This window comes from Heteronotia binoei, chromosome 14 (genome assembly GCF_032191835.1).
Source record: "Heteronotia binoei isolate CCM8104 ecotype False Entrance Well chromosome 14, APGP_CSIRO_Hbin_v1, whole genome shotgun sequence".
Lineage (NCBI taxonomy): Eukaryota > Metazoa > Chordata > Lepidosauria > Squamata > Gekkonidae > Heteronotia > Heteronotia binoei.
Genome location: NC_083236.1, coordinates 45,373,796 through 45,495,691, shown reverse-complemented (window position 1 = coordinate 45,495,691; position 121,896 = coordinate 45,373,796). Strand labels below are relative to the sequence as shown.

At 46.7% G+C, this 121,896-nt stretch overlaps 5 protein-coding genes across 6 annotated transcripts; 4 read left to right on the top strand and 1 right to left on the bottom strand.

The window, feature by feature from the left end:
• Nucleotides 1–23,354: 23,354 nt before the first annotated feature.
• On the top strand, nt 23,355–57,362 carry PSKH1 (protein serine kinase H1). 2 transcript variants are annotated; one of them, XM_060254316.1, is made up of 4 exons: nt 23,355–23,434; nt 26,548–26,619; nt 27,463–28,507; nt 56,638–57,362. In XM_060254316.1, the coding sequence occupies exons 3-4, from the start codon at nt 27,560–27,562 to the stop codon at nt 56,953–56,955; spliced, it is 1,266 nt and encodes a 421-aa protein (XP_060110299.1). In that variant the 5' UTR covers nt 23,355–23,434; nt 26,548–26,619; nt 27,463–27,559; the 3' UTR covers nt 56,956–57,362. The 2 variants fall into 2 exon arrangements, with proteins under 2 accessions (XP_060110299.1, XP_060110298.1); XM_060254315.1 differs by lacking the exon at nt 26,548–26,619.
• Nucleotides 57,363–66,148: 8,786 nt separating this feature from the next.
• CTRL (chymotrypsin like) lies at nt 66,149–80,317 on the bottom strand. The gene is made up of 7 exons (XM_060253886.1): nt 80,200–80,317; nt 78,134–78,237; nt 71,974–72,053; nt 71,111–71,192; nt 68,429–68,609; nt 67,794–67,927; nt 66,149–66,474 (listed from the first exon to the last, which is right to left on the bottom strand). Exons 1-7 carry the CDS (start codon nt 80,258–80,260, stop codon nt 66,313–66,315), a joined length of 804 nt encoding a protein of 267 aa, XP_060109869.1. The 5' UTR covers nt 80,261–80,317; the 3' UTR covers nt 66,149–66,312.
• A 21,932-nt stretch (nt 80,318–102,249) lies between these two features.
• LOC132582300 (leukotriene B4 receptor 1-like) lies at nt 102,250–103,303 on the top strand. The gene has a single exon (XM_060253837.1). It carries the CDS (start codon nt 102,290–102,292, stop codon nt 103,301–103,303), a length of 1,014 nt encoding a protein of 337 aa, XP_060109820.1. The 5' UTR covers nt 102,250–102,289.
• An 8,048-nt stretch (nt 103,304–111,351) lies between these two features.
• Nucleotides 111,352–112,365, top strand: LOC132582299 (leukotriene B4 receptor 1-like). The gene has a single exon (XM_060253836.1). It carries the CDS (start codon nt 111,352–111,354, stop codon nt 112,363–112,365), a length of 1,014 nt encoding a protein of 337 aa, XP_060109819.1.
• A 5,658-nt stretch (nt 112,366–118,023) lies between these two features.
• On the top strand, nt 118,024–119,043 carry LOC132582298 (leukotriene B4 receptor 1-like). Its single transcript, XM_060253835.1, has one exon. The coding sequence runs from the start codon at nt 118,024–118,026 to the stop codon at nt 119,041–119,043; it is 1,020 nt and encodes a 339-aa protein (XP_060109818.1).
• The last annotated feature ends 2,853 nt before the right edge of the window (nt 119,044–121,896 follow it).

Genomic DNA, 121,896 nt, shown 5'->3' with positions numbered 1-121,896 from the left:
CCCCTAGTCAGAAGGCCAGCAAGCCATCCACTGCCCAAAATCACATCAGAAGTGGAGAAAGGCTTCTCCAGGGGTTAATGGGGGCGTGGCAAAGCCCCTGGCAGCTGGCTGGCTGCCCGCTTTCCGAATCCAGGGATTGTTGTGCAGCTGCATCTACTATTCAATGGACAAGGTAGGTGGGGAGGAAGAGGGGGGAACCATCAGAAAGGTTCAGGAGCTGCACTCCTGTGAGCTCCTGCTGAATTTGAGGCCTGGTTAGAAGACTCCCCCCCCCCCCCCTAAAATTGGGCAGGAAGTCTTGATATTTCTTCTAATCTGCCTTCTCTGCATCAGATCTTGGGTTGGGTGGTAAAACTTGCTTAATATGAGAGCCACATAGAATAAATGTCAGATGCTTGAGAGCCACAAGACATTGTCAGATGTTTGAAGGAAGATGATAGATGGATAGATAGATGATAGATAGATGATAGATAGATAGATAGATAGATAGATAGATAGATAGATAGATAGATAGATAGATAGATAGATAGATAGATAGATGACAGGGAAGGGAGAGAGGGGTGAAAAGAAAGCAAATTCAATTTTAAATGCATTCTCCAGGCTTGGCTTGGAGAAGTGATTTAAAGAGACAAATGCCTTCTCCAAGCTGGCTGACAGGGCAGTGGAGGCTTCAAGAGCCACACAATATATGTGAAAGAGCCACGTGTGGCTCCAAAATCACAGTTTGGCCACCCTTGGGTTGGGACAAATTGAAGGGAAACCAGCTTGGTAATTCTTTTCTCCCCTTTGCCTCGGCACACAGAATGCTGGAGATATAGGGATGAGGGATGGGGGAGAGAGGGGGTGACCTTAAGGGAATGAACAGCTTTGCTTGGATTTCAACTCAGAGTTCCCAGCATTGCTTGCCTGTGATGTAAGTAATCTGACTTTTTGGTGTAAAGTTTCCACTAAACACTCGACATCCACCTCTTTCTTAGCCCAACTAAGCCCTTGTGCCAAATGACTGACAAAGGAAGCTTTGAGTCTCAAAAGCTTATTTCCTGAAAATCTTCCTGGAGGAGATTGGATTTATACCTTCCCCCTTCACTAGGAGTCTCAGAGCAGTTTACAGTCTCCTTTCCCTTCCCCTCCCCACAACAGAGACCCTGTGAGGTTGGTGGAGCTGAGAGAGCTCTGAGAGAACTGCTCTCAAAGAACAGCTCTGAGAGAACTTGTGACTGACCCAAGCTCACCCAGCAGCTGCATGTAGAGTGGGGAATCAAATCCGATTCTCCCAGATTAGAATACTCTGCTCTTAACCCCTCATTGGACCCCCCTGGTCCAATCTTTTGGAAACTTGAGGGGGATTAGGAGAGGCACCAGATGTTATGCTGAAAATTTGGTGCCTGTACCTCAAAAGACAGCCCCCCCAATCCCCAGTGACCCACAGATCATGGACTTGGATATAGCTCTTCTACCGCAGGTCAGCATGGCTACCCCCCCCTAAACTAAAGCAGCTTCACTGCTAGTGGATGGAACAACAGGAAGCCATCAGTGGGGGATGACTTTAGAAGAGGGCGAGATTCATAGAGGAGAGGCCCGCCAGTGACTACTAGCCCTGATGACTAAAGGGGAACTTCTGCATCCAGAGGCAGCCAATCTCTGAAAACCAGTGAGAGGGGGCAGCATAAGAACATAAGAGAAGCCATGTTGGATCAGGCCAATGGCCCATCCAGTCCAACACTCTGTGTCACACAGTGGCCAAAAAACCCAGGTGCCATCAGAAAGCCCTCCCACTGTTTCCCTCCCCCACCCCCCGCCAAGCACCAAGAATACAGAGCATCATTGCCCCAGAGAGAAAGTTCCATCTATACCCAGAGGCTAATAGCCACTGATTAATAGTTCCAAAAAGAGCCCCATGGCGCAGAGTGGTAAAGCTGCAGTACTGCAGTCTGAGCTCCCTATTCATGACCTGAGTTTGATCCCGGCAAAAGCTGGGTTCAGGTAGCCGGCTCCAGGTTGACTCAGCCTTCCATCCTTCCGAGGTCGGTAAAATGAGTACCCAGCTTGCTGGGGGGAAAGTGTAGATGACTGGGGAAGGCAATGGCAAACCACCCCATAAAAAGTCTGCTGTGAAAGCAATGTCACCCCAGAGTCGGAAATGACTGGTGCTTGCACAGGGGTCTACCTTTACCTTTTTTTTAATAGTTCCAAGGGGAGGTCTCAGCTTCCATGCTGTATTTGCTGGCCCTCCAGTGCACCTGAGTGGCAACTGTGTGAAACAGGATGCTTGGCGCGATGGACTACTGGTCTGACCCAGCAGCAGGTTCTTATGTTTGGAACACTTTCCCTATGAAGAAAGGCTAAAGCATTTGGGGCTCTTTAACTTGGAGAAACATTGACTGAAGGGTGAAATGATAGAGGTTTACAAGATTAGGCATGGGACAGAGAAGGTAGAGAAAGAAGTACTTTTCTCCCTTTCCCACAATAAGAGAACCCTTGGACATTCAATGAAATTGCTAAGCCGTCGAATTAGAACAGATAAAAGGAAGTGGTTCTTCACCGAAAGGGTGATTAACTCATGAAATTCACTGCCACAGGAGGTGGTGGTGGCTGCAAGCATAGACAGCTTCAAGAGGGGATTGGATAAGCATATGGAGCAGAGGTCCATCGGTGGCTATTAGTCACAGTGTATTGTTGGAACGCTCTGTCTGGGGCAAGTGATGCTCTGTGTTCTTTGTGCTTGGGAAGGGCAACAGTGGGAAGGCTTCTAGTGTCCTGGCCCCACTGATGGACCTCCTGATGGCACCTGGGTTTTTTGGCCATTGTATGACACAGAGTGTTGAACTGGATGGGCCATTGGCCTGACCCAACATAGGTTCTCTTATGTTCTTACTCCTTTGTATCAGCCTTGCTTTTGCATGAGTAGATGATGCTTTCCCCCTCTGCTACAGCTCCAGCATGTGGGCAAGAACACATACAGCTAGCTAGGAGGTCACCATCCTGTGGAGGCTCCTTGTGCAAAGCAGAGAGCCATTCCTGCCGGAACATCTACAGGTTTTTTGCTGCTGGCTTTTAGAGCTTGTTGCCCTAGCCGGATTGGGCCAGGAGGAGGGTGCATATGTTATGCCCTGGGGGTACACAGGGTTGTTTGGTGGCTGTTTATCCTGACGTGAACTAGGTCCTGCACCACCGCCTGTAGCTTTCCTCCTCTTACGGCAGAAACCCAGGCTGGCTTGCTGCTGTCTCTGGGGCAATGAGCTCAGCGTTTTTCTGAAAGGCACAAACAAGAGCAAGAGCCTCTGGAGACCCTTTGTGGCCCGAAGGGTCTGGCTTTGTTTCCATTTCATGAGCTGCGTGCAGGCACGCTTTGGGGAGAAGCCGTCTCTTCCTTCTTAAGGCTTAATATAGCCGCAGGTGAGCCGGGGCTACGTGGGAGGTGGATGCTCTGGGCTACTGAGGCAAAGTGGAAAAATAGGCTGTGCCAGCTAGTGCAGAGGTGCTGGTGTGTGTGCGTGTATGTTTTTTTTTTTGGGGGGGGGGGTGGAATTGTCTCCCACTCTGCAGCCTTCTTCATAGAGAATCATAGAGTTGGAAGACCTCTGGGGTCATCTAGTCCAACCCCCTCTGGGGTCATCTAGGGTCATCTAGTCCAACTTCAGCGCAGTCAAATCCCACAGAGACTCATTTTCTGCAGATCCTTCATTCACCCCGCAGGACATGCATTTTCACGGCATCCTCTGTTTTTTAAAAAGTCAGTTGTGCTCTTGGACTCCAGTGCTAGAGATGTACAGATCCTGCACCCTTCCCCTTGCAGGACTCTGGTTTTGCAGATTTCTCCAACCATCTTGGCTGTCTTCCAGAAAATATCCATGGCACAGAGTGGTAAAGTTGCAGTACTGCAGTCCTAAGCTCTGCTCATGACCAGAGTTTGATCCTGGCGGAAGTTGGATTCAAGTAGGTGGCTCAAGGTTGACTCAGCCTTCCATCCTTCTGAGATCGGTAAAATGAGTGCCCAGCTTGCTGGGGGGGTGGGGGTGGGGAAGCGTAGATGACTGGGGAAGGCAATCGCAAACCACTCCGTAAAAAAGTCTGCCGTGAAAACGTCATGATGCGACGTCACCCCAGAGTCAGAAACGACTGGTGCTTGCACAGGGGACTACCTTTTTACCTTTTTAAGGTGATATTCCTGATGCCAGGTATAGAAAGGTGAAACCAAGTTGGGAACTCTATGGGTTGCCATCTCCAGGGAGGGTAATTCCTGGATATCAGTGGGGGGAAAGTTTGGGAAGGGGAAGATCCCAGCGGGGTATAATACCAGATTTCCAAAGCACCTATTTTATTCAGGGGAATCAAGTTCTGGAAATAAGCTGTAGTTCAGGGAGTTGCAGGGTATAGAGATGCTCTAGTTTTGGATTTCCTGCTCCTAATGGGGGTTAGACTAGATGGCTTCTAAGACACCATCCAACTTAAAAAACTCTAGACCAAGTGTGCAGTGAGAGCTCGTTTGTAGATTTACTCCTGGAAATCAGCTGTGGGCCAGCCCAAATTCTTCAGTCAACACTATTGTGCTGTAAAATGCTCTACCACTGTTTATGGCCAAAAGCTATTTGCTTTTTTATGAGTCACACTTAAGCATTATTTGTTGTAGATGTTTCTACACACACAAACACCCTTTTCTCCCTGGTAGAGACCCAAAGTAGCTTATTACAAACTTGTCCTCCATACTTCCATTTTATTCTCACAACAATAACCCTGTGAGGAAAGTTAGGCTGAACGACAGTGATAGGCCAAAGGTCATTGTTGGGCATCAGCTTCTATTGCCCCTGCCCTGGGCCCACCACAAAATTCTTCCCTGCTCTGATGTTTTGCACTGACCCAAGAAGCAAAGTTATGAATGCTGTTACCTGCTCCATGAAGAAAGTTTTTCATCCTTACTTCAAGGAAGACCCCTTGGCAAAGGAGAAGCAATGCAAATTCTCAGCATTTCTTCTTGAAATATATGGGGTTTGGGCATACAAACTTCACCCAACCAGTTTTTCATTTTCCATTCTGAAAGTCTCTGTGAGTGTGATGAAGTCTGCAGAGAAGAGGAGCCCAGAATGAAGCCTACGCCCCACACAGAAGAAGAAGAATTGCAGTTATACCCCGCCTTTCTCTCTGAAGCAGAGACTCAGAGCGGCTTACAATCTCCTATATCTTCTCCCCCCACAACAACAGTCATCCTTTGAGATGGTTGGGGCTGAGAGGGCTCTCACAGCAGCTGCCCTTTCAAGGACAACTCCTGCGATAAACCCATTACTGACCCTAGGCCATTCCAGCAGCTGTAAGTGGAAGAGTGGGGAATCAAACCCGATTCCCCCAGATAAGAGTCCACACACTTAACCACTACCAAACTGGCTCTCTTTGAATAAGGCTTGATGTTAGCACTACTGCCCCATCTCATTTAAGACTGAGCGTATGTTAATTAGTTTAAATGCATGCAAATTTTAAAACATTGCCTTGTGTCAAGCTGTTGGGGGGTGGGGGTGGGAAAGGGAAAAAGGCAGAGACTGGGCTGCACTTTATGAATGCAAACCCAGCACTTTCCGCAAGGTCTTCCCGCATTTAAAACAGCCAGCAGGGCAGATAATCTGCCTAGTCTTCATTTACAATTTTGACAATCCTGTGTTTAAGACTGAATTAGTGCTGGATCCCTGCAGGATTCAGCTAAGAGGATAAGCCAAGCTACAAGCATGTGTGAACAATAGAGGCCGCCCGGCTCAGCTGGATGTGTGATTTATCCAGGACATGTTCTCAAGATCATTCAACATGGATTAGCCACCCCTTTGTCCATGTAATCAAAACCTGTTTGTTTGTTTTTTAAACCTCATTCTGTATGGCAACAGTTAGATTCCAGGGACAGAACCAGACAACAGCTTGGATCAATCATCCAGAGATGTGGAGAAATAAACATCAACAGATAGGGTTGCCAGCAGTGTTCCCTCTAAGCTGAGTTAGCATGAGTTAGCTCATAGATTTTTAAATTCCAGCTCACATATTTTTGTCTTAGCTCAGGAAGGATGACCTCAAAGCACAATAATTTATGCAGTAGCTTACAACTTCAACGCCAGTAGCTCACAAAGTAGAATTTTTGCTCACAAGACTCTGCAGCTTAGAGGGAACGTTGGTTGCCAGGTCTGTGTTGAAAAATACCTAGAGACTTTGGGGGTAGATCTGGGAGAGGGTGGGGTTTGGGGAGGGGAGGGGAGGAGACTCAGCATGGTCCAATGCCATAGAGTCCACCCTACAAAGCAGCCATTTTCTCCAGGGGAGCTGATCTCTGCCAGCTGGAGACCAGTTGTAAAAGCAGGAGGAGGTCTCCAGCTCCCACCTGGAGGCTGGCAACCCTATCAGAGCAGTTCTGCTTGAGCAAGATCTTGTGCAACGCTTAGGGGGTCCCCACAAGATGCACATGGGCTTCCTGGCACCTACTGAGTGACACCTTTTCTGGTGCCCATTAAGTGGTTTTAGAAAGTCAACATGGCCAGGAAGGGCTTTTGCCCAGCAAGGCTTTTGATTGGCCATTGGACATTTGATTGGTTGTGCAGATTTTTTTAAAAAATATTTGTGTGTGTGTGTGTGCATGCTCGCTTGCCTGCCTGGAAGTCATGGTGACCTCCAGCGAACCCTACTGGGGCTGGGCCGTTTTTCAGAGAGGTGGATTGATACATCTGCCTCTGCCTTCCAGCTTTGGGTTTACTGTGGAAATCTCCCATGCAAACACCTGCGTTTTAAAATGTGTGTGTGTGCCTTTACATTTGATCAGGAAGTGAAAACTGCATTGGGAGGGGACAGCAGCAGAGTCAGGTGTGTGTGTGAGAGAGTAAGAGCCGAGTCCCTCTGCTTGCTTTCCTATCATAAGTCTTTGTATAGGAACCAAAGCCAGTAAGTGTGTGTGAGTGAGAGAGAGCACAGTCTCTGTGCTTGTTTTGCATTGTTCCAGACTTTTTTTAAAAAATAGAAACCTGTTTATGGGATGGAGGAAAACACCTCTCTCTTTTTTCTTTTGCCTGTGTTAGTCTGAAGAAGTTGGTTGGAAATACAGCAGCTCCTGTGCATAAAACCCCAGTGAGATCTCAAAAGTGTGTGCTTGCAAACTGTTTATTTTGGCTGCTTTGTTAGTGTGGGTTCACTTTCATTTACTGGAATTGCTGGGGAGACAAGGAAATTAAGACTATTCAGTGGAATTGCAGTGCTGTGTTTTTATTTATTTTAGGGAATGGGAAGGTCTCCTGGCTCCACCCCCAAAGTCCCCAGGTATTTTCAGAGTTGGACTTGGCAACCCTAGGGCTGGCTGTGCAGATTTTTTTAAAATGTCACTTTGGCAGCAGCTGCCACTACATCACAAGAATCTTAACTGTATGACTGAAGGTCAGTGAGGAACACCAGCCTCCAGGTGGGACCTGGGGATCTCCCCAAATTACAGCTCATTTCCAGGCTACAAAGATCACTCCCCTGGAGATACTGGATGCTTTGGAGGGTGGACTGATATGGTACTCCACTGAGGTCTGTCTCCTCCCCAGGCTCCACGCCCATATCTCAAGGAGCATTGCAAACTTGAGCTGGTAACCTGACCCCCACCCCAGTGGCCAAGGAGCACCTGGCAGTAATAGTTTTGTGTCTGGCTCCGCTTCCTACAGCAGACGTTTGGTTGGAGACATTTTTGTTGCTGTGCCCTTTCTGCTGCATCAGAATTCCAAAGGTAACCACAGGCTCAAGAGTGTTGGGGACCCTGCGTTCCACCTTCTGGTCCTGCAAGCTTTTGTGCAAGCAAAAAACATAAATGCGCATATGAGAAATCAGACCTATTGCAAGCTTCTATTGTGGTCTTTTTCTTGTGTTTCTGCCTGCACAACAGCTGTAGCACAAGCAGAAATTCTGCACTGGATACATCCAATCAGGGCTTTTTTTTTTCTTTTTTTTTTAGAAAAAGCCCAGCAGGAACTAATTTGCCTATTAGGCCACACCCCCTGGTGTTGAGCCAGCCAGAACTGCATTCCTGTGTGTTCCTGCTTAAAAAAAGCTCTGCATCCAATATTATTCCAGGTTGGCTGGCAGGAATTAGTAGTGGAGCAGAGTTAAAGCTGCGGTACTGCAGTCTGAACTCTCTGCTCATGACCTGAGTTTGATCCCAGTTGAAGCTGGTTTCAGGTAGCCGGCTCGAGGTTGACTCAGCCTTCCATCCTTCCAAGGTCGGTAAAATGAATACCCAGCTTGCTGTGGGGAAAGTGTAAAAGACTGGGGAAGGCAACGGCAAACCACCCCGTAAAAAGTCTGCCGTGAAAACATTGTGAAAGCAACGTCACCCCAGAGTCGGAAACGACTGGTGCTTGCACAGGGGACCTTTCCTTTTTCCCAGGTATTCCCAACAAGGAAAAGTGGAAGACGATAAGGCCAGGCAGCCATCTGATGCTCACCTCAATAAAACAGTATCCCAATGAACTAGTGTTGAGATAAAGATGCACGCATCCATCAGAAAAAAGAGAAGTGACTGAAAATGTTTTATGGTTGCCACTATGTAGTACTGAACAAGCTCAGCAATAACTCATTTGCATATTAGGCCACACCCCCTGATGTCACCATTGCTTCACACAGGGCTTTTTTGTAGAAGAGGCCCAGCAGAAACTCATTTGCCACATTTCCTGACACCAAGTCAGCTGCAACTGTGTTCATGTGCGTTCCTGTTCCTAAAAAGCTCTGGTGCTGGACAAGGGGACCATAAAAACCATTGCAGTCTGATTCCTGAATATAATTATTAAATGAATTATAAGGACATGTCCTTTGGCTGAAATCCGAAGTATTTTGTTGCCCAGGTATCATATTATCGCATCCTCTGCAACACTGCAGGAAATCTTAGAAGTCATTCTTTGGGTCGTATGTAGTTTCATTGAGAATCCTAGAAATGCTACTGCCCAAAGTAACAGCTTGGGTTATTTATGGAGACTGGCTGGCCCTAGAAAACACAACTCTAATTGTTCCGGACTCTCTTAGCTATCCTTTCAGTATATAAATAGAAAAATATATGCATTTTCATAATCATAATAATCTGGAGGTTGCTGACCATCTGAAATCCCAGGGAGTGCAATTCTGTAAGAGGTCAGTGGACTGACCCTCTTATTGCTTGGACAAAACAGATCATCTTTGGGGCTGCGGAAAGCCTAGTGGGCGGCACTTTGTTGTGCATTCATTCAACATTGACCTACTTGGTCGTGCACTTCAAATCTCTATCAAATGCCACTCGTATGTGAACCGAGCGCCCTCCCGCATTAGCTGCCCCTGGTTTTGTTTCTTTCCAGGATTAATCTTCTATTGATGTATTCACAGTGTGCTGCGTACGAGGTGAGAGGAACTGAGCTGGTGGGGGGAAGGCTGTTGCTGAAGACAGACAATGCAAGGCGACCTTTGACAGTGCTCAGAGTGGGCTTTTTTTGTAGCAGGAACTCCTTTACATATTAGGCCATACACCCCTGATGTAGCCAATCCTCCTGGAGTTTACAGGGCTCTTAATACAGGGTTTACTGTAAGCTCCAGGAAGACTGGCTACATCAGGGGTGTGTGGCCCAATATGCAAAGGAGCTCCTGCTACAAAAAAAGCCCTGGTTCAGACAAAGAGGACCAAAGCATATATGGGTGCAGTGAATGCAAACTGGAGAGTGTGAACAAAATGGTCATCTGTTAAGGCTGAGCATGGGCACCAAGCTGCAGCCCTTTCTCTGACATTCAAGATAAACTACAACCAACTATATAAGCACTCTGTTTGGGGGACTTGCTCTGAAAAGCTCACAAAAACAAGGTGACTCTTTGCCTGCGGGTTGCCTGAAACCCCCTGTTCAATATTGGCTTGGTTGCATCTGCAGGGCTCCTTCCGCATGGTGGCAATTCTCTGTATAGCTCTTGTTGCCCAGGCTAGACCGATCCCATAGGGTTTCGGAAGCTAAGCAGGGTTGGCCTTGGCTAGTATTTGGAAGGGCGACCTCCAAGGAACACCAGGGTTGTGACACAGAGGCAGGCAATGGCAAACCACCTCTGAAACCTCTGCCTTAAAAAAATAAATATATCTCGCCACCTACTGGTGCCTAACGCCAAAGAGCTAGAAATTCTCGCTGCCAGACAATTTTAGGATCTCCTGACTATTCTACAGACAATGCCATATGATAAGTAATTAATTTGCTGCTGTGACTCGCCTCACCTCACGCCTCTGCAGGCCACTAGTCTGCCCTCTTCCCTGTGCCTCTTTTTAAAAACTGGTTATTGCTAGATTGCTGTTGCCCAACCACTTTATTCTGAACTTTTGCCCCAATCTCTCCCTTTCTAGCTTTCATTATTTAAAAGAAAAGGAGTGAGTTTCTAGCCCTTCTCATTGTAGAGCTATGCAACAGGGTTCCCTGGTGTGTGACAACTGGAATTTCTGACTGGTTTTTGAGAGCTGTGCATCTGCTTCCCAGGGGTTGGTTGGCTGTTAAGGTCACCAGGAAAAATCCTGTGGGCTGATCACCTAGGAGACTGCAAACCCCTCCCCCCAACTGGGGCCATCCCAACTCCAAGTAATGTTGGTTACCAGCTCTATGTTGGAAAATTCCTGGAGATTTGTGGGTGAAGCCTAGTGAGAGTTGGGTGAGGAGGGGTGGGGAGAGACTTCACGGGAGCCTAGTGCCGTTTTTTGCTGAGAAGACTGATTTAGAGAGCAGATGTAACTCTTAGCTCCAAGAGAGGGAAGGTACAAGACACTGAACAAGCGACCAAAATCCTGTGTAGGGCAAGAGAGATGTGAGGCTCACAGTGAAGGCTTTTTCTGCCTCCCTCCCTCAGGTGGGGCTGGGGCTCCTTTTCAGCCAGGGCTATTTTTTCCTTCCAGATCCATTCCCACTGCTGCCCCTATAAGAGCTGGTCCAATGTAGTGGCAGACAGTGGGCCAAACTGGATGTGTCCTGGCTGAGAGTTCTGTACTCAGAGAATTCCCAGTGATGTTTAAATTCAGTTCTCAAGCATGCAGGAGTCCAATTGGGACAGGGACCATGGTGGGGGGAGGAGTTAAGCCTGCCACAGTGCCAGTTTCCTCATCTAAATTGGCCCAGGAGAGTCCTCGTTTTCCAAATTGGGGTAAAATTACGTGCAACCATCTTGCAAGGGTCTTTGGAAGCCCTCTTGGGCAGAGCCTGGCTTGCCACATTGCATTTTGTGATGCCCAGGGAATGGTGAAGGAAGAAGCAATGGGTATCCTGGCTCTTGGGTGGGTCACCAACAGGGGTGGGGATAAGGCAGGAATAGAGGATGTTAACCTCCTCCCCTGCAAAACCCCACCGCCCAAAGCCATCGCCTCATTGGAGAGACAGCCACACAGACAGTCAGCACCCCTGACACCCACTGCCAACCTCTCCTGCGACCTACTTTAACTCCCTGCCTTTGTTCTTAATTCCTAGAAATGGCTGCGCTCCAGATTCTGCCCATCAAGGCAAATTAATTGGAGTCAATCCTAATTTGCTCTCTGCTGTTCTTTGGGCAGAGGATTAAATGCTTTGCAGACATTATCCCCTCCTCCTTCTCACTCTCTCTCTTTTTTCTGGAGGGACAAACCTCCCTGAACGGGGAGGGCCCTGGGATGGGGGGAGAATGAAAGTGAGGAGAGTTAAAAGGAGATGATGTCTAAATTTGCTCTTGGTAATCATAGCGGAGGGGAAGGGAACCATTATGGGGAGAAGGGTACCAGATGGCTACCCTATTCTGGGCAGCTGCGCAAAAGAAGCAGACACATGCCGAGCAGCGACAGGAGGGCCGTCCCTGTCAGGGACCCCAAAGAAGAACAGCATTCCAGTCTGATTACAGGGTTGCCAACCTCCAGGTAGCACCTGAAGGCCTCACAGAATTAGAACTGATCTCCATGCAACATAGATCAGTCCCCCTGGAGAAAATGGCTGCTTTGGAGGGTGGACTTTGTGTAGGGTTGCAAGGTCTGGGTTGGAAAATACTTGGAGACTTTGAGCAGACCCGGGAGAGGACAAGGTTTGGGGAGGGGAGGGGCCTCAGTGTGGTACAATGCCATAGAGTCCACCATTCGAAGAAGCCATTTTCCCCAGGGAAGCTGATCTCTGCCAGCAGGAGATCTCCAGACCACACCTAGAGACTGGAAAACTTACTCTATGGCATTTATTATACCCCACTGAAGTTCTGCCTCTCTCCAAAGGCCTTCCTCCCCAGGCTCCACCCATAAAATCAGCAAGTATTTTCCAACGCAGAGCTGGCAACCCTAATCGAGGACAACACAGGTGCCAGTCACATCTGAGCTGCAGGTTCTCTTCCATTCCCCTGTAGGTAGTGTCTAATTTGAATCTCTACTGTGGCGTTGGAAGGAGGGGTTTTGCTTTCCCCATACACCATTTTCCTGACCTTAAATGGTCTGTGGGGGCACCATTTGGCTTGTGGGGGAAATATATGGGACAAATAGTGCAACCCCCCCCCCAAAAAAAAACCCCCACTGCTACTTGGGAAAATGGCAGGGGGGAAGGAAGGCTTTATCTTCTCCATACATGCTATAGCTGTGATTTGAATCAGGTATTGCCCACATGGAGTCTGAGGAGAATGTACAGTCATACAGGCTGCCTTTGTGGCGGTAGCTAAATTGAGAACCAAAGGCTGGCTTCAGATTTGCCAGCTGCCTGGAGATAAAGATGCCGTTACCCATCATTAGAAGTTTATTGGGATGTTATTTACCAGTGATGATATTTATCTCCATGCCATTAAAATCTTCAGCTGCTCATTTCCACACATTAGGCCTCTATTAAAGGGAGATAGGGCATTTTTCTCCAGGTCTCTTGGTATAAAGTCACCCGGGGCCAAATTGCTCTCTCTTAGACTAACCTACCTCACAGGGTTGTTGTGAGAATAAAATGAGGAGGAGAATGTGTATTCTACCTGGAGCTCACACGAACACATGAAGCTGCCTTACACTGAATTAGACCCTTGGTCCATCAAGGTCAGTACTGTCTACTCACAGTGGCAGACTGGGTCTAAAAATACTGGTTGCCAGGAGATAAAGAACTTCTATTGTATTGGACCTTCTATTATATTTTCATGCTACTAAAAAGTCATTAACATTTTAAACATATTGTCTTGGGTTGCCAAGTCCAATTCAATAAATATCTGGGGACTTTGGGGGTGGAGCCAGGAGACATTAGGGGTGGAGCCAAGATCAAGACTGTGACAAGCATAATTGAACTCCAAAGGGAGTTCTGGCCATCACATTTAAAGGGACGGCACACCTTTTCAATTCCTTCCTTCCTTAGGAAATAATGGATAGGAGCACCTTCTTTTGGGGCTCATAGAATTGGGCGCCCTGGTCCAATCTTTTTGAAAGATTGAACTGAAAATTTGGTGCCTCTACCCCAAAAAACAGCCCCCCCCCCAGAGCCCCAGATACCCGCAGATCAATTCTCCATGATTTTCTATGGGAATAAATCTCCATAGGGAATAATAGAGTTCACAGCAGACATTTCCCTCACCTCCCCCCGCTTTCTGATGACCCTGAAGCGAGGGGAGGGCCTCCAAACTGGGGGATCCCCTGCCCCCACCTGGGGATTGGCAACACTATTATTGTCTAATTTTAAGGAGGCCCACTTGCCATCGGGCAAGCTGACACCCTGGTCAGTCTGCCACTGTCTACTTAGACTGGCAGCAGCTCTCCGGAGGCTGAGATCTCACATCACTTACTGCCTGGTCCTTTTAACTAGAGATACCAGGGATTGAACCTGGGACCTTCTGCATGCAAAGCTGATGCTCTGTCACTAAGCTACAGTCCCTCCCCATCCTTGAAGAATGGCCTGGATTCAAATAAATATATAAATAAAGATTCCCTCAAGGCCATCTGCCACATCACCCCGACACTTCCGATATCGTGTGTATAAAGTATTGTCAAGTTACAGCCAGGGCTTTCTTTTGTAGCAGGAACTCCTTTGCATATTAGGCTACACACCCCTGATGTAGCCAGTCCTCCAAGAGCTTACAGGACTCTTCTTACAGGGCCCACTGGAAACTCTTGTAAGATTGGCTGCATCAGTGTGTGGCCTAATATTTAAAGGAGTTCCTGCTACAAAAAAAAACCCTGGTTACAGCCAAGTTATGGCAAACCCACAGGGGTTTTGAGGCAAGTGAGAAGCAGAGGTGGTTTGTCTGCGAAATCTTCCTTGGTGCTCTCCCATCCAAGTACTGACCTTGCTTAGCTTTCAAAATCTGATGGGATCAGGCTACACCAGGGGTGGACAAACTGTGGCTCAGGAGCCACAGGTGGCTTTTTCACACATATTGTGTGGCTCTCAAAGCCCCCACCGCCCCACTGGCTGGCTTGGCGAAGGCATTTGTCTCTTTAAGTCACTTCTCCAAGCCAAGCCTGCTGGCGATTTGGAGAATGCATTTAGAGTTAAAAAGTTGCTTTATTTCCACCTCTCCCTCCCCCCTCCATCTCCCTCCCTTCCTTCTCTCAAACATCTAATGTTCATGTCTTGTGTGCCCTATACCACACCATGGGTGCCTTCTCTTGATTCCTGAGTGCCTGCTGCTTCTGAACTTGCCAGATGCTGATATGGCAGTGTTGTTTTAAGAGTTCAGAGACTTTACTCCAATGGGGACTCATGGCCTTGTTTGTTCCTGCAAGCTGGACTTTAGCTGTTTTACATCAGCTGGGAGAGAAGAGAATGTTGAAGCTGGAACTGCAGTTATTACATTCTTTCTTACTGCTCTAAGCACTTATAACAGACAAGCAGCCTCTCTGGGAGACAATTTTAGGATCCTTGGCCTCTGATTGTCCATCTAATTTAGCAGTCTTCTGTCTGACTTCAGACTTCAGGACTGAGCTGCTGTGGGCATAATGTCACCAGGTGGAATGTCTCTTTGGTCAGTGCCTGCCTGTGGGCCTCTGTCAGTCCCCTGAGGCAGCAAGAGAATGTTTTGGCCTGTTTCTGGTTTCCAGGTAATTCAGTCTCTAAGGACAAGGACTTCCCGCAATTACTTCCCTGTAACATCCCTGGATATGATGCCTCCATGTACCAGGCAATGGGGGAAATATTCTTTCTCAGTACGCTGGGGAGATGATGTTACACTTGTTACAGCCACCTAGCAATGTTCCGTTGGCATTATTTCCGGCATTTTGGCTTGATTAATGTGGCTTGCTCAGCCTGATGTAACATGTCTAAACGTTAGGGTAGAACAACAACACACACGTCTAAAAATAAGACCAATAAAATCATTATATTGCCTTTGATGCTACAACTGGTGAACAAATGTTGGCTGCTAATAAATTCTTCAGCATCTGCACCAACAGATAACAAAACAAATAAAAGAAAGGAATGTTCTTCTTCAACTCCTGGCAAAGTATCCAAAGTATGTGTGCTTGAAGACTCTTTAGAATTTGAAGAAAGCTTGGAGTCATTTTGAAGTTGGGATTTGGATAAAAATAATATAATATATCTACTTGATTTATATTTGTTATGTATTCATCTTTTTCTTCTGTAATACTAAGCAGGTTGGAATGGCATAGCATTTGGGTATGTTCCCCCATTGTTTATTATTTTTATGTTGTTTCAGTTGTTCTTTCTTTTTCAATCCTTGGGAGGTGGGGATGATGTTTCCCTTCTGGACCCTTGTGGCCATCCTGGATTGAAATGCAGGATTTTTTTTTTCTCTTAGTAGTCAAGCATAGCAATAATAGTGATGATGAAAAAGAAAAGGAAATAAAGAAGCAAAGATAAGTGTTTAATGTTGTGTCAATATAGCAAGATTAAGTAGATAAATGTTCTTTTGTAAACCTGCTTCCAACAAACAAACAAACATAAGACCAATAATTCTAGAAAACTTCCAGATGGGGAAGATCTCCCAGAATTTAAGTGGCTCTCCAGGCTTTACAGATCAGTTCTCTTGGAGAAAATGGCTGCGCTTTAGAGGGTGAACTCTATGGAGGTGAGCTTCCCCCTCCTTCCCAAACCCCTCTATCCCTAGGGTCCGCCCCAAATCTCCAGGAATCTCTCAGCACACAGTTGGCAACCCTGGACAGGTGACAGAGTAGTTGTAGTGGTTAGAGGTGTCAGATCAGGATCTGGGAAGGCCAGGTTCGAATCCCCACTGTCATGAAATAGAAGCTCGCTGGGTGACCTTGGGGCGATTCTCTCAGCCTAACCTACCTTACAGAGTGGTCATTGTGATGAGAAATGGAAGTGGAAAGAGTAAGGTATTTGGGGTCTGATTAGGAGATGGCATACAGCAGAAAGAAAAGAGATCTCAACAGTGTCTAAGGTGGGAGAGTCATTGTACAAAAGTATATTATTTTTCATAAAAGAGTAGAAGAGGGAGACTGTTATTAAAACTTGTTTATTTTGGTGTATTTTTAATAATAATAATAATAATAATAATAATAATAATAATAATAATCTTTAATTTGTATCCCGCCCTCCCCGCCGAAGCAGGCTCAGGGTGGCTAAGGGGATTTTTTCCCCTTGAATCCCAGAGGATTTTTTCCACTTGAATCCTCAAATGAGTGCATTTACTTACAAAATGATGAGCAAAGAACGTATACATCTAGGAGACTGATAACACAAGAGATGAGAGAAAGATAAGAATACAGAAAAAAACAAAGAATAGTCTTGCTCATGGTCTTAGCTCCCTAATGCAGGGTAATAGCCATAGTCTTGCTCCCTTACCCTTATAAGAACATAAGAGAAGCCATGTTGGATCAGGCCAATGGCCCATCCAGTCCAACACTCTGTGTCACACAGTGGCCAAAACCCCCAAGTGCCATCAGGAGGTTCACAAGTGGGTCTATAAGCCCTTCCACTTTGCCGCCCCCCCAAGCACCAAGAATACAGAGCATCACAGCCCCAGACAGTTCCAGTAATATACTGTGGCTAATAGTCACTGATGGACCTCTGCTCCATATTTTTATCCAATCCCCTCTTGAAGCTGGCTATGCTTGTAGCCGCCACCACCTCCTGTGGCAGTGAATTCCACATGTTAATCACCCTTTGGGTGAAGTACTTCCTTTTATCTGTTTTAACCCGACTGCTCAGCAATTTCATTGAATGCTCAAGAGTTCTTGTATTGTGAGAAAAGGAGAAAAGTACTTCTTTCTCTACTTTCTCCATCCCATGCATAATCTTGTAAAGTTCTATCATGTCACCCTGCAGTCAACGTTTCTCCAAGCGAAAGAGCCCCAAGCGTTTAACCTTTCTTCATAGGAAAAGTGTTCCAAACCTTTAATCATTCTAGTTGCCCTTTTCTGCACTTTTTCCAATGCTATAATATCCTTTTTGAGGTATGGTGACCAAAATTGTACACAGTATTCCAAATGAGACCACACCATCAATTTATACAAAGGTGGATAATTACGCAGGATAATTATTTATATGGAAGAAACACTATCCAAAAGAAGGCATCTGTAATGGATATGTTGTTATATTTTAGGCAATCCTTTCATATCAGAACTTGAGAAAATAATTAATGGAATAGGGCAAGTGCCCAATTTTCAGCTATGAAATAGCCTTAGTGTGTTACGAATGTGAAACCTTTTCGTGCCAAAAAATGGCCAGATCTCTTGCAAATCTGTGTGAGGCACGCTAATTCCAAGTCACCTTACTCCACATAGCTGGAGTCATTCAGTCAGATCCTATGCAGTGTCTGGTGTGCCTGAGAGCATAGATTTCAGTGGGCTTATTTATGCCCAATGCTATGTAGGGTCTGGCCGCCAGTGGCTGTACTCAAAGGAGCAATGCCTTTGGAATGCTCCCCACACTAGCAGGTGTGAAGTTGGATTTAAGCAGATTTCATTAAATGCAAATCCTTCTCTTTTGGCTTCTAACCCATTTAGCGGATACAAGTCTTTCTAGCATCCTGAGAAGGGCACCTTCCTTTTCACACATTCTCCTTGCCCCAGGCCTGCAGCCTCCTAGTGAAACCAGTTCCCTTTTGAAACGTCTCTTTCTTATTGGCTCTCTTTCTTATTGGTTACTGGTGAGTGGAACTGGATTGGAAGGTAGCTTCATGTACTTCATCTCAGAAATTCTTCCCAACAGCCCCGTGAGGTAGAACAAAATGACACCCCCCCCCTGCATATATGGCAGATGGGACTCTATCCGAGAAAATAGTGGCATGTTTAGGGTTGACAATTCTAGAAAGGCCACAGATCTGGAAGGCGTGGGCCTAGGCTTACCCACTCAGGGTTGGGACCAAAGGGTCAAGGAAAGGAAACCTGTGGGTCAAACAGAAAATCTTCCCATCAACTGCTGCGAGTATTTGCTGCTGGTGAGACTTTCCTAGGGTTGCCAGCCTCCCGCTGGAGGCAGGAGTTCCCCCCCAGTTTGGAGGCCCTCAGCCCGCTGGCATGGAGCTGGCTGGTGGAAGAATCCCCACCTCTGAAGAGCTCTGTTGGCACCTGACATGCCCGGCGTGATGACGTCACCTTGAAGTGATGTCATCGCACCAGGCATGTCTCGTGGAAGATGTTCTAGCATTTGGGTTGAAAACTCTATGACCTGGCTACCCTAGACTTTCCATGTGACACAGAAAACCATGTGGTAAGTGCTGCTACTAGGGTTGCCAACTCTAAGTTGGGAAATTGCTGGAGACTTGGAGGTGGAGCCTGGGGGGGCGGGATGAGGGAAGGGATGTGACATCATAGAGCCTGCCCTCCCAAACCACCATTTTCTCCAGGGCAGGGGTGGCCAAACTTGCTTAATGTAAGAGCCACATAGAATAAATGTCAGATATCTGAGAGCCGCAAGACATGAATGTCAGATGTTTAAGAGCCACAAGACAGGAAGGAAGGCAAATAGATGGGGTGGGGGAGGAGGAAGAGGTGGAAATAAAACAACTTTTAACTTTAAATGCATTCTCCAAGCTGCTGGCTGGCTTGGCTTGAAGAAGTCATTTAATGAGACAAGAGTTAGTTTGGTGTAGTGGTTAAGCATGCAGGCTGTTATTTGGGAGAACCGGGTTTCATTCCCCGCTCCACCACTTGCACCTGCTGGAATGGCCTTGGGTCAGCCATAGCTTTCATAGGAGTTGTCCTTGAAAGGGCAGCTGCTGTAAGAGCCCTCTTAGCCCCACCTACCTCACAGGGTGTCTGTTGTGTGTGGGGGTAGGTAAAGGAGATTGTGACGACTCTGAGATTCAGAGTATAGGGCGGGATATAAATCCAATTTCTTCTTCTTCTTCTTCTTCTCCAAGCTGGCTGACAGGGCAGTGGGGGCTTCAACAGCCACACAATATTTGTGAAAGAGCCACATGTGGCTCCCGAGCGACAGTCTGGCCACCCCTGCTCCAGGGGAACTGATCTCTGTAATCTGGTAATAAATTGTAATTCTTGGGACAATTTCAGCCCTCCATCTGGAGGGTGGCCGTCTGGAGGGTGGCAACCATACATGCTAGGTATTATAGCTACCATGTGAAGATGCTGCCACAGGAATACTACTTACAGCTGTCTCCACTGGGGGATGCAAAGAACTGGCAGGAATGACACCACACACCACATAGGGTTGCCAGTTTATGGATGGCACAAAAACCATTGAATAAGATCAGACTGCATATATTGATAATGTTATTATCAATATAAGATTACACATGTGATTTCCACATGCACACTGGAGATCTGCTGCTACTCTTTCTTCAGTAGCTGAACATCAACATGTTTTTTCTTTCTGACTTTCAAAAGAATTTTATTGATCAATAAAAGATTACATAGAATGGATTACGAAGAAAGAAGAAATAAAGTGAATTACTGTGCTATTTACAAAATGCACTGAGTTACATTGCAGTTAAATTAGAGGACTGTTACATTCAAGAAAGCAGTCATTCAAATACACAAAGTATAAATAATCAACAGAATAACAACCAAAATTCATGTTTCGTCCTTTTGCCAGAATAACAATCAATATTCATGTTTTGTCCTTTTGACCAGTGTAAGACAGCCCATGGAGCATATTTTTTTGCCAAAGAAACAGTAGTGGGAATAACGTGCCCTTCCCTGGCATCTCCCTTTCATGGTTGCTTTTAAGGACCATAAAACACATCTGGACTTCCGATCACAAAGCTCTATGTTAATGCTTAGCCCTTATACAATCCCAGCTCCTGGTTTGAATATTTAACTGACCACATGTTTAAAAAGGCATATTGCTTTAGTAATTTTTATCAAAGCTTTAAGTGCTCCGTGGGCTGTCTGATACTAGTCAACCCACACACCTCTATCTTGTGAATTCCTGGAACAATGCAGCGCATATACAGGCCTACTATAAATATTTCAGGAATTTAAGAGCAACACAGGGAAAATGTAGGCACTGTGTAAACAGCAAAGGGTAATCTTTAGTAATGAGTCTGGGATCATCCCGTCTGTGCAATAAATCAAAGCCGGGATACAGTGGATGAGAAGCTTGGGGGTGCTACTGGAACCTTCATTGACAATGGAGGCCCAGATAGCAGCCACTGCCAAATCCCCCTTTTTCCATCTTAGGTGGGCAAGGCAGTTGGTCCCTTTCCTCAACTGCGGCGACCTGGCAACTGTGATCCACGCTACAGTCTCCTCAAGATTGCATTACTGTAACGCCCTCTACATGGGGCTGCCTTTGTCTCAAATCCGGAGACTGCAGCTGGTGCAGAATGCAGTGGCTAGGCTGTTATTGGGGCTCCCCATGCGGGAGCACATACAGCCTGGCCTGCGGGAACTGCACTGGCTGCCGATAGCGTACCGGATTCGCTACAAGGTGCTGGTTATTACCTTTAAAGCCCTATATGGCCAAGGACCTGTCTACCTTAGGGACCGTCTTGTCCCATATGTTCCCCAGAGGGTACTCAGATCAGGGACACAGAACCTGTTATTGATCCCTGGGCCGAGGGAGGCAAGATTGAAGATCACTCGAGAGAGAGCCTTCTCTATAGCGGTCCCCTGTTGGTGAAACCAACTTCCAGAAGAAGCAAGAGCCTTGCGGGACCTTGTTCAGTTCTGCAAGGCTTGCAAGACAGCTTTATTTCAACTTGCTTTTAATCGATAGCCACATATGAGGATATTCAAGAAGACTGAAACTGAAACAACTGGGATGTATTATTAGCACCAAATTGTTTTTAAAATGTTTTAATTGTTATATTGTTTAAGGTTTTAATTAGTTAATGTTTAATATTTATACATGTTTTTACTGTTGTAAGCCGCCCTGAGCCTGCTTTATTGGATATAAATCCAATAAAATAAATAAGAACTGTTCAAAGAAGGGGTTTGCAAATCTAAAACTGAAGGCTCAAGGTTGTATTTATTAGCGACAAGGATTAAGAACGAATAGCTTTATACATGCACACAATGAAAACGATTTCCTACACAGAGAACATTCTCACATGCTGAAAGATCAAGATGGGAAGTGAGCGGTGTCTTAGGAAAGCTCATAACCTGCCACAAATGTTGTTAGTCTTTAAGGTGCTGCTTAACTGGACTCATTCCCACATGCTGTTTTTTGATGACCTAGTATCTATGGGATAGTGAACTGGATCTTATTTATTCTCACTGGAATCAGGGAGTTTGCTAGCATCTAGTTTGCTAACAGCTAGTGATGCTGCACAGGAGAAGTAAGGTTACAATTTCTCATATTTCTGAGCCATAGATCTATGCAGGGCTTTTTTGGTAGAAAATGCCCACCAGGAACTCATCTACATATCAGGCCCCCCCCCCTGACATCACCATTGTTTCACACAGGGCCTTTATGTAGAAAAAGCCCATCAGGAACTCATTTGCACATTAGGTCACACCCCCGACACCAAGACAGCCAGAACTCCATTCCTGTGTGTTCCTGCTAAAAAAAAAAAAAAAAGCCCTGGATCTATGTCAGCTACATGAGGCATACAGTTGAGAGACATACATGGTATGGAGAAAAATGATCATAAACAGCAGAACCAAAAGGCCATGAAAAGCAAGAAGTATAGAATGTTATATTAGTAGGATTGCTAGTTCTGGGTTAGGAAATAGCAGGAGATTTTGCTAACACATTTTGCTAACGTAAGGGCTGAGGCATTGTTTTATGCTCTGTTTAAATTGTTATGCTGTTTCTGCTATTATGTAAACTTTGGGTTTTTTTTTTTAAGTTTCTACTTAAATATGTTTATTCGCAGGTATTTATAAGTTGCCTTTTAAATTCCCAAGGAAACAATGCACAATATTAAAACCATAACATAAGAACATAAGAGAAGCCATGTTGGATCAGGCCATTGGCATATCCAGTCCAACACTCTATGTCACACAGCGGCCAAAAAAACCCAGGTGCTATCAGGTCACTAGAAGCCCTCCCACTGTGCCTCCCCAAGCACCAAGAATACAGAGCATCACTTGCCCCAGACTTCCAACAATATGCTGTAGCTAATAGCCCCTGATAGACCTCTGTTCCATATGTTTAGCCAACAAACTATTTTCTTAGGAAATGGCAGTCATGTACTACAGGCATGTACTGAGGCTGAAAATCCAGCCTTTTCAGAAGAAATGGCTATTACTTGTATTGGGAAGATTGCATGTAGCACGTTCATTTCATTAATGTGATCTCAGTGCCAGGAACCTAACTGTGAATGTAATGCGCTCTCTAACATCTTTTACAGTATAAAACTAAAAAGAGTTACACCTAAGCTCACTAACTTCAGAGGATTCAGAAGGGCAAGGGTATAACTGTTATAAATCTGTTTAGGATGGCATTGGTAGTATTTCCAGTCTCTTGCCCTTTCCTTTGGAATTGGAAAAGCTGTTTGATACAACTGTATGATGTAAACCCGAACATGCTATTCTTGATGCAATTGCTTTTATGAGTCTACTTCTGTGCTGTTTGTATTAACAAGAAATAAAACAAGCCTGTAAAAACAATGAAAAGTAAAGATTAGAGTGAAAAACTGCACCCAGTAAAACCGAAATAAAACAACAGACAACCAAAACTCCGAAGTTAGTGTTAATCTTCACCGCGCATGTTATTTATTTATGTATTTATTTACAAGTTAAGTACCTCTGGGAGTTGTTGCGGCTGCAAAGTGGTTTGCAAGCACCGCACTTAAAGAAATAAAATTGAAATGCAGGAAACGGAAAGGAAGGGGCGGAAATAACGATCCCCTTTCTTCCCCCAAGGCCCGGGTTTCAGCGACCGCGACTTTAGATTCGCGCTCGCGCCCCACTTAACAGCCGCCCCGGGCCTCTAGGGTTTCCATAGTAACCACCGCCACCTCTTTCTCCCGCCCTCCTGCGTTAGGCCCTCCCCGAAAGCACCTCTGCCAATCGCAGGGGAGGGAGAAAGAAAAAAAGCTGCGCACCATGTGGTGTGTTTTCCTCAGCGCACATTGATGACGCTTAACGCGCGCGCCGGGTCAAAACCCCCGTTTTGGGTTTGGGCTGGAGGTGGACCCGGTGCTCATCCGGCCACAGGCTGAGGTGAGTGCGGGGTTGATTGGCCTGGCTTCCGACGTCACGGAGCTCCGTGTTGCGCTCTTCCTCTTCCCACCTCGCAGCCTCGGCTGTGGGGGTCCTAGGAGCGCTGACCTCAGAGGGGCCTGCATGGCTGTCTGTTCCACTTCCTTCTGGCACCAGGCCTGGCCTTCGGATCCTTCCCCTAGCTTGGTCTGGGGGCTCTTTGTCAGCCTTTGTAAGTCTTGTGTCCACTCCTCATGACTTTTCCACAGAAAGAGCAGCGCCCCGGCCTTAGGTAGACTTAGGCAAACAGAATTAAGCCAACCAAAAATGAGCGGATCCCAAATGGGTAGGAATCCAGTAGCACCTTTAAGACCAACGAAGTTTCATTCAGAATGTAAGCTTTAGTGTGCTAAAAGCACACTTCATCAAACAATAGGATGGAATGGCAAGCAGTCCTAAATATACAGAAAATGAACAGTGAATTAGTATGCAGAATCATGGAGATGTTTGTTAGCAGATTAAAAGAAGCACAGTTGGGGGTCTGGTGATCGTTAGTTTATGTTAACTGGGCTGCATCAACCAAATGGGTGGGTTTGTGTACATCTGATGAAAGGAGGCCTGACTCCCTGGGGCTTATGCTTCAGTGTAGTTTAGTTAGGCTTTGGGGTAGCATAAAGCTCTTGGATGTATGAAAATAACAGATTCTGTGGCATGTTAGAGGGAAATCTTTTCTGAGACAGACCCCGGGTTGCCTGTGGCAAAATAGGAAAATGTCTAAAGTAGGAGTCGCCAACATTGCTAATGGGTGATTTTTGTAAGTTGAGAATAGGTTGTGTGGGTGCTGCAGTAAAGTGGCTGCCACAGGGACTGGACCCATGAGGAGGTTCTTTTATTTCTTTACAGCTTTATATCCTTTCTTTTTCCCCAGTGGGTACCCAGTATAATCCTCACAACAACCACCCTGTGAGGTGGGTTAGTCTGAAAATGTAGCACATGGTCACCCAGCAAGCTTCCATGGCAGAGTGTAGCCCAGATCCTTGTTTGATGCTACACTGATTCTAGGCCAAGTGTTCGAAATGGCTGGTCCCTATGGACACAGAAGTGTTGTCTCCTGGTTCCCTCTAAAGAAAGAAGAACCAGATGAAACTTTAGTTGGACTAGATGACCTTAGAGGTCTTTTCCAACTATGATTCTATGAAGCACCTGTGATATTGACATGCAAGACAGCCAGGAGAGATTATTTGCTTTAGGCAGATGAAGGAAGTGGCTGTCAGAAAGCCTGTTGATGGGCACCACAGTGGAGACTTCGATGGGTTAAAGCCATTTCATATGTTTGAAGCAGCCAACACCTGATTCTTTTTATGCTGCTGTGGTTTGCAGGAAACAGACTCGTATTCCTTAAAATCTATTGGGAAAGTGTGAAGTGAGCTTATTTAGAAAAGAAGTACACTTTACAGATGAATACCTGACCATCCTAGTTGCCTTTCAATCCTTTGTTTATAACTACTGACAAGACTAATATTGGGAAATACTTTACTCCTCTGATAGCGTCTACAAAAGCTTCTAGGCAGGAGTGATGCTAATCATAACCTCTTTCCCATTCCCTGTGTCCTTTGTAGGATGGGGGCAAAAATAACCCAAGCTCTTATTTTTTAAAAAGAAAAACTTAGATTGCCGCTTGAGATGAGTTGAGTGTGTTAAAATCCTTTTATGTAATACAGTAGTGCATCCTGTGTAGAGTTACTCTTGTCGAAGCTTGTTGACATCCGTGGGCTTAGACTGAAAGAACTCTGGAGAGGATTGTACTGTAGAGAAAGAGATATATTCCAAAGAGGAGTACAATCTAGGCCCAGCAACAGATGCCAATGATCTAAATTCAGGAAAAGCCAAGATGCTACATTTTCTTGCAAGCTTTTCTTAACGACCTGGAGTATTTTTGTGTGCATATGCAATAGCTTAGATATTTATGACATATAAATAGGAAAAAGTGCTTATCTCTAGAAGATATACTTCTAACAAGCTTGTTGAAGTGTTTTCAAAAAGTGCTTTATGCTCTTCTGACTAATAACACATTGAAAACTGTTTTGTGGGTACCTTGAGTGCTACCCTGCATGGCTGATGTGTATTATAGGTACTTTTAATTGCCATAGATATGAAATAGACCATCAGTGAAACCGGGGAGGTGGGAATAAGGCAGTCATACCCCTGTACTTTTCACCTCTTTCTTAATCTTGGAAATCATTCAAATCCTATGCAAGGAGGTTGTCTTTAAAGAGGTTTTGGGGATTAAATGTTAACCTTTGAACACTGACTTCCTTAAGCTTTTTGTTTACTTATAAGCCTGAGTGCTGAATTTCTAATAATGCCTTTAAAATCCACTTTGTTCTGTTGTTCTGAATGTTAAAGATTCTCTTGCAATATGTATGTGTGTATTTATTTATCCTGCCCAAACTCCAAAAATGTTGTAGGGCATTGGATTGTTCATGATTCTCCCCTTTTCACTTTTATTTTCACAATGCTGTGAGGTATGTTAGATTGAGAGAATGGCCTAAGAGGAGTTTCCTGGGAACGGAGATTTGGACTGGGGTCTTCCTGGGCCCTGTGAAACATTTTAGCCACTGTACCACACAGTTGCGTGAGCTTCAGTTTTATCAGAGGAAAGATGAAATGCAGGATGGCAAGAGGTCTTTGGAAAGCTGTTAGATCTGCTGCCCAGTGTTCTCTGCTGGACAATGTGAGTTTGTTGTCAGATCAAAGCATAAATGGAATATAGAAAGATTGATGGAGGAGAGGTCCTTTAATGTCTACTATCCATATCGGCTAAAGGAAATTGCCATATGCAGGAGGCAGCAAACTTATGAATATTAGGGCCAAGTAGCAACTCTGTGCCTTATTCTTTTGGCCATCCAGGGCAACTGATGTATAACAGCGTGCTGGACTAGATGGACCACTGATCTGATCCACCAGGGCCCCCTCTTATATTCTTAAAAAGTTAAGTTTTGACAGGCTGCCACAATGTGTAAGGAAGTCTTAAAAACTCTTCACTAGGGACTTTTTGCTCATCTTCAAGAACCTTAAAACCATGCAGACTTGTCAAAGTGATGGTGTACAGAATTGCTTTCATTTTCCAACAGGATGAATGGGAGACTTTCACTTTCCTAAACTGGAGAGAATTCAGAGTTTTTCCTGACAAAGTGGCAGGAAAGGTGAGTCAGGAAGTGGGGGGGGGGGGGGAAGCTTAAGCACCAAGTTTTGCAAGTGTCTAGAAACATAATGCTAATATTTAAAAACTCAAAATGTAAACTGGAAATGTCTGAGGTATGGCCCTTAAGAATTTAAAATTATTCATAAGGCCTTGTAAATGTTACACATTTATTTGCCTATTTGACTGTTAGTCCTTCCACAGCCGGTGCGGAGGCTTACAACAGGACTTTATATGTTTCTGATGTGTATAGCAGTGTTGGTATTGTAATCAGCACTCCTACAGTTTTCAGCATCCATCTTTCCATTGCAACTGTGTCTCCTGCTGCTGGGAGAGAAGAAAATGCAAAACCAGTTTTATATTACCAAAATACGGTTAGTTGGGCAGACAGTCTGATCTTAGCCGCAGGGTTTACTTCCAAGTAGATGTGTTAAGACTGAAGACTGAATGTCTTCTGGTTACAGAACTTGTATAGAATCACCACCCCTGTTTTTACATTCTCAAACAAAATGCTTCAGGAGGGAGTGAATAATATTCAACTTCTATTTTCAACTCTGTAGACTGACTTGATATTTTTTTGTTTAGGTGCTCTAGAAAAGTGAGCGTGGAATCCGTCTCACCTCTGAATTAGCTGGCAATTTAATTTCCACTCCACCCTATTTACTTGCTGGCAAAATGATTTTTGTTATGTAATAAATTCAGATTTGGTTTGTGCAGTGATTAATTACAACAGAGGTCACTTCTAAGTGATTTATATAAACAAGGTAGGAAGCAGGTGGTGTGTGCCTTGCAGGGGATATTTGCTTGAATAAATACTATACACTGATTTTTTTTATTACTCCCTTAGTTTCTTAGGATGTTGTGACGTTTGCAGCTGTTCCAGACATGTTGCTGTGGTGTTGCCCTGGGAGAACCTCTTGATGGATAATTAACACCATTCAGTGATGGGCTGTGGGACTAGCAAGGTACTTCCTGAGCCTCCCAAGGATGTTCATTTGGATCTCGTTAAAAAGGTTGAGCCATACTGTGGTTACAAAAATGACATATATAAGCACTTCATCAAGGATGATGGTGGTGACGCCATCAAATCCGGCTTCCCTTCTCCTCCCCGCCACACCAACCCTTACGCCAGCGGATACTCTCCCACGCGCCTGGAGCAGCCAGAGCCCCGCAAGAACAGAGTGGCTAAATACCGTGCCAAATTTGACCCCCGAGTGACAGCCAAGTATGACATCAAGGCCCTGATTGGCCGAGGCAGCTTCAGCCGTGTGGTGCGGGTGGAACACAAGGCCACCAAGCAGCCGTACGCGATCAAGATGATTGAGACCAAGTACCGGGAAGGGAGGGAAGTGTGCGAATCTGAGCTGTGCGTGTTGCGTCGCGTGCGGCACACCAACATCATCCAGCTCATCGAGGTGTTTGAGACTCAGGAGCGTGTCTACATGGTGATGGAATTGGCCACTGGAGGGGAATTGTTTGACCGAATCATTGCCAAAGGCTCCTTCACGGAGAGAGATGCTACCCGAGTGCTGCAGATGGTATTGGATGGGGTTAAATACTTACATACATTGGGGATAACACACAGGGACTTAAAGCCAGAGAACTTGCTGTACTATCACCCAGGAATGGATTCTAAAATAATGATCACAGACTTTGGGCTGGCGAGTGCCCGGAAAAAGGGAGATGACTGCCTAATGAAGACTACGTGTGGAACGCCAGAGTACATTGCTCCAGAAATCTTGGTCAGGAAGCCTTACACTAACTCAGTAGACATGTGGGCCTTGGGCGTCATCTCTTACATCCTCCTAAGTGGGACTATGCCTTTCGAGGACGACAACCGGACCCGTTTGTACCGACAGATTCTGAAAGGAAAGTACAGTTACTCAGGGGAGGTGAGTGTGGCAAAACTCAGAGTGCTTGTTGTGTGGAGGAGAATTTTATTATGGCCTGAAATCTGTTTGCTATAGGAAACCTATTTACTCGTGTACTTTGTAGCCCCTAAACTAATTTTCACCCTCTAACATAATATAGTGTGCTTTGAAGCAGGATCCATTTTATGTAGATACGAGATGGGTCTAGAAGGCCTTGCAAAGTAAATTTCATCCTCTCGTTCCTCCCCCACCACCCCTGCCACTTTCTCCATTTATTGTGCAGTTGTGAATTGGCTTTTGGTTTTAGTGTTCTTTTCCAAGCATCGTGTGCCAGGTGAGTCATTCAAGAGGATCAACTGTATGTCCAGTTCTCCAAAGCACAATGAGAGCTGGAGGTCTCAGTGTGGTTTTGCGTTGCTTAGGCAACCCAGAATGGCAGCTGAGATCTTAAATGGTGTACTCAGAGAGAAGAGCTAGATTTGAGCCCTGTAGCATGTTAGAGCTCAATAAGATTTTCAGGGTATAAACTTTCAAGAGTCAAAAGTTGCTTTGATATAGAGCTTTGGTTTTTTAAAGCTAATACGCCGCAAATTTTGGTGCTGCTGGTTTTGAATCTAGCTCTTCCCATCTACATGGCTACCCTCCTGAAAAAATCTCTCTCTGCAGTGTCTTTAGAAAAAAACAGGATTTTTCTTGAAAACCTGGATTTGTAGAAACTTCTCCCTTGGCCTTTACAATTTTTGATCCTTGTGGGAATTAGAATTGGGAATCCCTGGCTATCAAAGCTATGTCTGCATTTTTTTTTAAAAAACAAAACCCAAGATTGTTCTTTTGCAGTGGGAACAAGCAGCGATTTGTAGCAGCTCTAAACAGGGATCTCCCCTTCTGTTGCTTATCATACTGTGGAAGCATTGGAGGCATTGCTCTCCTTCTGCATCTTATGTAATTGGATAAGTTGCTCTTTGTAAAGGCAGCAGGCTATAGGAGTCTGCTTGATACTAGGCCAAGGTAGAGGGACGGGCTTGAATCTCCTGGCTGCTGCTCTTGGATCCGTGATGAGATGTCCCAAATGGTTTGTTTGTTAAGTAGTAAATGCTTCCTTGGACAGGACAGTGGTGGAGACGTAGGCAAGGTCTGGATTGCAGTCATGGTGGAGAGCAAGAGAGAGCTGAAGCGCCACTCACACTGATTTTCTGATTCCCCCTTACCCACTTCCTGCCTTGCTGTTGGCCTTGTGAAAGGAAATGTACAGTTATCCAGTTGTACGATACAGTAACTGTGTGTTGCATCTCTAGTCTCGATCACAGCCGATTTGCTCCCCCAGCAGATTACAGATCTCCTGTATGGCATGAAGCTTGGTCCTTGCAGTCCATATCCAGGGAGCAAGCACAGTGTTCCCTCTAAGCTGAGTTAAGTGTGAGCTAGCTCACAGTTTTTTAGCCTCTTGCTCACACATTTTAGGCTTAGCTCAGGAAAAATGGCCCCAGAGCAAACTAATTTATGCAGCAGCTCCCAACTTTATTGCCAGTAGCTCACAAAGTAGAATTTTTGCTCACAAGACTCCACAGCTTAGAGAAAGCCTAGTGACATACCTGATTTCAGCTTGCCGTTTTATCCTTTCAATCTGTCCCATTCTTTTGCTGCATGGTGTAGAAGGAACAGCGTCCAGGTATGAGGATGAGCCCACTTGCCATTTACTTCATGGAGTCACATTCAGAGATGGAAGTTTCAGCGAAGTTGATCTTGCTGCAGCTTTGAAAAGTTGACCCAAGCAAGAACGGAGCACAGTATTTATATATGACTAAGAGCAATTTCCTGATGCAGGGGCTGAAAAGTGACAGTAAACTGTCTGAAAACCAAATAGAATGCTTTAATATTTCTGGCATTTTAGAAATATGAGGGCGTGATGGCATTTTGGTAATAAGATTCTTTTCATGTCGTTTGGATTGTTCTTGGTGCAGCATCAGGGTACAAGAATGCATTAAAAACTCAAGTAACTTTTCTTTTTAAAAGATTTTTTGTTCTCGAGATGGCTGGGAGAGAGCTGTGGTTTCTTTTACATTTCCTGGCGGTCAGTGTTGCACAGGACTTCCTTGAAAGGAAAGACAACCCTGAAAGTAAGACATTCCCCTCAAAAAAGTTAGGCAAAAAACCATTTTTTATTATTATTGTATGTAACTCACTTCTATTCAAATTCAAGACGTTCCCTTACTTTTCTGCATGTCACATGTGTGGGGGGACTTTTCTTCCTTTCAGGTTGTTTTGGCCAGAGGTATCTCTGTAAGACCAGTCATTCTGTCAGATGTCACCAGGTGATCTTCAGATCCCTGTGTACCCATGCCTGATGAACAGAAAATAAAATTTTGGCAGAACAGAAGTGTAGAAACATCCACTGCTGTGTCATGGCACAGTGCCAGTATTGCTGCTGTGTTCTGCCTCCTTTAGGGAAAAAAAAAGATTAGAGAGATATCTTGGCAGTTTTTCATGATTCTCCTTGCTAAGCACAGACTTGTGACTAGCAGGCAGTGTTAACCACTTTCCCATAATGCTCTCCTTTCCCATTCTTCATGGAAGGTTAGTAGGTAGCCTTCTTCATAGAGTTACAGTTGTTACCGCATTCTTCCAACAGCCTTGAGGGCTAACGACTTGCCCGTTGGCATCTTTGTGTGAGCTACACCATGAAAGGCCATTTCTGAAGTTATGCAGCATCAGTATGAAGTTTGCCATTGTGAGTACAACACAACAAACTGCAGAAGAATAAAGTTAAGAGTCCAGTAGTGTTAAAGGTGCCACTGGATTCTTAACTTTATTCTCTTGCTTCAGACCAACACGCTACCCACCCAGATCTAACGATAAACTGCAGCAATTCTTAAAAGGTTGTTCTTGTATGATGTGCATGTTTGCAAGCCAGTGTTGGTCAAATTTGTATATTAAGAACAGCCCTAAAAATGTAATACTTCAAATGTTTGTTTAAGTTTAATTTGATTTATACCCTGCCCTCTCTGCCAAGGCGGGCTCAGGGCGGCTTACATCAGATCATAGTATACTATGATCGCAATCATAAAATCAATAAAACCATTAAACAATATAAATTAAAAACAAATAAGATGTTACTCATTCTCAGGACGACAGTTCCAGAATTCTCCTACGGTCAACTGAAGGCTTGCCGGAAGAGAACGGTCTTACAGGCCTTGCAGAACTGAACGAGGTCCTGCAAGGCCCTAACCTCTTCCGGCAATTGATTTCACCTGGGGGGGGGGCTGCCACTGAAAAGACCTGATCCCCAGTGGTCAACAGTCTCACCTCCTTCAGCCCGGGGATCACTAGGAGATGTTGAGATTCAGATCTCAGCACTCTCTGGGGAACGTGTGGGGACAGACGATCCCTCAGGTAAACTAGTCCTCGGCCATATAGGGCTTTAAAAGTAATAACCAGCACTTTGTAACGAATCTGGTACACTATTGGTAGCCAGTGCAGTTCCTGCAGCGCTGGCTGTATGTGCTCCCACTTGAGCCACCCCAATGTAAGCCTAGCAGCCATGTTCTGTACTAGTTGAAGTTTCCGGGTTCACGACAAAGGCAGCCCCAAGTAGATGGCATTACAGTAGTCCAATCTCGTTGCATAAATCACAGTTGCCAGGTTGCCACAGTCAAGGAAAGGAACCAACTGTTTCGCCCGCCTAAGGTGAAAAAAGGTGGATTTCGCAGTTGCTGCTCTCTGGGCCTCCATCGTCAGGGAGGCCTCCAGTAGCACCCCCAAGCTTGGACGCCATTGTCAGTGAAAGGAAAAGGAAAGGTCCCCTGTGCAAGCAGCAGTTTGTTTCTGACTCTGAGGTGATGTTGCTTTCACAACGTTTTCATGGCATTGTCAGTGGCGCCCCATCAAAAGTTGGTAGGGGGATTTCCCTGCTGAGGCCACCGCGACTCAGGCAAAGGACCTCTGTCTTCGTTGGGTTCAGCTTCAGTCGGCTCAGCTTAAGCAGGAGTTGGAGCCAAGATCTCCCACATATACCAAACATCTGAGAGGTAGGAAAAAGGGAAAGCTGAAAGCAGAAAACACAATTTTTTGAAGTAAACAAAAGAAATTGAGTATTGTTTGGACAGAAAGCTTCCTACAGCCATAATAGGACTAACTGCTTCATCAGGTGTCAAGTCAAATTGAAATAAAATTGAAAGTAAAATTAGAATCATCGGACTCTTCAGTAGCATAGTTTCATACTTATGCAGAATTAGTCATACTTAAAACAATAAATGTATTGAAAATACTGTATGTCTGTACTACACATTTATCAAAGGCTATCGATCGTCTTACATCCAACCTTGCGCACATTTCAGTGTGTAAAAATAATCCCGCTCATTCCAAATGAGAGAATATTCTCTAAACATTTTTTCAGAGTGTCCTAAAATCTCAGGGTTTTTTTGCCCCAATGCAAATAAATTTAGCAAAAAAAAGTCCTCAGGGGTGGATGGGAAGACTGTGATTCCATACCCCCCCACGTCAGGCCTGCACATTTCTACACACAAAAGGGTATACTCCTCCGCAGCACTTCAGCACTTTTTTCTTCTGGAGTGCCCAGAAACAGAAGAGTTTGCTGTTATTTCACCTGTGGGATTTCTCCCCCCCCCCCCCGCCCCAAAGTAAAACTAGCCCTTTATCTTATTTAGCAGAATACTGATGAAGCAAAGAAAGAGCTGCAGGGAATGGTGGAGGAGGGGGACACCCAATTAGTTTCTGATGGATAGCTTGCACTGATCAGTCTTTGATGAATAGCGTAACCCATACCCAGGGAGCTAACATCATCAGAAGCGCTTGCCAAGTTACTTCTCCAGGCTGTCTTAAAGTTTACATCTCACCCCTCAACTCTATGCCACGCAGAATCCAAGGAATGCTAATTAGAGCGGTTGAGGTCAGCAGGACCTGAATAAGGTATTATGGTATATCTTGCCCATCGATCGCCTAATAGCCTCTTGAAGCAGGCCTGCTCCTCCAGGAATAGACCCCCAAGCTATAAGCTCTCTGCAGCTCTCTCCTGTGGCAACTGCATTAGTTAGGTGTCAGCTCATTTCTCGTCAAGAAAACTGGGGCTGCTTCACAGGTCACCCTGCATTTCTGCTTCCGTTCCTCCCCTGATGGGACTCTGTGATCTCGCATTAGCAGTGGAGCCGGCTGTATCTTGGAAAATAGATCTAGGCTTTGGCGGGGTGGGAGGCAAGGCAAGGGGTGGGAATGGAATCTTTATTAGATCCTTGCATGACACAAGTTAGCTGCCTGTGACATTTTACAACACCACAAGTTGCCACGTACTTTCCTTGCTGGATCAAAAGCACCTTTGAGGCTCTTGCCTACAGGATTGCTGCAGGTGAACCTGTGATCCTCTGATCAGGTCTTGACAGAGCCATCTCCTGGGAATGCCTCTGTTGGATGAAAACATGTTCACAGAATTTGGATTAGGTGTTATGAAACGCAACTCAGTTTTTGAGTTTTTGTTCTGCTTCCACTCTTCAACCTCCATTTAGTGTGTACAGCTTAGTTTTTAAAGTGTTCTAACAGTAAAGATTTCCTTCATTTTATAGGCTGTTCTTGGATGTCATAATAAACTGGTTTGTTTAAAAATGTGGTTTGTTGCGCAGACCTTGCCAGGTTTCCTGAACAAGCCTCAGTTTGTTCTAACGCCTGGTTATCCCAAGCATTTTTGCATTGCCAGTTTGCTGGCAAAACCTGTCTGCACTTGCTTTACTGATCCGGATTTTGGTTGGCTCAATGAATAGAAAAGGGAGGAGGGAGGAAGAGAAACCGAGGGCAAGCCAAGCCTGCCGTTTTCTGGCTGAGGATAATCTCCGGTCCCCTTTCAGTGAAGTGGCTAGACAGAAATCCAAAACTTTTTTTCTCTTAAGAACTTTTACGTTGGGAAAGAAAGTAGGTGGATCATGGAGAGTTTTTGACCATAACAGTGGGTTATTTTGAAGCAATTCCTGTTTTGCATGTAGGCAAAGTGAATGAAAGTGTGTGATTAAGCAAGATCTTTTGTTGTGCCATGGTTTAAATTAAATTTCCACTCAGTTGAGGTTGGAGTCCTGTTAGCTGAGTCATCACTCCCAGGGAGGGAAGATGAGAAGAAGCAGAGGGAGGGAATGTTCCAAGAAAACACCATAGTTAGCCCAATGCAGTTGAAGCAGTAAGGTTTTTTGAAAGTCTGTGCCGCCACCTCTGTATGCAGGTGACAAAGAAGGGAAGGGCTACCGACCAAATTGGGTTTTTCTGCACTTAAATGTTAATACAAACCATAGTTAACACACCAGGTATAAGCCAAGGATAGAGCCACATTTGAGCCTCCATTCAGACATCATTACCCTAATCAAAGCTTTATCAAACTTTGTTTGAAAAACACTAGTTTGTTATAACAAAGTAAGAGTCAAGTTGCATCTTTAAGACTAACAAAGTTTTATTCAGAATGTAAGTTTTCGTGTGCTCTTAGCACACTTCATCGGATGAGGAATCAGGTACAGTGAGCAGAGCTACATATAGTTGGTAGGCAGTGGTTTAGAATGCAAAATGGTGCAAATTTAAGATCCAGTGACAGAATAGTAAAATTAACAAATTGAGCAAACCTTTGATCTGGGTAGCATGAGCATGAGAAACCAATAAAACAGTAACATGTCAAAATGTGAGAATGTCTGTTAATAACTCTATTGTTATAAGCCTGAACCAAAATGAGGGCATTTCTTTCTCAGAAGGAGGTTTGCTCAGTTTGTTAATTTTACTATTCTGTCATTGGATCTTAAATTTGTATAATTTTGCATTATAAACCACTGCCTACCAGCTATATGTAGCTCTGCTCACTGTGCCTGATTCCTTGTCTGATGAAGTGTGCTTAGAGCTCACGAAAGCTTACATTCTGAATAAAACTTTGATGGTCTTAAAGGTGCAGCTTGACTCTTACTTTGTTCTGCTGCTTCAGACCAACATGGCTGCCCACTTGGAACTAGCTTATTATGCCATCTGTTTGCAGCCATAGCTGATATTTGGCTGATCTCTCTCATTACACTGGAGGAGGGGAAAAAAGGATGTTTCCAGGAATAATCAGGAAATTAAAAGAATTCTGGCTTTGAAAGATAGACAGTTCCTGGACAGAATGCCTCAAGAGCTTGAAAGCCTCCTCTAAACTCCCTTAAGCCTTTGGCTGACATTCCCACTGTTTTATTGCTCAACCAGCACCACATAAAGCTATTATCAGTTTCATTTGCAATTGACTGAGATCAGCTGTTTTGGGAAGGTCTGCGTTCATTAGGTAAACACTTCAAGAAGTGAATGAAAAAGGGTCCCCTGTTCTTAGTCTTTTCTTTGCTCTATCTCAGCTTCCACTAATAACCAAGCTGTGCCATTATGCACCAGTCAGAGTCTGTAGAGTCCATTACAGTAGCTCAGTCTCAGTGTTACTGTAGCGTGGATCAGAAGGCCATATTAGCTATGTCAAGGTAGGAGGCTATCTTGTGGGTTAGACTGAGTTGGAAGGAGGCCTTTTTAACAGCCACATTAACGTGCTTTTACAGCAACAGAGCTGGATCTGATATAACTGCATTTGTTCTAGGTTCTTAACCAAATCAGCAAGTGTCAACTAAACCCCCTAGACAGTGTGGAGCACAGTGTCCTTCAAGATCTTCACCTTCCCAATTAGCATCACTTCTGTCTTGCCTGGCTTCAGTTTCAGTTTGTTTGCTTTCACTCATTTGATCACAGCAGTCAGGCAGTGGCTCAAGACCTCTGCGGTATCACCAGGGGATTGGGAGGGAGGGGGGAGAGAGCTAGGTGTGATCTGCATGTTGATGACATTCAGTTCCAGAACTACAAATAATTTATCCTAAAGGCTTTACGTAGCGATTCAGTAACATGGGGGATAAGATTGTGCCCTGTGCAACTCCACTATACAGCCCCTATACTGAAGCTAGCTGGTTTCCAACAAGCAACCTTTGGATCCGTGTGGAATGATTTAAATCAGTCCAAGGCATGTCCAACTAGTCCTGATATCTTCTTCTTCCTCCAAACACTTCAATAGGATGATATGGTCTACTGCAGGGGTGGCCAAACTGTGGCTTGGGAGCCACACATATTGTGTGGCTCTCAAAGCCCCCACTGCCTTGTCAGCCAGCTTGGAGAAGGCATTTGTCTCTTTAAATCACTTCTCCAACCCGAGAATGCATTTAAAGTTTCTTTCCACCTTTCCCTCTCCCCTCCCCATCCCATCTATTTTCCTTCCTTCCTTCCTTCCTTCCTTCCTTCCTTCCTTCCTTCCTTCCTTCCTTCCTTCCTTCCTTCCTTCCTTCCTTCCTTCCTTCCTTCCTTCCTACCTACCTACCTACCTACCTCTGGCGTTCATGTCTTGTGGCTCTCAAACATCTGACGTTCATGTCTTGCAGTTCTCAAATATCTGACGTTCACGCCTTGTGGCTCTCAAACGTCTGATGTTTATTCTGTGTGGCTCTTATGTTAAGCAAGTTTGGCCACCCCTGGTCTACCGTATCAGAGGTTGCAGACAGATCCAGGAGGAGCAGCCAAGAAGCATGGGCTTTGTCTCCATTAGATTGAAGTCATCAACTAAAGCCACCAGAGCCATCTGTGTCCCATAGCCTGGCCTGAAACCAGACTGAAGAGTCCAGATTGTGAATCTTTCAAGCATACAGAACAGCAAGAGGATCAATTAGAAATCAGCATTTTGAGTAAGGAGTCTGACTGATGAGGGCTTCAAATTTTGGATAGCGAGTCACTAGATGTAGCTTGTGAGCTCCTCCCCCCTGCTTCTGTGTCATGAGACCTGAAGGGAGAATGATGCTGTCATGCTAGTCTCGCTGGACTCTGGCAGTAGATTTATGGATTTGGTGGGAGACAATAAAAGGCATAAGCCACAGTATCTCTTCCCACACTGGTGCTCTATGCCGGCTTGGTACTCTGTTTGGGCATTGAATTGTCTCTGGCCTTTCCCACGATCTGCTGCCAGTCCTAAATTCCTGCTCCATCTTCGGTTGGTTTGCCCTGGTCTTTCCATCCGTGCTGCGGTGCTGCCATCTCCAATTCTGGCTTATAAGTCAAGATGTGCTTCAAGTCATAGAAAATAACACCTGAAGGAGCACTGAGAGAGCTGGCTAGATTAGAGGGAGTGTGTGTGGACTAAAAGGAAATAGAAATAGCTAACTGCAAGTGTGCTTCCTGAAGTTCTGCTCTCCTGTTTTCAAGAGAGGAGGCGTCATCATTTGTCTTAATGGTGCCTGAAACCTACTGTCATTGATGCCTGTCGGTTAGCCTGAGACAGTGATCCACCAACGTCACCCTCTCCGTTCCCTCTGCTTTGTGACTCATGCTAGCTTTTATTCTCTGATGAATGCCACCTCCAGATGATAGAACCCCTTGACGCACAGTATGCTTCTAAGGGTCTTGGTACAGATGTCTGGAACAGGATATTGTGCATTATTGTTCACTGGTTGCTATTAGCTTGAGTTGGTATGGAATGGAGACCTGCAGACTTATCTGGGAAGAGAGAATGCAGTCTTTATGTTCTTCTTAGCTGGTTTTTTCCAAAGAATTCTTGCATTTGCATAGTTCTCAAACATGGCATTTTCATATTCTGTGACTCGACTGAATCAGCTTTGAACAAGCAAGAGCTGAGTGAAACATCGATGTTATAAAATACTTGGATTTTCTTCTTGCAATTATTTATTTAACTTGATTTATATCCTGCCTTTCTCCCCAACGGGGACCGAAAGTGGCTGACATCACTCTCCTCTCCTCTGTTTTATCCTCACAGCAACCATGAGAGGTGTGTTAGGCTGGGAGGGCACGACTGGCCCCCCAAGTCACCCCAGCAAGCTTCCAGGGCAGAATGGGGGTTCAAACATGGATCTCCCAGATCCTAGTCCAACTCGCTAACCACTACACTATGGTGGCGATGCAGAAACAAAATGTTTGCTTTTCTGGGTGAAATATATATGGAAATAAAAGAAAACCGTATTCAAGCCTTAACTGTGTGCTTGAGAACAATTGATCTCCGTGGAAATTAGCTGTGACTTCTCTACTTTGTGTGCATCTCCCGTCTAGTAAAGGGTGCTGTGCTTGCTGTAATGGCTTGGTGCTTTGGCACTGAAACACTTGCATTTGATTTGCTGAGTTGGGCCATTTTCTGAGTTTGTTGTCTGTTGCTTTCTATAGGTCTTCCAGAACCTCTTCGGGTCTTACTCTTTGTGTAAGTTAGAGAGAACTGTTCTCAGCAGTTAGCTTTCCACAGTCTCGGACTAACTGGTCTCTAGAGGATTCCTATTCTCTATTGGCGATTGATATGTTTGTTTTGCTGTGAAAGAGTAGGGATCTATTTTACAGGAGAATGTCCTTCTTACCTTCAGAAAGGGTGTTTGGGAGGTTATTTGGGATTCGCTTCTTCTCTCTTCTGTGCTTGGTCCTACCATTCTGCTTGAAATATGCCCCAAAGCAGCCGTGGTTTGAGGGCCTTTTGAAACAGACCTTTATATAACCTTTTCTCACCTGATTGCTTTTTTGGGGGGTGGGGCGGTCTGGATGTGAAGATATGGCCACTAGTTTCATCAGGAGATGCTTTGGTATCAACTTCTCATCCTCTTGCTATCTTTGTAGAATTGCTTCCTTCCTTTGATGTGCTGCATGCCACACTGAGGTCTGGAGTTGTGAATGTGCATGAATGAACAAACAAACAGAAGCCCGATCCAAGCCAGTATAAAATAGAGGCAAGAAAACTAAGCTTTTATTGAGTAGAGGAAACGTTTCAAGTGCATTTTAAGAGTCACTTTCTTCTCCAGGAAGAAGAGAAATCCATTTACAGAGGAATGTGCTCTTATGTCCCAGGGGAAGAGAGCGGCAAGTGAGTGGCAAGCAAGGCAGAATGGAACCGGAGGGGCTTTGTTGAAGAGGCAGCATGTTCTTTTTCTTTTTTTAAGGGGAACATTGAATGGTACCTGAAATAGGCTCTTCTCTGCCTGAGGTGGAATGCTGAGGTCAGCCTGACTAATTCACACTTTGTGATAAAGCTCTGACTTACTTTTTTTCATGGCTTTTTGCTTTCGTACGTCTATCCTTTGCTATCCTGTATTTCAGCTGCTCAAGAAAGGCCTAGTGCAGATGCACTTCAGTTGTTTTTTTGCCAGTCTGATCAGATGAACAGTCTGACTGGCCTTCATGCAGCAGGCAGAACTGTACCGGAACCAGAAATCAGTCTAGCTAAGCCAAACTGCTAGAAGACCAGACTTGGAAATTAGCTTCACCTATGCAGAGTAAAGATTTCCTACAGATGACTAACTATATACACACACAAAAATTTCAAGGGAAGTCATGAGGTGGATGCAAATGGGGGTGGGATTGGTAGCTTTGTGGACTTGTTTGTAAGCTAGTTTTTCTCATAAATGCACTGCATGCAAGAATGGGGATGGGCTAATCAGGGTGAACACTGGCACCTGAATTCAAGATTTCATTGCTGTCGCCTGCCACATTATTAAATCCAGGCCGGTTAACCTACCATTGAATGGAGCCTACTCTAGCTTGTCTCCTTGGCTGTAGTGGAATTTTTAAATGAACAACTGCTGCCACAACAGATTTGTTAGACTTTAGTTGTTATCCTTTCTTTGTGTAGCCTTTCTGTTGTTCTGGATGTAGAAGCAAGAAGTCTGTTCTGCTTTTGCTGCGTTAATGCAAAGAGTCTGAACTTTCCAGTGAACAGCTAAGGATCATCCAGTGATTTCATTATTTGTTTTAGTGTTTACATTGTGTGCAGAGGGGTGGCGCAGTGGTAGGGGGGCATCTGCTTGGTATGCAGCCAGGTACAGTCCCTGCCATCAGTTAAAAGATCTGGCAGCAGGTGATGTGAAAGACCTGGAACCCTGGAGAGCCACTGCCAGTCTGAAGATACAGAACTGACTTTGATGGACCAAGGGTCTGATTCAGTGTAAGACATCTTCATGTGTTGTTTTCCATTATGATGATTTATTTATTGTGAATTGCTTTGAGTCGGCAGGACAGAAGTGGGATAAACAATTTTCTACATAAAACAAATGCCATCTGGCAGATGCTCATCTGGGCCGAGGTGAGAGTTTCTTGAAGAACCCCAGGGCAAAGCCAGCTCATTGGCTGTTTTGAAAAACAATCTAGACTGCCTTTCCCCTTCCAAAGGTGGCATGGGTTTGCAGTATACTATAAAATCAGTAAAAACTGGTAGATGACATAACAGCTTGAGAATAACAGAATTGCAATCCAGACCCAGCACAGAGATGATTCTTCAGATATTGGCCCCATATAATTTGTCCTTAAAACCTTAAATTGAACCTGAAATTATGTTCAAGTAAGATGGCATCCAGAAAAAAAGGATTATTTGTCAACATAAGCCCCAGATAGGTACCTACAGGAGGAAATAAGATTTTGTTGGTTACCCCCTTTCTCTTCTCACTCAACCTGGTAACATCCTAAAACCCAGTGACTTTTTGCCTCTGCACGCCTTTGAACACCAGCATAATTTGACAAGCTGGGGGCAAAGCCGAGGGTGTTGCATGCAACAGTTTGATGTGTTTTTGGAGAGCCGGTTTGGTGTACTGGTTAAGTGTGCGGACCCTTATCTGGGAGAACTGGGTTTGATTCCCCACTCCTCCACTTGCACCTGCTGGAATGGCCTTGGGTCAGCCATAGCTCTGGCAGAGGTTGTCCTTGAAAGGGCAGCTGCTGTGAGAGCCCTCTCCAGCCCCACCCACCTCACAGGGTGTCTGTTGTGGGGGAGGAAGGTAAAGGAGATTGTGAGCCGCTCTGAGACTCTTCGGAGTGGAGGGCAGGATATAAATCCAATATCTTCTTCTTCTTCTTTTTGTGGTAGAAGTTGCTGTAGATCCAGGAGGGAAGTAAGGCTGGATCACACTGCAGCAAGTGACATTTGCAGTCCTGCTGATGTGCTATTTTAGATACAGTGATACCGTCAAATTTCTTTGAATAACTTATTTTGTCTGTAGTATTTAGCATGAATTGCAATAGCTGAATATGTTAGGCAGCTACAACACTGGCATATCCTGTATTCTTCTTAATTGTGTTTTGCATTGGTTATTATGAAAACAGAGGGGAGGGACAGTGGCTCAGTGGTAGAGCATCTGCTTGGTAAGCAGAAGGTCCCAGGTTCAATCCCCGGCATCTCCAACTAAAAAGGGTCCAGGCAAGTAGGCGTGAAAAACCTCAGCTTGCTTGCTTGCTTATTTATTTATTTATTTATTTATTTATTTATTTATTTATTTATTTATTTATTTATTTATTTATCGGTCGATCGATCGATCGATCGATCGATCGTATTTATATCCCGCCCTCCCCACTGGAGCAGGCTCAGGGCGGCTAACAACATTGAATATCAACAATAAAACAGTAAAACAATAGAACAATAAAAACAATTACAATAATATCAGTTAAAATTAAGCAATTTACAATTTAAATTATTAATGCAATTTTTAAAACAACAGTTTTGGTGCTAAATTCCATGCCATGATGTTAGGCATCTATGTACTTTGGTTGAAGGCCATTCGAAATACTGTTGTTTTGCAGGCCTTGCGGAAATGGGCAAGGTCCCGCAAAGTTCTAACATCATCTGGGAGTTGGTTCCACCAGTGGGGGCCGCAATAGAGAAGGCTCTTTCTCTGGTAGCCTTCAATCTCACCTCCCTCGGCCCAGGCATTTCTAATAGATTTTGTGATCCAGATCTGAGTACCCTCTGGGGAATATATGGGGAGAGACGGTCCCTGAGGTAGACAGGTCCACGGCCATATAGGGCTTTAAAGGTAATAACCAGCACCTTGTAGCGGATCCGGAATACTATTGGCAGCCAGTGCAGTCTCCACAGCCCTGGCTGTATTTGGTCCCGAATAGAGAGACCCAACAGCAGCCTGGCTGCCGCATTCTGCACCAGCTGCAGCTTCCGGATTCGGGACATGGGCAGCCCCATGCAGAGGGCATTACAGTAGTCTAGTCTCGAGGTGACCGTTGCATGAATCACTGTTGCTAAGTCACTGTGCTCTAGGAAGGGAGCCAGCTGTCGTGCCCGCCTTAGATGGAAAAAGGCGGATCTCGCAGTGGCTGCTATCTGGGCCTCCATAGCTAATGTGGGCTCTAGTAGCACCCCCAAGCTCTTGACTTCGGGCGCCGATATCAGTGGCGCTCCATCAAAGGCTGGTAGAGGGATTTCCCTTCCCAGGCCATCGCGACTCAGAGGACTTCTGTCTTTGTTGTGTTCAGCTTCAGACGACTCAACCTGAGCCACTCCGCCATGGCTTGTAACGCCAGGGCCAAATTTTCTGGGGCGGAAGCAGGCCGGCCCCCCATCAGCAGATAAAGCTGGGTGTCATCCGCATACTGATGGCAACCCAGTCCAAATCTTCTGACAATCTGGGCAAGGGGGTGCATATAGATATTGAACAGCATCAGGGAAAGCACCGCCCCCTGAGGCACCCCACAATTAAGTGGGTGCCTCTGGGATGATCGTCCCCTGATTGCCACCCTTTGTCTCCAACCACAGAGAAAGGAGGAAAGCCATTGCAAGGCCAACCCCTGAATCCCCGCGTCGGCAAGGGAGACCCTAGAGAGCCGCTGCCAGTCTGGGTAGAGACAATACTGACTTTGATGGACCCAGGGTCTGATTTAGTATAAGGCAGCTTCATATGTTCACTGAACTATGTTTCATATGTTCACAGAGAAGTACATTAAACTGTTCTCTTTCAGGTAGCCAATCTTACTGCCCAGCTTGTTCAAGTGCATGTCCAGCATTCTACCCAAGGTTGAAGGGTTTGGAGAGAATTCTTTGGTTTTGTTTTTGTGTTTCAGCATTTCTGTTGCTGGTGGAAGTCAGTAGCTTTGTTCTTTCTCTCTCTCTCTCTCTCTCTCTCTCGCTCTCTCTCTCTCTCTCTCTCTCTCTCTCTCTCTCCCTCTCTCTCTCCCTCTCTCTCCCTCCCTCCCCTCTTCATTCCCTGCTGCTCTGGGAGAGTGCCAGTCTGAAGTTCCCAAACACGTTTCCCAATTAGTTCTTTGTCTGGGCTTAAATTCATTTCTGGAAGAAGCGCAGGGTTCCTCTGAAACCTGAGAATGGACTCAAACGAGCGATCAGCGTTGATTGGCAAAACAGTGAATTGTGCAGACAGTCGGTTGTGCGGTGGAAGCGTCCTGCTGCTGGCAGTTAGTGACCCCTGCTGTTGTTACGTTGGCTGGCTTGGTTGTGTGGATCATGCTGTAGAGTACTCTTTTTGCATCCTCACACGGAACTCCAGAGGGAGCCGTCATTTTGGCAGATTTCAGGTGATTGATTTCAGAGACCTACGTGGTAGGTAACTTTACAGTTAATGCTAGAAAAACAAATAGGTTCCAGCCTTGCGCAGAGAATTGCTGCAACCATACGTGATGAATATATAATTCAAGAAGGTCATCCAGCCTCTTTTTTCTGAGCTTTCTGGAACTTTTGGGGCGAGTTTCTAGGACTACCCAGAAGTTGATTGCTGAAGAGTGGCTATAGGGTCTGTTGTATGGTCTCACCTGGGTGGCAGGTGGCATCTCAGTTTTTCCTTGCACCATGTCACCAACTTTGCCCTCACTTCTCTGGGCCCACTGATGTATTATGAGTCCTTTGCAGTCCATCACTGTGTGATGCATCATCTTCCCCAAGTCTTATAAATGTATGTGATTTTCAACATAGACTGTGACCCTTTGCAGACAAGTAGCTGAATGAAGCAGTCAGTGCTGAGGGTGACATGGATTGGACCAAGGTTTCTACTTGGCTTCTTTGTATTGCTTCTTGGGTGCCATCTGTGGTGAAGGGAAATGCTACTGAGCAGCCACTTGGGAACTAAATGTTCTACTCAGATATGCCCTTGGCAAACTGAGACATGGCTATCTACAGCCTCAGAAAGCTAGTCCCTTTTCCTGTTATCAAAGTTGAATCTTGGTAGGATCAGCGAAGAGCCTGTTTTAGTGCTGTCTGTGTATTCCATTCCTACACCTGTTTTGAATGGATTGAATTTGAGGATCTTTGTCTTTCTTTTTAATAGGCACAGGGATGGCCACACGGCAGCTCAGGAGCCAGACGTGGCTCTTTCACACGTATTGTGTGGCTTGGCCTGTCCTTTGGCTTGGAGAAGGCATTTTTCTCTTTAAATCACTTTTCCAAGCTAGCTGGTGGCTTGGAATGCATTTAAAGTTAAGTTGCTTTTCTTTCCACCTCTCCCGCTCCCTCCCCCATCTATTTTCCTTCCTTCCTTCCTTCCTTCCTTCCTTCCTTCCTTCCTTCCTTCCTTCCTTCCTTCCTTCCTTCCTTCCTTCCTTCCTTCCTTCCTTCCTTCCTTCCTTCCTTCCTTCCTTCCTTCCTTCCTTCCTTCCTTCCTTCCTTCCTTCCTTCCTTCCTTCCTTCCCTCCCTCCCTCCCTCCCTCCCTCCCTCCCTCCCTCCCTCCCTCCCTCCTTCCTTCCCTCCTTCCCTCCTTCCCTCCCTCCCTTTCCTCCTTCCTTCCCTCCCTCCCTCCCTCCCTCCTGTTCATGCCTTGCAGCTCTCAAATTTCTGATGTTTATTCTATGTGACTCCATTAAGCAAGTTTGGTCACCCCTGTAATAGAGCATCCATTCGTGTTTCTAGCCCTCAAGCCTGTAAAGAGTGACTTGAAAGTGAATGGAGAGCAGAGAAAGGCCACGCTTAGCATGATTTCCAGTCACCAGTGACTTATATACCCTTCCCCCCCCCCCTCTGTATGACTAGGAAACAAAGAATAAATGTATGCAAACAGGAGAACTTGGAATTCACTTGTTGTGATTTGCCTGGTACAGAAATACATGCTCTAGAGAGCAGACAGTCCTAGCAGTAAGTTCTCCTTTAGCTTTATACTGTGACTTCAGTAGGGTAATATGACAGTTGGCAAATTTAATTGATTTTGTAATTTTTATTGGACATAAACTGTTCTTCGTGACTTGAAACAGGCTGTCATTGAGGTTCCGGGCAAAATATTTATCCAAAAACAAACCTACTCCATAGCTAAATAATCATTAAAATACAAGACACAGTTAAGTTAAAAACAGCACTAACTAATAGCACAGCAGGAGAGAAAATAAAAATCCAATTTAAAACAGCCACACACCTCACCTTCCAAAAGTCTTCTGGGATCAAAACATTTTTACATGGATTCAGAATGGAAAGGAAGGGAAGAACTGGCTTGGTGAGCTTCCCCCAGGATGTGTGTGTGCGTGCAAGTGTGATTACACCAGATGTTTGTGTATCCTGAGATACCCTTAGAGGGCTGTGGATTATTAAGGGGTTTTCCCTCTCATATCCTTTCTTTCTTCCTCTTGAGTGCTTGTTACTTAAGATTTGTTGCCCAGATGTTGACTGGATCCCACTTGACCAGCACTCTAGGCTAAAAAGAGGAGCCGTGGAAGCCACTCTCAGTGTGTTACATGACACAGGGACCTGCCTTGTTCTGAATCAAATGAGTCCATCAAGGTCAGTATTATCTACTCAGACTGATAGCAGCTCTCCAGGGTCTCAGGTCAGGATCTTTCATATCACCCATTACATGATCCTTTTAGTTGGAGATGCTGGGAAATGAACCAGAGACCTTCTGCCTGCAAAACAGAGGCACACCACATACTGCGGCGTGGCAGATGTTTGTGCCACAGAGGCAATCCACCAGTCACTGGGGCAGCAGGTCTGTAGACATGAGATGAAGAAGCTTCTGTGCTGCTTGTCCCTACAGACATCCTAGGCCACGAATCGTTAGGGAGAGGGAGTGTTGCTTTTTCTAGATAGAGGTGGTGTGTCAGCATTTGCCTCATTCTAGGAACCCAGTCAGCCAACCCCCCCCCCCTCCTGCAGACTTCCACCTTTGTGCAGGGGCTGAAGTTGGCCCTCATATCACTGCCCTTGAGTGTTGACACCTGCCAAAGTATCTCTGGTTCCAACAGCAGCACTTTCCAGCCCCCCAAAAGTGTCATCAAGGCTCCCAAAAGTCCCGGCACCTTTGTGATAATGTTGGAGCCGATTCACACTAAAGCAAAGTGGTACATCCTCCTCCCCCCACCCCCAGTCAATGCTGCTGGATGGGCCAGAGCAGAACATTGGTTGTTCCTCCATGTGTCTGGGAGCATGGGGCAATGCGAGGGGAACCGCTTTGGCAGGCATTTCCTGGACTGTAGCCTGGACAGGCCTTGAGAGCAAGATTTGCTCTGAGCCTGTGAAGAAGCTCCAGGTAATCTCAAGGTGACTGTAACAGCTTGTCAGACTGCCTGAGGCACAGTCTGTGGTTCTAACACAGTTGTCCATTCTGCAGGAAGTCACATGAGAATCAGGCAAGTTCAAGTTTCCTGGAATTGTATTGGCAGGGTAAGGTGAAAGAGAGCTCATGCTTGGTTGAGTACGTGTCTGGAGTGGACCAAAGAGGCAGTTGCAAAGGCTTGACTTTTCAGGCTCTGAGAAGGATCGCCAAGTCAAGGCAACCAGAATGGAGACAGCAAGTTGAGGCAATTCTGTTGGGATGCACAGGTGCTGCTAGAACAAGGCTGGCCAAACTAGTGTAAGAGCCACATAGAATAAACGTCAGATGTTTGAGAGCCATAAACAGATGGAGAGAGGTGGAAAGAAAGCAACTTGAAATGCCTTCTTCAAGCTGGCTGACAGGGCGATGGGGGCTTCAGTATTTGCAAAAGAGCCACACGTGGCTTCCCAGCCGCAATTTGGCCACCCCTGTGCTAGAAGATCCCAACCTGGTATCTTTCAAAATAGGGATTCTGACGTCTGCTACAGCTTCCCACACAGAACCTTCTTCAATCCACATTCCTCACTGCCCTCTTGCTCTCCACCTCCTGTGGCTGCGTGTGGCTGCTTTTTGGAATCGGAAACACAAAGGGCAGCAAAGAATTCTGTTGTTTGGATCCTGCTGAAGATCTCCTCTGTCCTGCTTACAGCCCAGAATGACCCCTAAAATGCCGCTCCCCAGGGAACAGCTTGAAGGAGAGTAGGAGGCCTGCTTAGGATGAGAGGGGGGAATTTGCAGGATCCTTTGCCTGCATGGAAATGACTGGTGGGATCCAGACCATTGCTTCCTGCAGCATCTTGGGTAGCCAGTGGAGTAATTACTCTGAGAATCTTTCCTTTCAGCTTGATCATGCACAGTCATGACTCCTCTTTCTTTTCCCTTTGGGGAATTTTCCTTTTCCCCAGGTGGGAACTTCTGATTCAATTGCAAGCCCTTGCTAAGGCGAAGTTATTCTTGGGACAATACAGGCAGTCTGATTTCTCCCCCCCCCCTCCTCTGAGGTTATTCTGAATTGGATTAAATCCCAGTTCACTGTGAATTTGGATCGACAAACCGGTGTTTCGTTTCGTTTCTTTTGGCAGTGCAGCCAAATGACAGACCGTGACCTGGACTTGAGAAGAATTGGTTCAAGTAACTGGTTTGCTGTGAGCAGAGGTCATATAATTTTTTTCCCTCAAGTTGCTGGTTGCATACATAGTGGTGGTAGCAATTGGCCTTGTGATGTTTGGAGATGTAGGGAGAGAGTAAGGGTTTTATGATCCTGAAAGATTCTTCAGGCCCAAAAAACCTTACTCAGTGTTTTGCTTTTTTTAAAGATGTAAAGGCAAGATTTGAAAGTCCTGGTGATAGACCCCAGCTCCCAGGGAGCTTAGCACAGGATTAGGAGCGTATTTTCTTCTTGCAGACCAAAAAGCTCCCTTGTTGCTACAGCAGACATTAACTCATTTGTCTTCTGGTGCAAGATTATATTCCCCTTTCTGGCAAAGCAATCCCAGCATTTTGAACACGGCAGTGCTTTGAGTGAGGAAAAGTGCTAGATCAAGAAATTGGAGGACTGTGCAATTTTACCTTTTGCAGAAACTTTCACTTGTGTTCAGTATACCAACTCCCACCCGCATTTGTTCAGATTTTATTGCCATTGCAAAGAGGAGCAAAAAAAAAAAGCCCAACCTGCTCCGTGCATGTTTGGCTTTTACGCACTTCTTGTAATTGAAGTATTCTTCAATAAAGTCAATTTCACCACTCTTATATTGCACTTTTAGTTTATTATGTGGGCACAAAGCAATAAGCCTTGAAAAAAGTGTGGAATATTTTAAGTTCCTATATATTCACATCAAATACATTCTCTCTCTTAGGCTGCTTACAAACAATTCTTCCGCAGCTGCTTAAGGCTGTAGCGCAGCGCGACAGGATCAATCGATTTTATTTTTCCTGTTTTGCTTTCTTGCTTTATCACCAGCATAAGCTTATTCAATCATCACAAAATGTTTCCCTCATATCTAATGCTCTACTTTCATTCTTTTAGAATCACCATTGACACCATTATTGTGTGTGCCTACATAATGAGCTAGAAGTGCAATATAAGAGTGGTGAAATTGACTTTATTGAAGAATACTTCAATTAGAAGAAGTGTGTAAAAGCCAAACATGCACGGAGCCGGTTGGGCTTTTTTTCTCCATTCTGTCTAACTGTGTGACTCTTTTGTTGTGGCTGATTGCAAAGAGGAGCAGCAAACTAGTCTTTTTCCTGCAACTGGTAGATTTGGCTTAGTCCAGTTTGTGCTTTAGACAGGGGTGTGTGTGTGTAAAATGCCATCAAGGCACAGCTGACATGGCAACCACAGCAAGGGTCTTTCAAGGGAATTGAGAAGCAGAGGTGGTTTTCCATTGCCTTCCTCTGCAGAGTCTTTCTTTGTGCTGCCCTGCTTAGCTTCTGAGCTCTGACAAGATTGGGCTACACCTCACTCCCTTTTCTCCCTGGCAGGTTTATAGAGAACATTTTGGTTTAGAAGACTAGTGCATGATGAATTGGCTCTCTCTTTTGAAATGTACAACTCCTTGCATATGTGCAGAAACTATGCATGCATCTAAGCACACATGGAACCCTGAATTTGGGAGCGGATATTTAATTCTGGCTGCTCTAAGAACATAAGAAGTCATGTTGGATCAGGCGAATCGCCTCTCCGGCCCAACACTCTGTGTCACACAGTGGCCAAAACTCAAGTGCTATCAGGAGGTCCACCAGCAGGGCCAGAACTCCAGAAGCCCTCCCACAGTTGCCCCACAAGCACCAAGCATACAGACCTAGTGTTCCATCTGTACGTTGTGGCTAAGAGCCACTCTTGAACTTCTGCTTTATATGTCTTAGTAAAACACTTCTACGAGGTCATCCTTATCCATATGTATGTTCACCCCCTCTCAAAGAACTCCTAAAAGGTTAGTGAGATAAGAGCTTCCTTTACAGAATCCATGCTGATAACTTCTCTATAGCTTTCGTTCATTAATGGGCGTACTAATTTCATCTTTGATAATGGGTTCCACCTACTTACTGGCATGTCTGTAATTTCCCAGATCTCCTCTGGAACCCTTTTTTTTAAAAAGTAGGAGTTACATTATCTACCTTCCAGCCCTTGGAAATGTAGGCAGATTTTAGATTGCATATATTTGTCAGGAGATCCACAAGTTCACATTTGAGTTCTTTTAAAGCTCGTGGGATGTATGCCATCTTGGCCTGGTGATTGGTCAGTTTTTAATTCATCCATCAGTTGTAGGACCTCCTCTCTCATCACCTCAATCCAACCCAGGTCTCTCAATACCCTTCCTGAAACTGGTGGTTCTGGAATGGGCAGGTACCTCCCATCTTTCACAGTGAAGACAGAGGCAAAAAATGTGTTCAGTTTCTCTGTCATTTCCATGTCATCCTTTAGTAATCCTCTCTGAAAACGTCCAAGCCCCAGTAGGGCTTGCCAAGCATGCATGTGCACGCACACACAAAATACAAGAAATACCCCAAAAATGAAAAGGAATTTCATCCCCCTCTTAAAGAGAATGTCCAAAGGTCTATGGTGGAGCACAGACTTGCACATGTAAGGTCATTTAAAATGTTTTTTATGGCAGATTCCTCCAAATTACATATAGTAAGAGAGTGAGGCGAACAATCCAGATTCCATCCAACATTTATTGCTGAACTGCCAGCTCTATTCTAATCCCTGGAGGGAACTGTTAGGAAATCTTTCTCTCCTTCCCTGTAAGCTAGTGAATGGGACTGACTACTGCCGCCTACTGAAAGATAATTAAATAGAAATCACAAGGGTTGTTAGTAAATTTCTGGAGAAGTCCATTAAAATCTATGCGGGCATGTTTTGCTATAAATTCTATTAGCTTATTGTTCTTAATCTTGGACTGTATATTTTGTCTGTCCTCATATTATGCCTGAGTATGCCAATTAAATTATGATGATGATGATGATGTAACATCACAGTTTCATTTCCTAGTCTTTCCAGATGAAAGGCTTTGTGTCCTCAGGATCGGCAGAGACTCTTGAAGAGTCGGTGCCAGTCAGCATAGAACAGAGGATCCCCCCAACCCTTTTGAGCCTGAGAACACCTTTGGAATTCTGACATGGGGTGGTAGGCACAACCACAAAATGGCTGCCCCAGAAGGTGGAGTCTCACACGTGCACACACACACACACAGAGGAAGTCAAGTGCAGGGGACAAGAGAAATATTTTTAAAAGATACACTGGGGAAAAGGAGTGTGAGAGAGAATACAACCAACACAGGGGTGGCAGCTCCCATCGAATCAGCACAGCCCATCAGATCTCCAGTGGCCAATCAGAAGTCCCTCTTGACCACACCCACTTTCTACAAACACTCGGGCACCAGGAGAGATGTCAGCAGGTGCCATAACACCCACGGGCACCACGTTGGGGACCCCGGCATAGACAATATTGGGCTGGGTGGACCAGTAGTCTAACTCCATCTACAGTAGCTTTGTAGATCAATGAGTTTCTCTTTTCCATTAGAACTAAGATGATCACGCTGGGAAAATAATTATGTTCCATGGGACCAGTAAATTTGCAACAGTACTGAGGCTTTTGCTAGCCTGATCAAACCGACCGGCTCTTTCCCCCAAGAGTCTTTGTGTGCCCTGTCTGTTCTAAGAGACGAGCGACGTTGGTTGATTCATCAACCGCCACAGATTGCAAACCAATCACCATAATGAGCACTTCATCAGTCCAACGCTTCCCATGCTGTGATGTTGTCTGGGCTGATGAAAGGACCCGCTTCACAGTAGACGGGAGAGCTGATTTCAATTTCTTATAAGCAACCTCTTTCTTTAAGGGAGCTGCTAATGGGCAGTCTTCATTCTTGGCATCGCTAAACAGCTGTTCCTTGCTTTGATAGTACCTTCGATGAGACAAACGGCCCTGGTTTGCTAGGTTCTTGTAACTGCAGGGTTATGACCAGTAAGCATCGTCTCTGTGTCTGGGGTTTCTGGGGTTTTTTTTTAAAAAGTAAATGACATTGAAAGCCGTTCCCTGATGCTATGACAGGTCTCAGAATTCATTACTTTTTATTGAAATCTTTTTCATCACAAAGTCAAACATGCAGGCAAATTGAAAAGATCTGCAGCTAAGTGTTTTGTCTTTTATGACTACTGTCCTTTTAGTGGTGGCAGAAAGAGAGAGATTGACAGCACACATTTTATTTTGCAAACTCTCAAGAATATATCTAAAGCCTGAGATCTGAGCTTCATAGACAGAGCAGATACTCTTGGCCTGTGGCTCTGCATGGATTATGGTCTCTGCTGGCAGCTAACAACTCTCCTTGGAAGGGTCTGTAACTCAGTAATAGAGCACATCTACAGAGCTCCAGTCTGAGTAACTGGCATCTCAGACTACAGGGTTTGGGGTACGAGGACTGGGAAAGGATTCTGAGACCCTGGAGACCTGCTGCGAGAGTAAACTCTAATGGACCAGGTGGCCTGACTGGATATAGACTGACATGTGTGTAAAAACCCCCCTCTGCCTTCAGAAGCTGAAGCTGTTTAAAGAGCATGAACAAAAAATACCGAAATCAAGTAAATGTAAGGTAAAGTAGGAATGCAAGGAGTGTGTGGGTCTGGACAGTTGCAGGCACTAATAAAATATGGTTTGCAGTGTAGGATGCTAGGATGGCTTTTGAAACTCAAAGACAGATATTTATAAGCAAAACAAGGTTGTGTTCTGATTTCCCATTTTTGTTTCATGTTCATGTGCACATGCGCGCACATACACAATTTCAGCATGGAGATTTACTTGTTGCAGACTAGAGCAACCAGTAACCAATGTGGTACTTCTGCAAAAATGGATCAGCTCCTCCAGGAACTAGACGAAGAAACAGCTAAACTTATCTTACTTGTAACCTCAGCAGGATATATTTTTACTTTTTTTTCCCCAGGCAGGTAGCTTAATTAAATCAAGGCATGGATACGTACTGTACAGCAGGTGAAGCCTCCAGTAGCATAAACAGATCAATAAACCGATTTGTGTTTGCTGACCAGAAGAGATTTCTAATTACTAGTGCTCTGTGCCTTCCCCATTTGTGATGGTGCTGGAGTAATTGAAAGGATCAGAAATCCAATTCCCTCTTGTGGGGGAGTTTGTTTCTGTTTAGCTCCACTTAGCTGGGCTGGTAATGCTGACTCGCTGGTGGAGGCACAATGTGGTAATTTATTTCCAGTTGTCTATTTTGGATCTTGGTTCCTTATGCAAGAGTGGAGAGTACTTAATGCTTGCTTGTAGGAGTTACATTTACAGAGTGTAATATGGACTCGAGCTAATTAATTCTTTTTTCAAGCTTAAAACTTTTTTTTTTGCAACTGGCCCAGATTTCCTGCCTTGCATGTTAAATAAACGCTAGCATTTTGCCTTAAAAATAGGAATCTTTGATAGGTTTTTACGACACTTGACAGATTCTGAATAGCAAACCTTTCTTTAGATTGTTGATTTGCAGAGATGACATACCTTTTGGATTCCAGGAATATACAAAACCGTGCATGGCTATGTTATCCAAGACTCTTCCACAGAGGAGAAAATGGCTGATCTATATATAAATTAGTTTGCTCTGACCAGAGACAAAAATGTGTGAGCTGGAGGCTAGAAAACTGAGCTAGCTCACACTAGCTCAGCTTAGAGTGCCCACAACATGGCCAGTTTATATTCAGGAGATTCAGTGATGAATTTTTTTTCCTGGACTGTGTGTACTACTGGACCGTACCCCATCTTAAGTTCCTTACTGTGTACAAATCTAGCATGCCAGAGAGAAGAGTTTAACTCACTCTTCTTACAGGAACACTGTCTTTATCTGTGCAAGTATGGTGTTTAGTCTGCTTCTTTAAAGGTGTAGGAGAGCATTTATACTTGCAACAGCTCTGGCTCATCTGCAACTTGAAGTGGTACAATTTGAACTCCTTTTACTAGTTGTTTCTGGTAGATTTGTCAACTGGTCCTCAGCAAAACTTCAAGACTTGTATTTTAAAAATATATATGGATTTGCAAGGCCTATCATGATGGACTTGGGACTTGCATAATGGGTCGATGGATTACTTGATCTATTTTATACAATCCTATAAATTATCAATCAGCAAGCACCTTCTGTGTCTGCAACAAGGGACAAGGTGACAGAAGAGTTGTATCTTCTACATGACAGGGCAGTTTTGTTTGCCTCGGAGCACTTTAAAAGACTCACCCTTCTGAGCAATAACTGAGGACTCAACTAGATGATATGTCTGATCTGAGTTGGATCAGGGGGGCCACAACTGGACTCTTAATAGCCATAAGAGAACTAACAGTTCCAAGTGACATGGGGCTGGATTTGGCTTGCGAGCATGGTGGAGAGGCAAGAAGGGCTTCAAGCCTTCCCTCCTGTGCTGTTTTTCTGAGCTGAAACAGCTGCTGGGGTGGGGGTGGGGAGCTCCTCTTTGCTCCCTGTGTTCTGACTGCAAAGCATGATGCTTCAAGGCAGGGTAAACAACCTTCCGTGCAGGTCTGTAGCCAGAAAAATTTAGACGGGAGTGGGGCCCAGGGGATAAAATTTTAGGTGGGGGGCTGGGGGGGGCGGGGGAGCGAGAAAGGTGGTGGACGTCAAGGAAGGCAGTGGGCAGATGAGAAAGGCAGGTGAGAAAGGTAGTGGGCAGGCAAGGAAGGCGGTGGGCAGGTGAGAAAGGCAGGCAAGAAAGGTAGTGGGCAGGCAAGGAAGGCGGTGGGCAGGTGAGAAAGGCAGGCGAGAAAGGTAGTGGGCAGGCAAGGAAGGCGGTGGGCAGGTGAGAAAGGCAGGCGAGAAAGGTAGTGGGCAGGCAAGGAAGGCGGTGGGCAGGTGAGAAAGGCAGGCGAGAAAGGTAGTGGGCAGGCAAGGAAGGCGGTGGGCAGGTGAGAAAGGCAGGCGAGAAAGGTAGTGGGCAGGCAAGGAAGGCGGTGGGCAGGTGAGAAAGGCAGGCGAGAAAGGTAGTGGGCAGGCAAGGAAGGCCGTGGGCAGGTGAGAAAGGCAGGCGAGAAAGGTAGTGGGCAGGCAAGGAAGGCGGTGGGCAGATGAGAAAGGCAGGCGAGAAAGGAAGTGGGCAGGCAAGGAAGGCGGTGGGCAGGTGAGAAAGGCAGGTGAGAAAGGTAGTGGGCAGGCAAGGAAGGCGGTGGGCAGGTGAGAAAGGCAGGCGAGAAAGGTAGTGGGCAGGCAAGGAAGGCGGTGGGCGAGCAGTGGAGGGGCCAGAAAGGTAGAAAAAGGGGGGGAGATTTGTGGGGTCTGGCCCCCTCGGCCTCCCCCATAGCTACGGGCCTGCTTCCCTGTGGCCATTTCAGCTTGGAAAATGGTGAGAAGGTTGAAGCCCCTCCTCCTCTTTCTGTGCTCATGAACTGAATCCTGCAGTGCTTGGAAATGTAATTTCCCTGATGTTACATGTACACAGGTTGAGTCAGGGTGACCCAGCCTGACTCGTGTCTCCTGTAGCTGAGCCTTCAAACCTATAGCCTGTGGGGAAGGGGCTTTAAAAACCTCAGCTGAGCATGCCTTGAATGCAGCCTGCCTTTAAACTTGACAAAAGTGTAGGTGTCATGAAATGATTTTAAGGCCATGTGAGAACACAAACCCTTTAGAAATCCTCACTTTTCAGATTGCGCCTGAAAGATAAGAACACTCCCAAGAATGGCTCTTATTTTAATTGGATCTCTAGAATTGGCATCAGTCGCAACTAAACACCACAAAATCTTTTAATCTGTTTTAAGAATGATATGGAGACAGATTATTAACACTGCAATGTAGCTGCAGGATGTAGACTTTCAGGCTTTCATATATAAGTGCTGTATAAGGTGACCCCTCCCCCTGGTTCTTGGAGCACGGTTGCTTTTTAATCCTGTTTTGCCCAGTGGTACTTAACTGCTTTCCTGAACAGTCTTTCAGGATATTGTAGGGGCCAGCTCACACACTCTCGGCAGAAGTGTGGTAGGCACTTCCTTGTGCCTCTCTCTGGAACTCTGTTTGTTTGATTGATTGATTGATTGATTGATTTGGTAGGCTTATATTCTGCCCTTTCCCATAACGGGCTCAGGCGGATCACAGCATAAACTGACCAACAATAAAAACCTACCATTTAAATTTAAAACAATACAATAAAATTAGTAAATCAAACAATAGAACAATAAAACAAATAGATGCATCATCCGGCTGGAAGGGCATATTTCACAGGATACAACAGTTTTTGGCCCAAAACAAACAATGGTAATAATAAATAGGATAGCACCATAGTCTGTAAAGCATGATGTCCCAACAAGGGACATGTCAGATGAGCTAATTGCATTGTTCCTTATCACCCAACCATTGCCTGGCTGAAGAAGGCACTGTTCGGGTGGAAAAGATCATCCAGAAACTCACCCATGTAGTCCTGCAGCACTGGTGGCAGATGTCATTGTCAGGAAGTACTGCAGCCACATTGGAATTGGGCCTCAGCAGAGTTCCATCCGGGGACTTCGTGATCCATGTGCTGCCTCTGACAATTTTAGCTTTGTATGGGAGGCATTGAGTAGGGATATCCAGTGCCCTCCTGCCAAAAATGCATGCCAAATTTGAGCGAGTTTTTCTTTGGCTTCTTTCCATGCTCCTCCAGAAAGGTAGGAATGAAAGAATATCATGGGCAGGAAAAGGGCTTTCATTGAATGCTTCACGTATTCCCTGAGCAAAACGGTGTGGGGATACTTGTGTGCTTGAAACAAACAGCTTTGGTCACTCTTCCAGTCATGTCTTTATCAGCTTTACAAAATAGATGGTTAAACCTTTCCCCCTCACATATGTCTCTTGCATTTTCAGCCATGGCCGAGCGTGTCCAATCTGGCTAAGGATTTCATTGACCGTCTGCTGACAGTGGATCCCGCTGACCGGATGACCGCCCTTCAAGCCTTAAAGCACCCCTGGGTGGTCAGCATGGCTGCTTCATCTTCCATGAAGAACCTGCACCGCTCCATCTCTCAGAACCTCCTCAAGAGGGCATCATCTCGTTGCCAAAGCACCAAATCGGCCCAGTCCACCCGCTCCAGCCGTTCCACCAAATCCAACAAGTCTCGGCGCGTGCGGGAACGGGAGCTGCGGGAGCTGAACTTGCGCTACCAGCAGCAGTACAATGGCTGATCGTTCCCCGGGAAGTTGCAGGGATTCATTTGTTCTTTCCATCGGGATGTGTCGTGCACTGCATCTGTTGGGCAAGAGAAGCCCAGGCACTGGCTGCCCTCTTCCCTCTCTCAAAGAGCAGCCTTCCATGTCCATACTCCCTCCTCAAGGGAAGTTTCTGGACATTGCAGTATCCTCACTGTTGCCTGGGTGAAGTCCACCTCAGCTGGGTAGTGCCAGGTGGGACAAGAAGGTACATCTGCTTCTTGAAAAGGCCTTGGAAGAAGTCCAGAGTTCATTGCCAGAAGCCCTGGAGCCACATGAAGAGGAGAGAGCCCTTCCTCGACCAAGGATTCTTGCTGCTTCTAACTATTTATTGATTCCAAGTTGTTAAAAACCCACCAGTGGGGTCTGATGGCTGGCTGGCTGGCTTATGGTCTTGACTTGCATCAGGGTCCAAATTGTTCCCTGTATCTAGGGGTTCAAGGTGTTTCTATGTGTGCTCGGAGGTTGCCCATTTGGTTTCCTTCTAGCTACAGCCACTCGCACTGCATTGAAGAAACACATTCCAGAAGTTGCCATAACATCAGAAGTGTGTGTTTTTGGGAGGGGGGATAGGCAGGGAAGTACACTGATCTGTGACTGGGATGGAGTTTGGGGGCTAAAAATCCCAGTGAAACCACTTGTGCAAAGGTCTTTTGGTCCTGGCCTGTGTTTCTAAACAAATTTTGAATCCAGTGGCACCTTTAAGGTCAACAAAAGTTTATTTAAAGTATGAGCTTTCGTGTGCACACACGCTTCTTCAGAGATGTGTATCTAGTGGGTAAACTTTTGTTGGCCTTAAAGGTGCCACTGAACTCAAAATCTGTTCTGTCGCTTCAGATCAACATGGCTGGTTGCCCACCTGGATCTTTGTTTCGGAATGTCATGATTTCAGCTTTCCTTTGCTCTCGTGTCAAACATCTGCTTTCCATCCACCTAACAGTAAAATGGGAGCCTTTTGAGGCTGGCTAGGGAAGGTGAAAGATGCCGCTGCTCTGTTTACTCCGGCACACTGTAGGCCAGAGAAATGGATGTCCTTTTTAACTACTCCAATCTTAACTGGATCGAAGGGGTTGGGGGTTGCCCCTCCCTCTTTCCTCCACCATGTGTTTTGCAGCATTATGTCACTTTCTGTTGTATCTTTCCGTTCAGTGCTGGGATGGATGTGCAGCAAAATGCAGTTGTAGCTCCAGGTCTGACTCAACCAAAGCCCTGTGCGTGACTCAGTCTCATAGCTGCAAGTTGCTGAAGAAACACCAGGCAGTATTTTTTTCCTCCTTCAGACATCTCATACACCCCTCAGAAGGTTCCAGCCCCCTCATAACAGTGAAAGCATCAAAGCTATATTCCTTCCATTATAGGCTTGGGCTGAAAACAGGAGGGCCTTACATGCCCATTTTCCCCACTTCTACAGTTGGCCTACTGGGGTGCTGACCGTGGTGCTTAGGAACCATATGGCTTATAGGACCCCTAAATAATTCATGTAACTTCACTCTTCTCTCACTAACCAAGGCTAGCAGGAACTCCTTTGCATATTAGGCCACACCTTCTGATGTAGCCAATCCTCCTGGAAGTTATAGTAAGCCCTGTACTAAGAGCCCTGTAAGTTCTTGGAGGATTGGCTACATTGAGGGGGGGCGGGGTGTATGGGATATGCAAAGGAATTCCTGCTACAAAAAAAGCCCTATCACTAACCCTTTGGCTTTATCGCATAGGGAAAGGACAGACCAAGGTGGCTGGCGCCAGAGATATCTTTTGGACCACATAACATGAAACAGCCCTGACCTGGGCAGCCCAGGCTAACCCAGTATTAGGCCTGGGAAGCTAAGCAGCGTCAGCCCTGGTTGGTTCTTCCAGGGTTGCTGTGCAGAGGCAGGCAGTGGCCAGCCGCCTCTGTTGGTATCTTGCCTTGAAAAGCCTGTGAGAGATCGCCCCAAGTCAATTTCTGCTTCACACCTAATATAAAACAATCCAGGGAGTGTGTCGCCCCATGCCATGACAACATCTCCGGAAGCGCCAGGCAATCTCACATTGGTATAAAACAAAAGTTACTTCCCGTCCTTAACTATAGTAATCCGTTAGATTTCCAGCATTATGCAAAAGCCACTCATCATCCCCCCCCCCCTCAAGGTTTAGAAGTTTGTTTCACTTTAAAGAACAAGCTGAGATCTCCTGGCTTTGTAATTGTACCCCCCTGGCATTTCTGGCCCTAATTTGGGCTCTTCGCCTCCCCGCCCCCCCTGGGCCCAGATTCACTGCTACAGCACCATTTCTCAGAAATCCGTCACCTCCGTCATTTAAGTGCATGATCTTCCAGAGAACAGAACTGTCTGCGACTAGCTGTTTTGTTGCATCAGTTGTGGTACAGGTGGTGGTGAGAGGGCTCATTCCGGGCAGTTGAACGCTGTTAAGTTTTATTAACACTGACGACAGCTCTTCCTGTTCCTCCACACAGTGACTCAGCAGAAGGGCTTGGGAACTCGCCTGATGGAAGCCTCTGAGGTTAGCTATTCTGTGCTCCTCGCGTGAATTTTTTTTTCTCCATGAAAGCGAGAGACAGGCAAGCAGATCTAGCTGCGGTTTGGGCCTTCTTCGTTAGCGGATGTGCACATACAGAGAAGCTTGCGCTTGTGCATTCAAAGAAAAGTTTTAACGTTCTGACATAATGGGACTTACTCATCTCCTTATTCCAGCTACAGGGTAGGAGGCGCATTGTGCCAAAACTCATAAGCCAGGGTGACATCTAGTGGTTCAGGATACTCTCGCTTTCCTCAGCAGGCAGGCACTTAACTGACGCTCTCCTTCAAATCGAAGCTTTGTTTTTTGCAGTTAGTGATTCTGCATTGTCCGTTGTCCACCAGTAGGGGCACACCGGCCTTCTGTTTGGCAAGCATGCTATATGTATGTGATTGTTTCCAAAAGTGCCAAGGTGCTTTTTGTTTATTTGGCTCTTCTGTCCTTCCTACTGATTCTGGTTAGGATGCCAGCTTAGTGAAAGACTGCCCCTTTGTGCCAAAGCTGCCGCCTCCAGCGATCATCGTTTCCTAACCAGGAATTGCGAGGTCAGGAAATACAATTTCATAGTTTCCCCCTTGGGGATTAAGCAGAGCTCTCACATCGTCAGGTTGACTCACGCCAGTCTGGATATCCGGAGGAGCTGATTTACTACGCGTGCATTTGCTAAAACAGGTGGCAAGTGGCAGCACGTGGGTGCTGAGTTCTTCCCTCTCTGGCTTGCGAGGTTGGCTTCCTTTTCTCCCCACTCAGAAAAGTGAAATGTTGTAAAGATATTGGAACTTAGCAATACTGTGTAAAACTCTCCTTCCGTCTGGTGGTGTGAAATCCGCCCGGTCTGTGGGTCGTGCCTGTCAGTTCAGAGAATGGTTCACATGCTACTAAGCAGGGATTCTGAAGATGCCATGGATGGTGTGGGGTTTGGCCAAGGAACAGCTGCTGGCTCCATCGTGCTGCTCTTGAGGAGGGTTTTTCTTGTCCAGGGTTTTGTGGCTGGAACAGCAGCATCATGTCCATACGGATCTTCTGATCCCCAGAGCTCTCTGGGCAGGACTCCCCCCCCCCCCATGTTGTGTGGTTCCTTGAAGCATCAATACAAGAACTCGTGGGCATTCGATGAAATTGCTGAGCAGAAAGGTTAAAACGGATAAAAGGAAGTACTTCTTCACCCAAAGGGTGATTAACATGTGGAATTCACTGCCACAGGAGGTGGTGGCGGCCACAAGTATAGCCACCTTCAAGAGGGGTTTAGATAAAAATATGGAGCACAGGTCCATTAGTGGCTATTAGCCACAGTGTATGTGTGTATATAAAAATTTTTGCCACTGTGTGACACAGAGTGTTGGACTTGATGGGCCGTTGGCCTGATCCAACATGGCTTCTCTTATGTTCTTATGTTCTTATTGTGCCTTAATGTCAGCTAGTGGAGATGGGGAAGAGGAACGGGGGCGGCTTGATATGTAGAAGATCCCAGGTTCCATCCCTGCCATCTCCAGGCGAAAGGATCGAGCCATGGGTGATGTGAAAGACCTCAGTCTGAGATCCTGGAGTAGACAATACTGACCTTGATGGTCTGATTTGGAATAAAGCTGTTCCATAATGAGGGCAGCTGGGAGCCTGGCATGGCTCTGTGCCCTTTCCATAAAATTCCCAGTGTCTGTTGAGCACCTTCCTTGTAAGGTTTTTGGCACCTTGAAGCTTCGCCCATGGGACAAAGTCCCTTTTCCTATGGGATGAGGCTTTCCTCTTGGAGGACCTGAAGATCTGTATAGTCCAGGGAACCTTGCTACTGTGTCCTTTTAATGCAAGTTTACTGTTGGAGTATTTCCACAAATCTCTAGCACCTTCACTGGTCTTCATCCAACAGTTTCTCTGGCAGGGCCAAATCCCTCTGAATTGCAAAAGCGAGGCTTCTCTCTGATCTCATCTCCTCGTCCTGCATTGAGAGCTATTCCTAAAACTACTTCTGAGTTTGGGGGCAGGGACTGGCTTGTTGCAGGGCACACAGTTGCAGATAGAAGGGAGAGCCGCCTGCCAAAGCCCTGGTACTTATGCACAAAAGTTCTCTGCAGGATCATAGCTGCTGAGTATGCTTGTAATCAGATGAGGGTTGCCAGGTCCAATTCAAGAAATATCTGGGGACTTTGGGGGTGGAGCCAGTGGCGAGAGTGTGACAAGCACTGTTGAACTCCAAAGGGAGTTCTGGACATCACATTTAAAGAGACCGCACATCTTTTAAATGCCTTCCCTCCATTAGAAACAATGAAGGACAGGGCACCTTTTGGGGCTCATAGAATGGGACCCCCTGGTCCAATTCTTTTGAAACTTGGAGGGTGTTTTGAGGAGGGGCATCAGATGCTATGCTGCAAATTTGGTGTCTCTACCTCAAAAAGCAGCCCACCCCAAGCCCTAGATACCAGCAGATCAGTTCTCCAGTATACTCTATAGGAATCAGTCTCCATAAGGAATAATGGAGTGGCCAGCAGACATTTCTCTCTCTGCTTTCTGATAACCCTGAAGCAGGGGAAGGGCCTCCAAACTGGGGATCCCCTGCCCGTACCTGGGGATTGGCAACTCTAAATCAGGTGGAAAGAGGAGCAAGGAAGTATTAGGACAAACAGCAAAATGGGTTGATGCAGTTGGCATAGCACGGTCTTGATGAAAGAGAATTGCCAAAGCCCTATATGTCCTCCCCTTTAATAGTGTGGAGCCCATCAGATGATGCCAGTTGTTGACTTCTGCAGTGGAGGAGGGTTGAAGTGGCTCCCTTTTAGGAATGCTGGCATTGTTGCTACTGGAAATATGCTGTGACTGCAGTTCAGATTTCCCCCATGGGCTGTCCTGGTCCTCCTCACCCAGCTGCTACCTTAACAAGGAAGAAAACATCTTCTAGAGTCCTCGTTGTGTCTCACTGAGGGCCAGCCTCACATGTCACAGCACAGACCTCTAGGCCATCTCTTCCTGCTTCATGATGTCATTCTATTACATGTCTCCCTGCCAGCGGCAGTTGCCATTACGGAGGAGGAGAAGGGAGACGCCACATTTCTTGGGAGGGCCACGACATGAGGTCTGCCATTTTGGGTGGACATCCTGTGTTGGACGTAACACATTTGCTTGGTCTTGAGCCAGCCGGTCACGCCTTGTCATCAAGTGAGGATTCCTGTGGATACAAAACTCTGGTGTGGCGGTTGCGGATGGGAAAGTCCTCTTCCACCCTTCTTGCCACACACTTGTTCAAAATCTGGAAACGTTGCAAATCTGGAAAACGTGTCATATTGTTCAATCCAACTGTCTTGTTTAATGTTTTCACTAACGAAGCAGGAGCTGACATGAAGCTCAGGGGAATTGATCAGTCGGTTGTCGCAGACAAATACGTTTTCTCTGTTTGCTCGGAGAACACCTAGGAAATGGGAGGGGTGGAACGGAGGAGACCATGCTCAGTTTCATGCGCTGCATTTGCAGCGCTAACAGCCATTTAAAAAACCTCCCAAGTGCCTGTGCCAGTGTGGCTTAATCCAAACATTACTCTGTATGTGTCGCCAGTCAGCACCTTATGTAAACCACTGGGTTTCTTGCACTTCGAAATTTAGTGTCAAGTTGCTGCCTGAAATCAAGATCCAAAGTACCACACAACTAGTAATGTGTGCCCAAATGTGGCTTCACGCTTGTTTCTCGTATACCCATCTCCATTCTTTACCCCAAGTTGCTTTTGAACGTTACGGGGCTGTCAAAAGACGTTGGTGGTGCGGCATTAGGGCCTTATTCAAATTGGAAAATAAAAAATCTCCGCGGCCATTTTCAAGCTGTGGACATTCCTAAAGCAGTTCTCTGAATCCTGAATCTTATATTTATCATTTCTTGGCCAGAGACATTGCAAAGAATGTGAAACGCAGGAAGGAAAGGTCTGTTTTTTAAACGTTCAGGGTGTGACCTGGGCAGTGAGTGAAAGATTCATAGCGTCTCTCCACTTGTTTTTTCCCCCATTATGCTCCTTCTCGTGTGCCTCACCTGCCTTGATGCCCTATTGGTAAAAGGCCGGGTTTCCCACCTGTCGGGGACCCTTTCCAGGTCACCTTGAGAGGATGCCTTGCGCATCCATAAGAAACCCCATCACCTGCAAGAGGTTTCTGTAGGTATGTTTCAAGACATGCCTTCAGCAAGAGGTGTTAGCCAAGCCTGTTGAGCTTTTTATTTTATTTTTTAAACACTATGCAAAATGTGAGTTAGTCTGAGCACAGACCCAAGCACAGCTATAGGTTGCTGGAGGGAATCCAGGGACTTCCGGCTTAAAACCATTTCAGTAGATCAGGGGTGGCCAATGGTAGCTCTCCAAAAGTTTTTTTTGCCTACAACTCCCATCAGCCCCAGCCAGCATGGCCAATGGCTGGGGCTGATGAGAGTTGTAGGCAAGAAACATCTGGAGAGCTACCGTTGGCCACCCCTGCAGTACATGTTACAAAAGGCTTCCAGCTGAAACCCTGGAGAGCCTCTGCCAGTCAGAGTAGACCTCTTGGACCTGAATGGGCTAAAGAACTGACTCAGTAAGAGGGCAGCTTCATATGAGTAGACCTTCTGAGGGAAACTTTTGGCTATTGCTGAGCAGTTTGAAAGCAGCAGGTTTATATTAAGGTTAAGTTCCAACTAGTGGCAGGCTGTTCTACTTTTACTGCCCAAAGGTGACCATTGAACAGCGGACCACTCTATTCTGGTGTTCTCTTATCCTTTGGATTTTTCTGTTATGACCAACCTGTGCCTTTTAGAAGTCTTCCAGTCTGCAGGTTTTGAAGTGCTTGCCTGGATTTGTGAATTTATGTATTTTCTCACTTCTCTAAATGGGCTTTTCCATTTTGGGCGGGGCGGGGGGGGCAGGGAGTTATGGCCTCATACTGCTTTGGTTTATCCCCCAATTTCTGCACGTGTTTTTGTGACTTTAGTTTTCACATTGGGTTTGGGGGGGGGGTTTGCCTGTTTCTCCCATTCTTTTCAGACCACTGTTAATGTTTTTTGGGGGGGTTTGGAAGTCAATTTTGAGTTGCCTTTTTCCTCATGAATAATGCTTCTGTTGGTTTTCTTTCTCCCACCCACTTTCAGCCCACATTTTGATGATTGGACTATCATGGTCAAACCACTTCCTCTCCTCCCCCCATCCCAAAGATTAGTGGGTTTGGATTTTTTTTAATGGCACTAAAATATATATCTCTAGGGTATTGCAGCAATAGGCTCAGGACGTTCTGTGAATTCCCAGCTTTCTAAAAAGTGAGTCTCTGGTCTTTTCCTTTGCACAGATATGCCTTTTTCCTTACATCTCCAAGAGGAAAGAGGCTACAGACTTCCTTTTTTAAAATGAAAGCTGTCTCTTCAGAGAACCTGCAGAGCTTATTGTTTCAGTGCTCTAGCAATGTATCAGTATTTTAGTACCTTTTTAAAAGGGGGGGAGGATGTTGTGATGCCACCAATGACAACAGCACCCTCCCTTGAGAATCCTGATTATTTAGGGCATGTGTGGAAGAAAATAAACTGCCTCCACAACTGTGAAAATACCGAGGGAGGGCAGACGTGTGGCAGAACCCTGCCCAAATTGATTCCAGTGCTTGTAGATCAGCTGTCATGAGAATCAGGAGTAAAGTGGAGTGTGCAGAAATGCCCTATGTCCAAATAGGGGTGGTCTCAAGTCCCTCCTCCTAGTGGGACAGTGGTCTGTTTCCTTTGTGTCTCAAGTATTCATGGCTGTAAAAAATTTTCTTTGGAGCCTCTCCCCATTTTTTTGACACTATGGAATCTTTGTTTTTAGGGTGTGATTTGATACATGTCAATTAACCTGTAATGTTGAAATTGGTATATAGAATTATTTATTTTGTATATCCCGTCCGTTTAAATTTGTATGTGTATCCTGTTTATTCAATAAAACATTGACTCTCACTCAGTGATTTGTGGAATGCTTTCGGCCAGTTGGGTGTGATTGTGGTAACTTGTCAATGGCATGAATTGTGGCAGTATCTTTGGCTTGAGGTGCTAATGGACATTTGGGGGGAGTTCCAGGACTGCTGTATGAAATCATCTGGGAACAGCTACAGGTTCCATCCCAAGGTCCATTTTCCTCATCACGTTTTGGTATTTCTGTAGTTTCCACATACAAGGGGAAGTTTTTACGGAACACCAAATAAGAATGCTCGAACAGGAATTTGGTGGCACCTCAAAAACAAAGAGAATTTATTCCAGCACAAGTTTTCGTAATTCAGAGCTCACTCCATCAGATGAAATACATATTATTAGTCTTTGAAGTACCACTGGGCTTTCGGTTTGATTTGGTTGCGGCAGACTAACATGGCTACCCTTTCTAGAATTATTAGAGCAGAACACTGTCTGTTTTTTATCTGTGTGAAACCTGGAACAAAGAGGCTTACTGGTTTGTGTAATGTGAATGTGTTCAATTGTGTAGTTACGGACTGGGCAAGATAGCCCAAATGTGTGTGACACGTTTTCATCATGTCCCTAAAGGTTTTGCTGTACTTCATGGAGGCTGGAATTCATTCCTGGACTCCCACTGTTGGCTGCAAAATGCCATAGCAGCTGGAACTAAGTTTCGAAATGGGTTATGGGTGACTGAATAAAACCCCTGGAATCATGTGCCAAAGAGAAGAACAAATCAACACTGCACAGAGTTTTCATTTTTATTTATTTCTAAGTGAAAAACTCGACTGCTTCCTTTACATTTCTTCTGGGTTTGGATGTCCTGCAAATCTTCAGGACCTTTCCTAAACAGGACCTTTCCTAAACAGTCTTGCAGCCTTTATTCCTGCTTTGTGCTCCACAGGAACACCATCAGTTTCTCGCAATGACTTGTTCGATCCAGCTGCGGAATTGGGAGACCCGGGTGTAGACAGCGGGAGTCTGGACGTTGCAGTTGGTGGTGCCCCAGGAGACTATCCCAATCAGATTCCAGACTGAGCCTTTCAGGCACACAAGAGGGCCCCCAGAATCACCCTAGAGAGAGAGAGAGAGAGAAAAGACATTTCCCTTAGGAGAGTTCTTACCACCTCCCAGATGCATTTCTTTCTCGTGAACAGGTGTCTCAAGCTTTCTGGGTAAGAGTATAAGCTGCAAGTTGTTGATTTCTCTCATTTATCTTCTGCTTTTTCTCCAGGGAACAGTAGCTGGCATCCAAGGGAATTTCCTTCCATTTCATGTTCACAGCCTTGTGTGTATATGTGGTTACACCCATGGGCCCACCCCCCACCCCAGAAATGCAACCAATAGCAGCAGCAACCAGCGAACAGCATCCAGGTGCACCTGTTCCTCAACCATTCAAAAGAACTGGAAATATTTGTGGTGGAGAAGCTATTTGCTGTAATAGTTAAGCGGAACCTCCATATTCAGAGGCATCATTCCTCTTGACTATGAGATTCTAGGACCAATGGGGAATGGTGGTGGCCAGGGGGTTTTTTTGTAGCAGGAACTCCTTTGCATATTAGGCCACACACCCCTGAGGTAGCCAGCACTCCTGGAGCTTAAAGTAGGCCCTGTACTAAGAGCCCTGTGAGCTCTTGGAGGATTGGCTACATCAGGGGTGTGTGACCTAATATGCAAAGGAGTTACCTGCTACAAAAAAGCCCTGGCGCTGGCCAGCCATCATCTGCTGGTTGGAAGCTTCCAACTAGCTACCTTTGGATATACAATACTGAGCCAGATGGATCTTGTAATCAAATAGAAGCCTTGCATAGCCCTGTGTAAATGGGTATGAGAGTGATCAGCACCATCCTATTGCAGCATTGGGGTCACCGAGAGGGCTTCTCTGAAGAAGAGTGAAAGTTGCTGGGAAGGGGGCCTCCAAAGGGCACAGGCTTGGCATCTGCTTCAGGATTTCCCATGCACTCAGTCCACTATTTCAGCAGAGCTGGAAGTGTGCAATACTGCGGTCGAGAACGGAAGGTGTGTTGTGAAACGACTTCCTTATCATCCCCATGTCCTTGGGGGACCTGCCTGCAATTCATCTCTGCCATGCTGAGGGAGTGCATGGGTGCTGCATCACTCCCAGGCCAAGACCGGGGCTTTTTTTGTGACAGGAACTCCTTTGCATATTAGGCCACACCCCCTGATACAGCCAGTCCTCCTGGAGCTTACTGTAGGCCCTGTAAGAAGAGCCCTGTAAACTCTTGGAGGATTAGCTACATCAGGGGTGTGTGGCCTGATATTCAAAGGAGTTCCTACTACAAAAAAAAAACAAAACCCTGGGCAAAACAACTGTGCTTCTTCGCTCTTACCAGTGTCCCAATGCTCTCCTCTGTTTGCAGTCACACTCTTACCTGGCAGGAAGAGGCGCCAGCGCCCCCAGCGCATACCATGGCGCTGGTGATGCGATTGCCCCAGTGTCGCTGGCATTGGCTGACCGTCACCAGGGGAAGAGCCACCTGCTGCAACTTGACTGCTGGATTATTTGCTGGGGAAAACAAGCAAATGTCAGGCAGCGGAAGGGCGGTCTTGTCAAGAGAGATGCCCCTATGCCATCACCTGTCCAGTTACCAGGGCTTTTTTTGTAGCAGGAACTCCTTTGCATATTAGGCCACACACCCCTGATGTAGCCAATCCTCCTGGAGCTTACAGTAAACCCTGTACTGAGCCCTGTAAGCTCAGGGGTGTGTGGCCTAATATGCAAAGGAGTTCCTGCTACAAAAACCCTGCCTGCCTGTTACCATCTCTTTGCTATCAGAAGTACATGTACAAAAGTACATTCACCCATCCTTGATGAGATTTCCCCCTTTTCTCTCTCTCCTAGTCCCTAATCTGCAGCTGCTGACACATCTGCCCTGGTAGATTTTTCCCTTCTGGCTATATTCCAACAGTCAACTCCATACACGGTGCACAAAGCCTGGCTTGTATTTCTCCTCTTCCCCTGCTGGGCTATTTTCAGACCTGACCCCAGCTCAGCTGCCCCACTTACTGAGGCTACTAGTCCGTCCCCAGCCGGTGGTGACACATTTCAGCCCTTCAGGCAGCACCTCTGTGGCTGAAGCTAGGCAGACGGGAGAGACACGGGAATTCAGCTGGACAGGGGAGGAGAGCTTCAACAGGGTGATATCGTTGTTGAGGGTTCTGGAATCCCAGGAGGGATGGGTGATGGCCTGGAAAACACCAGTAAAAAAAAAAAAATCAAGAGGTGAAGTAGTATGGGCTTAACCATCACAAAGGTCTTCTCCTTGGCCTGCCTTTGGACCTTTTGATCAAATAGAAGCCATGCATAAGCCTGTGTAAATGGGCCAGTGATACTCCAAATGAGATCGCACCATCGATTCAGCCAGTATCATAATGCCCCTGTATAAATTGATGGTGCGGTCTCATTTGGAGTACTGTGTGCAGTTCTGGTCGCCGCACCTCAAAAAGGATATTATAGCATTGGAGAAAGTCCAGAGAAGGGCAACTAGAATGATTAAAGGGCTGGAGCACTTTCCCTATGAAGAAAGGTTGAAACGCTTGGGACTCTTTAGCTTGGAGAAACGTCGACTGCGGGGTGACATGATAGAGGTTTACAAGATAATGCATGGGATGGAGAAAGTAGAGAAAGAGGTACTTTTCTCCCTTTCTCACAATACAAGAACTCGTGGGCATTCGATGAAATTGCTGAGCAGGCAGATTAAAATGGATAAAAGGAAGTACTTCTTCACCCAAAGGGTGATTAACATGTGGAATTCACTGCCACAGGAGGTGGTGGCGGCCACAAGTATAGCCACCTTCAAGAGGGGTTTAGATAAAAATATGGAGCACAGGTCCATCAGTGGCTATTAGCCACAGTGTGTGTGTATATATAACATTTTTTGCCACTGTGTGACACAGAGTGTTGGACTGGATGGGCCGTTGGCCTGATCCAACATGGCTTCTTTTATGTTCTTATGTTCTTATGCTCTGTATTCTTGGTGCTGGGGGGCAATAGTGGGAGGGCTTCTAGTGTCCTGGCCCAATTGATGGACCTCCTGATGGCACCTGGGGGTTTTGGCCACCATGTGACATAGTGTTGGACTGGATGGCCATTGGCCTGATCCAACATGGCTTCTCTTAGTTTCTTATGTTCTCTCGTGAGAGTTGTAAACTGGTCAAAGCAGTGCAAAGAGCTTGGAAGTTGATGAGGTCAGCTATGCCTTGATGATAGACACACTTAAAGGGAAGGGCTGGGGCTGGGTGGTAGTGCATTTGCTTGGCAAGCAGAAGGTCTCGGGTTCAATCCCCAACACTTCTGTGGTTTTTTTTCCTCTTAATGGATTAGATCAGAGGTGATGTGAAAGACCTCTGCCTGGGACCCTGGAGTTGTTGCCAGTATGAGTAGACAATAATGACTTTGATGGACCAATTGTCTGGTTCAGTATAAGGCAGCTTTATGTATTAATTGCCAGGGTTAAGGCAATTAAGGGTTAAGGACCAATTATCTGGTTCAGTATAAGGCAGCTTTATGTACTAATTGCCTTTTGAGGCTTCCATAACTTAGTGAACTCCAGACTAGACTACTGCAATACATTCTTTGTGGGACTCCTCCTGGATACAATTCAGAAACTCCAACTGATGCAGAACAACACAGCCAGACTTCCACCTGGTGTTGTAAGGTGGATTAACACTGGTTTCCTGACTTTTTTCAAGGCCAAGTTCAAGATGCTCACTAGGCTTATAAGGCCCTAGATTGGGGTGGCCAAACTTGCTTAACATAAGAGCCACAAAGAATAAACATCAGATGTTTGAGAGCCACAAGACATGAACATCAGATGTGGGAGGGAGGGTGGGAGGAAGGGAGAGGTGGAAAGAAAACAACTTTAACTTTTAAATGCATTCTCCAAGCCACCGGCTGACTTAGCTTGGAGAAGGGATTCAAAGAGACAAATGCCTTCTCTAAACTGACCAATGGGGTGGTGGGGGCTTTGAGAGTCACACAATATGTATGAAAGAGTCACAGTTTGGTCACCTCTGCCTTAGATCTTCTTCAAAAGCATCCATTTCCATAGGAGCTTCCCTGTAGTTTTAAACAGAGAGGCAGAAAAAAAGAGCAGGAGGGGGGAACTTAACCCAACAAAACTGTATCAAGAACCTAGAAGGTAAGTTAGAAAGCAAAAGCAGGGCCAAAAGCTAAGACTAGATATGAACTAATGGTACATAAAAATGTACATATTTATTATGAAAACATTTAAAACCATATCAGGGGCCTGATGTGCTTTTAAATGTCTTTGTAATAACTACATGCATTTTTATGTACTATTAGTTCATATTTAGTGTTAGCTTGTGGCCCTGCTTTTGCTTTCTAACTTACATTCCACGTTCTTGTTTTAAATAGAGACGCCTTGCTCCAAAGTCCATCTCACAAGAAATCTGTGGTGTACAGCAGGCCTTCTTAATGGTTGCTTCAGAGCTTTAGAAGGCCCTTCCCATGTGAAGTTTGTCTGGCTTCATCTATGCAGATGTTCTAAAGAATGGCCAGTATATTCTGGAATATTTTTGCCTTTTAACACTAGTTTTTGTGCTTTCTGATTATCTTATTCCTATTTAAATACATTTTTTGGAATATTCCATCATGATACTTTGTTTAAAAATTCTGGATATTGCAAAAAAAAAAAAAAAGTGCCATGACTATATAATTGTCTCTCACCTTGGATATCCTCTTCACCTGAACTGGCTCTGCGCTGGAGCTTCGATCGTATTCTCCGAGAACAACAACATGTAAGCTGGGGCTGGAGGAAGAGAGAATCTCTCAGGAGGCTGCTGGTGGTTCCCCCGATGCCCCCAATCTGCTGTTATGTGCCTCTCATTTTAACTGCATGTTTTCCAATAACCCTAGGCTCTTTTATGTAGGCAGAAAGGTAGTTTTGCTACTAAATATTATTCAGTCACAGGTATCAGTATGTTAGTTTTTGACTCAGATTAAAGGAGCTCTGCGCTACTGAAATTCATCCCAAGAATGCCAACTCTTCTGTTAAATTCTGCTTGTGCTAAAACCATTGTTTTAAATCACTTCTCATTGTTTTAAATCACTTGTTTTCGATTCCGAGGTGACGTTGCTTTCACAATGTTTTCACAACAGACTTTTTATGGGGTGGTTTGCCATTGCCTCCCCCAGTTATCTACACTTTCCCCCCAGCAAGCTGGGTACTCATTTTACTGACCTCGGAAGGATGGAAGGCTGAGTCGACCTGGAGCTGGCTACCTGAACCAGCTTCCGCTGGGATCAAACTCAGGTCGTGAGCAGAGGGCTCCAACTGCAGTACTGCAGCTTTACCACTCTGCGCCGCGGGGCTCTTTACAGGCCCTATAAGAAGAGCCCTGCAAGCTCTTGGAGGATTGGTTACATCAGGGGGGGTGCAGCCTAATATGCAAAGGAGTTCCTGCTACCAAAAAAGCCCTGCAAAGTGTATCACTTTCCGTTTCCTGTTCCAGGTGGGTTTAAGTCTCCAGCTATGCAAAAGAGCTCTCAGTTACTTGCAATGCTTTGTCAGGGAAATCAAGAGTTCTTACCTCAGGTTACAGTGAGCAGCAGTAGCGACCCAGTTCTCATTGATCAAGGAACCTCCACAGAAATGGGCACCAGAGCTTGTCTGGAAAAAAAAGGGGGGAAGGAAGGGGGAAAGAGGTGCTTATGAACTAAAACAGTAAATGCGAAGTTTGGAGCAGACACAGGGGTCACTTTGTAGAAAAATGGGTGGTGGAGCTCATCCAGGGATTGTTATACAGCTGCAGCTACGATTCAATGGACAAGGTGGGGAGGAGGAGGGGGAACCCTCAGAAAGGTTCAGGAGCTGCTCTCCTGTGAGCTCCTGTTGAATCCGAGGCCTGAACAGACATAATTGGTTTGTTCAGTTTTTACAAATAACCCAGGTGACACCTTTACCAACCGGTTGCAATCCAGAACTTTGAGTCTTCAAAAGTTATTTTAACCAGGTAATTAGGAAATTTTAACCAGGTAATTAGGAAATTAAGATCATGAAAAATATAAGAAAATATTAATGTGTATATGCGTTGGATGCAAAGAATTAATATAGCATTGTGTGTGGTATAGCCAGGAGATCTGAAGATTGTCTGGGAGCCTTAAGTTCTAACTTTTAGGGTTATGCACCACTAGGTGATGAGCTAGACTTTTTGTGGGCTGAGAGAGTTCTGAGAGAACTGTGACTGACCCAAGGTAACGCAGCTGGATTCAAGTGGAGGAGTGTGGAATTGAACCCGGTTCTTTGTATTAGAGTCGGCTGCTCTTAGGCACTACACTACACTGGCTCTCGGATGCAAACAGAAAAGCAGTCACTTCTTCTCCCCATAAGGAATAAGAATTAACTAAGGATTGTTTCAGGAGTGTTGAAACATAGAAGCTATTCTAAAGCAACAACAGGTGGAGGAGCAAAATTGAAAAGAACAGTGGGAGGGAGGGAGGTCCTTCGCTGGACTGGGATTTCCGAGTAAAGGTCTAGTAGAAATTTGCTCATGGCTCTTGCTTAGCCAGATTTTATGCTATAGTGTTTCATTAAACACAATGTGGAAACTACCATTTTAGCTCTGTCTACACTGTGTGGATGCATTAGTGGCACAAAACTTGCTGTTTCCACACAGGGAAGTGAGAAAGTGTGGAAGAGAGAACACGCCCCCACTTCATTTGTCAGCTTCCACACTTGTACTCTTTCCAAGCATGGCTTGCAGGGCTTTCCCCTTAAAGAAAAAGCAAAGAAGAACTTCCTTTGTTCCAACTAAAAGGGGAAGTGGCCAATATGCCCTCTAAGCAGTGAACTCTTGTGATCAAAAATTTTACTTTGTGAGCTACTGCATAAATTAGTTTGCTCTGGGACCATTTTTCCTGAGCGATTATGAAAATGTGTGGGATGGAGGCTAAAAAACCTGTGATCTAGCTCACACTAACTCGGCTTAGAGGGAACAATGGAAATGGCAGTGCTGCTACAGGCAGAGCCTGGGAGAAAGCTTTGCTTGTGGCCAATCCATAGTGGGCTGAGATTAGCACATTCAAAAGGGCAGAATTTTTTGCTTTAACGCCTCTTAGCTGTCAGGGCAGGAAGGGTGGGTTTCCTGACTGGTTGGTGCTGATGTGGTGAAGGGGTAGGGATCGGCGTGGAGACTGTGGGGTGTGGATCATGTTCGACTTGCCTCTAACCCACTTGCTGTTGCTTCCAGTGCAGGGGAACAATCTCATGCCCCTTTGTAGACCTAGCCCTGGGTTCCAATTCCCACTAATTGTCTCACCCTAACCTACCTCGCAGGGTTGTTATGAGCATAAAAATGGGGGGAAATGAAAGTCATCTAAGCCTTGTTCAAGGCTTGTTCAAAGCATGGAATAAAAACGGACACACAGAGATCTCTTTTAGTCTCAATGCTGAGTCAGCTGCAGTTTCCCCAGCCCCAAATGCTGGTTGTTTCCTGTCTTTTATTAGGAAGCAGGACTTGCGACCAGTGTTCCCTCTAAGCTAAGTCAGTGTGAGCTAGCTCACAGATTTTTAGCCTCCAGCTCACACATTTTTGTCTTGGCTCAGGAAAAATGGCCCCAAAGCACACTAATTTATGCAGTAGCTCACAACTCTAATGCCAGTAGTTCACAAAGCAGAATTGTTGCTCACAAGACTCTGCAGCTTAGAGGGAACGTTGCTTGCAACATCTCGCAATATACCCAGGAGTATCCTGCATGTTTGTTCTAGTGCAGTGGCATAAGTCCATGCATGGTTTCCATTTGGGTGACCTGGCAATTGTTCACCTCCATCATTCATTTTTAGGGTTGTCAAGTCCAATTTAAGAAATATCTAGGGATTTGGGGGGTGGAGCCATGAGCAAGGTTGTGACAAGCACAATTGAATTCCAAAGGGAGTTCTGGCCATCACATTTAAAGGGACTGCACACCTTTTAAATGCCTTCCTTCCATTGGAAAACTGAAGGATAGGGGCACCTTCTTTGGGGGCTCATAGAATTGGACCCCCTGGTCCAACCTTTTTGAAGCATGGAGGGTATTTTGAAGAAAGGCACCGGATGCTGTGCTGAAAACTTGGTGCCTTTAACTCAAAAAGTCCCCCCCCCCCGAGCCCCAGATACCCATGGATCAATTCTCCATTATACCCTATGGGAATTGGTCTCTAGAGGGAATAATGGGGTGCCCAGCAGACATTTCCCTCCCCCCCCCTCATTTTCTGATGACCCTGAAGCAGGGGGAGGGCCTCCAGACGGGGGGGGGGGGATCCCTTGCCCTCACCTGGGGATTGGCAGCCTAATTCATTTTCCATTCTGTAAAGCATGTTTAAGAAGCTTACCGTTCTTTGCTTACCATTCCCTCCACATTCCACCTATTCTGTTATCCTGGCCACTACCCCCTCCAATTACGGCTCCCTGACTACCTGCCAGATCCAGGTTGGGAAACTCCTGGATATTTGGGGATGGAGCCTGGGGAGGGCAGGGACCTCAGTGGGGTGTGATGCCAGAGAGTCCACCTTCCAAAGCAGCCATTTTCTCCAGGGGAACTGATCTCCTTAGTCTGGAGATGAGCTGTAATTCTAGGAGGTCTTCAGGCCCCACCTGGCATTCCTACCTCCAATAGATGTAAACATTTATTTTTCAAGGGGTGTACTCAATTCCACAGTTTGCTTTCAAGCTATAGGCCAGGGGTGGCCAAATTGTGGCTCGGGAGCCACATGTGGCTCTTTCACACATACTGTGTGGCTCTCAAAGCCCTCACCACCCTATTGGCCAGCTTGGAGAAGGCATATGAAGTTAAAGTTGCTTTCTTTCCACTTCTCCCTCCCCCACCTTCCTTCCTTCCTTCCTTCCTTCCTTCCTTCCTTCCTTCCTTCCTTCCTTCCTTCCTTCCTGCAGCTCTCAAACATCTGACACTCTTGCCTTGAGGCTCTCAAACATTTGGTGTTTATTCTATATGGCTCTTACATGAAGCAAGTTTGGCCACCCCTGCTGTAGGCTGCTGATCTTTGTCTCCTCAGGGATTACAAAGTAGTCACAGGGAGTAGTTTCATTAGGACAATAAAGCTTCCCTGAGCAGTAAGCAAGCTTTTGAGTTTGCTTCTTTTGGCTAGATAAGCAAAACAAAAAGGGCAGGGGGGCAGGAAAACTGGGGCTCAAAGGCTATAGACTGTAAGAATCTGGAAGACGGAGCAGAGGAGGTTTCAATTAAGAGGGTAGGCTAGCCTCTCGGCCAAGGCTACTGGGACAGGGACACACAATGGCTGTTCTGCCTTTGAAAATATAAAGGCCGGCCAGTAATTCTGATTCCCTCTCTGGCATTAATTGGAACACATGAGTCCCTTGTCAAGCAGACAGCAGACGTCTTTGTTGGTGGCAGCGCGTAGCCCTTGACCCAATTCTTGAGTCTCTTGTTAGCTTATGATAGTCTGCAGGCCTTACAGTTCAGTTGTATTAACGTTTGTCCTGTCTTACCCAGCAGGCACAGAGATGCCCAGTCCTGCATAGGACTGCACTGCAGTTAGGAGAACAGCCGTGTGACACATAATAAAAGTCCTTCTCAGACACTCTTCTTAGGACTGAACAGGTCAGGCTGCCTTTGGTCCCTCAAGGTTGGTATTGCCTACTCTCAGTTTGCAAATTTTAGTTTTATTAAAGGGATAAAACTAGAGGACATACAGAGACAATTTTTTAAAACTTCCAAAACCCAGACACTGTAAAATAAGCAAAAAGGAAAAGGTGAGGGGGGGGGGATATAAAACACTTCTGGTTTTCTCTACAACAAACAGGGCTTTTTTAAAAAAGCAGGAAGGCACAGGAATGCAATTCCTGTTGGCTTGGCATCAAGGGGTGTGGCTTAATATGTGAAACAATGGTGAAATCAGGGGGTGTGACTTAATATGCAAATGAGCCCCTGCTGGGCTTTTTCTACAAAAAGAGCCCTCACAACAAATATAATGTTGATTGCAAAATCTTCCTTGCTTGTAATTACAGACACAAAATCTTTCTTTTCATTCCCTTTAGGCATATTTCTTAATCTGGGAAAGCACAAAATCATCAAGTCATCCTTAACTTTTGCATGCAAAAAGCCAATGATAGATTTCCAGTCTGTAATAAACGGCGTAATTGTCTTTTCCCTAACCAGGACTGCAAATTTAGCCATAGCTCCGTAATCCAACATCTTCTCCAACTATTCTTCTACTGTAGGTGTTGCCAGACATTTCCATTTCTGTGCGTGTGTCATTCTCGCAGCCATAGGCATATATAAAAACAAAGCTCCTTGATTTTTTCCCAGCTAGTTATCTATTAAAATAACAAAAAGGAGTCTGGTTTCAACTGTATCTTAATCTTCCAAAATCTTCTGCATTAAAGAACATGTTTGTATCCAAAAGTTTTTAACATTTTTTGCAAGACCACCTCTTGTGATAAAAAGTCCCTTTGTGGTGAGTGTGTTTCCGACATAAAGTGGAAGTACCTTTATACATTTTAGCAGGACTTTTTTTTTTTGTAGAAAAAGCCCAGCAGGAACTCACCCCCTGACATCAGCATTGTTTCACACAGCAGGAACTCATTTGCACATTAGCCCCCCCCCCCCATGCCATGCCAGCTGGAACTGTGGTCCTGCTCAAAAAAAGCCCTGCATCTTAGACAATTTCTTTAGAGACAAGGCTGGTATTGCCTGCTTTGACTGGCAGAAGCTGAGTCCCAGGGTAGAGTTCTTTCACACCACCTTCCTACCTGATCCTTCTAACTAGAGATGCTGGGGACAGACCTTGGGAACTTCTGCATGCAAAGCAGCTGCTCTACCACTGAGCCTCTGTCCTTCCTCTAACCTGCCAATTTCAGTACTTAGAAGATCCCATGTGGAAGCAAGAGGTTAAACAGGTACTGCTACTACTGCCAGTTTCCCACATGCTCTGGGGTCTGTCCCCCTCCTCTTACTGTGGCTCTAGGTAAGAAGTGCAGCTGGCAGGATGGTGGGACAGGCAGGAGAAGGCACCTCTTCCCTCTCTTTAATGGCTGCTGCTTTTCTCTGTTAAAGACAGGGAAAGATACCCAAAAGATCCCCCCAATAGGGTTGCCAAACCCAATTAAAGAAATACCTGGGGATTTTGCGAATGGAGCCAGGAGACTTTCGGAGTGGAGCAAGGTTGTGACAAGCATAATTGAACTCCAAAGGGAGTTCTGACTGCCTTCTTTGGGGACTCATAGAATTGGACCCCCTAGTCCAATCTTTTTGAAACTTGGAGGGTATTTTGAAGAGAGGCACTGGATGCTCTCTTCAAAAGCTACCTCAAAAAAAGCCCCCCAGAATGTCAAATACCTGCAGATCAATTAACTATTATGCCATATGGGAATCAGTCTCCATAGGGAATAATGGAGTGTCTGGCAGACACCTGCCTCCGCCCCAGTGTTCCCTCTAAACTGAGTTAGTGTGAGCTAGCTCACAGATTTTTAGCCTCCAGCTCACACATTTTTGTCTTAGCTCAAGAAGGATGACCCCAGAGCACACTAATTTATGCAGGAGCTCACAACTTTAATGCCAGTAGCTCACAAACTAGAATTTTTGCTCACACAGTAGAATTTTTGCTCTGCAGCTTAGAAGGAACATTGCTCCTCTCCCCCTTTCTGAATTGGGGGGAGGGCCTCCAAACCAGGGGCTCCCCTGCCCCCACCTGAGGATTGGCAACCCTACCCCTCAAAGATTCATTAGTCTTACCTGCAGAGAGACCTGCCAGGGCCATGAGCCGGAGACTGCATTCTGTCCATTGACAATTCTCTCTGTGTCCCTCAGATTTGGTCTAATTGATGGGACTCCACAGCCTAGGAGGCAAAATGCAAGCTGGAAGTTAAGAAGTCAGCACCCTGGCTGAGGACTGGAGTGACTATAATTGTGACAGCAAGCGACAGTTTCCAACCTTGCTGGGATCTAGAGAGCCAGTTCAAGCATTTGGAGGGCGTGTGTGTATGTATACGTGTGTGTACACAACTCTGCCTGCTAAGATCCTAGGAGAAGCCAAGCTCATGTTGGGTTCCCGGCTTTCCAGTCAGTCCCAGCTTAAGTTTTTGTGGCACAGATAACATCTGTGCTTGCTGCTTACCCCACAGCATCCTACTGCGAGGGCATGGGAAAATACTACCAAGGGAATGGAGTGGGGGAATAGAGAGAAGCTCTTATCCCAGAGTTGTAATTCCTACCTGAGCTTGCAGTTGGAGCATAAGCTTAATAAAGACACGTCACATGCAACTGCCTATTCAGAGCCAGTTTGGTGTAGTGGTTAAGTGTGCAGACTCTTATCTGGGAAACTGGGTTTGATTCCCCGCTTCTCCACATGCACCTACTGATGTGACCTTGAGTCAGTCACAAGTTCTCACAGTTTCCGTCAGAGCTCTCAGCTCCACGAACCTCACAGGCAGTGTTCCCTCTAAGCTGAGTTAGCTTGAGCTAGCTCACAGATTTTTAGCCTTCAGCTCACAGTTTTTTGTCTTAGCTCAGGAAGGACGACCCCAGAGCACAATAATTTATGCCAGGGTGGGAAACAGTAGCTCTCCAGATGTTTTTTTGCCTACAACTCCCATCAGCCCCAGCCAGCATGGCCAATGGCTGGGGGTGATGGGAGTTGTAGGCAAAAAACATCTGGAGAGCCACTGTTCCCCACCCCTGATTTATGCTCACAACTTTAATGTCAGTAGCTCACAACTTTAATGTCAGTTGCTCACAACTTTAATGCCAGTAACTTACAAAGTAGAATTTTTCTCACAAGACTCTGCAACTTAGAGGGAACATTGCTCACAGGGTGTCTGTTGAGGGGAGGGGAAGGGAAAGGAGATTGTAAGTCACTCTGATACTCCTTTGGGTAGTGAAGGGCAGAGTATAAATCCAGTCTCCTCCTTTTCTCAGACACACAGTGGCTCTTCACAGTCTCAGGTGGAGGAGGAGAAGGAGATTGGATTTATACCCCACCCTTCACTCAGAGTCTCAGAGCAGCATATAATCACTTTCCCTTCCTCTCCATACAACAGACACCCTGTGGGGTAGGTGGGGCTGAGAGAGCTCTGAGAAAACTGTGACCCAGCTGGCTGCACGTGAAGGAGTGGGGAATCAAGCCCAGTTCTCCAGATTAGAGTACGTCACTGTTAACCACTCCTCCTTTTCTCAGACACACAGTGGCTCTTCACAGTCTCAGGTGGAGGAGGAGAAGGAGATTGGATTTATACCCCACCCTTCACTCAGAGTCTCAGAGCAGCATATAATCACTTTCCCTTCCTCTCCATACAACAGACACCCTGTGGGGTAGGTGGGGCTGAGAGAGCTCTGAGAGAACTGTGACTGAGAGAACTGTGACCCAGCTGGCTGCACGTGAAGGAGTGGGGAATCAAGCCCAGTTCTCCAGATTAGAGTACGTCACTGTTAACCACTACACCAAACAGAAGTCTTTCAAATCATCCCCCTGTCCTTTTAACAGGAGATGTTGGGGCTTGAACCTGGGACCTTCTGTGTGCCAAGCTGATGCTCTACCACCAAGCCATGGGCCCTTTCCCCAAGATGCCAACAGGTTCCAAGGCAAGGAGGGGAAGTGATCTTCCATTTCCTCTGTCATGGAAGGAAATTGGGCAGAATGGCCTGCAGGGGGCGGCTGTGTGATCAGGTGTGTTCCGGGTAGCATAGAACTGAAATCCTAGCCTCCCGCATCTACCTTTGAGCCCCATCAGCCACAAGCAAGGAAACAAACCCGAAGGGCAGCCCAGCACACAGGTGGAAAATGTTCAGCAGGTGCAACTTACCCAAGACTGTGCCAAGGAGGGTGAGGTACGCAGCAGCCACAAGTGTCCACAGGAAAGCCATTTCGGTTAGGAACCCCAGGGAGCTACCGATTGCCTGTGGCCACTAACTTTATACTGGTCCAGGAGGGCTGGCAGCTGCACCCGTCTTTGCCAGACCTTGAGCTGATAATAGCAGCAGACCAAATTTAGCCCTGTGGTGCTGCGTGCAGGTTTCCTCGCCGGTGGGGCTGTGTGCAGGTTTCCTCGCCAGAACCACAGAGCTGGTGACAGCAGCTGTGGCCCCGTAACTGCCAAACCTGCAGGGCGGAAAGGGAGACCCAAGTTCAGGACTGGGGTCTCTGGCCTGGATGAAAAATATGCCAGTCAAGAAGAGGGAGTCTGTGGGTTGGAGGCCATGAGAGGTTTCCATGTGTGCAGTGGTTCACATTCAGCTTGAAGCACTCACCATCTGCTTGCATGGAGTGACAGTGATTGCATCCGTACAGTTCTTTTCCCTGTGTGCAACGCGTAGTGCAGAGGACTTTGATACCATGAAATCTTCTAAATAGGCTGCTCTTATCTGCACATTGTTCTTTTGCTAACGAATGCATTAAAGTCCTGTGTGCCGCTGAAGCCTTTGTGTGAGCAGAAATGTGTTCAGTATGTTTTCCTTTCCAGTCATGAATTGCTGACCTGGGTAGGCCCAGACTAGCCTGATCCTGTCAGATCTCAGAAGCTAAGCAGGGTAGGCCCTGGCTAGTGTTTAGATGGGTGATCTTTGAGGAATACCAGGGGCATGAAGCAGTGGCAGGCAATGGCAAACTTAGGCTTCCCAACCCTCCCGCCCTGGCGGGGGACCCCAGGATTTCCAGCCTATTCCCCCGCTCCCCCCCAAAAGGAAGCGGGGGAGGGGGGGAAATGGCGCCAAGGAGCGTGGCGAGCCGCCCCATCTCAGAGCGGGCGACGCCGCCGCGCTCCGCCTCTGAGGTAAAATCAGAGAAGGGGAGGGTGGAGGCAGTCCAGGAGCATGGCGAGCCGCGAATCTGGGTCCTTCTAGAACCCGGACTCACGGCTCGCCACGCTCCTGGCCTGCCTCCACTCTCCCCTTCTCTGATTTCACCTCAGAGGCGGAGCGGAGCAGGCGACGCCGCTGTGCTGCCGCCTTTTCTCCGCTTCGTCGTAGCTGCTCAGGCTGAGCCCATCTCGGAGGAGCAGCTACGGTGAAGCGGAGAAGAGGCGGCAGCAGCGCAGCGCCGTCGCCCGCTCCGCTCCGCCTCTGAGGTGAAATCAGAGAAGGGGAGGGTGGAGGGAAGGAAGGCATTTAAAAAGTTGTGAGGTCCCTTTAATTGTGATGGACAGAACTCCCTTTGGAGTTCAATTGTGCTTGTCACACCCTTGCTCCTAGCTCCACCCCAGTGTCTCCTGGCTCCACCCCCAAAGTCTCCTGGCTCCACCCCCAAAGTCCCCAGATATTTCTGGAATTGGACTTGGCAACCCTAGGCAAACTACTTTTGAAACATTTCTTGCCTTAAAAATAAGTCTAGCTCACCACCTAGTGGTGCATAACACACAACAAGCTTGAATGTTTGGCTGCCAGACAATCTTAGGATCTCCTGACAATATTGCACTGTCATATGATAATTATAATTATCACTGCCGAATCCAAGCCATAGGGTTGTTTAATTAGCATGTTTTACAAATGCACCTACAGCAGCCATTCTGAAGCCCTGTGTTAATCACCCTATCAGTGTTGGTATTCTTTGTCTGCTGGAATGATGTAATGTCTAGAGTGGTGTAGAAGCTGTAGTGTTGTATTCTGGAAGCATTACTGTATGTTTAAATGTTGTTAAGTCTTTGTCACTAAAATATATGTTTGTACACACTTTGGTGTGATAATAAGTATATATCCGGTGTTGATTGTCTTGTTCCATATTTCCTCCAGGGGAACTGGTCGCTGTCATCTGGAACTCAGTTGTAAAAACAAGAAATCTCCAGGCGGGCCCCTCCTGGAGTTTGGCAATGTGGTGGTTGTGAGGCTAAAATGGAGGGATAAACCCAGGGCTTTTTTTGTAGCAGGAACTCCTTTGCATATTAGGCCCCACACCCCGATGTAGCCAATCCTCCAAGAGCTTACAGTAGGCCCTGTACTAAGAGCCCTGTAAGCTCTTGGAGGATTGGCTACATCAGGGGTGTGGGGCCTAATATGCAAAGGAGTCCCTGCTACAAAAAAAGCCCTGGATAAACCAATGTATGCCCCCATGAGAAAGAAAGGGTTAAGCATACAAAATGAAATGTTACTGCCCACGTCAACAAACTAAGAATGCAGCATGCCAGTTTGGTGTAGTGGTTAGGGGTGCAGATTCTTATATGAGAGAACCAGGTTTGATTCCCCACTTCTGCACCTGCTGTTGTGCCTGTCAAGCATGGTAAAATTCCATTGATAATTGATTGTTTTAGGGTTCTGCCTAACCTGGTCTGTGAAGCATCATGCAGGATCCAATTTTGTTAGTTTGTTATTCTCCCCCCCCCCCTCTTGCTTAATGGCTTATAATTAGAAGAAGTGAGAACTGAAACCAAGTAATCAGCACCTTCCCATACATTCCTGTAAGGGAGTGAGAGCCATCTGGGGAAAGCAAGGACGCAGTCCTGATAACACTATGGGAACGTAGAAATTTATGATAGTTTATGTGTGAATGCTACCCCACAACCCCATCCCTTCGAATCTCTTTGAAGTATGCCTTAAAAGTATTGTATCAATGTATTTTCAGCATTACTCTCAAGAACCTGTTGCCAAAGTATCGGTCTATCAATAAACGTAGTCTTTGTATCAACTTCAACTCGTCATTGAACCCGCATGCTTGACAGTACCCTCGAGTCAGTTACAAGTTCTCACAGAGCTATTCCTCTCAAGAGCAGTTTCTGTCAGAGCCCTCTCAGCCCCACCTACCTCACAGGGTGTCTGTTGTGTGGAGGGGAAGGGAAAGGAGATTGTAAACTGCTCTGAGACTCCTTCAGGTAGTAAAGGTTAGGGTATAAATCCAATCTCCTCCTCCTCCTCTTCTTCTTCTTCCTCTTCTTCCTCCTCTCCTCCTCCTCCCATTGACAGAGCCCATTTCCCCTGTAGAAAAAGGTGTCAGAGAGACTACCGCTTCTCCCCACAGACCACTTCCATAATGGTGGGGGCTAAGGACTGTGCATCTGTACGGCTATCCCAGGCAGCAAAGAGAAGCACATAGACATGAGTCTTTACCTGGCTGGGGCTGAGATTTTCAGCACACGTGTCACAGGCAGGATATCGCAAGTCCAATCCCTGGGCTGATGAAATACCTTGTGGGGTAGTCATTGTGCAAAAGCTCAGGCTAGCCCAATCTCATCAGAGCTCAGAAGCTAAAGAAAGCCAGCCTTGGTTAGTGCTTGGATGGGAGCAGGGCTTTTTCCCTGGAAAAAGAGGTGCCGAAACTCTCAAGAGGGAAATGAAGGAGAAACACTCATAAGCTTTTAAATATTTGTTTCCACAAAGAGGTTCCAGAATGCCATTCTGCCACATTTCCCCAGGGGGAAAAAGCTCTAGATGGGCGACTGCCAAGGAAGTCCAGGGTCGCTATGCAGAAGCAGGCGGTGGCAAATGACCTCCAGTGTCAGATTAAACCCTGTGGAGGCCCTTTGGAGTTGAAATCGCGGGGGCCCCTCACAAATTATCTCAGGGTCTGAGTGCCTGCTCCTGCTGCAGCCTGTTGGCACCTTCTTAAAAGCCCCTTTTACTAAACTGTGGGGGTGAGGCAGAGAGAGACAAACTTGGCGATGACGCCAGCAGCAGCTGTGCCAGGCAAGTCGGGCAAAGAGCAGCTCAGTTGCTGGCTGCTTGTGCAGCCTGGGAGGGTGCAAGCGGGGGAAAACTGGGCGGGGGAGTCATCCCAGAGCCCTTAAAAGCATGGGGGCCCATAGGCCAGTGCCTACTTGGCCTAATTGTTAATCCAGCCCTGACAACCTCTGTTTGTCTCTTGCCTTGAAAATCTAATGAGGTTGCCATAAATTGGCTGCAACCTTATGTTGCTTTATGGACACAGTTGTGCAAGTCTGGTTTAAGGTCTATTGCTCAAGTGTGGCTTACAGAAAACCAGAATTCCACAGCTGCATTTTAATTTTTTATATTTGTTTGTGTGTACCTGAAGGTCATAGCAGCCTCTGGTGATTGACCCCTGCTGCAGGCATGGAGGACATTCAGAGAGGTGGCTGAATAAAGCCCGCCTCTGTCTCCTGGTATTCCTCTGGAGGTCTCCCTTCCAAATTCTTGTCAGAGCTGGCCCTTCTTGGCTTCTGAGATCTGACAAGATCAGGCTTGCCTGGGCTATCCAGGTCAGGGCTCATCACTGCATGTTAGAAGCTTCTAGACTGAAGTTTTAGAAAGAAAGGCTAGGACTCGCAGAGCTTTTTCTGTAGAAAAAGCCCAGCAGGAACTCATCTGCATATCAGGCCACACCCCACTGACATCATTGTTTCACACAGGGCTTGTAGAAAAAGTCCAGCAGGAACTCATTTGCATATTAGGCCACACCCCTTGGCATCAAGCCAGTCAGAACTGCGTTCCTGTGCATTCCTGTTCAAAAAAAGCCCTAGGTAGGAGGCAGGCTCTAGAGTTAATTTGGAGAAGCTGCCAGCATGGGGAATGTTAATGTGTTACATGAAACATCTCCAAGTGGATCTGGATAAAAGAATCTGTACAATGATCCTGCTTGTTCTTGATCTCTCGGTCTCCTTCGTAGGGTCCACAAGTCTTTGCCAAGGACACTTGCTCCTTGTCCTTCACCATGTTTACTTGGTTCAGCTCTTATTCATTGCAAAATCAGGGGTGGGATGAAGGGAAGGAGTTTCTGATGGAGTGTATGGTAGATGTCATGTGCTAAACATGTGTGCGTATCTCACGGTAGCTCCTTGAGACAGGTGTGAAGCGGATCTTGCTTTCCCAGGGGCTGGACGGCCAGAGGTGGCTGGAACAAGCAGGTCGATAAGTTTACTGACAAATTTTGCTCACGAACAGATTTGCAGACAATTTCACCTCAAATCCAAAGGCCAAACTTGGAAGAGGTGAATGATGGGAAACATGAGATAGTCGTGTCTTTATGAAATGTTAAGAATTATGAACATCCTTCTAAACACAGTAGACCAGGGGTGTTGAACTCCTTTGTTATGAGGAACAGATTTGACATAAATGAGGCCTTGTTGGGCCTGGCCATGTGTGTCATGAAATGTAATGCCAGGAAGCAAAGAGATAAACTTGATAAAGGACACAAACACAATGAAATATTTTTTAAAAATCTTAAAATAAAACATGCTTAAAAGATTAGCACTTGTTGGTCTTAAAGGTGCTTTCTTTGTATCTCTCCCATGGGATCCAAGGAACTGGGCAAAGGAAACTGGCTCTTTCCTTCCTTCCGCAGGGGACCAGGAGGGGGAGGAGCCTCAGTCAGCCGATGGAAGAGCGGCTTGGCTCAGTAGCTCTGCTGTGCTATTGAGAGAGCCTGGCAAAACAAGCTCTCCCTCCCCCCTTCCTCCCCAAGGGAGGAGCCTCAGCCAATAGAGAAAATAGAGGCTTTGCTCTGTAGCTCCTGTGTGAATTGAGCAAGCCTGACAAAGGAAGCTGTGATGCAGAAGGAAGCAAGATAGAGGGAGAAGGAATCAGATAACAGCCAGTTGCTCTGGGGCCTGATAGGAGCCCTCCGGGGGCCTGATTTAGCCCCTGGACTGCATGTTTGACACGCCTGCAGTAGACCTTCTGGACCACCAGCTTAGGAATCCACCTCATGGTGGCACTTTGTTTATACTCCTCACTGTGATGGAGATCCCTGCATTCCAGTTATCTATATCATTTTATTCAGGTCTCTCAGCCATGCGTGTAGTCCTCAACGTCAGTGTATCTCCAGTGTGGGGGCTAACTGAGCTTCCAGTGTGGGGGCTCACAGTGGTGTAATAATCCTACTTCTTCCCAATGGAATCAAAGCTTCCCTTTGTACAGAATGTGTACAGTTATTACCAGTGAGAAGACACATACATTTCTCACTCTTCGTTGTGGTCCCTGAGCATCACGCTAATGGGATTTGAACCTGCACGAGGTCTTGTTTTGAAACTTTCCCAAGTGACCTGGCTTTCCTCCCCAAAACCTGGGTTCCATTTTGTCAGTTTAAGATTGTAAAAGCATTTTGCTCCGTAGGTATTTATTATTTATTTATTTATTTATTACATTCCATTTCTATCCCGCCCTCTCCACAAGCGGACTCAGGGCGGCTAACAATCAATACTGTAATACAATTTAAAACCAATAAAATACAATTTAAAACATTTTAAAAACATTTTGTGGTGCTATACAACTTTAGTATGGTGGGATCTTTCTTTTTGCATTTAATTCTTTTGGCAAGATGTAATGCACTCCCAACAGCCAAATACACAGGAAGGCTTAAAGGTATTCCTTGGATTGAAAGAAATTGTTCTTGTGCATCACAGGATTTAGAGCAGGTGTTTGGTTCAACATCCAACTCTGCTCAGACACAAGGTAGAGCCTTAGCCCACAGGAACAGCATCTGAGCTTGGGCAGCCACTGCTATGTTGGCTTGCCATGTGATCACCCAGCTAGCACCTCCTAGCTAGGTAGGCATGATCTGAGGCCTGATAGCGCCTTTGTATGCTTAAGCTTTCCTAAAGGAAAGTGTAGAGGAGGAGGAGGGGGAGAAAGAGGAGGAGGAGGAGAAAAAGAAGGGGAAGAAGGAGGAGGAGGAGAAGGAGGAGGAGGAGAAAAAAGAAGAAGAGATTGGATTTATACCCCGCCCTTCACTCAGAGTCTCAGAGCATTTTACAATCTCCTTCCCTTTCTCTCCTCACAACAAGCACCTTGTGAGGTAGGTGGGGCTAGGAAAGCTCTGAGAGAACTGTGACTGACCTAAGGTCACCCAGTAGGCCTTTTGTGGAGGAGTGGAGAATCAAACAATTAATATATATTACTTATAATTCTTTAAAAATAATATAAGTATTTTTTTTGATTGATTGTATCTTGATACTCATCTTGACCTGATACCCAGGAAGACACTCCCCCCCCTTCAATTATTTTATATCTGATGGCCTGGCATTTATCTTTCTCTTTCTATATCTGTGTGAATGGTTGTACCTTGGTGTGAAAAAGAAGTCTCACTGAGAGTTCGCCTCCATTTTCAAGGGGGGGGGGGACTGATACCCAGGAAGACACCCCTGTACTTATTCCCAAGCCATGCACCCCTGGAATGTGATATTGCAATGTAACCCTAGAATATTAAATATGACACAGCAATGCCCATTTGAATTGGAATGGTCTCTCTTGCACATAAGGGAGAAAAATCCAATTCCTTCTTGGCCCAAGGCAGGCTGTGGTGTGGTTCTGGTTCACAAGCCAGAACCACATGTGGCCAGCTGAAAGGTTGAGAAGCATCCATCTTTCTGCTCCTGGGAATGAAAATGTTCCGGGCCCAGAGAGAGTGACAAATGTGGGCACAGCTATAAAAATTCCTTCACTCTTTGGCAACCTTTAAAGTCCTGTTATCAAAGCATATTACCAGGAAACCTCCAACACAAATAAATGGCTTGTCTGTTATTCCTCAGGGCAAGACAGCAGAAACACGAAGGTTAGAGGCTAAGTACTCATCTTGTTGTGAATGTGTGGTATAACCTGTAAACTGATATCACAATTTTGACTCTTAACAAAGTTTTTATTTTTCTTTAATTAACTACTAAGGCCATCAAAGTCAACCAGTCCCCTGACCACCTGATGGATGCCCATCCATGTTTGACACTAAGAGAGAAATCTATCACTTTTGGGGAGCTTCAAAGGAACCAGTTTTGGGGAAAACAAGGCCATAAAGTCATTTGGCCAGTGTAATTAAAATTCCTATGTTGGGGTATGGATCTATGATACGAATGGTCTCTGATTGGATATTACACATATGACACCCCGATTTTCCATTGGTGTGACACTATGCCCCCTCATTGGGTAGCTTAGTTGAGGGATGTGACGTAATTTACCCTAGAAAACAGACAACCCAACCTGTCAGGTTTAGGAGAGGGTTTAGCGGGTTCAGAGGGTCCTGAGAGCAGAAGAAGAAAGAAAGAAGGAAAAAGGGAATCCCTTCATCCTCTCCTTCCTCCACCCCCTTCCTACCCTCACCCCCCCTTCCTCTCAAGAGAAATCTCCCTCCAGAGGCCTTGCATTTCCTCTGACTGAGTCTACCCTGCAAAATATAGGTATTGTATCACCTTCCCAAATCCATCCTGATTCAGCTAACCTCTTTGTATTCCTCTTGTATGCTTGAAATTGTTTGATTGGGATGTAACTATTTGAAACCCTATGCTATAATAAAATCCATTATTAACCAAAGGATTTTCAGTGGTCTATCTCCGTAGACAAAGACAGAGATCCTATACACCTCACCTCTCGTAGGCCTACCATTTTAAGCTAAGAAATATTACTATTCCCCAATAAAAAGTTGTTTGAGGTGTAACAGACCTCTCTTCTTGAATAGAGAATGGTTAGCATATCTAGTTACATTTATGTAACTTAATATCCTTCCTTGATATTTATTATATATATTTAAGTATTTGTGCTAGTTTATAACTTGCTTTTAATCAGATTAATTAATTGTACACACATATTAATATTGATATTTACTTGTTTACTTCAAAAATTAATAAAGAAATGTTAATAGTGAGAATCAAACCCGGCTATCCAGATTAGAGTCCATCAACCACTACACCAAACTGGCTGTCTAAGGTTGAAGTTCTAGCTGGCCAAATTCTGCTCACAGCAGGGCCATGTAGGGTCCAAGTCATAACTATTTACAAGACTGTCCATAATCCATTCATAAATATATTATAACATGACTTGCGGCCTGTGCTGCCCCCACCCAGACCTCTGGACCATATTAGTGTACCTATTTCTCCTCAGCCTACACTTGAGTCCTGTGGCTGTGGCATATGGGGTTGCCATCTGCGACTTGAAAAATTCCTGGAGAATTTGAGCCATTCCCCCTGGGAGGGCAGAGTTTGAGAATGCAGCTTAGTGGGGATCATGTGACACCACAGAATCTCCCCTCCAAAGCTGCCATTTCCAGCAGAGGAACTGATTTCTGTTGTCTGCAAATAAGTTATAAATCTGGGAGAACTGCAGGCCTTGCCTTCAGGTTGGCATCCCCAATGGCATCAAACCATGATTCTCCGTCAGCAAGGGTAGATTCTCTGGAAGGAGCCTGGGGAAACTCACTGCTGCACTCCCTTCCTGGATTCCTCCACTCAGAGTAGGGAAAGCCACAGCAGCCTTCCTTAATCTGGCTGAGAAGACCCAGTCAGAGTTTGAAAAAGAGAAGACCAAGAAAAGAGGCATTTGGGTTGCTTGCAAAATTTCGGGGAAGTTGGGTCACCACATCACTGAAGTCTGCCTCTCTTCCCTTTTCGAACAGGACCTCTCCTTATGCTCACACTCACACACCTGTTCTCTTAAACACACCTCAGCCCTGCGTGAAGACACATGGCAGACCTCTTCAAGAAGAAGAAGATGATATTGGATATATACCCCACCCTTCACTCTGAATCTCAGAGTGGCTTACAATCTCCTTTACCTTCCTCCCCCACAACACACACCCTGTGAGGTAGATGGGGCTGAGAGAGCTCTCACAGAAGAGCTATGTGTGAGAGCTATGGCTGACCCAAGGCCAATTCCAGCAGCTGCAAGTGAAGGAGTAGGGAATCAAATCCGGTTCTCCCAGATAAGAGTCAGCTCACTTAAACACTACACCAAACTGGCTCTCAATGCAATGGCACCACTGCAGAACATCACAGGGGCCCTGTGGGTAGAGCACACCTTGAACCCTGGCAGTGGCCTAGAGGGCTGGACCATTCTGACCAAGATCCCCCAGCGCTCTTCCATCTGCTTTGTGTAAGCTCTTAATGGACCTTGTCTACTTCACCATTCATGCCACCATCCTCTGCATCATGCTGATGAGCTTCCAACATTGTGGTCCTTCTAGCTGCTTTTCAAAGTTGGCAGTGGCAGCCATGCATGTTGTGCTGTATGCTGGCGGGTGATTTGTTGCTGGCAAGCAGGGCTTTTTTTTTTTTTTAGCAGGAACGCAGTTCTGGCTGGCTGGGCATCAGGGGTGTGGCCTCATATGCAAATGAGCCCCTGCTGGGCTTTTTCTACAAAAAAGCTCTGTGTGAAACAATGGTGATGTCAGGGGGTGTGGCCTAATATCCAAATGAGTTCCTGCTGGGCTTTTACTACCAAAAAAAGCCCTGCTGGCAAATATCTTTGCAAGCCCACTCCCGAAGTTCACAATGAGCCACGAGAAGGAGAGTGCTTGAGTGATGTGTGCCATCAGCACACCATCTGTTGATTTAAGGAGCAGAAGGGCTCTAGGATACTAACTGGGAGGCTGAAGAAAACATCTTCCAACTTTAGTCTCTAACTGTCACAATTTCCAAAAGTGTTAGTGTACATTTACTGGGTCATTTGCCTGAAAAGGTTAAGATTGGGGGAAGAAGAGACTGAACAGAATCAGAAGTCAGGAGCTGCTCACAATGCAATCCTAAACAGACCTACACTCTTCTAAACCTAGCGATTCCTAGTGATTAACTTAGAAGAATGTGATCTTGTTTAAGATTGCACTGCAAATTGATTTTAAAAACTTCAAATAATAAAGACCTCAAGGAACTAAAATGAGCGGAATGGTTCTAGTTTGGTATATTTGCTTGTTAGTATAAAGGCAGGCCGACCCTTCCAGTAGGCTGGCCTTCTGGGATTGCCGAGCTGAGCTTTTCATTTTCCCCACAATTCATCTGTTTTTGAAAACTGGCTGTCAGTGCAGGGGGAGGGCACCAGATGTTAGCCTTGCCTGGGGTGCCAGACAGTCTAGGGCCAGCCCTGTATAAAGGTAGAACTACATATGGATGGCTGATGCTAGCCTGATCTCATCAGGTCTCAGAAGCTAAGCTGGGTTGGCTCTGGTTGATACTTGGATGGGAGACCACTAAGGAAGCCCTGGGATGCTATGCAGAAGGAGGCAATGGCAAACCACCTCTGTTGGTCTCTTGCCTCAATGGGGCCACCATAAATTGGCTGCAACTTGACTGTATGGTCCACCACCGGAACTACATATGCACACTGCAAAGCAGTTCACAGTGCTGTGTGCACACGGTTTGCATTCTCTTGTTAATGCACATTTGTGTGCAGTGATGCAGCTGTTCCTCATCCTGTGGAATCAACCCACCTGGAAACAACAGGAGGAAACAGAAACGAGTGTTTCTGAGTGTGTGTGTCTGTCTGAACTTTGCAAGCTAAACAGGTGTGTATGTCTCACACTGTGTGTGCTTTCCCAGGGGTTAGGCTGCCTAGCAATACTGGGGGAAAGCCAGTTGATTCCTATTCCCTTTCAGCAGGTACATTAATAATTCTGCCAAGCCAAAATTTTTAAGCTGGAAAGGACAGGTTGTGGGAAATAGATGAGAACAGGACTTTTCTGGATATGCTTACGAAATGGTGACCCCATTTCAAAACACTGTAGATCAGGGGTGGCCAAACTGTGGCTCAGGAGCCAAATGTGGCTCTTTCACACATATTGTGTGGCTCTTGAAGCACCCACCACCCCATTGGTCAGCTTGGAGAAGGCATTTGTCTCTTTAAATCACTTCTTCAAGCCAAGCCAGCCAGCAGCTTGGAGAATGCATTTCAAGTTAAAGTTGCTTTATTTCCATCTCTCCTTCCCTCCCCCATCTGTTTGCCTGCCTTCCTTCCTTCCTTCCTTCCTTCCTACCTACCTACCTACCTACATCTGATGTTCATGTCTTGCGGCTCTCAAGCATCTGACTTTTATTCTATGTTACATTAAGCAGGTTTGGCTACTCTTGCTGTAAATCCTTGTTCTCTATACTCCCAATTTAGAAATCTCCGCAATGCTTACAATTGAGTTCCATTCAACGATGCAGCACACTAGTGGGGTGCAGCAGTGTTACAATGTTGCCCAGGTTCGAATACCTTCTCTACCATCAAAGCTCACTGGGGGACCCTAGGCCAGTCATGTTGTCTCATTCTGACCCAACTCAGGAGGCTGATAACGTGGTGGAGAAGAGAACAATGTTATCAGCTACTTTGGATCTACGTTGGATAGAAATGCAATCCCAATATAAACATATTTAACAATGGGTATGTTGTGGGTGCGTGCTGCCCTGGTGGGGTGGGGGGAGGGGTTGCTTCACTCAGCTTGTCTTGCCTCAGGGTTGTTTTAAGACCCCGTTGTGCTCCCTGTACATCCTCTGTACCACTTTCCCCAACTTCTGTTGGCTTTTACAAAGCCTCCTTCTTCATAACTCCTCATCTCCAACATGGGGTGACTGTAAGATTGTCAACTCCAGGTTGAAAAATTCCTGGAGATTTGAGGGTGAGGCCTAGGGAGGGTGAGGTGGGATCTCACTGTGGTCTAATGCCACAGAGTCCACCCTCCAAAGCAGCCATTTTCTCCAGGGGAATTGATCTGTTTGTCTGGAGATCAGTTATAATTTTGGGAGCTCTCCAGGGCCCGCCTGGAGATTAAAACAAAACCAAGACCTAAGCAAGGCTACTGTGCCCCAATATTACTGTGACTAAAAGTTCTCTTATAGCAACTTAGAACAGGCATACAATAGAAATATACATAAGTCCATCCGAAATACACACAAACGTTCCAATTGATTGAATAATTCAGTTGAAAGTCATACATATTCATAATAGATAGTCCATTCTCACAAATTCATAGTAGATAATCCATTCTCAGATTCACAGTAAATAGTCCATTCTCTTTAACCCTGTGAATAGCAGTGACAGGACCGTTAACTTTCACAGCTCTTGAGAGAATAGCTCTGGTTGGGCCAGTTTCATCCTATGGGGCCGTATGTTTGGTATGTCTGCTCTATGGCATCACATCTCCACTGAGGTCCCTGTCTTCCCCAGTCTCCACCCCCAAATCTCCAAGAGTTTTGTAAGCAGGAGTTGACAACACTAGACTCCTGTCCTCCTACAGTGTCTGGGGCGGGGTGGGGGGGACTGGCAACAACCCCAGCAGTGTGACACTTGGCTGGTACATTTGGTGCCAATATGACCATTGTACAACTTTGGTATCAAGGTAGGATTTGTGTCTGAGAATCTGAACTACTGAGTAACAAGCATGGAAGGATGTGGGCTTTACCAGTGCTGTTTACTCACTCCATACACATGTCTGATAGAAGTGACCTTTCCCAGAAGAATATAATTCACATGGGTGGACCTGGTTGAGTAGGGGTGGGGGGGAAAGGGGAAGGTCAATTTGGAATTTTTGCAGAGTCTGTTGAAGTGATGTCATCTGTGAACTCTGCCTCAACACCAGTTCATTTCCTGCTTAGAACAGGAATATGGTTTTATGCTTGTTGACATGCACCCATTTTCTAAATGCTCAGCCTTGCGCAAGTCACAAAATCTGCTCTCTTCAGTGCAGTGACAATCAGTGTTCCCTCTAAGCTGAGTTAGCATTAGCTAGCTCACAGATTTTCAGCCTCCAGTTCACACATTTTTGTCTTAGTTCAGGAAGGATGACCCCAGAGCACACTAATGTATGCAGTAGCTCACAACTTTAATGCCAGTAGCTCACAAAGTAGGATTTTTGCTTACAAGACTCTTTAGCTTAGAGGGAACATCAGTGACAAAACAATAGAACGATGCACAAACCAAAAGTTCCTTGGTGACAGGGCCAGTGCTAGAGTTTTTGGTGCCCTAGGCGAGCTGCCTACTAGCGCTCCCCACCCCCCCAGAAATTAAAAAAACGAATAGTAGGAGAATGAAGAAACTTGAAACTATTTATATTTTTAATTTACAGTTTTTTATTTACATTTTATTTATTTATTTTAAATTGTGAATTTAAGCAATAAAAATTGTCTGAATACTACTTGATCCTTTTAGCTGGAGGTGCCAGGGACAAGACCTTGTGCATGCGAGAAAGATGCTCTACCACTGAGCTAAGGCTCCCACCCCATGGCTCTGTTAAAGTAGAGTAGGAAGGATGAGTGGCAGCATACAACTTCAACAGGAGCCAAAAGTTGCCATCCACTTTCGTGTTTATGTTACAGACCTGGGGAACGGGCTGGGCAGCATTTGCGCTCCGGGGATCCTGCTTTCCATTGGGGAAGGCAAGCTTCAAGGAGCACACACGCTGTGCGTGGGCAGAGGGTGCCTGGCAGCTTTCCCTAGGCCAGGTGGCACCCTAGGCAGCCACCTACTTGGCCTACTCCCACACTGTCACGGCTGGGGCCGGGTCAGGCAAAGTCCAGAGGCAGTCCGAGGTCTGTAGCCAGTAAGCAGGAGGGTCCGAGGCGCCAAATCCGAATCACTGTAGAAGTATCGCAGGTCTGAGGTCCAGAAGCCGAGGTCAGGGAGTCCAGAAGTCCAAAGCCAAAGTCAGGGAGTCAGGAACCAAAGTCAAGCCGGAGTGGATGCTAGAATGTCAGGGAGATGACTAGTTGCTTCCACAAAGCTTCCTCCCAAAGCCCACAGCTATATAGCCCTCTGCTGGCTGTTGCCTGTTTGGGCTAATTGCTGGCTCAGGGAGGCAGCCAGGATCCTGTTACCACTCAAGCATCCTTGCTCTTAGAAGGACCAGAATCCTCTCAGAACTCAGGGCTCAGGGAGCGTCTTGCTTGTGAGCGTGCCGCCCTCCTCCGATCCCTGAGGTCCTGCCGGAGGCGGTCACGCACACGAGCCACCCGAGAGGGCGAGGCAGGGGGGCTGGGATCTTCTCCAGCAGGAGGCAGGGGCACTGGTGCAGGTGGCAGGGGCACAGTTTCCTCATCAGACTCAACTTCCTCTGAAGGGTCCCCAGCACCCATGACACTATCCCCCCCCCCAGGGCCCCCCTCCGTCGAGGGACCTGGAAGGTCGGGGTGGTCGTTGTGGAACTGGTGCACCAAGTCCGGGGCATGAAGATTGTCCTCGGGCTCCCAAGACCGGTCTTCTGGGCCGTATCCCTCCCAGTCCACCAGGTACTGGAGGCCTCCACGATGGTACCGGGAGTCCAGGATCTGGCGCACCTCATATTCTTCCTCGTCATCCACCAACACTGGTGGTGGCGGCGGTGGGGAAGGAGTCCGAGCTGGGTCAGGGGGTGCAGCCAGAACAAGGAGGGAGCGATGAAACACGGGGTGAATGCGAAGGTGGGGTGGCAACTGGAGCCTGAAGGCGACGGGGTTTATTTGTTCAACGACGGGGTAGGGTCCAATGAACCGTGCATCCAGCTTGTGAGACCGACCAGGCCGGCGCAGGTAGCGAGTTGAGAGCCACACCTGATCCCCCGGCTGCACTGGAGGGCCTTCTTGCCTCTTTCGGTCCGCAGCCCGTTTATATGCCTCCTTGGCTTGCTGTAGCTGCTCTCGGAGCAAGTCTTGGCTGGCACGGAGTTCTTGCAGGTAGGCATCGACGGCGGGGACATTCGTGGGTGGTAGGATCGCTGGGAAGAACCGAGGGTGGTACCCGTAGGTTGCAGCAAACGGGGTCATTTGGGTGGATGAATGGACCGCGTTGTTGTATGCAAACTCCGCTAGGGGCAATAGAGTGGTCCAGTCATCCTGCTGGTAACAGGTGTAACAGCGGAGATATTGCTCTAGCGTGGCATTGGTGCGCTCTGTCTGGCCATCTGTCTGTGGGTGGTAGGCCGAGGACAGGTGCACTCGAGTACCCAGGCTGGAATGGAGGGCTTGCCAGAACCGAGAGGAGAACTGAGGGCCCCGATCGGAGATCAGATGGGCTGGGAGTCCATGCAGACGAAAGATGTGTTGCAGGTAAAGCTGGGCCGTCTCCTGAGCTGTGGGGAGTTTCGGGCACGGAACAAAGTGGGCCATCTTGGTAAATAGGTCGACGACCACCCAGATACAAGTCTGACCCTTGGAGCGTGGAAGTTCCGTGATGAAGTCCATCGAGATGGTATCCCAGGGTCCTGAAGATGTGGGCAAGGGCTGCAGCAACCCTGAGGGTTTGGCTGGGATGTCTTTGGCCCGTCGGCAGACGTCACAGGAGCTGACATAGCGGGCAACATCAGCGCGAACTCGTGGCCACCAGAATTCCCTTGTCAGCAAGTGGGTGGTCTTATGCTGTCCAAAGTGCCCGGCGGGTAACGAGTCGTGGGTCAGGCGTAGCACTTCTGCCCGCAAGGGCCCGGGCGGCACATAGAGGCGTTCGCGGTGTAGCAAGAGGCCGCCTCGAGTCGTGAACTCCCCTGTTGGGTCATCCTGGAGAGCCTGGAGGTGTTGCTGGACCCAGGGATCATTGGCCTGGCTAGCCCGAATGTCCTCCACGAGTGCTGGTGAAGTGGAGGTGGCTGCAAATACTGAGGGCGGCAGGATTGGAGCAGCGGGCGCAGTCTCAGTTGAGGCAGGGGCATATTCCGGTTTCCGGGAGAGCGCGTCTGCTTTCCGGTTCTGGGTATGGGGGATGTAGGAGATCCGGAAGTCGAAGCGAGAGAAGAATAGGGACCACCGGATCTGGCGCTGGTTGAGACGGCGGGTGGCCTGGAGGTGTTCCAAGTTCCGGTGATCGGTGAGCACTTGAACAGGGTGGCGAGCCCCTTCGAGGTAATGTCGCCAAACCTCAAACGCCGCCTTGATCGCGAGCAACTCCCTCTCCCAGATGGTATAGTTGCTCTCTGCAGCAGTGAGCTGCCGCGAGTAATAGGCGCAGGGCTGTAGTGGCTGGGACGGCTCCTCGCGCTGGGACAGCACTGCTCCCAGGGCCACGTTGGAGGCATCAGCTTCCACCGTAAAGGGAAGCTGGGGGTCGGGGTATCTCAGGAGTGGCCCGGTGGCAAAGCGAGTCTTCAGGGTGGAGAAGGCGTTATCGGCCTCTGGGGACCAGTGGAAGGGTTCTTTGGGGCGGAGTAGTTGAGTCAGGGGTGTGGTCAGGGATGCGTAGGCCGGGATGAATTGCCGATAGTAGTTGGCAAAACCGAGGAACCGCTGCAGGTCTTTGCGATTCTGAGGAGCCTGCCAGGTCAGGACCGCTTCTACTTTTTTCGGGTCCATGAGGATCCCCTGCGGTGACACGATGTGCCCAAGGAACTCGACGGAGCGCAGGTCGAAGTCGCACTTCTCCAGCTTGGCGTAGAGACCATGGGCTCGTAGGCGCTGCAGGACCTGGCGGACGTGCTCGGCGTGTTGGGCAGGATTGCGGGAGTAAATTAGGATGTCATCCAGGTATATGATCGCGAAGCGGTCGAGCAGGTCCCGGAATATGTCATTCATGAACCTCTGGAAGACAGCGGGGGCATTGGTCAGTCCGAAGGGCATTACCAGGTGCTCGTACTGCCCGTATCGGGTCCCAAACGCGGTCTTCCATTCGTCTCCGGGCCGTATGCGCACCAAATTGTACGCTCCACGGAGGTCCAGCTTGGTGTAGATTTGGGCCCCCTTTAGGCGATCCAAGAGTTCAGGGATCAGTGGTAGAGGGTACCGGTCGCGGATGGTGATCTTGTTCAGGGCCCGGTAGTCATTGCACAGCCGGAGCTCCCCACTTTTCTTCTTCACGAAGAGCACTGGAGCAGATAGGGGAGAGGTTGAGGGTCGGATGAATCCGCGTTTCAGGTTCTTGTCCAGGAAGTCTCGCAGAGCTGCCAACTCCGGCTCCGACATTGGGTACAGACGCCCCACCGGGAGTGGTGCCCCAGGTACCAAATCAATGGCACAGTCGTAGGGCCGGTGAGGGGGAAGCTGATCAGCTCCTGTCTCTTCGAAGACATCAGCAAAGTCCACATACTTCTGAGGGAGCTGAGGACCACCACTCGGGATGCCAGCTGCTAGAGTGGTGGGAGGAGTCAGATGGGGGCATGGGTCTCGGAAGCGTAGTTCCTGCTGGGCCCAGTCCACGATGGGGTTGTGCAGCTTCAGCCAGGAAAGGCCTAGAATCAGCGGGAAGCGAGGCATGCGGGCGACATCAAACCGCAGCTGTTCTTGGTGCTGCTGGACGTGGAAGGTGATGGGACAGGTCTCCTGGGTGACGGGGCCAGAACGGAGGAGGCGCCCGTCAATAGCCTCCACCAGCGACGGAATCCCTTTTGTCTGCACAGGGATCTGGTGCTGCTTCACAAAGGCGGCATCTATAAAACAGTGGGCCGCTCCCGAGTCCAGCATGGCATACACGAACAGCCAGCGTTCGTCAGGCAGACGGAGTTTGACTGGTAGCAGGAATGGCCCTGGGGTATCAGCCCGCTGTTCGGAGGACCCAGCTAGTCGCCCCAGGCTGGGGGGTCCACTTACGCCTGGGGCTGCCCTTTTGGCGGCGGTGGCAGCGAAGGTCCAGGTATCCGATGCTTAGCAGGGCAGCCAGAGGCATAGTGGCCTGCCGTGCCGCAGTAGAGGCACAGATTCTGCGTGCGGCGTCTGGTCTTTTCCTCTGGGGTCAGGCGGGGTCGAGCAGCTCCAAGCTGCATAGGCTCATCCTTGGTGCTGGTACTAGCTGGGGACGGGCGAGGAGCCAGGTAGCACGGCGCAGGGAGCTGGCGCCCTCTGGTCTTGGCTTGGCGGCGACTTTCCAGGCGGCCATCGATGCGGAGGCAGAGGGTGATAAGTTCTTGGAGCGTGGGTGGCTGCTCCACCCTGGCCAGTTCATCCAGGACCTCCTCTGCCAACCCCTCAGTAAACTGGTCCATCTGGGCAGCCTCATTCCACGCCAAGTCCTGGGTCAGGAGCTTGAATTCAGTGGCATATTGAGCCACCGAGGAGTTGCCTTGTTTCAGTGCCCTGATCTTCCGGTTGGCTGTGGCTGCTTGGACTGGGTTTGAGAAAGCAGCAGACAGGTGGGCCTCAAACCCCTGGTAATCAGTCAGTAGGGGAGAGGACGCGACCAGTAAGGGTGTGGCCCATTTGGCCGCCTGCCCCTTTAACAGACTGATGATGAAACACACCTTGGTTTTGTCATTGAGGAAGTCCCGTGCTCTCAGTTCAAAGTACAGCCGACACTGTGCTAGGAAGGCAGGAAATTCTTCCACGGCACCCCCAAATCTGTCAGGTTGGGGAACTGGGCACTTGGCTGGAGCACTGGCCGCAGGTTGTTGCTGCAAGTGCACTACTGCCTGTGTTAGCTGCTGTACCTGGGCTTGGAGCGCAGCCAGTAGTTCTGTGGTTTCACTTGCTTCAGCATCCATCCTGTGGAGTGGGTGTTTGTCGGTGGAAGCAATCTGTCACGGCTGGGGCCGGGTCAGGCAAAGTCCAGAGGCAGTCCGAGGTCTGTAGCCAGTAAGCAGGAGGGTCCGAGGCGCCAAATCCGAATCACTGTAGAAGTATCGCAGGTCTGAGGTCCAGAAGCCGAGGTCAGGGAGTCCAGAAGTCCAAAGCCAAAGTCAGGGAGTCAGGAACCAAAGTCAAGCCGGAGTGGATGCTAGAATGTCAGGGAGATGACTAGTTGCTTCCACAAAGCTTCCTCCCAAAGCCCACAGCTATATAGCCCTCTGCTGGCTGTTGCCTGTTTGGGCTAATTGCTGGCTCAGGGAGGCAGCCAGGATCCTGTTACCACTCAAGCATCCTTGCTCTTAGAAGGACCAGAATCCTCTCAGAACTCAGGGCTCAGGGAGCGTCTTGCTTGTGAGCGTGCCGCCCTCCTCCGATCCCTGAGGTCCTGCCGGAGGCGGTCACGCACACGAGCCACCCGAGAGGGCGAGGCAGGGGGGCTGGGATCTTCTCCAGCAGGAGGCAGGGGCACTGGTGCAGGTGGCAGGGGCACAGTTTCCTCATCAGACTCAACTTCCTCTGAAGGGTCCCCAGCACCCATGACACACACACTGCCCATGCTTGGTGATTTTTTCCTAGTTGGTATCCCTGGAAAAGGCCTCTGGAACACTCTTACCATTTTTGATTGTTACCACCTGGAAGCTGGCAACCCTATCCAAAGTCCATTCTTCACATCAGGAAAGCTAACGGAAATCAATATTTTTTGAAATGTGGAACTGGGAAATCACTGGTTTTGTGACAATGAGGCCTGGGGACAGACATGATTTTGAGCTGCACTTGCAGTCTGAGGTGAACTGAAATGAAATTTCCCGGTTTTCCCCTCAAAGTGACTGACTGTTCCACAGCACAAAACATTCAGAACCAAGGACTTGCACAACTTCCAGTGTCACCAAAATGTTTCCCTTTTTTTGACATTTCCTCACTTCAGAAGAAGAACAACAAAAAAGAATGTGGCAATGCTGGAACTGCACTCACGATGGAAAGAATGCAATTCCTTGTGGGGCCAGTCAGGGTGGTGCACTAGGTTGCCAACTTCCAGGTGGGGCTGGAAATCTCCTGGAATTACAACTGATCTTCACACTACACAAAAGACGTATTTGTTTATGTGTTATCTATTTATAAGATTTCTTCCACTTCTCCTGCTTTGGATGGTGGACTGCATGGCATGATACCCTGCCAAGGTCCCTTCTCACACTAAACTAACTCTCCCATGCTTCATCCTCAAATCTCCAGGTATTTTGGAACCAGAACTGGCGGCCATCATGGTGGACTTGGGGAAAACGGATGAACTTCACCAGGCCTTTCCCTTTGGCCCATGTGGGAGTGAAACACTTCTAATATTTTGTGTTATTTGTGTGTCATGTGTTTGTGTGTGTGTGTGTGGCCTATCATCTTCTATTCTTCTTGGTATCTCCAGAATCTCTCAGGACATCCATGCATTTTGATGGATGGATGTAGCAGGCCATTAAAGCATCTTTTTGAAATACCTTGCTTTCCTTGCATTGACCCAACCTGTGCCCCTTAGATAGAACCTTGGCCGTAAGGCCCTTTGACACTTGTGCAATGTGTTAGTGTGTGTAGTAATACACATATATAATACATCCAGTGATCCAGACAAAGGCAAAAAGGCTGTGCTCCAGTATATGCCTAATTTCTACTAACATTTTCTTTCTGTGGTGATGGTTAGTTATTCAGAAGTTGGAAAGGAAGAACTTGTATTCATTGCTGTGTAATTGGATCCTGAAGATCTGGTCCATTAGAAGGAGAAGTACTTTCCTCCTCTGGAAGGAAGGCAAAAAGCGGAAAGGGATGCATAATAGAGAATTCGAAATTTTGCACTAGAGCTTTAATCCTGAGTTAGCCCTGTCCCCGAACTGACATTCTACACTAGAATCAGAGAATCAGAGAAATCAACTCTATGATTCTATGATTTTAGTGTAGAATGTCAGCTTGGGAAAAGGGCTAAACCAGGATTAAAGATCTGGTGCGAAATTCTCACATGGGCATAAAGTAGGGTCATCTAATGCAGGGAGGAGTGCATAATAGCTTTCTTTTCTTCAATATTGTTATGTGTAAGCACTAAGCAGGCTTTTTTTTTTTGAGCAGGAACACAGTTCCGGCTGGGTTGGTATTGAGGGTGTGGCCTAATATGCAAATGAGTTCCTGCTGGGCTTTTTCTACCAAAAACCCTCCTGTGTGTAAGAGTTGTGTGACTCAGTGGATACATTTAACAGAACCGCAATGCCTTTTTCCTGACTTGGATAGCCCAGGCTAGCCGGATCCAGTTACATCTCAGAAGCTAAGCAGGGTCAACTCTGCATAGTACTTGGGTGGGAAACCACCAAAGAGGTCCAGGGGTGCTACAAAGAGGAAGGCATTGGGCACCTCCATTCATCTCTTTCTGTGAAAACTCAACTGGTCAACATAGGTTGGCTGTAATTTGACAGCACTTTAGACATACACAGACACAAATGCTGTCACACTGTGGCAGTGGCACGGAAGCATGGATCCCGAGACTTAAAAATTCAAGTAATACGTACAGAAGGGATGTTGGTTGCAGCAGTAGTGATTCCCCATATGGGACACAGAAAATGTTAAGGTCAGCAGAAGGCATCTCCTTAGGAAACCTCTTAGTTTGCATCAGAAGCAAACATCACAAAAAGAGGAATTTAATGTTCTTACAAAATGTTTCTGAAGCACAGCCAATCTATCCATTTATGAGCTATGCCACCACACCTCCCCAAGTCATTTCCTCTTGGTTCTGAAGCTCTTATTTATGCCGTTGATCAGTTGTTTACTTGCAAAAGCTGAGCCCTGCACGAGAAGCCACATGGACCTCTACAATGCCTCAGAGCCGGAAGGGAACAATACAGGGACAGGGGAAACTCATGAGTCTATCTCTGTGCTTCCAAGCCTGTTTCTCTTTGCTTGCTTCTTGGTTGGTTTCCCAGGGAATGGCTTTGTGGTCTGGACTATTGTTACCAAGTTCTCCCAACGCTCTTTGACCCTTCTCCTCATTCTGAACTTGGCCATCACAGACTTGATTGTCATGAGCACCGTACCCTTCTGGATTTACTCTTTCCTCTACGGCTGGGTCTTCGGAGACATTTTCTGCAGGCTGCTCAAGTTCTTTGTCTACCTGACCGTTTATGCCAGCATCTTCCTCATCACAGTGATGAGCTTCCATCGTTTTGCCGCCGTGATCTTCCCATTTCACTCCCAAAAGTTTGGGCGGCCACGTGTGGCACACTGTGCATTGCTGCTGCTCTGGGTGTTCGCTTGCCTCTTCGGAAGCCCAATTCTGATTGCATCCTCCAAGCCCAAGAAGGAAGGCGTGTGCGCGGACGAAATGTACTATACCGATCAGACGCGAGTGACGGTGAACTTTGTGGAGACCTTGTTTGGCTTTGTGATCCCTTTCACTGTGATGGCTGTCTGCTACGCCTGCATCCTGAAGAGGCTACAGATGCTGAAGAACCACAAGAAAATGAAGACAGGGAAACTGATTGCAGCGGTGGTCATTGCTTTCTTTGTGTGTTGGCTCCCTTATCACGTCTTTAACATCCTCATCAGCATCGCTGTGCTGCTGAAAGAGGGACACCCGGAGACGGCAGAGAACTTGCTCCAGGTGACCAAAGCGGCAATGAACATTCACGGGGCTATCGCCTTTGTAAGCAGCTGCCTGAACCCAATCTTGTACGCTTTCGCTGCACGGAGTTTCCGTGGAGGGCTACGGGAGAGCAATTTTGCCAAGTTGTTTGCCAAAATTCATGAAGACTCAGAAGAACAATCTGCCGGGGAGAAATTTACAGGGGACAGTGGTCTTTCAATGGAGAAGCTATAAGAATAAACGCAAGGCATATATAAATATATACACACAGGTGCCCCTGGGGAGGACTTCAGAAGTTGCTGGAATAGGCATGAGGTTGGGGCAATGTTTCTGGCAGGTGGCAACCAGGAGAGCTTCTTTCTGAAGAGCTTCAATCTGTCTGGTAACCATATTTTTAACTGAATCGCAGTTTTCCGGTCTGGAGAACCCCTTTTTGTTTGTCACTGCAACCTCACATTGATGATTTTCTGTGTTTCTTCTACTGCTGCTGTGAATGTGGAGGCATTCACAGTTGCAATGGAGCATCGACATAGTAATGGGAATGTAGAGTCCTCAGTTTGGGGGAGGGGTATGTTTCATAGGGACAAACCTCGAGAAGATGTGAAGCCAAGAGCCAAAAGACTCTTCAAAAGAAAACGATGTAAAATAGATCTTTATTGTGTAAATTAATAATCAATATGCCGGAGCTAACTAAAATATTAATTAGAACAAATGCAGCGTATATAGATATTACTAGGATTGTTCAACAATGAATACATTTCTTCTGCTTTGTGTCCTCTTGATGAACGTTCAAAGCTATAGTGTTAATAGGCTGGACTTCTGCAGGAAGAGAACAAATATATTGTTTATGTCAAACTTGGGACTGCATAAGGAGTGTGGGCTTAACAGTGATGTAGCAGCACAGCATAGATCTGGATGGGCCAGGCTCACCCATTCTTGTCAGATCTCAGAAGCTAAGCAGGGTTAGCCCTGGTGAGTACTTGGATGGGAGACACCCAAGGGAGTCCAGGGTTGCTATGCAGAGGCAGGCAACAGCAAGGCACCTCTGAATTTATCTTGCCTTAAAAAAAACCCTATGAGTTGCTATAAGTCAGCTGTGACATGGTGCTGTATTACACACCCAGTGCTTAAGGTGTTGGGACTATGGTTTAGGAGGGCCTGCTTCAGATGCTCAATTTTGCCACAAAGCTTGCTGGGTAATCTTGGGGCAGTTGCTCCATTTCAGATGAATCTTCTTCAGGGGGTATGGTCATCGGTTTGCTTGTTTTTTTGTAGAAAAAGCCCAGCAGGAAATTATTTGCATATTAGGCCACACACCCCAACTTCACCATTGTTTCACACAGGGCTTTTTTGTAGAAAAGGCCCAGCAGAAACTCACTTGCATATTAGGCCACATCCCCTGACATCACTATTGTTTCACACAGGGCTTTTTTGTAGGAAAAACCCCCAGCAGGAACTCATTTGCATATTAAGCCACACCTCCTGATGCCAAGGCAGCTGGAACTGTGTTCCTGCTCAAAAAAGGCTTTGGGTATAGTACACAATGGATGAGGGTAGAATAGTATATGCTGCTCTGAGTTCCTTTGGCTGAGATCAAGGTAGTAACATACTTAGCATGTATTGGGCGGTGGGGGAGGCATAATAGTTAACACAAATTATCTAAAATGAACAAATGTGTTTTAGATCAGAGACTCTTCCAACATCAACCTACTACACTCATTAGTTCAAACACAAAATCTTGTAGCTTCTAGAATAGTTGGTGTATAAAGAAGACCCTGCTATATCTGAGCTCTGAGCACCTAAATAAATAGTTAAGGTGTAAAGTATTCTGCCTCAGAATCAATGTTCCCTCTAAGCTGCAAAGTCTTGTGAGCAAAACGTCTGCTTTGTGAGCTATTAGCATTAAAGTTGTGAGCTATTGGTATTAAAGTTGTGAGCTACTGCATAAATGAGTGTGCTCTGGGGTCGTCCTTCCTGAGCTAACACAAAAATGTGTGAGCTGGAGGTTAAAAATCTGTGAGCTAGCTCATGCTAACTTAGCTTAGAGGGAACACTGCTCAGAGCCATTCTTGACAAGGACTCTGCTTCATGGCATTTGGGAAGATTAGATGCTCTGGGAACAGAGACTGGGACTAGGAAAGTTAGACTTTCCTCACTACACAGCATCTAAGCTTGTGTTTGCAGAGGTCTTTCCTAAAAACTGTGCAGCAAAGCAGGTTGAGGAAAGACTGTGGAAAAGTGGAGGGAAACCTGGGTGGTGAATGGTAACGCCATGCTTCTGTGTGGAAGCAGGAAGAAACAAACCAACCCTCTTCCCAGCAGCACTGAACTTGGGGCTCCTCCTCCTCCTCCTTCTCCATGTGGAAACAGAATCGCTATTTATCGCTGGGGTTATTGGTTTTCAGTCCCCAAATAAAACACTCCAAGGTTGAATATGGGGCCTGGTGCTGGAGAAATGAACCAAAGAGGAGCAGATTTGTGAGGGAATGGGACTAGTCTGGGCTTTTCTTTAAAAGCAGGAATACACAGGAATGCAGTTCCAGCTGGCTTGGCCAGGGCTCTGGCTCAAAAAAAGGTCTGTGGCAGAGGGAAGGCGCTAGGCAGCTACACAATCCCAGACTATGTGCCCCATCCTCTCTGCCTCCTCCAGTGTCTATGGGGGTTGTGAAAAGTGCAAGAGATGCAGAGCTGCCCATGTGCACTCCCTCCCGGGAGAGTCTGCTCCACTGCCACTGCCTGCACCACTGCATGTGGCTCTCTTTCCCTGGCCATGTTTGGGGGGACGACGACAAGGTCTCTCATTGGGCTGTGTGAGAACACACATCCATGAAATGCAGCTGATGGTGCTGGACTGTTCTGTGTCAATAGGTGGAAAGTAACCTACTGAACAGGCAATGTCACTTCTGGTTACATCAGGGGGTTAAATCAGGGGGTTTCATCAGGCAAATTAGTCCCTGCTGGGCTTTTTCTAAAAAAAAAAATGCCCTGGAACTGGCTATATTTTTGGGGTAGCATTGTATTGACAGGGGGGATATTCCAGGAAGGAACACATAAATATGTCTTCACTCAAGATGATGCAAAAGTTATAATGCCATATAGGTGCAGTTCACATGCTGGATAGAAAGTGGCTTGCATTTGGGCAGTGTTTTCCAGAAGCAGATCACCAGTTCCTGTTGTAGTTCCCTTGAGTGAGGGGGAAAAGCATCATTTCTTGTTTGTTTTTTGGAAGTGCACTTGAGTGGGGGACTTTTAAAAACTTTGGCAGGGAATGGTGGAAGCATAAATGACTTCTGTCAGTGTTAAGACTTGGGAATAAAGTTTCTTTTCCTTTCCCTTGCCTATCAAATTCTGAAGGTGCTGTGCATCTAGTGCTATGAAGGAACCTTTTTTGTGTGTGACAGTGTTAACCAGTATTGAGTACGAGCACCTTTTTTCAGAGCTCTTCCAAGTCATGAGGGGGAATTGGTGACAATCAACACAATCTTATTTGTGAGTAGGGTTGCCAAGTCCAATTCCAGAAATATCTGGGGACTTTGGGTGTGGAGCCAGGAGACACTGGGGTGGAGCTAGGAGCAAGGGTGTGACAAGCACAATTGAATTCCTTCCCTCCACGCTCCCCTTCTCCGATTCCACCCCAGAGGCGGAGCGGGCGATGCCGCCGTGCTGCTGCTGCCTCTTCCCCGCCCCACCGCTGCCGCTCCTCCGAGATGGGCCCAGCCTGAGCCCATCTCGGAGGAGCAGCCACGGACAGCCGAGGCGAAACCAGAAAAGGGGAGGGGAGGGTGGAGGCAGGCCAGGAGCACGGCGAGCCATGAGTCCGGGTCCTAGAAGGACCCGGACTCGCGGCCCACCACACTCCTGGCCCAACCCCACCGCACCCCCTGACTCCACCTCAGAGGCGGAGCGGGCAATGCCGCCGCGCCGCCCCCTCCCTGCCCCATCCCAGCTGCTCCTCCGAGATGGGCCCAGCCTGAGCCCATCATGGAGGAGCAGCCACGGAGCAGCCGAGGCGAAACCAGAGAAGGGGAGGGGAGGGTGGAGGTAGGCCAGGAGCACGGCGAGAAGGACCCGGACTCGCAGCCCACCACGCTCCTGGCCCGACCCCACCCCACCCCCTGACTCCACCTCAGAGGCGGAGCGGGCAATGCCGCCGCGCCGCCCCCTCCCCGCCCCCTCCCAGCTGCTCCTCCGAGATGGGCCTAGCCTGAGCCCATCTTGGAGGAGCGGCCATGGTGAAGCGGAGAAGAGGTGGCAGCTACGCAGTGGCGTCGCCCGCTCCGAGATGGGGCGGCACGCCACGCTCCTTGGCGCCGTTTCCCCCTCCCCCCGCTTCTGGATTTTTTGGGGAGTGGGGGAAGAGGCTGGAAATCCTGGGGTCCCCCGCCAGGGTGGGAGGGTTGGGAAGCCTATTTGTGAGTACTGGCACCTCTTTTAACAGAAAAAGCACTGGGACTATCAGAATGTTTGCTCTAGTAACCTTCCCCTCCCTTGGGGGAAATATTAATATGTTAGTGGTGTAAGCTGACGGATTTGTCCAGTTTCTCACATGCCCTTTCAGGGCAGCTGGTCTAGGAAAAGGATTGTACTTCACTAAGTGAGAGGAACTAAGGGTGTATGTGTGTTTTGATAGAGGTTACTAGCCTTCTAATGGAAGCTGGAGATCTCCCAGAATTACAACCCATCTCCAGACAACAAAGATCTGTCTCTCTGGATAAATTGACTGCTTTGGAGGGTGGACTCTACGGCATTGTACCCCACTGAAGTCCCTCCCCTGCTTGAACCCCACCCTCCTCAGACTCTACCCCCAAACCTCCAGGATTTTCCCAACTTCAAGCAGGCAGCACCCTATGAATTGCTTCCCTGCTATGTTTTAATTGGTATGATATGTTTTTATTGTTATTGTATGCTTGGTTTTATTTTATTGTTGTGAGCTTCCTTCAGCGGGTCTGAGAGGGCATACAAGTTTCTAAATAAATACATACCACAGGAAGGGGGGCTCTGCTTCCATTGTGAGAGAGTTACAAAGAATGACACAGTTAAGAAAGAGGAGATGTTTGGAGGAGCAGCTGTCAGCTTCCTGGTGGGATCAGGGAGGAGGAAGTTGGAGCTTCTTATCAAAATGGCTGCTAGAGTTGTAGCAGTCATTGCATGGAGGCCCAAGTTGTATGTATCATGATGTAAATAAGCCCATTGTGTTCCTTCACAAGCAGCTGGGATCAGTTCTTTGGGGATGTCGGGCTGCCAGCCTCCAGGTAGAAGAAGATTTATATCCCGCCCTATACTCTGAATTTCAGAGTCTCAGAGCAGTCACAATCTCCTTTATCTCTCCCCGCAACAACAGACACCCTGTGAGGTGGGTGGGGCTTAGAGGGCGCTCACAGCAGCTGCCCTTTCAAGGATAACCTCTGCCAGAGCTATGGCTGACCTAGGGTTGCCAAGTCCAATTCAAGAAATATCTGGGGACTTTGGGGGTGGAGCTAGGAGACTTTGGGGGTGGAGCCAGGAGACATTGGGGCGGAGCCAGCAGCAAGGGTGTGACAAGCATAATTGAACTCCAAGGGAGTTCTGGCCATCACATTTAAAGGGACTGCACGCCTTTTTAAATGTCTTCCTTCCTTAGGAAATAACAAAGGATAGGGGCACCTTCTTTTGGGGCTCATAGAATTGGACCCCCTGGTCCAATCGTTTTGAAACTTGGGGGATACTTTGGGGAGAGTCACTAGATACTATACTGAAAATTTGGTGCCTCTACCTCAAAAAACAGCACCCCCAGAGCCCCCGAAACCTCCAGATCAATTCCCCATTATACCTTATGAGAATCGATCTCCACATAGAGAATTATGAAGTGCCCAGCAGACTCCCCCCCCCCCATTTCTGGCAACACTGAAGGGAGATTGGCCTCTCTACTCACAAGTTGCTGCCAACTTCTTCAAAGTAACACAGACACCCTATCCCAAGAGGAAGCCTTTCAATCAGCGACTGAAGCCTCTGGAGGTAGAAACGCGCATGGTCCTCTGGGGGCGGAGCTCCCCCCTGTCCGCCGGCCAGACTCCCCGAGGAGACGCCTGTGGCAGCCGGAGAGGACACAAGGACTACGAGTTCCAGCATGCACCTCGCGAAGGGAGGCCGGAATGGAGCGAATAGCAGGCCGGCGGTGGGCGGGTCTTTGTGACCCGGAGGAAGGGAGAAGTCTGAAGCCTGCGAGGGAGGGAGGCAGCCAGGCAAAGAGACACGGCACCATTTCCCCACCCCACCCCCACCCCCGTTTCCAGATTTTTGGAGAGCGGGGGAGGAGGCTGCTAATCTAGGGGTCCCCTGGCAGGGCGGGGGGTTGGGAAGCCTAGCCTGACCCAAGGCCATTTCAGCAGGTGCAAGTGGAGGAGTGGGGAATCAAACCCAGTTCTCCCAGATAAGAGTCCACTCACTTAAACACTACACCAAACTGGTAGGACCTGGAGATCTCCCACTTTTACAACTGATCTCCAGAGGACAGAAATCAGTTCCCCTGGAGAAGAGTAGACTCCATGGCATTGTACCATGCTGAGGTCCCTCCTTCCCCCAAGACCTATCCTCTCCAGGCCCCACCCCCAAAATCTCCAGGGATTTCCCAACCCAGAGCTGGCAACCTATCCTAAATCCTCATTACAGCACTCCAACCCCAACACTATTTCATGATCACAAGCAGCCATCCTATGTTGCTGTACAGACAAAAATGCATGAGCCGGAGGCTAAAAAACTGAGAGCTCACACCAGGGCTTTTTTTGAGCAGGAATGCACAGGAACAGAGTTCCAGCTGGCTTGGCACCAGAGGTGTGGCCTCAGGGTTTTTTTTTTGCAGGAACTCCTTTGCATATTAAGCCACACCTCCTGATGTAGCCAATCCTCCAAGAGCTTACAGGGATCATAGTACAGGGCCTATGGTAAGCTCAAGTAAAACTAGCTACATCCGGGGTGTGTGTCCTAATATGCAAAGGAGTTGCTGCAAAAAAACCCCTGTGTGGTCTAAATATGCAAATAAGTTCCTGCTGGGCTTTTTCTACAAAAAGAGCCCTGGCTCAGACTAATTCAGCTTAGAGGGAAAACTGGTGTCAATCCTGATAGCTACCAGCATTTTGATGGATGGATGTAGCGGGTCACAAAAGCATCTTTTTGAAATACTTTGCATTGCTTGCATTTGCCCAGCCTGTGTCCCTTAATAGGACCTTGGCCTTAAGGTCCTTTGACAAGTGTGTAATGTGTTGGTTTGTGTAATATGTAGATTCAAACATCCGATGATCCAGACAAAGGCATGGAAACAAAATTATCAAAAATATGTTAAAGTTCATGAGGGGCACCCATGTGTTTCTCCTTCATTTCCCCCGAGAGGTCCGGCACATCTATTTCCAGAAAAAAAGCTGTGCTCCAGTATATGCCTGATTTCTACTAACATCTTTCTATGGTGATGGTTGCTGTTCAGAAGTTGAAAAGGAAGAACTCGTATGGGAAATGCTGTGGGAAGAACTCATACGGGAAATCCCATTGCTGTGGGATTAGATCTTGCAGATCTGATCCATTAGGAGAAGTACTTTCCTCCAGTGTAAAGGAAGGCAAAAGGCAGAAAGGGGTGCATAACAGAGAATTTCACTCTCACACAGGCATAGGGTAATCTGATTCAGGGAGGAGTGCATGATAGCTCTCTTTTACTTCAAAATTATTGTGTGTAAGGGTTGCGTAGCCCAGCTGATACATTTAACAGAAGCTAAATGCTGGATGGCTCAGGCTAGCCTAAGCAGGATCAGTCCTGGACAGTACCAAGGAGGTCCAGGGGTGCTACACAGAGGTAGGCATTGGCAGACCTCCATTCACCCCTTGCTGTGAAAACCTAACTGGTCAACATAGGCTGGCTGTAATTTGACAGCACTTTAGACATATATACACACACACAAATGCTATCACATTGTGGCAGTGGCATGGAAGCATGATCCCCACACTTAAATATTCAAGTAACAGGTGCAGAAGGGATGTTGGTTGCAGCACAGGTGATTCCCCATTTGGGACACAGAAATGTTAAGATCAGCAGAAGGCATCTTCTTAGGAAGCCTTTTAGATTGCATCAGAAGCAAACACCACAAAAAGAGGAATTTAATGTTCTTAAGAAATGTTTCTGCAACAGAACCAATCTATCCATCCATGAACAATGCCACGCCCCCTCCCCGAGTCATTTCCTCTTGGTTCTGAAGCTCTTATTTATGCCTTTGGCCAGTTGTTTACTTGCAAAAGCTGAGCCCTGCATGAGAAGCCACATGGCCCTCTACAATGCCTCAGAGCTGGAAGGGAACAATACAGCGACAGGGGAAACTCATGAGTCTATCTCTGTGCTTCCAAGCCTATTTCTCTTTACTTTTTTCTTGGTTGGTTTCCCTGGGAATGGCTTTGTGGCCTGGACTATTGTTACCAAGTTCTCCCGACGCTCTTTGACCCTTCTCCTCATTCTGAACTTGGCCATCACAGACTTGATGGTCATGAGCACCGTACCCTTCTGGATTTACTCTTTCCTCTACGGCTGGGTCTTCGGAGACATTTTCTGCAGGCTGCTCAAGTTCTTTGTCTACCTGACCATTTATGCCAGCATCTTCCTCATCACGCTGATGAGCCTCCATCGTTTTGCTGCCGTGATCTTCCCATTTCACTTCCAAAAGTTTGGGCGGCGGCGTGTGGTGCGCTGTGCATTGCTGCTGCTCTGGGTGGCCGCTTGCCTCTTCGGAAGCCCAATTCTGATTGCGTCCTCCAAGCCCAAGAAGGAAGGCGTGTGCACAGACGAAATGTACTATACCGATCAGACGCGAGTGACGGTGAACTTTGTGGAGACCTTGGTTGGCTTTGTGATCCCTTTCACTGTGATGGCTGTCTGCTACGCCTGCGTCCTGAAGAGGCTACAGATGCTGAAGAACCACAAGAAAATGAAGACGGGGAAACTGATTGCAGCGGTGGTCATTGCTTTCTTTGTGTGTTGGCTCCCTTATCACGTCTTCAACATCCTCATCAACATCGCTCTGCTGCTGAAAGAGGGACACCCGGAGACGGCAGAGAACTTGCTCCGGGTGACCAAAGTGGCAGTGAACATTCACGGGGTTATCGCCTTTGTAAGCAGCTGCCTGAACCCAATCTTGTACGCTTTCGCTGCACGGAGTTTCCGTGGAGGGCTACGGGAGAGCAATTTTGCCAAGTTGTTTGCCAAAATTCATGAAGACTCAGAAGAACAATCTGCCGGGGAGAAATCTACAGGGGGCAGTGGTCTTTCAATGGAGAAGCTATAAGAATAAACGCAAGGCATATATAAATATATACACACAGGTGCCCCTGTGGAGGACTTCAGAAGTTGCTGGAATAGGCATGAGGTTGGGGCAATGTTTCTGGCAGGTGGCAAACAGGGGAGCTTCGTTCTGAACAGCTTCAATCTGTCTGGTAACCATATTTTTAACTGAATCGCAGTTTTCCGGTCTGGAGAACCCCTTTTTGTTTGTCACTGCAACCTCACAATGATGATTTTCTGTGTTTCTTCTACTGCTGCTGTGAATGTGGAGGCATTCACAGTTGCAATGGAGCATCGACATAGTAATGGGAATGTAGAGTCCTCAGTTTGGGGGAGGGGTATGTTTCATAGGGACAAACCTCGAGAAGATGTGAAGCCAAGAGCCAAAAGACTCTTCAAAAGAAAACGATGTAAAATAGATCTTTATTGTGTAAATTAATAATCAATATGCCGGAGCTAACTAAAATATTAATTAGAACAAATGCAGCGTATATAGATATTACTAGGATTGTTCAACAATGAATACATTTCTTCTGCTTTGTGTCCTCTTGATGAACGTTCAAAGCTATAGTGTTAATAGGCTGGACTTCTGCAGGAAGAGAACAAATATATTGTTTATGTCAAACTTGGGACTGCATAAGGAGTGTGGGCTTAACAGTGATGTAGCAGCACAGCATAGATCTGGATGGGCCAGGCTCACCCATTCTTGTCAGATCTCAGAAGCTAAGCAGGGTTAGCCCTGGTGAGTACTTGGATGGGAGACACCCAAGGGAGTCCAGGGTTGCTATGCAGAGGCAGGCAACAGCAAGGCACCTCTGAATTTATCTTGCCTTAAAAAAAACCCTATGAGTTGCTATAAGTCAGCTGTGACATGGTGCTGTATTACACACCCAGTGCTTAAGGTGTTGGGACTATGGTTTAGGAGGGCCTGCTTCAGATGCTCAATTTTGCCACAAAGCTTGCTGGGTAATCTTGGGGCAGTTGCTCCATTTCAGATGAATCTTCTTCAGGGGGTATGGTCATCGGTTTGCTTGTTTTTTTGTAGAAAAAGCCCAGCAGGAAATTATTTGCATATTAGGCCACACACCCCAACTTCACCATTGTTTCACACAGGGCTTTTTTGTAGAAAAGGCCCAGCAGAAACTCACTTGCATATTAGGCCACATCCCCTGACATCACTATTGTTTCACACAGGGCTTTTTTGTAGGAAAAAACCCCAGCAGGAACTCATTTGCATATTAAGCCACACCTCCTGATGCCAAGGCAGCTGGAACTGTGTTCCTGCTCAAAAAAGGCTTTGGGTATAGTACACAATGGATGAGGGTAGAATAGTATATGCTGCTCTGAGTTCCTTTGGCTGAGATCAAGGTAGTAACATACTTAGCATGTATTGGGCGGTGGGGGAGGCATAATAGTTAACACAAATTATCTAAAATGAACAAATGTGTTTTAGATCAGAGACTCTTCCAACATCAACCTACTACACTCATTACTTCAAACACAAAATCTTGTAGTTTCTAGAATAGTTGGTGTATAAAGAAGACCCTGCTATATCTGAGCTCTGAGCACCTAAATAAATAGTTAAGGTGTAAAGTATTCTGCCTCAGAATCAATGTTCCCTCTAAGCTGCAAAGTCTTGTGAGCAAAACGTCTGCTTTGTGAGCTATTAGCATTAAAGTTGTGAGCTATTGGTATTAAAGTTGTGAGCTACTGCATAAATGAGTGTGTTCTGGGGTCGTCCTTCCTGAGCTAACACAAAAATGTGTGAGCTGGAGGTTAAAAATCTGTGAGCTAGCTCATGCTAACTTAGCTTAGAGGGAACACTGCTCAGAGCCATTCTTGACAAGGACTCTGCTTCATGGCATTTGGGAAGATTAGATGCTCTGGGAACAGAGACTGGGACTAGGAAAGTTAGACTTTCCTCACTACACAGCATCTAAGCCTGTGTTTGCAGAGGTCTTTCTCTCTCTGGAGAAAATGACTGCTTTGGAGGGTGGACTCTACGGCATTGTACCCCACTGAAGTCCCTCCCCTGCTTGAACCCCACCCTCCTCAGACTCTACCCCCAAACCTCCAGGATTTTCCCAACTTCGAGCAGGCAACACCCTATGAATTGCTTCCCTGCTATGTTTTAATTGGTATGATATGTTTTTATTGGTATTGTATGCTTGGTTTTATTTTATTGTTGTGAGCTTCCTTCAGCGGGTCTGAGAGGGCATACAAGTTTCTAAATAAATACATACCACAGGAAGGGGGGCTCTGCTTCCATTGTGAGAGAGTTACAAAGAATGACACAGTTAAGAAAGAGGAGATGTTTGGAGGAGCAGCTGTCAGCTTCCTGGTGGGATCAGGGAGGAGGAAGTTGGAGCTTCTTGTCAAAATGGCTGCTAGAGTTGTAGCAGTCATAGCATGGAGGCCCAAGTTGTATGTATCGTGATGTAAATTAAATGGAATTCACTGCCACAGGAGGTGGTGGCGGCCACAAGTATAGCCACCTTCAAGAGGGGTTTAGATAAAAATATGGAGCACAGGTCCATCAGTGGCTATTAGCCACAGTGTATGTGTGTATATAACATTTTTTGCCACTGTGTGACACAGAGGGTTGGACTTGATGGGCCGTTGGCCTGATCCAACATGGCTTCTCTTATGTTCTTATGTTCTTAATAAGCCCATTGTGTTCCTTCACAAGCAGCTGGGATCAGTTCTTCGGGAATGTCGGGCTGCCAGCCTCCAGGTAGAAGAAGATTTATATCCTGCCCTATACTCTGAATTTCAGAGTCTTGGAGCGGTCACAATCTCCTTTATCTCTCCCCCCACCAACAGACACCCTGTGAGGTGGGTGGGGCTGAGAGGGCTCTCACAGCAGCTGCCCTTTCAAGGATAACCTCTGCCAGATCTATGGCTGACCCAAGGCCATTCCAGCAGGTGCAAGTGGAGGAGTGGGGAATCAAACCCAATTCTCCCAGATAAGAGTCCACTCACATAAACACTACACCAAACTGGTAGGACCTGGAGATCTCCCACTTTTACAACTGATCTCCAGAGGACAGAAATCAGTTCCCCTGGAGAAAATGGCTGGTTTGGAGAGTAGACTCCATGGCATTGTACCACGCTGAGGTTCCTCCTTCCCCCAAGCCCTATCCTCTCCAGGCCCCACCCCCAAAATCTCTAGGGATTTCCCAACCCAGGCTGGCAACCTATCCTAAATCCTCATTACAGCACTCCAACCCCAACACTATTTCATGATCACAAGCAGCCATCCTGTGTTGCTGTACAGACAAAAATGCATGAGCCAGAAGCTAAAAAACTGCGAGCTCACACCAGGGCTTTTTTTGAGCAGGAATGCACAGGAACAGAGTTCCAGCTGGCTTGGCGCCAGAGGTATGGCCTCAGGGCTTTTTTTTGCAGGAACTCCTTTGCATATTAAGCCACACCTCCTGATGTAGCCAATCCTCCAAAAGCTTACAGGAATCATAGTACAGGGCCTACTGTAAGCTCAAGGAGGACTGGCTACATCCGGGGTGTGTGTCCTAATATGCAAAGGGGTTGCTACAAAAAAAGCCCTGTGTGGTCTAAATATGCAAATAAATTCCTGCTGGGCTTTTTCTACAAAATAGCCCTGGCTCAGACTAATTCAACTTAGAGGGAAAACTGGTCTCAATCCTGATATCTACCAGCATTTTGATGGATGGATGTAGCGGGTCACAAAAGCATCTTTTTTAAATACTTTGCATTCCTTGCATTTGCCCAGCCTGTGTCCCTTAATAGGACCTTGGCCTTAAGGTCCTTTGACAAGTGTGTAATGCGTTGGTGTGTGTAATATGTAGATTCAAACATCCAATGATCCAGACAAAGGCATGGAAACAAAATTATCAAAAGATATGTTAAAGTTCATGAGGGGCGCCCATGTGTTTCTCCTTCATTTCCCCCGAGAGGTCCGGCACATCTATTTCCAGAAAAAAAGCCCTGCTTCAGTATATGCCTGATTTCTACTAACATCTTTCTATGGTGATGGTTGCTGTTCAGAAGTTGAAAAGGAAGAACTCGTATGGGAAATGCTGTGGGAAGAACTCATACGGGAAATCCCATTGCTGTGGGATTAGATCTTGCAGATCTGGTCCATTAGGAGAAGTACTTTCCTCCAGTGTAAAGGAAGGCAAAAGGCAGAAAGGGGTGCATAACAGAGAATTTCACTCTCACACAGGCATAGGGTAATCTGATTCAGGGAAGAGTGCATGATAGCTCTCTTTTACTTCAAAATTATTGTGTGTAAGGGTTGCGTAGCCCAGCTGATACATTTAACAGAAGCTAAATGCTGGATGGCTCAGGCTAGCCTAAGCAGGATCAGTCCTGGACAGTACCAAGGAGGTCCAGGGGTGCTACACAGAGGTAGGCATTGGCAGACCTCCATTCACCCCTTGCTGTGAAAACCTAACTGGTCAACATAGGTTGGCTGTAATTTGACATATATACACACAAACAAATGCTATCACATTGTGGCAGTGGCATGGAAGCATGATCCCGACACTTAAATATTCAAGTAACAGGTGCAGAAGGGATGTTGGTTGCAGCAGAGGTGATTCCCCACCTGGGACACAGAAATGTTAAGATCAGCAGAAGGCATCTATAGCAGCGACAACCTCATGGCCTCACTGGATCTCTTTATTTCAGTCTCTTCGGGGTATTTTACTTGTTTATTTGATGGGACCACAGCAGCTTTGTTTGTTCTTCCCACAAAATATAGGCTCTTGAGCACTTTAACTTAAACCACAGATTTATTGTAACACAAAGTTCTTAACTTGGGGATATGGGAGATATTTACACAGGCTAATACGTTGTTCAGTTATTTCAGGCTTTACATTCACTTTATCTTTTCTTGAGTCTCTCACAGTTACACAGTTCACAGTTTCCCTTTAACTCACTCTCCACCTCTAGCCAAGGTCTGGCCTCTTGGGATTGATGTGTCAAGTCTCACCCCTCGACTGGAGTCTCTCCTCTCAGCCCTTCTGGTGTCTCAGACCCACATCCACTCCCTCAACCACCTCACTAGATCTTCAGAGTTGTCTCTAGGTGTTTGTGACCGTTCAGGTCTTAACTGACTCACACACACACAGCCCTCTTGGCTGGTTTTGTCGAGCTTGCAGTCTCTGGAAGACTTCCCCGTCTCCGCCTCAAGCTCCTTCACAGGATCAGCTGTCCCCTCAGCCTCTCTGGCAGGCTCAAACTGACCCTCTCAGTCTCTGTCAGGTCCCCACTGACAGACTTCTCTGACAGGCCTCCACTCTGTCAGACATCAACTTGACTGACTGCCTCAGCAGTTTCTCTTTCTCCACTACCCCTTTCCCTCCCTGAGAGCTCCGAGCACTTTGCCCCCACCCTCAGGTCACCTGACGCAGCCCTGTGCGTCTTCAGTTTATGGTTAACCCATTGCTTTCCATCACAGCATCTCCTTAGGAAGCCTTTTAGATTGCATCAGAAGCAAACACCACAAAAAGAGGAATTTAAGGTTCTTACAAAATGTTTCCGAAGCAGAACCAATCTATCCATCTATGAACTATGCCACGCCCCCTCCCCGAGTCATTTCCTCTTGGTTCTGAAGCTCTTATTTATGCCGTTGGCCAGTTGGTTACTTGCAAAAGCTGAGTCCTGCACGAGAAGCCACATGGACCTCTACAATGCCTCAGAGCTGGAAGGGAACAATACAGGGACAGGGGAAACTCATGAGTCTATCTCTGTGCTTCCAAGCCTGTTTCTCTTTGCTTGCTTCTTGGTTGGTTTCCCTGGGAATGGCTTTGTGGTCTGGATTATTGTTACCAAGTTCTCCCGACACTCTTTGACCCTTCTCCTCATTCTGAACTTGGCCATCACAGACTTGATTGTCATGAGCACCGTACCCTTCTGGATTTACTCTTTCCTCTACGGCTGGGTCTTCGGAGACATTTTCTGCAGGCTGCTCAAGTTCTGTGTCTACCTGACCGTTTATGCCAGCATCTTCCTCATCACGCTGATGAGCCTCCATCGTTTTGCCGCTGTGACCTATCCATTTCACTCCCAAAAGTTTGGGCGGCCGCGTGTGGTGCGCTGTACATTGCTGCTGCTCTGGGTGGCCGCTTGCATCTTCGGAAGCCCAATTCTAATTGCGTCCTCCAAGCCCAAGAAGGAAGGCGTGTGCGCGGACGAAATGTACTATACCGATCGGACGCGAGTGACGGTGAACTTTGTGGAGACCTTGGTTGGCTTTGTGATCCCTTTCACTGTGATGGCTGTCTGCTACACCTGCGTCCTGAAGAGGCTAAAGATACTGAAGAACCACAAGAAAATGAAGACAGGGAAGCTGATTGCAGCGGTGGTCATTGCTTTCTTTGTGTGTTGGCTCCCTTACCAAGTCTTCAATATTCTCATCAACGTTGCATTGCTGCTGAAAGAGGGACACCCGGAGACGGCAGAGAACTTGCTCCAGGTGACCAAAGCAACAATGAACATTCACGGGGCTATCGCCTTTGTAAGCAGCTGCCTGAACCCAATCTTGTACGCTTTCGCTGCACGGAGTTTCCATGGAGGGCTACGGGAGAGCAATTTTGCCAAGTTGTTTGCCAAAATTCATGAAGACTCAGAAGAAAAATCTGCCAGGGAGAAATCTACAATAGAGAGTGGTGTTTCAATGGAGAAGTTATCAAATTAAGTTGCTGGAAGAAATATGAGGATGGGGTGTTGCTTCTGGCTGGTGGAAATCAGGGAAGTTTTTTCTGAAAACAGAACAGCTTCAGTCTGCTTTTAATTCAGGCCTCAGATTCAGCAGGAGCTCACAGGAGCGCAGCTCCTAAACCTTTCTGAGGGTTCCACCTCCTCCTTCCCACCTACCTCGTCCATTGAATAGTAGGTGCAGCTTCATAACAATCCCTGGATTAGGAGAGCGGGCAGCCAGCCAGCCACCAGGAGCTTTGCCACACCCCCAGCAGCCTTCATTAACCTCTGGAGAAGTCCGTGCCACCCTTTCTCCACTTCTTATGTGATTATGGGCAGCGGGTGGCTTACTGGCCTTTTGATGTGGGGGCGGGCAAGGAGAGCCCCGGGTGAGAGAGGCCTGCTTGGGCTGGCTGGATCTTTAGCCAGCCCAAGCAGGCCTTGTTCGCCTGGGGCTCTCCTTTCTTGTATCGGGTTGCTTTTGGCTGGGGGGAGGGTGTGCAGCATAACTTAATGAGTTATGCTAATGAGCTCCGCTACCTATTTTTCTACAAAATGACCCCTGCTTTAATTGAATAGCAGTCTTCCAGTGTGCAGAACCCTTTTCTGTCTATCATTACAACCACACAATGATGACTTTCTGTGTTTCTTCTGTTGCTGCTGTGAATGCAAAGGTATTCACAATTCCAACTGAGCATCCACACGGTAATGCATTTTTTGGGGGTGGGGGGGAGGTGTTCCAGGGGCACACTTGTTGGGCCGGGTTCCAAGAGACTGTTCCAGATTTCACTGGGATTATTTATGCCTCAGTGGATCACTTGGAATATAAAATGATTCGTTTCTGGACACCATCGTTTTACTGAAGAGTAGTGGTTTTATTTTGTAATAGTTTTTAACACATCAAATGTAATTTTCATTGTTTTATGGTTATGCTGTAATCCGCTCTGAGCCCGCTTGCGAGAAGGGTGGGCTAGAAATCCAATAAATTAAACCGAATCAAGCAAACTAAAGGATGCAAAATAGATCTTTATTGTGTAAATTAATAATAAATGTACCAGATCTAACTAAAGTATTTGTTAGAACAAATATAATATATATACATATTACTAGAATCGTTCAACAATGAATGTATTTCTTCTGCTTTGTGTTCTCTTGATGAACTTTTAAAGCTATAATGTTAACAGGCTGGATTTCTGCAGAAAGAGAAGAAACATTGTTTATGTCAGACTCAGGGCTGGCCCTGCCATTAGGCAAACTAGGTGATTGCTTAGAGCGCCAGTCTTCTGGATGCGCTAAATTGGGCACCCCTAGGGTTGCCAATCCCCAGGTTGAGGCAGGGGATCACCCGGTTTGGAGGCCCTCCCCCTGCTTCAGGGTCATCAGAAAGCGGGGGGAGGGGAGGGAAATGTCTGTTGGGAACTCTATTATTCACTATGGAGTCTTATTCCCATAGGAAATATTGGAGACTTGATATGAGGGTATCTGGGGCTCTGGGGAGAGCTGTTTTTTGAGATAGAGGCACCAAATTTTCAGCATAGTGCCTAGTGTCTTTCCCCAAAATACCACCCAAGTTTCAAAAAAATTGGACCAAGGGGTCCAATTCTATGAGCCCCCCAAAAAGGTGCCCCTATCTTTTATTATTTCCTATGGAAAGAAGGCATTTAAAAAGGTGCATGGTCCCTTTAAATGTGATGGCCAGACCTCCCTTTGGAGTTCATTAATGCTTGTCACAACCTTGCTCCTGGCTCCACCCCAATGTCTCCTGGCTCCACCCTCAAAGTCCCCAGATATTTTTTGAATTGGACTTGGCAACCCTAGCACCCACCCTCCCCATGTTACTTGGTGACAGTTATCAGTGCAGCGGGGGTGGGGGCAGAAATTAGTCTTGTCTAGGGTGCCAGACAGTCTAGAGCTGACCCTGGTCATACTCGGAACTACATAGAGCGTGAGAAGCCTCAAGCTAAAGAGAGAGAAGGGCTTAAAAGTGGTATACCAGCACAGTATAGATTTGGATGGTGCAGATCTCAGAAGCTAAGAAGAGTCGACCCTGCTTAGAACTTGGATGGGAGACCTCCAGAGAACTCCAGGGTTGCTATACAGAGCACTTCATGTTCATTATCTTGAAATCTTCACAACAGTCCTACAATGTAAGTTCTTATTATTATAATCCCCATCTTGCAGATATTTTGAGGGTGGGAGCTGAGGCCACTTGTGAGGAGCTTTCCTAAGGCCACCCAGTTGACTATAAACTTATGTGAATTTATTTGCAAGGTTGTTTCAAGATCTGTAGCTCAAATGTGTCAGGTGACAAATCAGGAATTCAGAAGTAGGCAAGTTGAGGTTCTGGTCAGAGATAGCGAGAGGGATAGGAAAGGTGAAAGAAACTGCAGCCACTGAGATAGGTGTCAATTTTATGCTGCTAGGATATTTCTGTCTAGGTCAGCAGGCATGAGCCTGTGAAGTAAACCTCCCCAATTCCTGTCTCCTGGAATCCTTTCAAGTGAACAGAAATCTTCTCCAATTATAGGTGATCCTCATTTTTCATGCTGTATTCTTGTAGGTGCAAAGGTGCTGAGACCAGGAGGTTGATGAGGGAGATTAGTATTCCAGCTTTGTCCTGCCGCTTCAGGCCAACACTGCTGCCCACCCATATCTATCTTTAATTGCTTGAAGACGTGCAAGTAATTTGATCAGAGCAAAAATTTGGAATAGGTTAGTAATGGGGAAGTTGAGAGCACTGTGTGTTTGAAACTGAAAGTCAGTAGAACTTCTACATACCCAACTTTTATATCCACCCCAAAATTATAACTCCATGTCACTCCTTGGGAGGGATGCCAGCCAACAGGTGGGA

Excerpts from the sequence above, each read along its gene's own strand:
- PSKH1 (XM_060254315.1), top strand. The coding sequence starts at position 27,560 with ATGGGCTGTGGGACTAGCAAGGTACTTCCTGAGCCTCCCAAGGATGTT. Across the intron at positions 28,508-56,637 it reads AGTACAGTTACTCAGGGGAG|CCATGGCCGAGCGTGTCCAA; the intron begins GTGAGTGTGGCA and ends TTGCATTTTCAG.
- CTRL (XM_060253886.1), bottom strand. The coding sequence starts at position 80,260 with ATGGCTTTCCTGTGGACACTTGTGGCTGCTGCGTACCTCACCCTCCTT. Across the intron at positions 72,054-78,133 it reads CCTGGCAGGTCTCTCTGCAG|ACAAGCTCTGGTGCCCATTT; the intron begins GTAAGACTAATG and ends TTTTTTTTCCAG. Across the intron at positions 66,475-67,793 it reads CTGGCGCCTCTTCCTGCCAG|GGTGATTCTGGGGGCCCTCT; the intron begins GTAAGAGTGTGA and ends CTCTCTCTCTAG.
- LOC132582300 (XM_060253837.1), top strand. The coding sequence starts at position 102,290 with ATGGACCTCTACAATGCCTCAGAGCCGGAAGGGAACAATACAGGGACA.
- LOC132582299 (XM_060253836.1), top strand. The coding sequence starts at position 111,352 with ATGGCCCTCTACAATGCCTCAGAGCTGGAAGGGAACAATACAGCGACA.
- LOC132582298 (XM_060253835.1), top strand. The coding sequence starts at position 118,024 with ATGGACCTCTACAATGCCTCAGAGCTGGAAGGGAACAATACAGGGACA.